The 133,746-nt window shown below is 47.1% G+C and overlaps 6 protein-coding genes across 8 annotated transcripts in view; all 6 read left to right on the top strand.

Moving 5' to 3' along the window:
• The window catches only part of zgc:158766 (uncharacterized protein LOC100009641 homolog), a 51,743-nt gene extending 51,204 nt beyond the window's left edge, over positions 1-539 (top strand). Inside the window, exon 23 of the mRNA XM_056286289.1 lies at positions 160-539. Within this exon, the coding sequence (XP_056142264.1) occupies positions 160-165 (6 nt within the window). The 3' untranslated portion in view covers positions 166-539. The remainder of the gene's footprint in view (positions 1-159) is intronic.
• A 12,310-nt stretch (positions 540-12,849) lies between these two features.
• On the top strand, positions 12,850-16,657 carry LOC130118577 (uncharacterized). Its single transcript, XM_056287019.1, has 7 exons — positions 12,850-12,854; positions 13,307-13,472; positions 13,963-14,061; positions 15,566-15,622; positions 15,939-16,040; positions 16,364-16,480; positions 16,580-16,657. Exons 1-7 carry the CDS (start codon positions 12,850-12,852, stop codon positions 16,655-16,657), a joined length of 624 nt encoding a protein of 207 aa, XP_056142994.1.
• A 1,097-nt stretch (positions 16,658-17,754) lies between these two features.
• ptdss1a (phosphatidylserine synthase 1a) lies at positions 17,755-33,595 on the top strand. The gene is made up of 13 exons (XM_056286164.1): positions 17,755-18,067; positions 18,665-18,756; positions 18,903-18,947; positions 19,043-19,167; positions 19,664-19,822; positions 20,585-20,736; positions 23,111-23,252; positions 24,759-24,871; positions 25,331-25,396; positions 29,058-29,157; positions 30,240-30,308; positions 31,539-31,602; positions 31,853-33,595. The coding sequence occupies exons 1-13, from the start codon at positions 17,886-17,888 to the stop codon at positions 31,945-31,947; spliced, it is 1,404 nt and encodes a 467-aa protein (XP_056142139.1). The 5' UTR covers positions 17,755-17,885; the 3' UTR covers positions 31,948-33,595.
• Positions 33,596-36,645: 3,050 nt separating this feature from the next.
• Positions 36,646-38,088, top strand: LOC130118375 (E3 ubiquitin-protein ligase NHLRC1-like). The gene has a single exon (XM_056286803.1). The coding sequence runs from the start codon at positions 36,825-36,827 to the stop codon at positions 38,055-38,057; it is 1,233 nt and encodes a 410-aa protein (XP_056142778.1). The 5' UTR covers positions 36,646-36,824; the 3' UTR covers positions 38,058-38,088.
• A 1,363-nt stretch (positions 38,089-39,451) lies between these two features.
• Positions 39,452-110,811, top strand: kif13a (kinesin family member 13A). 3 transcript variants are annotated; one of them, XM_056285579.1, is made up of 39 exons: positions 39,452-39,554; positions 39,899-39,989; positions 57,707-57,719; positions 59,929-59,989; positions 61,171-61,263; positions 62,516-62,696; positions 68,094-68,181; positions 69,641-69,775; positions 69,939-70,051; positions 70,141-70,252; positions 70,649-70,861; positions 72,530-72,640; positions 72,728-72,862; positions 79,647-79,777; positions 80,148-80,234; positions 80,318-80,493; positions 83,227-83,446; positions 84,651-84,813; positions 85,259-85,402; positions 85,680-85,829; positions 86,667-86,831; positions 87,764-87,937; positions 88,358-88,509; positions 88,609-88,741; positions 89,482-89,628; positions 90,292-90,324; positions 91,296-91,395; positions 92,302-92,428; positions 92,542-92,597; positions 92,685-92,809; positions 92,932-93,108; positions 94,151-94,243; positions 94,497-94,649; positions 95,038-95,115; positions 95,221-95,265; positions 96,115-96,205; positions 98,326-98,477; positions 102,384-103,641; positions 108,663-110,811. In XM_056285579.1, exons 1-39 carry the CDS (start codon positions 39,500-39,502, stop codon positions 108,797-108,799), a joined length of 5,868 nt encoding a protein of 1,955 aa, XP_056141554.1. In that variant the 5' UTR covers positions 39,452-39,499; the 3' UTR covers positions 108,800-110,811. The 3 variants fall into 3 exon arrangements, with proteins under 3 accessions (XP_056141554.1, XP_056141553.1, XP_056141552.1); XM_056285578.1 differs by lacking the exons at positions 39,452-39,554; positions 39,899-39,989; positions 57,707-57,719; ... (4 more) ...; positions 69,641-69,775; positions 69,939-70,051 and having other exon boundaries at positions 70,192-70,325; positions 102,381-103,641; XM_056285577.1 differs by lacking the exons at positions 39,452-39,554; positions 39,899-39,989; positions 57,707-57,719; ... (5 more) ...; positions 69,939-70,051; positions 90,292-90,324 and having other exon boundaries at positions 70,192-70,861; positions 102,381-103,641.
• A 7,651-nt stretch (positions 110,812-118,462) lies between these two features.
• On the top strand, positions 118,463-123,542 carry rbm24b (RNA binding motif protein 24b). Its single transcript, XM_056285580.1, has 4 exons — positions 118,463-118,780; positions 119,243-119,366; positions 120,052-120,106; positions 123,157-123,542. Exons 1-4 carry the CDS (start codon positions 118,610-118,612, stop codon positions 123,509-123,511), a joined length of 705 nt encoding a protein of 234 aa, XP_056141555.1. The 5' UTR covers positions 118,463-118,609; the 3' UTR covers positions 123,512-123,542.
• The last annotated feature ends 10,204 nt before the right edge of the window (positions 123,543-133,746 follow it).

The raw sequence follows: 133,746 nt of genomic DNA, 5'->3' as shown, positions 1-133,746 counted from the left end.
TGTTTTTAGAAACGTTGCCGACCATCATCTGAAATTAGCCGTCGTCTAACCCGAGTCGAGCTTTTTCCAGCCGCACCGCAGTCCCGAGCCCCGCAAAATACCCCAGTGCATTACTTCAGCTGCTCTCTCCGTAATACGCTTCTTTGTCTTTGCCCGCAGCTCTAAGGTCCCCGAAGCGACCACGTGTGGACGAGCGGCCGGGCGCTGCAGCGAGGGTTCAAGGCCTGCAGACGCGGCCGCACACCGGAGCACCAAAGACTCTGGCCGCCCTTTAAAGCGCCTGTGGTGTGGCGATAGCTAGGTGGCGCTAACGGTACGTGTCGGTCTGTGCACCTGATGTGATCCACTAGGTCAGCATCCGTGTTCATACTGCAGATGAGCGGGACGTTTTGTACTTTGCAAGAGGACAGTTGTGGAAGACGACCCGCCAGACGTCACGCTGACACAGCACTGTTGTACCGTCTCTCGGCTGTCGTCGCTCCGAGTCCTGTTTGTATTGCCAAGTTTGTACATTAAAACTGACTGTTGAAACTGTTGAAGACGTTTTGATTGTGTTCATTTTTTCCGCGGCTGCGGTTGACACGAGGTCCGGTGTTCTCAAACCCGGCCTCTCGTTATAACAGACGGGGTGCACGGACCACAGACTGAGGAAGACTATAGAGACTGTGAGGAAGACTATAGAGACTGTGAGGAAGACTATAGAGACTGTGAGGAAGACTATAGAGCGGGTGAAGCATTGTGCGTGTGTGACTGTGTGAAGCCACGTGTGCTTTTCAAAGGACAGGTGAAAGAACACAAGCTGCTCATCACTCCCACTGGTAGTAGAGTGCAACACCTAACATGCACACACACACACACACGCATGCATGCACATACACACACACAGAGACGTACACACACTCGGACTCATGCACACACACACATTGACATGCACACATGCACACAGAGACATACACACACACAGACATACGCACGCACACACAAACAGACATGCACACAGAGACATGCACACACACACAGACATGCACACAGAGACATGCACACACACACAGACATGCACACAGAGACATGCACACACACACAGACATGCACACAGAGACATGCACACACACACAGACATGCACACAGAGACATGCACACACACACAGACATGCACACATGCAGACTCATGCACACACACACATTCACATGCACACATGCACACAGAGACATACACACACAGACATGCACATGCACACACAGACATGCACACAGAGACGCACACACACATAGACATGCACACAGTTATGCACACACACACACACACAGACATGCAAATACACACACACACATGCACACACACACACACACACACACACACATGCAAATACACACATGCACACATGCACACACACACACACACAAAGATGCTAGTGGAGCACACGGGGGAATAGTGGCTGAGAGACCGGGTTGTGATGAACAGTTTGTGATGAGCGGTTTGTTCTCACACACCAGAGGAACTGAATTCACTTCACCACACTGCTGTTGTCTTCTCGTGAAATTTACTTGCGTGTCGACCACAACGTGGCTATTCACCAGGGCTGCATCACTGACACACACAGCAAGATGGGGTGAAGATAACAAAATAAGCCCACATAGCTGCTGTTGAAAATAAGAGCAGCTTTCTTTTCAATGTCTCTTTTTTTTAAGATGCGGTCATCCTCTGGGTAATAATTGTTGGTTTCTGATCTGCTGGAAATAAGTTGTGTAGATGCAAAAAGGATGAGTGTTGTCTGTGTGGACCTGGGCAGGGGTGGGTCATGATGAACGCTTATGTTGGTCTATTTACATCCCGATGCACAGGACAAGAGAAATCAACACCTCCAGGCCCAGCACCAGCAAACTCAGCACCTCGTACTGTCAAAACATACACACACACACACACACACACCTGAATTATCACATTTTGCAATGAATTTGAACATATCTTCAATCCACTTCTTGATGAGTACACGATCATGTAAATATTTTTATATAGATATATGAACTGCATTACAATGTTTTTCCTACATCTATCTATCTATATATATATATATATATGTAGCAATTTTTTTTAATGCATTTCAGTACGGTACGAGTTTATAAAAACAATATATATATATATATATATATATATATATATATATATGTAAAATCCAGAATAAATATAGAAATCTATGTAGAAATATATAAATCAATATAGAATGAATATATAATTCAGAATAAATATAAACCAGAATAAAAAATAATGCACATGTTCTGCATTGCATACAGTGATGTTCACCTTCAAATGAGATTCATTTTGCTGATCCCAGAAAGCCAAGTCGACACTTATCAAACTTGCTGCGACTACTGCCACCATAACACAGGCCCAGTTCAGCAGGAAGCAAACCTACGACGAGAACAAGACGAAATGGATTTTCATTGACTTAAAATCTGCCAACCGTGACGTAGTTATTTGTATTGTATTTTACTTACACGCCGTAGTTGTGGGTGTTTGACCAAAAAGTTGACTAAAAATCCAGTAGAAGTGAACTGAGGAGGAGAAATGAGAACCCAGGTGAAAAAAAGTATACTTAACTGTATTAAAAGTGTGCTATAAGTACACAGAGTAACTGTAATGTTCATGCACTTACTTAAAATGCTTTTACACTACATTAATTTCTACTTCATTATACTTTAGAAATATACTTAAGTTCTTACATATTTAAAATGTACTTACGTGAACTTTAAAGAAATAATAAAAACAATATAATACAGATATAATAGTGTATTTTTAAATATAATTATCTCACACTCAATTCTAATAGCACTGTATTATACTTTTTACAAGTATATCTTTTGATGATACCAAAGCCAGCATATTACAAATTTATTAATGCAAAGAATGCTTAATTTAATTTGTCTGAAAGAATCTTACAGTATACCTTTACAACTTAAGTTCTTATAAGATGAAGATATGCTTGAATGCACTTAGAAGTACACTAAAATATACTAAAGTTCTAATGAAGTGTAATCTTGAAAAATATTATCTCTTACTCAGTTGTAATAGTACTGTCATAGTTTTTACAAGTACATTTTTAATTAAACCAAGCTCAGTGGATTAAAATTTAATGTATACAAAATATGCTCGTTAGATTTGGCTGAAAAATTTTACAATGTATTTTTAGTAAATATATTTCTTACTAAATGTATCAAAAATGTTTTTTTAACAAGTGGAATCCACTGTTAGTTACAATGTTACAATTTCATTTAGCATGCGCTTTTATCCAGAGCGATGTACATCTGAGTTAATACAACACAAGCAAGGATCTAGTAGTCAGGAGACAACAACGCGAGCAAGTGTCAAAAACTAGGTTCAAGGCCGATAGGAATAAGACTTTTGCACAGTGCCCAAGTCGACTGAACGGGAAATGCGGAGAGAAAGTTGTCAGTGTGCAGTGCTAACGCTAAAGATTCTACCTGATAAAACGTTTTGCCTGTCAGTCTGAGGATGTGCAGCCCCCTAGGAGGGCCCTCGCACGAAAGCGACCAAGTTTGACATGAGATGACAGAGATCAGGCCATCATAATTTCAAAGCCCTTATTAAAAGACTTCAAATGTGCTTAACCGTCGTGGTTTTCACCATGTAAAACGAACGAAGGTGAACGGCTGCTCTGCTGATTGACTTTCAGCCATAAAACAACGGTAAGAAAACAGCTCAGCCACGGGAAGTGTTTAATTGTGGCTACTGATAAAATTTCCAGCTGTGACTGTGATTAATCCTACGCTTGAAATTGCATTTTTATAGTGGAGTTTTAACACTGGAGACTATGTCACTTCCCTGGGGGGCAAGATGAATAAGGTGGATTATTTTTGGTTCAGCCAACGTTCCTCCAGTTCTCTGTGCTAAGATCAGCAGTGAATTATTTGCTGGCTTGCAAAATACAATCAGCCTCTCATTTACCTTCAAGACTCATACCCGAGTCATACATAATATTTTGGTTTTGACACAAGAATTTTAGGCTGATAGGTCCAGTTGTTTGTGAGATTAGCCATAGACATGGACGCACACACACAAACAAATGCATTATCCCCTCCGGGCTACCTGGCGGAGATGATTAGGTAATACGCCTATATTTGGTGCAAAATTAGCCCCTTTCTGTGCAAATGAGCCTCACTGGAAAAATTTCAACAAAAAAAAAAAAGTCCAATCCACAAACAGCAGCGCTAACAGCCACATGCAGTTAGAGTGAAAATTAGCCACTTCAGAGGGTCGGGGGTACCTGAGGCCCAGACTTTCCAGGGATCATGGCAGCAGTGGTTGCAGCCAGGCAAAGACGCTGCCATGCCAGGCTCGTGAGCGGATATTTCAGCACTGCTGCCACAGCTTAAAGTGGACTAGTTACTAACAGAAAGTACACCTGGCATTGTGCTTTGCTTTCATTTTAATTACTCTTAAAGCACCCTGAAAGCCTTTAAAGATCAGGTTTTTATAAAATTAGAAATTATTTGGTTAGCAATTTTAGACATATTTACCAGTAGCTCAAATAACAACAACATGCTATTTAAGGCTCACTGTAGATGTGCTAAAATATACTTATAATAACAATATATGATACTATAAAATGTATCTTTAATATACTTTGATTTTATATTAAATGCACTGGTATGAAACTATAAATGAACTATTAACATACTATAAGCAACCACAATTGCTTTTTTTTTTTAAATATACTTTAGTTGTATAGCTAATATTCTAAACAAGATATTAACATACTGAATATTTCCCCAAACTATATTTATGTGTAACTTAAACAAGTGTTCAAAATGGATTTCAAATACAGCATACAAACATATTTTAAATCCATCCGTTACCCAACCGCTTATCCAGCTCTCAGGGTCGCGGGGATGCTGGAGCCTATCCCAGCAGTCACTGGGCGGCAGGCGGGGAGACACCCTGGACAGGCCGCCAGGCCATCTCACACACACACACACACACACACACACACACACACACACACACACACACACACACACACACACACACACACACACACATCCACACCTAGGGACAATTTAGTACGGCGGATTCACCTGACCTACATGTCTTTGGACTGTTAAGAGGAAACCAGAGCCCCCGGAGGAAACCCACGCAGACACGGGGAGAACATGCAAACTCTACACAGAGGACGACCCAGGACGACCCCCAAGGTTGGACTACCCTGGGGCTCGAACCCAGGACGTGCTGTGAGGCGACCGCGCTAACCACTGAGCCACCATGCCGCTATATTTTAATTTCATTCTATTTTTTATTATGAATTATTTTAATTTAATTTATTTTAATTGTATATTTAATTTTATTATTTAATTTTATAATTTGATTCATCATATTGTAAATACAATACTTAAATAGTATATTTTACTCACACTAAGCATACTTAAAGTTGTACCATTTTAACAACTAAGTACATTAAAGTATATTTGCATTAGATTGAAATCTATCTTAAATGCCATTTTAGTGACATCACAGAAGGTTGAATCAGTTCATCTGGATACAACGTTTCCTGACAGATACGTCTCATCACTCAACGAAGCGACCTCTTCAGTGTAAACCGACTGCAGGTACCCCCACCCTTATGAGCCATACAGTACAGTACAGCTGCGTAACGACCCAAACCAATGACCAGTTTCATATGCAAATATGGGTGTGACATTAACTGCAGTTTCAGTGGCCTTGTGTACTATTCACTGAGGATGGGGCATACATCAAGACATTTTAGCAACAGTTAACGTGTTTAGATTGAAAATAACACATTTAGTATATACTTACTGGGTATAACTAATTGGGCTATAGAAATAAAATTGACTTGACAAAGTATACTAGGCACAAAGAATATAAGTGCAGCTTTAGTATACTTGTTTTTCATATGGCTGCTCAGATCTGGTTGTGCACAATGAGATTGGAGAACTATGACTTCTCTATATTGATACTATGCATTTTTGCATTCTAATGATATATTTGCATTTACATATGTTTACATTCTTCTCTGTGGAAGATGTGTCGTTGGTTCCGCATACTGTGTTAAAGCACCTTGAAGGAAAAAAACCTATGTCAGAATGTTGTTTATCGACTATCGCCCTACATTTAATACCATTGTACCGTCTAAACTGGTGTTAAAGCTCGGGGACCTTGGTCTTTGTAGTTCCACCTGTATGTGGTTATATGACTTTCTGACAGGCAGACCTCAGAGAGTGAGAGCAGGTACCAGCTAATCATCCACCATAGTGCTCAACACAGGAGCACCACAGGGAGGTTGTCTTGGTCCCTTCCTCTACAGTCTGTGCACACATGACTGTGTTGCCAAATGCCATGACAGCAGAGTGACATTCGCAGATGACACCACTCTGGTAAGTGACAACAATGAAGACGCTTATAGGAAGGAGGTGAGGGACCTATCCATATGGTGGCAAGATAACCTCTCCCTAAATGTTGAGAAAACAAGAGATAACTGTTGATTTTAGGAAGTCCAAAACGGTTCAGACACCAGTTACATCATCATAGCCCCTGCTGAAATTGTGAAGAACTTCAGATTTGTAGGCATTCAGACCTCAGACTCCCTCTCCTGGTCTCTAAACACCAGTTGTGTCATTAAGAAAGCACAACATAGACTATATACTTTCTGAGACGTCTTGAAAAATTCAGAACGTCCACATAAACCCTGGTCAGTTTCTATCAGACTACCACAGAGAGCATCCTTACTGGAAGCATACTGGTGTGGTTTGGCAACCTGACTGAACAGGACCATAAACAGCTGAGAAGGATAATAAAAACGGCTTCAGACATCGTAGGAACAGCCCTGCCACAGCGTCAGGACATTTACACCACCCGCTGCAGAAGGAAGGCCCTAATTATGATGGAGGACTCCATCCACCCTGCACATGGTCTGTTCTCCTCCTTCCCTCAGGACAACACGTACAGATCATCAGAGCTCTGACCAGCCGCCTCACAGTTTTTACCCCCCGTTAGTCAGAATTGTCAACAGTAGGCTCATTATATAACTTCAGTGATTTATCATTTGTGAGATTTCTGATTTATTCTTTTTGTTATGATTATTTCCTTATCCGTCGTTCTAAGGGCTGAGAGAGCCAGGACACATGCATCTCATTGCATCTGAAGGTACATGGTACTTTTTCTATGTTTAAACAGTGAACTTGACCTTCTAATACATTTTAATGACGCCGCTCCCAGCATTCACTGACTTTAAATATATAACTTAATTCATCCATCCATCCATTATCCAAACCGCTTATCCTGCTCTCAGGGTCGCGGGGATGCTGGAGCCTATCCCAGCACTCATTGGGCGAGGGGACACCCCGGACAGGCCCGCCAGGCCATCACAGGGCCGACACACTTTATTATGTTTATTATGAAATTACTGCAGACACTACTCGTTGTAATAAGATAGTAAAGATAACATTCAGTAAGCAACCTGTATTGCCTGAAAAGATCCATCTAATTTGTGGCGATCAGGCATTTGCCCCGTGTGGTATCCGTGCAGCTCAGGAAGAGATTGAGTCACCCTCCACCGTGCTAGAACGTCACATGAACATCTCTACAGCTGCCATCATAATTCATTCAGATGATTAATTCATGTTCAGCCAAAACTTACCAGTGTCCCGGTCAGGAGGGACAATCGGAACAAGGTGAAAAGGGATTTGCTCATATCTTGGGTCGCCGCAAACAGCAGTCCGATTCCAACACTGAGGAGACCGTTCACAATCTGCAAAGACTGACCCAGCAGAAGAACCAAACCCAAATCAGTTATCTATATCAGTAATACCAATAATTAGTATTATTTATCACAAGATCAGCAAAATGCTGCTACAAGCATTGCCCGGCTTGTTTTAAACTGTAAATACAAATGCATGCACAAAAATGGATGGATTGCAAAAATGGATTGCTTATAGCATGAAACAGGCTTGTACTGTCTCACAGAAAAATTACTTGACTAACTGGATTATATATATATATATATATATATATATATACATTCATATATATACACACATATATATATATATATATTTGTATGTTTATTATTGTATATTATATATTATTTATATTATATATTATAATTATAACTATAATATAATTATATCATAATTTTAATTACTAATAACTTATTTTAATTCATAATTACAATATAATATAATTATAATATAATGTATATCGCATATTAATTATATAATAAATTTATATATATATATATAAAAATTTACACGGTGTACAGAAATGATCTTGAATAATAATTATTTTCATTATTATATCAAGTTGATTTTGCTCCAGTTAATTTCTGTGTCTCCTCTGGAGAAACTGTTCAGTTTTGGGCACACACAGTAAAAATATTTGACAGATTAAAAACACTGTGATGAATTCAGACAGAGTGGCTCCATTACAACCCCAGCTCTGATAAAAAAAAAAAAACACAGTTATTACCAATTATAAGCAGGCGTGCCAAGAAATCAAAAGTAAAATACAAGAACAATCTAAACTTAATGTCATCTTATTTAGACTAATGTGAGAAGAAAGAAAAAACCCCAGTACATTTCAGCCACAAATTGGTAAAAAAAAAAAAAACATGAAATGAAATAAAGAACTCAAAGGAGGATGAAAACCAGAGAGGTTTCTGCAGAGTCTCACCCCCAGTATGGAGGACAAGTTGGGGGGCAGGTTTTCTTGTTTGGAAATGGGGCTAACTTCAGAAGGCTGGTAACATCTGGACAGAGATTCCTGCTGATCCTCATCCAGGATCTTCTCCTCGGCTGCCTGGAGGTCCATGGGAATGTCGGCACAGGCCATGCTGATGCTCCTGTTTGTTTTTTCTTGGGTTCAGACCTTTTTTAAGAGATTTTACCAAAATTTTCTTACAATCAATTGAAACATCATCATATATATACTATAAATTCTTTCTGCATCAATGTTAAACCAATATGTGTATTTAAAGTAATAAGCCATAAAAATATCCAGCCGATGTGTGTCATCTTAACCGGCCCAATCTTAAATTAGCACACCGGGTAATAAAAAGAATAAATCATACAACTGTATATTTTGTATATCATGTAGAAGATATTCAAGAATATTTGAATTGAACATTCTAATTCTTTACTCATTCTATTGTTGCCCAGGGTTAAAAAAAAGTCTTTGATCAACAAATATAATAAAGACAAGAGATAGGGGAGAAATTTACATTTGGCACATCTGACAAGACAAACATGTTCTTCTAATCTGGAGTATGCTTCAGTATGTCCCTCCATACTATATGTCAGCATCGTGGGAACAATTAGACACTGTTTGTATTCTGTACTAGAATAGTATATTTAAACATGCGAGCAAAGCATCCCTCGGTGTTAGACATACATGTAGACGCTCACATGAACACAGAGCAGGCATGCAGGGCAAAAGCAGTATTAACATTTCCTTTCTCCTTTATGTAGTAAAAGTCACTCGCCGCGCTGCAAACTGCAAACGCTTTTCCAATGCAATTCTATAAATTCATGCAATTCTTACCTCGTTTGGCTTAAGCAGACTTATTCCACACCCAGTGTGTCTGTCTCAAACATCAGCACCTCTCTTTGAGAATGCTGTCTTTCATTTCATTGGTTGGAAAAGGTTGAGTTGAGTTCCAGGGGCGGACTGGGAATGAAAAACGGCCCTGGACTTTTTGACTCAGACTGGCCCACCAACCCCCCCCCCCCCCCCAGCAATACACCACCACCACCCACACAACCCATGCCACACTTTATTTAAACAAGATTACTGAACAATATGTATAACAATAACTTTAATAAAATAGATGTAAAATAGAGCAAGGGGAACGTGTTGTTCTTAGGAGGAGGCTGGCTAGAAGGAGAACATTTTGGCACAGTGGCACTGGCAGCAAGGTGGCAAGGATCTCTGGACCCATCGGACCAGTAAAAGAAATAATACAGGAAGAAACGTGTTGGTGAAAAGACTGGTGAGTAGGCAAGTCACAGAATAAAAATGAACACATTACCTACCTCCTTAAATTAGCATGTTCTGCAGCAGCTCACTTCTCTCGGCAACGCCATCTATACCCCGGTCACTGTCCAGGGCCATTAAAAGGTCTTGCTCAGTAGCCATGAGCTTAAAAGCCTCCAGGAGCTGTTGAGATAGACTGCTCCTGAGCCTACTCTTGATGAATTTCAGAGGAGAGAAGCTTTGCTCGCAAGACAGAGTAAGTAGGAACTTGTAAGAGTAACAGAGATAAGAATTACATGTTATACTCTTGTTGAAGTTCGGCAAAATAGATTAAGTTATTGTTCTTTATTTCATGAGTTTCTCTTGTACTCCCCATAGTCAAACCTGGCATCTTGCACTTAGCACCTCCTAGTGGTGATGGTTGTGGACAGCGACAGAGTTTGGTATGTTTGTCCTATAGAGCTCACTCCAAATATGGCTAAAAAGTGTTACAAAATTGATGAAAGTGCCCTCCAGTAACGGCAATCGTTATATGAATGTATGCACAACATTTTCCATGCTATGTATATATATTTTTTTCTTTTGTTTAAATTTCACTAAACGTTCACTCAAGTTAACGAAGCGTGTAATGGCCTTCATTGTTCTCCGCTAGCTAACATGTGGCTACATTTCTTTACGAACAGGGCTGGAGTTGAGCTGACAGTATATAACCGCAACGTCTATATGTTCATTTTGATTTTGCCAGAATTGATTTGTGCCAAAAATAAATGGGCCTGCAGCAGCTACCCTGGATTCAGAGGACTGGCGTGGTTTCTATACGGTAGAGCCAGAAAAGAGGGGTTACATACGCAAGGCCCAGGATGTGGCATGCGTCGGTCAGTGGGTTGTACTGACGAAGACTATGGTAGCAACACACTGGACAGTCCTTGCAAGATGAGCAGCTCTTGTTCACCATCTCCACCTCGTCTTCGTTTCCTTCATGTCTCCATAGTCCTGGTTGTGTATTCTTTCAATCCCGATTGTCTAAGCCCTGTCCACTGTTCTGCCAGACTCATGAGCTCACTCTGTAAATTTGATCAAACATTTGCTTAGTTCTTGAAGGGCTGCCTGTGGAAGGCCACTGGCGCTGGATGCTAGCTGAAGTTTTTAGGGTCCGGAAGAGCCGTGTGCCATTACTCAGAAATCGCCGATGGATGCTATCTATAACTATCCAGAATTTGATAATGGAAACCATGTCTGCATGCACTCTGACCCCAGTAGAAGGCTCACCCTGTGCTATCTCTCCATGCATGGTTTTCTTCTTCGCCACGCCACTTCCGTTGCCTAAATGCGCGCGCAGGGTTCAACATTTCGGAAGTTCGCTGCAGCGCGGCAACCTTTTCTATATGTCCCGCCCCATCCAGGCTGTGATTGGTCAGTTCACGTAACGTAACATTGACGAGCGCTTGCTTCAACAAAAGGCGCCCAGTATAGCTCAATAGCCAGCTAGCCAAACCCAAACATTGCTCATCTCATCCATATTGTCCTCTGTCTTGCGCTTTGGCTGCAAAACCTTGACTAACAGTTGAACCGGTACCGTTGGGCTCAATGGGCTGCTGCTCTCTCTGCTCTCTGCTGCCAGCGCCTTCCGGGCTCGCTAGGCCGAGATGATTGACGGGAAACGGCGCCAAATGAACAATTTGTTATTTGAAAACACTTGGTTGAATCAGCCTCAAGGGACTTAAACCTTGTCTCTCTCCGCTTTCCAGCAACACCTTTACGCCCCCCCCCCCTCATTTTGTTTGTCCATCTTGCTCCACTCCACGACTGATCCAGACGTCACCGCTTAAAAGAGGCGGGAGAGGGGAGAGGCCCAGGAAACGTTAGAATGGACCGGACCAGAAGTTATTGGCTGGGAGAGAGAAGCTGACAGATCTGCTGGGCCGGTCAGACACGCGACACTTAAGTGGGGGCTGCGGTTGTTTATATTGTAGCGAATTCGGGGGGACAACGCAACCACAGGAACTGCCGCGGCCGGGGCGCGAACCCGTATCGCCCGCACCGCAGGAGGCATCGCTAACCGCTCGACTAAAGGGCCAGACCCGCCGGCCAGCGTGTCTTCTTCTCCATGCACGTTACAGTATTTTGCGTTGCATCGACCCCTACTGTAAAGCGGCCCACTCCACGTGGTCAGTCCGCCATTGGTGAGTTCTCGTCTCTCACCAGCTTCCTCACTGTAGTTTTAATGGGTTTCTGCGACTGCGAGCGTCTAGTGTAGTACGTCAACGATGAGGAGTTTTTGTTGAGTTTGGCTCGAGAGTAAAACTGGACACGTGTTGAAATTCTCCCGTTCAGAACGTAACTTCCTTTGCACTCCGTTGCTTCATCGTTATCTATGAACACGCATGCATGCGTGTGTATGAGAGAGAGAGAGAGAGAGAGAGAGAGAGAGAGAGAGAGAGAGAGAGAGAGAGAGAGAGAGAGAGAGAGAGAGAGAGAGAGAGAGAGAGAGAGAGAGAGAGAGAGATGGCTAGAGACAGGGGGGGTAGAGAGAGAGAGAGAGAGAGAGAGAGAGAGAGAGAGAGATGGCTAGAGACAGGGGGGTAGAGAGAGGAGAGAGAGAGAGAGAGAGAGACACGGGGGGGGGGGCTAGAGAGAGGGGAGAAAGAGATAGAGAGGGCGAGAGAGAGAGAGAGAGAGAGAGAGAGATGGCTAGAGACGGGGGGGGGCTAGAGAGAGGGGAGAAAGAGATAGAGAGAGGGAGAGAGAGAGATGGGGGGGGGACCATGAGAACTCGCTTCCTAAAAAACTCTGATTTCAGATAACGGAGGCTTCGAGCTCTCATCACCTCCTCCAGCTGAAAATAGAAAATGAGGTGGGTTTCAATTAAAACTACATAGATGAATTACCACAGTAAATTAACCTTTACCTATTATTATTATCATATATTATTATATTATTATTAAATTAATCTACCACATAGATGAATTTAATATCGTTTTATATTAATTTGATTTTTTTATTAATTTTCATGGCAATAAGCCATTTTAGATTCATTTTATTATCCATCCATCCATCCATCACCCAAACCGCTTATCCTGCTCTCAGGGTTGCGGGGATGCTGGAGCCTCCTATCCCAGCAGTCATATCTTATTTTATCTTAGATTTTATTTTTGGTTTGAACTGCGTTACATGATGTTTTGTTCCATTATTTTACGTTGTATTGTGTTGTTATGTTACAGTATATTATCTTATCCTATAATTGCATTATTTCAAATATATTTACAGCATCCTTACATTGCATTATTCCTCATGTGTTTTTCACAGCCAGTTGAATCACACATTCAAATGTGATGACTGTATGGTCATCACCATCCCGCTGGGGAGCCAGAAGGAAGCCCAAGACGGTCAGCTGATGCCCGAGAGCTTCCAGTGTGTGTTCAAAGATGCCTACAAAGTCTTCCTTTACCGAGGGAAACCCAGATCACTTGGGGTACGTTAGAATATTTCTGCACACAGAGAGGCATAGCTGATTATTATCAAGAGAAGTCTTTTTTTTCAGTGTTTTCACTGCAAAATAAAGACGAGTGTATCGCGGTTACGTTATCTCCTTTCAAGTCTCATAATTCTTATTTCGAGATATTGCTGGTAAATATTTCTTAACCCACTGACGTGATATTGCTTGTTTCAACAAAAAAAAATGTGTTGTCACAATAATGAGACTTGCTTATAAGGAATTTTCACTAGACAGCAAAATAAATCTGAAAAGAAGAAACCTGATTTAAGAGGAAGCGTAAGACATTTTGACAGCCGCCGTGCCAAAAAAGTGGCTGCACTGAAAGGTTGTTTCTGCCTCAAAATAACCTGATCTAAAATTTAAACCGGCCAAATCTTGAAATAAGGAGACTCGATGTCTTGACACGCTTCTGTTAATGCTCCTAAAGTCTTTCTGTTTGATTTTTTTCCTCTCTTCTCTTTTCAAGGCGGCCCAAGCCGCTGCTGGTGTGTTCATCTGCGGTCTCAGCGTGCTTCAAGAATTCCCAAACTATGGCTTACTTTTCTACGCACTTTCCAGCATTTTGGTAAAGGAAAATTTTTAAAATAAAAACAACTGAGAACTGCTGACAACTTACTCTTTTGAATACAAATTCAGAAAGTGATGATGGTTGATGAAGAGTTAAATGTTAATCCCTGCACTTGATATTGTGTTTTCGGTGCTGTTTAGAGTTGTGTGGATGATGAACCATAGTTGTTCAAGGATTCAAGAAGAGCTTTATTGGTCACATGCACAGAGATGCAAAGTAAAACGTGCAGTGAGATGAAATGCAAGGGACGCTCGGTTACCGTGCAAGAATATAAAATCAGTAAATAAGTAAAGTAAGATAAATAGAATAAAGCAAAGTTAAAAAAACAAGCAAGTACAGAATGAAACTGTAATTATATACATATATATATATGCTAATCTTGAAGTTAGATAATTATTAATTATTACATTAAAATGAATCAAAATCATTAAGTTAGGTGGCACGGTGGCGCAGTGGTTAGCGCGGTCGCCTCACGGCAAGAAGGTCCTGGGTTCGAGCCCCGGGGTAGTCCAACCTTGGGGGGTCGTCCCGGGTCGTCCTCTGTGTGGAGTTTGCATGTTCTCCCCGTGTCTGTGTGGGTTTCCTCCGGGTGCTCCAGTTTCCTCCCACAGTCCAAAGACATGTAGGTCAGGTGAATCGGCCGTACTAAATTGTCCCTAGGTATGAATGTGGGTGTGTGTATGTTGGCCCTATGTGATGGTCTGGCGGCCTGTCCAGGGTGTCTCCCCGCCTGCCGCCCCAATGACTGCTGGGATAGGCTCCAGCATCCCCGCGACCCTGAGAGCAGGATAAGCGGTTCGGATAATGGCTGGATGGATTATTAAGTTAAGTTTCCTTTATTAATCCCCTTGGGGAAATTCAGTTACTGCAGATGAACCCCTCCTAGCTGTGATGTGTGTAGCTAGGAGCAGTGGGCTGCCGCCTTCATGCGGCGCCCGGGGACCAACTCCAGTTCTTTTCCCCCACTGCCTTGCTCAGGGACACAGACAGGAGTATTAACCCTAACATGCGTGTTTCTTTTGATGGCGGGGGAAACCGGAGCACCCGGAGAAACCCCACCGCAGACACGGGGAGAACATGCAAACTCCACACAGAGGATGACCTGGGGTGACCCTCCCAAGGTCGGACAACTCTGGGGTTCAAACCCAGGACCTTCTTGCTGTGAGGTGACAGACGGCGCTAACCACTGGGCCACAAAAACGATATATCGACACAAATCTTCCCAGTTTCCAGAAGCCACTAGCACTGTAGTTAAAGTGACCTGGTGTGCAAGTGATTTTCAAAGCCCAGCGGTGACGCTGCCTGTCAGGACCCCCTCTACAGCCGAGGAGAAGGAGGGTCTTCGGGCTGGGAGACGAGACCTGAGCTGTCGGAGGAAGTAGGGCCTCTGTCCGGATGTTTTGAGTGTGTGCTGGGTGTGAAGAGACCAGGGCAAGTCTTCAGTGATGCGTGTGTTCTGGGTGTTCTTGTGAATTAATGAGTTATTTTTCAAATCCTGCAGTTTCTCATCTCTGGTGCGCTGTCCTACGCTTCGGCCTGCTCTCCAAACATATGCATGGTAAATCCACATTCGAATCATAAATGAGTCATTTGTCACCGAGTTAAACATCGACTATTTTGATTAAGTTGATTCTTATCTTACAAACGTGCAATAACGACTCACACTAAATGAAAATGAATGCGTTTCAAAGAAAATGAACAAAACTGAGTCAAAATGATGGCACGCATTAGGACGACCATGTCCCCCATATATGAGAGATCAAGGTGGCATTTTCTTCTAAATGGATGGTTTGCATTTGGCAATAAGCTACTCCCAGATAAAGAAGCACTCTTTTGCTATGTTCTCATTGGGTGAAGTTTGATTCATTCTGCAGGCGAAGCTGTCGTTCTTTCTGAACACCTTCTCTGTCTTCTGGTCGGTGGCGGCTATCCCTCTCAGCCTTCACTATTTCACTTTTTCAAAAGTTGACGTCAAGGTGAGGATATAGTACCCCAGTGCAACAGACTTTAGTTGGAGATATTTGTACAGGCCCGTCATATTTTGTCTTTTATTACCTTTTGTATGATTCTCATATTCATTCACATTCTTGTTTACCATTAGAGATTTTTGCCTTCACTTTATCATGTCGGGCGTGTTCAGTGTTTGCATTGTTTTTTTTGTTGTCTTGGATTTGTTTTTTAAATTGATAAAGGTCACCTCATCCAATCCAATACATCATAGAGATCTGCATGAGGAATGCAACGGCAACATGGCAAATATGTGTTCAATGTAAACAGTGTGTTAACTTTTTTCCCTAAGGTGGCCAACGGAATCAGGTCACTGATTGTAGCTCTCCTGGTTGGTGAAATGGCAATATCCTCAGTCTTGATCTACTGGCAGAGCAAAGCAGTATGCAGACAACAATACAACACTCTGGTAGGCCGATGTCACACTGCTTCTTATGCACCGTTAAAGAGAACAGCACTGTTATATAATTAATGGAGATGGTGCTTCTCTTTTTCTTTCTTTCTGCAGCCCGTTGTGATCCTGAGACAAGAAAACAAGATGGAGCCTGACAAACCACCAGTTCCCCAGCGGCTAAAGCGTGTTTAAACACACACACACACGCGCACACACACACGCGCACACACACGCACACACACACACACACACACACACAGCTGCAGCATCTTACAGTCTGAACCAAATGTCTAAGCTGCATATTATTGTATTTCAGTAGTAGCTAGATGTGTAATTAACAGCAATACCACACATGAAGGCGAATACCTGCATGGAATTAAGCTGTATTACTAATTTAGGAAATAAGATTAAAAAAAAACGTTTTGCTTCTTACCATTTGTTACATTCTATGATAAAATGCTGTTGTGTTGCACACGTTTTGTGTCCAGTAACCAGTAAAACACGTTTGATTTGGTCCCCTTTTCATTGGTTTTTGGTTCATTTTGTTGTCGCATGCACACAAACCTCCATGTGCCGTGAGATTTATTTGTTAAATTTAAATTTTTTATTTTTGCAGTTTCCAGACCTGCAACCCAGGCTGAAACAGACGCCTATAGACTCATGAATAGAAACTGGGGGGGGGGATATATATATTAAGCTGTGAAATAATGCATGATAAAATACATATTTCATTAAAAAATAAATTAATAAAAAAAAGCCCATGAATTGCGGAGGCGACGAGGTTTTGGCCTTGCTGGTGCGGTGCCGCGCGAGGCCCTGGACCGGCCGCACGAGGGAGACGCACGGGAGCTCCTGCGTGTGACTCTTCCTCAGCAAGACTGAGACTCATTCGTTCACCCAAACACGCTCCACAGTAACGTTTTCAGCGCCACCTTCAAAACTTCATCCCAACAGGGCTTCCGGTGGACGCTGCATTTATTTAATTATTTATTTATTTGTTGCAAGGTTCTGAGCTTTGCGGTAAAGCTTCGTAATTCGGGACAAAGGGGCGCTCGGTTAAAACGCTGTGAGCCCTGTGAGTTCAGAAGTCCTTGGTTTTAAGGTCAGGGGTGGCGTGGAAGGGCAGACGCGTGACGGACCCTTCCTCATTGGGACACGCCCCTGCGCCAGCTACACCAATCACAGCGGAACCGTAACAGCATGCTCCAAGCCTTCCCGCAACGCTCGCGCCCCGCCGCGAGCCGGAAGGACCGGTGCTCTGCCGCTCTTCTGACGCCCCCCCCCCCGTATTCGGGCTCTTAAACCGTCCGCTTCTGGCTCGGTCGGCTTTGCCGCCGGCTGTTGATTCGCCGCGAATGGCTTCCTAAATGCCGAGTCGAGAGGAGGAGGAGGAGGAGGAGGCGCGCCCCTGCGTCCAACTATGGCGTCCGTGTACGGCGGGTCCCACACTCTGAGCAAGGATGACGTGAACTACAGGATGCATTTCCGCATGATAAACGAGCAGCAGGTCGAGGACATCACGATAGACTTCTTCTACAAGCCGCACACCATCACGCTGCTGACGTGCACCGTGCTCAGTCTGATGTATTTCGCCTTCACAAGGTGAGTCGGCCGGCGCTAGCTTAGTTAGCTTTAGCCGCCGTCCAGGCTAACGGGGGCGCGCGGGGGGGGGGGATGATGCTGACACCACGGTGCCAGGTGTTTTTTGGGGGCTAACTCGTCTTCTTAACGATCCCTCTAAACGATACGATTGTTTTAAACCCCCAAACAGCTGTTCCAGAACGGGTGACGGATGAAAATCATTTGTTTGTTATGTTAACCACCATCACCACCCCCACGCGCGCACGCACGCACGCACTGGTCTATGAAGCGTTATTGCGTTATGTAACGTCAGTCAAATGATGGAGAGTCTTTCCTCCCTGATGTTGGCTAACCTGTATTGTAGCGGGGGGGGGGGCGGTAGGTTAACCCGCTACACAGCCGTCCCTCCCTCCATCAAGCTGCTCTGCATGTTTTCACTGTGGGTCATGTTTATCGTCTTCGATGGGTGACGTCATGCCTGTCATATGTTCTTATTGGTCCTGGAGACACGTGAAGCAAATCTGCGCTATTGTGCAGCGGAAACGGAGGAATGTGAAATTGAGCTCCGCTGCAAATCCAGTGGAAGGCATCTAATATGGGGTTTGGTTGACTGTACAGGGACGATGGAAATCATGACAGCAACATCTGGGTGGGACTTATCTTGGTCATCTCATTCTTCCTGGTCATCAGCGTTCTGGCGTTTCCTAATGGTGAGTTTTAAGTGATTATGTTTTGACAGTTGCCCATGGAAGGGAGATGTGTCCACAGTTATACGAGGAGATGCGTTTTTATCTGTTGACTGGCACTCCTTGTGAACTACATTTCTGACCATGTTCATTACGTACTTCTGCTCTAGGTCCGTTCACCCGACCGCACCCAGCAATATGGCGCATAGTTTTTGGTGAGTGTTGCTAAAAGTCAAACGAAAGGAAAACCGTTTTGTTTGAACCCTCGCTTTGTTTGCTGACTGTCATTTCTTTTCTGGCCGACCTCTAGGTCTGAGTGTCCTCTACTTCCTGTTCTTGGTCTTCATTATCTTCCAGAACTGGGAACAGGTAAAACAGCTCATGTACTGGTTGGACCCAAACCTGCGTTATGCTTTGCGAGAAGCGGACATTATGGTGAGTGACCCTGAGAAGCTTTGTAGAGAAGGATTCTGATGTTGGTGTACACGTGTCAAGTCCAAGTTTATTTAGTATCAAGTAAAGGTTCACATACCTGGAAATTGTCTTGTTGGGATGCTTAGTATAAAGACACAAGACATGAATGTATTTAATGAAACAAAAAAAACAAACAAGAAAATTGGGGAAACGAGGATCTAAGGATAGAGGTTGTTGTCCGGTATTATTTAGTGCACTTACCTGTTCCATTGTGTGAATGTACAGCCCTCTGACACTGTAACTGTGATTTACAGCTGTACAAAATAACTTGATTTTATCTGACATTAAGCAAAAAAGTGTCGAAATATCTGATTTTCTAAGTTAGGGATAATCTGGCAGCAGGTAACTTTCTGTATGTAGTGCAAAAGAGAAACTTAATAAGTTATTACTGTATATTAAAGTTCTTCAACGTTTAACAATCATCTTGAACTTGCACTTTCCGTATTTTTCTCTGTAGGAATATGCAGTAAACTGCCACGTGATCACCTGGGAGAGGATCCTGAGCCACTTTGACATCTTTGCCTTCAGTCACTTCTGGGGCTGGGGCATGAAGGCCCTGCTCATCCGCAGCTATGGTCTCTGCTGGACCATTAGTATTACCTGGGAACTCACTGAAGTATGTTACAGAGAAAAACTGTTTCCATGAACTTCCTATAGCGTCGTCATCATGAATTTGCAAACAAGGAAAGTTCGGGGATTCATGTTTGACTTTTTTTAAAGTTTTCTTAAAATTTGCTCAGGTGGAAATATGACTACTTGTAGCATCTTATGGTTCTTCTCTTGCTTTCTCTCTGACTCTCTCATGTACAAAGATGCATGTACAAATGCAATCTCTATACATACTCTCTGCATTTGCATGCAAAGAGTATGTATAGCGACTGGGCGTCTGCAGCACAAACTGGAAATTCCAGCTGACATGTGTCAAATATGAAAACGGCTGATTTTAGTGCTGTTCTAACACCTTTTCCTTAAAGAAATTACGAATGTATAGGCGTGTCAACACTGAAGAGTAAAACGGTGTTCTGAGCAGTCACAACACATCAAGTAGAAGTGTCAGCAGGTGGCTAGATGCTGTCAGTGTGGGGATTTTAGATGGAAATGAATAGGAGCTCCCTCCTTGACACATGTCAGCTGTACCAGTGTGCTCTGGCCTTTATCAAGATACTAGCTGGAGTGAAATTACAAGGTCAGAATCGGTACAAACAGTTCTCTGTCTGGCAGAGGCTTATGATTTTGCCACCCTCGTGGATTCTGTATGTTAAATGCTTTAAAGTGTCGCCTTAAACAGCAGCTTTGCTATATGATAAAAATTTAGCGATTGACCATGCAGGCTAAGAAGTCTCATAATGTCTCCTCCTTCTGTGCCCCTTCACCATAGCTGTTTTTCATGCATCTGCTGCCTAATTTTGCTGAGTGCTGGTGGGACCAAGTGATCCTGGACATCCTGCTCTGTAACGGAGGTGGCATCTGGCTTGGCATGACTGTCTGCCGTTTCCTGGAAATGAGGACCTACCACTGGGCCAGTATCAAGTATGTCGTTTTTCGTTTCGGGGTTCGTTGTTTCGCTTGTGGCGATTGTCCCCTGCTTGGTTTTGAAGGAAAAAAAAGAAGAAAAGAAAAGTATGTTGTGTAGTCTGGAATCACTTATGTTTTTAACTGTGTTATTTGTCTGCATTGCTTACCCGTCTTTGTCCTTACTGTGTGTGAAGAGTCCTTCATATTCTTGCTTTTGTCCATCAGATACTCGGTCTGTTAAAGTGCTTTGCAGGAGGTGGGTACTTGACATTGCAAGCCTGTTGTAGAGATGTCACAAGTTGCCCCTGAGCTAACAATAACTTATCTATTCTGTCGGCTGTAATAAGCCTTTGGCCTATTGGAATAGGATTTGATTAACTCCTGCAGAAGGATGTGAATTATAAATTCATCATCGTCATCAGTTCTGTAACCTATGGAGGGCATAGGAGCATGGCTGATGCCTCAACAGGTTGAGTCATCATTGTGTTTCAGTAGGGGGGGGTACCTGGTGGTCCCTATCCCCTCTCCAGGTATGGATGGTCATTGGTTCACAGAGGAACTCATCCGCCCTTTGATAGGTTTCGTTTTTAGTCCTGCTGGGTGTCCACACACCCTCCTCACAACAACCCAAGGGTTGAAGTGGGGGTGCCGGTTTAGTCGCCAACGACTCGACGGTTGCAGGTTAATGTCGTACCCAGGGCCCATTAAAAATTACCTATAAGAATTCCAAAATGGAGCGGATTACACCTTTGCTTTACAGTTTTTATGGAGTTATAGATTTATTTTTAACAGCACTGTGTAGAAGTCAAATCTTTTCGTTTGGGTAATTACCAGTAATTTAATTTTTCATGCGTTGGCCCTGTACAGGTCTGCTCGTTTCGTTTTCTCTGAAGTATTTCTCAACAAGTTTTTTCCTGTCCTCTGAGTCCCACATAGAAAGTGTGCTGCCTGTTTTGAACTTGTTTGTATGTTGCATGTAGGCAAAAAGTCTTGTTTTTTTATGATGATCAAGGATGAGGTTTTTGAAAAAACATGATATTTTTTAATTAGTACAAGCTAAACAAGTTAATTCTGTTACCTTGTCAAATTAGCTGGATTTTGAATTTACTTAGTTGAGGACATAATGTAGGGCAGCATGGTGTCGCAGTGGGCGGTCGCCTCACAGCAAGAAGGTCCTGGGTTCGAGCCCCGGGGTGGTCCAACCTTGGGGGAGGGGGTCGTCCCGGGTCTTCCTCTGTGTGGGGTTTGCATGTTCTCCCCTTGTCTGTGTGGGTTTCCTCCAGGTGCTCCGGTTTCCTCCCACAGTCCAAAGACATGTAGGTCAGGTGAATCGGCCATACTAAATTGTCCCTAGATGTAAATGTGTGTGTTGGCAGGCGGGGAGACACCCTGGACAGGTCCGGCGGCCTGTCCAGGGTGTCTCCCCGACTGCCGCCCAGTTACTGCTGGGATAGGCTCCAGCATCCCTGCGACCCTGAGAGCAGGATAAGCGGTTTGGATATTGGATGGATGGATGGATGGATGGAAGGAAGGACATAACGTAATTCTAAACAAAACCCACTTTGAGTGTATGGACATTTTCATGTTGATCACAAAGCTTGTTCAGGCAGAACTAGCTTGGGGGGGGGGGGTGTTTCCAGACCTTCTTAAAGTATCATTAACAGGATTGACACTAGAAGCCTTTGTTCTTCTAGATCCCTGCGAGGTCAGGATCCCATTCATTTAAAGCCATGTAATTGATTGCTATGTTATTCCAAGCCAACAGTAACACACCAGTAACACGCTGTTCCCTCTTAAAATGTTGGCTCCCATCAAGTAAGGTTTCTCTTCATCCTTTATTTAGTCTGATACTCTGCATTTTGTGATGCATACTGAACATTCTTGTTGCTGTTTTGAAACGCAGCGCTGTAGGTGCTGATGAGGGAAGTGGTTAAGGAGCTCTCGGAAGATGAATGTCGTGGTGTCGTTTGCATCATATTTGTCTTTACTGTTGGCCGAGCAAGTTTGCACATAAGCTGAGTCTGACTTTGTGTGTTGCTCACATGAAAAAAGGACATTGTGCAACCGTCTAAAAGAAAGAAGTCAAGTCAATTTTTACTTGCATAGCCCAGTATCACAAATTACAAATTTACCTCGGGGGGCTTTGCAGCAACACAACATCCTGTCCTGTCATCCTGTCGGATAAGGAACAACTCCCTAAAAAAACAATACACCATTGACAGAGGATAACAGAATTATAATGGCATTATAAAATAGATGAAGAATATGATGAGGAAGACGAAGAGTGTTTCAGAAAGCGCATCAAAAAGCCCAGGAGAACTAAGTTGACACACACTGTAAAGCTTGTCCACATGGCCTTGTAATCTTTCCTGTGTCCCCCCCCATCCAGGGACATCCACACCACAACGGGGAAAATCAAACGGGCCGTGCTGCAGTTCACCCCAGCCAGCTGGACATATGTTCGCTGGTTCGACCCCAAGTCTTCCCTGCAGCGGGTGATGGGCGTCTATCTTTTCATGATCATCTGGCAGGTGGGTTAAGGAGAGGAGTCCTCTCTCGACACCTCGTAATGAATGCTGACTCGTCAGGGATGATCCTGCACCCTAAGCCCCAGCTTATCTGATTGAGTCCTCTCGCCGAAATGTAAAACCTGTCTCAGGTGGTTGTATGTGTCATAATGCTCAAATGTCCTTACGACTCATCACTGACGGCTAATCCTGTGAAAGTGAAAGACTAGCCAGGTGACGCAGGAGCAGTTTGTGGAGGAGTGGGGGTGGGGGGAGACTACGGATGGAAGCCTTGAATGAGTTCCAGGGCTCTCCGCTTGGGGAAAACCATGGAAGCGGCCAAACTCCGGTCGCCCACATGTCCTCCGTGCTGGCTGCCATGGTGATGAAAAGCGCAGCTTCTCCCCTCTCTTTTGTGTGCTCGATGAAATGGCATTGTCCTCCCTCCCCCTCCCCTCCCTTCCTCGCTGTTCCAGGCCGTTCCACAACACTTGGGGGGGGGGGGGGCTTTAAATAGTAATTATCAGTCTCCCTGAGTTGGTTGGAGAGTTGGAGAGATGAGTTGGGGGAGGGACCCTCTGCTGGGTCCAGCCACAAAGGCTCAGGGCTGAATGAGGGACTCGTGAGGCTGCAGTCCTTGCTGTCTCATTATGCTCCATTTTAGATGAGAGGGACTTGTGCACAATGTAGACCCACAGTCTGAAACCCCTTAACCCTGAAAAAGCGCAGTATAATTGTTACCAGTGTGCTTTAACATAAGCATAACTGGAACCCAAAGTTGTTTAAAGTAATATTTTGTATGTGGGTGTCCCATCATCCAGATTGTAATAAGAGCAGGGGGTGCCGCCAGGGATTTTGCGCCCCTATAAAGAATATGACTGGGCGGCCTTTATTTATTTATTTATTTAATCAAATAATTATTTTATTATTTTCCTGACTTCTCTAAACATTAAACCCCTTCCTCTACCTTCATCCCATGCTACCAGCTTGCCCAACAATACCCTCATCAACAGCTTCTCCAATAAGGGACCCATCTTCTTAGTTTGACAAATTTACATATAAAATGCTCTTAACAGAAAGGAATGTGATGCCGCCATAGCCCAGATTGAACCTGTGGGCTCTTTCCTGTGGGGATCTCTCCTTCCTGTGGATCGCGAATCAGAGAGGTCTTTGACAAGATCTGGCCATATGCCATTGGGTAATCGGGTGGGATAAGGGGAAAAACTAGAAATAAATTTATTAAAAAACATTTTTGAGCACTGTGGTGGCGCCCCCTCTAGTCTGGCGCCCTTAGAATCTTCATAGCATTATACCCACTTACGGTGCCACTGAATAAGATTAAAGGTTTGGGGCAAATAACTGAAACCAAAGGTGGTCATTCATTGCGGACCCTTAAAACAACGTTTTTATCTTCAAGAAAAGTTTGGTCAGATCCTCATTTGAGGCAGTAATTGCAGAGCATTAACACGGATTATGTATATTATACAAATGTTTAATTTTCATCCTTTCTGTCTCCATCGATGCTTTTAGCTGACTGAGCTGAACACGTTCTTCCTGAAGCACATCTTCGTGTTTCCCGCGTGCCACGCTCTTAGCTGGTGTCGAATCCTGTTCATCGGCATTATCACAGCTCCGACAGTAAGGTAGGAGCGTGAGCGGAGTACCACAGCCACTCAAACTCGGTCATCCACCTTTTGATAAGGTCAACTTTGAGTTTCCATTAACAGCCGAGTAAGTTTGCACACAGAGTTTATCTTGGTGTCTTGACGTAAAGATGCAAACACAATGAAATGTGTGCTCAGGCAAGAATGTACAAAATTAAGAAATGGCTGGTATAAACTGTAAAGAGTAAAGGAAGCAAAAAACTAAGATTTACAACTGGCTATTGTCTGCACAAAGTGGGATTTTACAGTATTAACATTTTGCCCTGAGGAGAAATGGAGTTTGTGATCTGATCTCACATTTTACTTTCACATATTGAAAAAAAATACACATACTGGCCTCAAAAACTCTTTTTCTCTAAAGAAACTACTTTTAGAATTACTTGTTGGAGACCATAGATAGCGTTTTTCAATGGTTTTTTTTTTTATTTCTACCTGCAGGCAATATTATGCGTACCTTACAGACACACAGTGCAAGCGAGTCGGGACTCAGTGCTGGGTGTTTGGGTAAGTGAAACCTAAATCCCATTTCCTGATGAAAGATTGAACAGTTGAAGCGAATCCCTTGAAGGCTTCTGTGGTTTTAAGATAATGCATATTTGTGTACAAACTCCAGTATAGGGGTTTTTGTGTGTGTGTGTGTGTGTGTCTGTATGTGTGTGTGTGAGACTGAGGTGCAGGAAGGGCAGATGAGGGCAGATAAAGGCCGTGCTGTGTTTTGGAGGTTAACTGATCTGCTGAGTGGGCTGAGATACTGTAGGCAGTGAGGCTTTTAACTCCCCACCATTACACCCACACTGGTTGACAACATGTCTCTATGCAAACACCAGCGTCTCTCACAGTGGTGGAAAAAGCCTGATAAAATCACAACTGTGCTTGAGGTGATGTACCCACTGATGCTTTTGGGCAAAACACACAATTGTTCTCGCCTTGACTGAAAATTTGCGTGGTCGTTTGTGTCTCTGAAGCGACGTTTTTGAACCGTTGGGGGTTTTAATCCTTGTTAAAGTCCCATGTACCCAAAGCCACACATGTGCCCCATCTGGGATCTGACTCCCCCCCCCCCCCCCCCACTGAGGTTTTTCTCCCCATATCACCCCAATTCTCAGCATTTGATGGATTTCAAAATCTAATAATAATACATTTTATTTGCATAGTGCTTTCCCAAGGTTCACAGAGACGCTTTACACGAGATACAAAACATAAAAGCAATACACCAAAAACATGTAACCCACAACATTAATCATACATTAAAAGTAATTCTGAAAAGGTGAGTTTTGATTAATGATTTGAACGTGGACAGATCGGTGCAGTCTGATGTGTTTGGGGAGGGAGTTCCAGAGGGAGGGGGCAGCTATGGAGAAGGCTCTGTAAGGTCCGATTCTTGGTCCTGTCTGGTAGAGACAGGAGGTTGGCATCGGAGGAGTGAAGGCTGTGGGAAGGAGTATGGTAGTGGAGCAGGTCAGGGAGGTAGGAGGGGGCCTGGCTATGGAGGGTGCTCTGAGTGAGGAGAAGGACTTTGAATTGGAGCTGTTGTGGGACAGGTTGAGGTTCTGGGGGACAAGAGTGATGTGGTCAAGAGAGTGGGAGTGGGTGAGCAGGTGAGCAGCAGAGCTGTGGATGTACTGGAGTTTGGATGATGAGCCATAGCGAATGCTGTTGCAATAGTCAATTCTGGATGTGATGACAGTATGGATCAATGTTTTGACAGCAGAAAAGGAGAGTGATGGGTGGAGATGAGCTATGTTTTGTAGGTGGAAAGAGGCAGTTCTGGTGATTTGATTGACGTGGTGTTCAAAGGAGAGGTTGCTGTCGAAAATGATTCTGAGGTTGCGGCTGTGTAGGGAGGGAGACAGCTGAGGCAGAAGTTAGGAGTGATTTTGGTAAGGGATTTGGGACCGATGATGATCATGTCAGATTTATCTATGCACTCTATGCACTGCCTTTGTGCACTGCCTGTTGACTTGAACCTAGTTTTTTGGCACTTACTTGCGCTGTTGTCTCCTGGGTTGGGTTGTATTAATTCTCAGATGTACGTTGCTTTGGATAAAAGTGTCTGCTAAATGAAATTGTAACATTTTAACTTCACAATTTAGTTTGAGGAAGTTGGCTTGCATCCATGATGTAATTTCTGTGAGGCAGTTGGTCAGACTGGAGTAAGTTGTAGTGCTGATGGATTTAGTGAAGATGTAGAGCTGCATGTCATCAGCATAGCAGTAGAAGTGGAGACCATGACGACGTATGATGTTACCAAGGGGGAGCATGTAAAAGACGGAACAGGAGAGGACCAAGCACTGAACCCTGGGGGACACCTTGGGACAGAGGAGTGGTGAAGGAGGTGCAGTTGTTGATGATGATGAAATGTTGTCTGTTTGTGAGATATGACCAGGAGAGGTTAGTACCGGTGATGTTCAGGGAGGATTCAAGGCGGGAGAGAAGAATAGTGTGGTTGATGATGTCGAAAGCTGCAGTGATGTCGAGGAGGATGTGAATGCTGAGGTAGCCAGAATCTGAGGAGAGGAGGAGGTCGCTTGTGACTAAAACGACCAAGACCGTCATTTTGACGCTTTTGGATTTTCAAAGTTTAATAACTTTATGGGGAAAAAAAGATACAGACCTGCCGCTCCGTGAATGCCCCTGAAATTGCATATATTTGCATTAAAATTAGTTTTAGATCAATTGCAAAAAAAAGTCACGATAAGCTCTACCTAAAACAACCATGAGCTTTCAAAAAGACCGCTTGTAATTTGCACGTGATTGTGTCACTATTGTTGACGTGTGTTGGTCGCATCATTTCCTTCGAGAAGTTTGTTGCTCTGTCCTTAGAAGCACACTAGCATTCTCCAGTGCAGAGTAATAGTCTAAACTTGATTTTTGATTATCGCCAACATGTCTGGTTACAGTTGCCATTTCTGTTGCACCATGACTACCTTACGAGTGTTGGACAGCAGCCATTTTAAATTGCTTGAAAAATAGTATTTAAGTTGTTAAAATGTTAATTTTAGTGCCAGTCATTTCCTAACAGAAATACTAACATATGCAATGCATTAATATCTCTATTTGGTATTTATCTTGACAGAATATAGAGTTTAAAAACTGGCCGTCATTTTAACCGCCCATGGTCGTTTTAGGTAGGAGTGAAATCCCGGTCGTTAAGGAGGGCTGTTTCTGTGCTGCACTGAGCGGAAACCAGATTGAAATGGTTCGAACAGGTCGTTGGAGAAGAGGTGAGCTTAGAGTTGGGAGGTGACAACACTTTTCAGTATTTTTGAAAGAAAGGGGAGATTGGAGATGGGCCTGAAATTGCTCATGATATCAGGGTTGAGTCCAGGTTTTTTGAGAGTGGGGGTGACAGCAGCCAGTTTAAGTGTATGGGGGACTGAACCAGAGCTGAAGGGGGAGTTAATGATGTCTGTGATGAATAAGGAAATAGCTGGGAAACGGTCCTTAACAAGATTGGATGGGATGGGAAGTAGAGCTTCTTATTCCTACTGTAAATTTGGACAGCTCCATTGGGGACACAGGAGAGAACTTTGACAGGGGCTGAGTTGTAAGGGGGTGGGGTGGGGGGTGGAGGGCAGGGGATGTGATCAGGTTGCTGTAAATAGTGTCAGTTTTAGTTTGGAAAAATGTAAGGAAAAAGTTGCACTTGTCAGCCGTGAAGGAATTGGAGGTATTGTCACCAGATTTGAGACGTTTACTGTGGAAGAGAGAGCCTTGGGGTTGATGGAGCCAGAGTGTATGTGGTGTGAGTAGTAGCTGGACTGGGCTGTGATAAGAGCGTCTTGAAGGTAGTCTGAATGGGCTTGGAGATGCACTGTTGGAACCAGTTTTCTTGGAGAGTCTTTCGAGCTGGCGCTTAGGGGATTTCATTTGATGGAGTTCAGGAGTGTACCAGGGAGACGAGTGTGTGAATGACATTATTTTGGTTTTAATGGGGGTGAGTTGATCACGACCGGAGGGTCATGTGTCATTATAATAATGCCTTGGTGTCGTTGTCATTGTTTTTCTAAGTCAATGTCAAGTTCCATAAGTTTGTACATGCCACGTATCGAGTAGTTGATTACATTTGAAGTAATAAGGATGTCATTAGGAATGTCTGTAGGAAATAACACATGTACTTAAGAATATCTGAACCTACTGACTAAAACAACTGACTTTATTTCAGGGCAATAGCGTTTCTGGAGGCCTTGGCGTGTGTCAAGTTTGGACAGGACCTGTTCTCCAAGACTCAGATCCTTTATGTGATCCTCTGGCTCTTATGTGTGGTAAGACTGATTCCAGTTTAGCTTTTCTGTTTCTGTGTGAATCTTGGTGGTCTTTAGCAGTCAGTGACTACATTTGTTGGTTGTACATGAAGACTGACCTTTTAAAATTATCCCCATAAACACAACCTTTCATACCATTCATCTTTTTTTTCGGACCCCCCCCCCCCCCCCAATGTATACGGCCAATTACCCCACTCTTCCGAGCCGTCCTGGTCGCTGCTCCACCCCCCTCTGCCGATCCAGGGAGGGCTGCAGACTACCACATGCCTCCACCGATACATGTGGAGTCACCACCCGCTTCTTTTCACCTGACAATGAGGGGGACGTAGCGCATGGGAGAATCACGCTATCCCCCCCCCCCCGAACAGGCGCCCCGACTGACCAGAGGAGGCGCTAGTGCAGCGACCAGGACACATACCCACATCCGACTTACCACCTGCAGACACGGCCAATTGTGTCTGTAGGGATGCCCAACCAAGCCAGAGGTAACACGGGGATTCGAAACGGCGATCCCCATGTTGGTAGGCAACGGAATAGACCGCCACGCCACCCGGACGCCCTTACACTATTCATCTTTGACTTTTGTGATCATACTTTAGAATCAGAACTGCAATTTTTTTTTTTGCCAACTAAGTTCACACGGACGAGTACTTTGGCTTGGTGGATTGCTGACATGAAATCTATAGTGTATCTTGTAACACAACAAAAAGTAGGGTATCTTAATAAGTAGAATATAAGGTAAATTATCTCAGTTAAATAGGCAGGGAGGTAAAGGTCTTCCTTTCCTCTCCACCTGTATTTCCAACATATCTACTATATCTCTACTGTATCTCTACTATCTTGTCTGATAAAAATAGGCTAAAAAATACTGCCAAAACAACCATCTGAAAAGAAGAAGTGGAACCAGGTGCTAGATAAAGGAAGTAGAGTTTTGATGTCCATTATTCGCCATAGTGGCACAGAGGGGTACGAGTTAAGTTATGTGTTCTGTTTTCTGCTCTTCCGTAAACTCGTTAATGTCGCTGCTATTAGATTCTTAACGAACCCTTAACAGTTTCCTGTTGTATTTGATCTGTTTGCAGGCCTTCATTACATCCCTCTGCTTGTATGGAATGGTGTGGTATGCAGAAAACTACGGTCCAAGAGAGAAGGTGTGTGCAGCAGTGAAGCGTTACCCGACTGTGTGTTCCTGAAAACGGAGGTTGTCAAGAACACGCCTCTCTGTACGGTGTTAACAAACCAACATTGTTATCGGATTTGCAGCCATGAGCTATTTACACTCGAAAACTTTGTCGGCAGTATATTTAATTGAAACATTCAGGAGGTTCACTTTTCGGATACTGATGTCAGGTAAATTATGAGTTTACCCAACGTTTGAAAGAAATGTGGGTGTACACACTTGGACAAGTGTTTAGAATTAAAACAGCTGGTAGACAGCTGATAGACAATAAACTGGACTGGGCTAAGAACACTGATTTCTGATACTCAACACTGATTTGGTAACACCGATACCCAATTTCCCCTCAGGGGTGAATAAAGTATTTCTGGTTTCTGATGCCCTCTACAAGAAGGGACAGAGCCTTCTCTACTTTTTGAGGAGGCTGAGGTCCTTCAACATCTGCCAGACGATGTTTAGGATGTGGTATGAGTCTGGTGGCCAGTGCTCTCCTGTTGTGTGTTGGGGCAGCAGGTTGAGGGTAGCAGATGCAAACAGGCTCAATAAACTGATCCGCAAGGCCGGTGACGTTGTGGGAGTGGAGCCTGACTCTCTGGCGGCGGTTTCTGAGAGGAGGACGCTGTTGAAGTTAAGTGCTATCATGGACAATGTCTCCCACCCACTCCATGATGTGCTGGTTTGGTACAGGAGTACTTTTAGTGATAGACTCATTCTGCCGAAATGCACTACACAGCGCCACAGGAGGTCTTTCCTGCCTGTGGCCATCAAACTTTACAACTCCTCCCTCAGAGTGTGAGTCAATAGTAATCAGACTGGCCCTTCCACTTATTTTACCCTGTTAGTTGGGTGTTTGTTTTTGCTGTTTGTTTTGTGCTACAGCAATACAGTATAAATAGGGTGTTATATGCTGGAGCATGGTGCACATATGTTTACATATTTTATTCTTATTTCTATTTCTTATTTCATCTTTAATAGGACCCGATTTCCCCTCAGGGGTGAATAAAGTATTCTATTCTGATTCTGACTGACTTTAACCCGGGGGGGGGGGTCTCCCGGCTGCTCAGTGGACATGAACTTGCAGGACCCCTTTTGCGTTCACAGAATTCTGTCGTTTAAGTTACTCCATAGGCCTCAGTTGGGTCAGCTGGCCGCTGTATGTTAATGGAATGAGTGTCATATGTCTGTACCTCCTCTCCTCTCGCAGAGCCTCTCCGAATGCGAGGACAGTAACTACGCAGAATCTAGTGACGTGTCAGAAGGCTTTAAAGGTACAGTTGTCCTTTTTCCCCCTTTCTTTTCTGTAAATAATCAACAGTAAAACACGAGCTTGTAAAGGTTTATCCTCATCTTGCTGTAAACGTTTTCATGTGTTGCATTCCAAGGCGATTACTCCGGCTATCGGATGAAAGGCTGACCCCTAGTGGTTGCTTTAGCATTTCCAATACAATTACGCAACAAAGGCAGCGTTTTCAATTCGTGCTGAAAATGATTTTTCCATGTTTGGCTCTGGTCTTTCAGAAGAGATGGAGGCCGACGGCGACAGCCACACCGCCAGACGTAGAGGCAGAGGCTCTGGGAAGAGACAGTCCATCAATGGTCTTGACAGCCAGTAGGAATCGGAGCCAGAGGGCTGCCGGAGCTCCCCTCAACTCCCACAAAGGAGCAAGGAGAACGGGATGAGGTTAAAAAAGGGGGATAAAGCAATCATGTCCTGGCGCATTTCAAACACAGAGAAACGCTTACTCATAATAGTGAGGGTGTCGACACGGAGAAGTCAGGAGGGGTGAACAGGTCCGTTCGGTGGTATCGAGAGGGGTTTCAGTAGCAAAGACACACACACCTGTTAGTTAGCGTAGTGCAGTCGGAGAGATGGCTCCCTCCTCACTGATCACAAGCTGCTTGACTACGCGAGTTTATGTGCATTGCGATGATGGAAGTGTGTGTGTGTGTGGGTGTGGGCATGCACAAGAGAGAAAGATAGATAGCAATACAGAATTGCTCATCCTAGATCTGAATGCATGGTTGTTATAGCTGGTAAACTGTAATTTACAATTACATTTATCCTATGAAACAATATATCATTCATATTATAATTAAATCTGGCTGGTCTTTACCAGCCAGATGTCCTGTAATCAAACTACTGTAGGTTCAACACATTTCTATTATAAAGAGACATTACATAGAATATCACAGAATGTAGTGCCTGTGTGTTTTATAGCAAGGAAAGGCTAATATTCTGCAAGACACGGCAAAACTCCTACAGTCGGTCTCCTTGTTTTAATCACCTTCCGCCAATTTACACGTTCACACGTTGGTGTTCATGGTTTTTTTGTTTCTGGCTCAGAACAAAAGTGGAACGTGAACACGAGTTGGACACAAAAGGACTTCAGCGTGTTATGATGAGCTTTGTGTTTGACCCGGATTTGAGCGGAGCACAGAGTTGAAGCACTTTTTTTTTTTATTATTGTTTTTCGTTTCCCGAACGCTTCCAATGCGAAGTCGACTTCTGTTTACTGTACATTTGTGACGTTTTGAGTATTTTGTGATTCGTGACCTTGAGTGATTTTATTCTCCCTGTACATTTTCGGCTGCTATCTTCTTCTTTTTTTTCTTCTCCTCAATCATATTCACTGTACTGATAACAGAGAGCGATCGTTCATATTCCCGCATGACTTCGAGCTCCACCTTGCCCTCCGAGCGGGTGGTGGTGTTTTAGTAGTAGGTGAACTCTTGTTACTACACCGTATATGCATGGCTATGTGTCAAACCAGCCCACAGTGTTTTAGTAGCAGGATATTACAGCGGTAGTCTAAAGCATCTTTCTTTCACAAACAACACCGGAAGCCAATATTTCCGGTATTTTTTTTTATCTTTCCACTGTCCTGGTAATATTTTAATTCACCCCTGTGCCTGTATGCATGTTTTTAATGCCTAATATTTTTGCTGGTTGTGTTGCGACTACATTTTGTGTTGGGTGTGTTTGATTCTCGTGATCTCAGAGTACGTAAACGGACATTTTAAGCTCCTCGCCCTCCGTCAGGATCATCTCAGCGCCAGGCGAGTTCCTCGCGATCTCAAGACAATCCAGACGTTCGCTGTCCTTCCGCCGAAATGGACCAAGCTTAGCCACGACACTATGTAGTGAATGGTACGTTGTCTCTGGATTTAGTTGCCATTTGCCAAAACAATTCTGTTTAAAAAAACAAAACAAAACAAAAAAGTGTTGTTTTTTTTTCTCCACTGTGAATTATTGAAGTATATTAAAAGGTTTTACAAATTTCTCTTAATTTCTTCCGTCACATCATTCATCGAAAGAGAAAGTTTTTTTTTTTTATAATAAAATTAAGTGCCAGGATAAGTCCCACTAGGCTCGTTTATCCTTTTTTTACTCTTCTAATTAGGAAACTTTAACTTGAGAAAACCGATTTACGACATATTGAACCAGCCATGGTAAAACTAAAGCTTTAGTGATTTGATTAAAGGGGGAAGAGAGTCGAGCTAATTTGAAAATAGATTTTCACTATATATCAAGTCCCAGTTAAGAAACCTGGAAGCGTTAGTTGAGTGGGAACTTGATCACATTTCAGAAATATCAAAATTATATTTTACCTCAAACAAAATTTCTGTCTACCATCTACAAAGTCGGTTGGGCTACCTTAATGCATTGCTCTCAGGCCTTCCCAAACAAGCAAAAGGATGACTACAACTTTGACAGAAAGTTCTGTAAGAGTTTTGACCAGGTAGAGGAGAAAGCGCCTACTGCTGCTACATAAAACCTTTGGAAAGGTGATTATAATCAGTTTTAGTACTGATTTGTATTCTTTCCATGCATTTGCTCTCAGATATAACTGACGAGCAGATTTGTTTGTTCCTGTAGACTCTCCTCTTCGTAGCTATTCCCTTACTAAGAACGGTTAGTGAGGCAGCTTCTGGTTTGCATGGGTCCAGACTTTCACAAGGCATCTCCCTTTAGACTTGTGGGCATCTGAATGTATGTGTATGCAGTCACTAAGAATTCCCCTTCTCAGCCTTGTTTTACTTTGGCAGTAAATTATTATTGTATTTATCTTTCCGCCTCCTCCTCTGTCCTCCACTCTGCTCACTCTAGGCGTGTTCACCTCATACTTTACTGATAAGGTTTCTGCCATCAGTAACCAGTTGTCTGAGCCTGACCAACGCTGTCTGCTGCTGCCAGCTAACAGTGCCTCACTCCCCCCTGAGCGAGGAGGAAGTCTCCAAGCTTCTGCTGGACTCTTGTCCCACTACCTGTCTGCTGAACCCGATACCATCCAAAATCCTACCTCTCAGGGAGATCTTTTAGAATATCTTGGAGGGGAGAAGTGTTCAAACTGCATGGCTTATCCATAGGGGTACCTCAAGGGTCAGTGCTCAGTCCCCTTCTCTTTTCAGCGTACCTGTACACCATGTCACTTAGTGCAATCATCCGCTCCCATGGTTTCTCATACCATTGGTATGCTGACGATACCCAGCTCTTCCTATCATTCCCGCCAGATGACCTCACAGCCTCAGCACGAATATCATCATGCCTTGCTGATATATCTCTGCATGGATGAAAGAACGTCACTTTCAGCTTAACCTATCTAAGACTGAGCTCCCTGTCATCCCAGCCAGTCCATCCATACAACAAGAGATCAATATCCAGCTTGGCTCAACCCAACTCATACCCACAAAGTCTGCCCAAAACCTGGGTGTCATGATTGATGACCAACAAACCTTTAAGGTTCACGTGGCCTTGATTGCTCAGTCGTGCCAATTTGCCCTGTACAACATCAAGAGAATTAGACCCTACCTGTCTGAGCATGCAGCACAACTCCTGCTACAGGCTCTTGTAATATCACACTTTGACTACTGCAACTCCTTACTGGCAGGTCTCCCTGCATGCACTTTCAAACCTCTGCAAATGATCCAGAACACGGCAGCGTGTCCGGTCTTAAACCAACCCAAAACAGCAGAAGTCACTCTGCTGTTCATATCCCTCCACTGGCCCCCAGTTGCTGCCCGCATCAAATTCAAAACCTTAACGCTCACTCACAAAACAGCAACTAAAAAGGCTCCTGCCTACCTGAACTCCCTCATTCAGGTCTACACTCAGTCCTGCTCAATACACTCTGCTAATGAAAGGCGCCTGGCACTTGTGCCACAACAGGGCCCTAAGTCACTAGCCAGGCTCTTCTGTAGTTCCCCGGTGGTGGAACGAGTTACCAAACTCCATTCAATCCGCTGAGTCCCTCTCCATCTTTAAGAAGAAGCTAAAGACCCAGCTCTTTCACGAACACCTCCACACCTGATGGTATTAAAAATAAATAAATAAAACCGCTTCTATACACCCTATGCATTGCCTTTGTGCACTGCCTGTTGACACCTATGTCCTATCGGACTTGAAGCTAGTTTTTTGGCACTTACTTGCATTGTTGTCTCTTGACTAGATCCTTGCTTGTGTTGTATTAACTCTCAGATGTACGTCGCTTTGGATAAGTGCGTCAGCTAAGTGAAATTATAAGATTGTAACATTTTCCTCTCATTATCACATTTTACTTACCGTTATGTATAGTACATTGTAGTACATTTTATCGTGCTATAATAAAAGAAGCTGGACTCATTGTTTCATTGATCGTGAGCAGGACACATAGTAAATACCAAGTCAGTTACCTGAACCTCAACGTTTGTACTCATCTTAATGAACTGAGGGAACTGATTTTTATTTAATGTCATTCATCTGTTGAGTAAAGCAATATTCCCAACAAATAAGCTGTATAAATCATAATAGGAACTCACGTATCATCTGGTTTGACCTTTGGAGAATGCACCGCTGCAGCAAGGCAGAGCCAAGTCGGCTGACTCAGGCACTGCCCTTCTGTTTCCAAAAGATCAGATTTCACTTTGTCTGCACACCGGGCAACTAACGGACTAAAATAGCTGCCTCCAGCTGAGGTACAACAAGATACATTTCAAGAAATTGTGAATTGATTTGTCCCTTGAAAAAATGACGAGATATAAATGTGGCGATGTAATGTAACGAGGATTTTTCAGGCACATATTGTCCAGACAGTGTCGACTATTGCTAGACAAATCATGAATGAATGCAAATTATGTAGTTGTGGTTTCATTGACCGCAGCATCACAAAAAGGCTTTATTTCTATGAAAAAAGACGGCAGGGCCCTAAGCTCACGGGCTCTGCGTCTACAACGTGTGCATATCTGGATTTCCAAAGGAGGGCAGCAAAGGCCCTTTGGAGTTTGTTTTGCATGCTGTCCAAGTCACATGACTTTCTGGGCCTGCAAGGCGAGCGCGTGCTGCCCTAAAATGTTGCAGCGCTCTGTTTTCAAATCTCCCTTTTCTCCCTCTCTCTCCCTGTCTCTCTTCGTTCCGTTGCCTTTATCTTCCTGCTTTCTCACGTTTCTTGCTGGCTGCAGCTGTTTGACGGTGTCGTTTCGATAGACAGGCCGAGGACGTCAGGATATTTCAGTCATGGCCAAGGCTCCCTGTTCCCTAAGAACCGGAGGGATTCTGAGGGAGATCCAGGTCAACTTGCTGGAGTGTAAGGTCTGCTTCGAGAGGTTCAGCTGGCAGCAGAGCGAGCGCAGGCCGCAGAACCTCACCTGCGGCCATGTTCTCTGTCAGGAATGTGTCCAGGCTTTGTCCCACCCCGTCCTCAGGAAGCTGGAGTGCCCATTTTGCCGACAGCTGTGCCATGTGGACGGCACCTCCCACTGCCGGGCTTTGACCGACCTCCAGGAGCTGCTGCTCACCAGGAGCCCCGGGCCCGCTGCTCCTCGTGGGGTGAAGGGAAGTGTCAGTCGGTGCGGAGGTCTGACTTTTGGGGCCTTGCGACTCTGCTCAGCTTTCGGGGGCTGGGGGACGCTGATCAACCCCACGGGGGTAGCGGTGTTTGAGTCATCGGGGACAATCATGGTGGTCCACGATGGAGACAAGAGGGTGGCTGTCTTCAGCCCTCAGGGCAGGAGATTGCACAGCTTTGGGCCGAGAGGGCGGGCGGACAGGGAGATTTGTTACCCGCTGGACGTGGCCGTTTCCCCCAGTGGATATGTGGTGGTGACCGATGCGGGCAACAACGCAGTCAAGGTTTTCACCTCCAGGGGGAGCCACGTTATGACGGTCAAGGGGTCATTTCAGCTGCCGTGGGGCGTGGACATAGACAGCTGTGGGCACATCCTGGTGTCAGACAACCATGCCGGCACCCTCTCCCAGGTGATCGTGGACTACGCTCGGGGTGTGACCCTCAACCTGGATGCGGTCATCACCCACCTTCAACATCCCAAAGAGGTGGCCTGCTGCCGGGCAACGGGGAACATAGCGGTGGTGGAGAGTCTGGGTCACGACACAAATCCCACAGGGAACCACAGACCCACAAGACTGAGCGTGTATGAAAAGGGCTTCCACCTCCTTTATCAGATGGACAGCTTCAGCATGAGCCTGGGTTCTGGGGTTCGGCTGTCTGCGTCTGGTGTGGCCTTTGACAAAGAAGGAGCTTTGGTAATGATTGACTCCACGCAGGGGATGATTTGGAGCTTGGGGAGGTGCTGGGACAGCCCAGTCCTGACTCCTCTTGTTGGAGGACACTTGGTCCACCCGGTGGGGATGGCGGTCAACGCAGCCAACGACTCCCTCATCATTTTAGACAGCGGAGACCACGCCGTGAAGATTTACTCCGCTCAATCCGGCGCCATAGCCACTATATAACACGTTATGCAATAAAAGTTTGTCAAATCTGTCTCACCACTTGTTTGTGTTTTGCTTAGCACAAAATGACAGCAGTTAAATGTGTTTTCAGATGTCGTGTTTTTCCACACGGACAGGGCAGATAATTGAACGTGTAAGTACACGTTGTAATGTGAAACGTTGCGTTACCTTGTGATTTCGATTCAATCTTGACTTCACGTTTTATCAGCCAAGAAAATAAAGACTTCGAAAACCAAACCATCATTTCAAAGCAAGCCCTTATTGTGTTCAACACTGCATCACCTGTTATGTGGGGGGGGGTCTGACTGACCCCCCCCCACACACAGGAAAAAAGTGAAGGATCTCCAGACTCGTTTCCTGCGACTTTTAAGATATTTTATGGAAAAAAACAATGACTAACGCAAAGGCTGGGAAACAATGAAACAACAACGAAACATGTTTTGGGGTGTTTCGAGTTTCAGTGAACACGTTATATAAATATTGATGTCATTAAGCTTATCATTTATGTAATTCTGTTTCTAAATACACGTCATCACCACCAGCTCTTATCCAGTGGTAGACGGTTGGTGGAAGTTATGATTGTTTATAGGGGTGGATGATATGATATGATATGATACATGATATGATACATGATATGATATGATATGATATAATACATGATATGATGGCTGTCTCGGACTGGTCCATTGTTGATTTTTGCAGGTGTACAGAAAAAGAAGGCAACCATAATCCACAGTATTGATGAGGGGGGGCGATTTAATCATATCTGAATACGGGGGGGGGGGTTATGTTTATTATGGTTAATGCTTTCTCTGCAGTCGTGCGCGCGCGCGCGCCCGTAAAGGGAAATCAGACAGTAGGGTTATAGGTGAGGGATGCCGCACGCGTGACACGCGTTGAAAAGTTTAATAAAACGCGCCAATATGACGCGCGTTCACCTGCGGTCAGCGCTGCTGACGTACGTGTCGTCGCAGCATGTGAGATAACTTATCTCGTTACCCCCGGCTCGGATTTGACGTCGGCGCGTGGTTTTTTTTTTTTTTTTGGAAAGAAATTCTTTTTTTCTCCTCCTCCTCCTCCTCCTCCTCCTCTCGCTCCGCCGCTCCGTCAGCGAGGCGGCAGCAGCGGTCGAGCTCCCGGCGGAAGATGGCGGTCGGGATGCTGTCTGGGGCTGGGACGCGGCGTTGGCTCCGCGCGAGAAGCGAACTTGGCCGGATGTAGAGAGAAGATGCGCGCGTTTTTACAGCCCGTCCCGGAGGTCTGGACGTGTTCGGGGGTTGTTTGATCCGAGTCTTTACTTGCCTGCTTTTTCTTTTTATATCCGGCAGAAGTCCGGACTTCGTCTGGGGGGGGGGGGGCGGGTGGTGCCGGTGGCGGCGGCGGGGTTTCACGCTCTCACACGGGGCTGCTCGGAGCAGGGTGGGAGCAATAGTGGACGAAAAATGTCGGATTCCAAGGTAAAAGTTGCGGTGAGAGTTCGGCCCATGAACCGCAGAGGTAAGCGCGGGGCGAGGTCGTCTTCCTGCCCCCCCCACACCCCACACCCCCCCATCGTCTTACGTTTTGTGTGATTTGTCCGACACTTTTGACCGGATGAGAAAGTTTTCTGCTTGTTTCGGCGTCGGTTGTCGCCGCTTTCAGTTTCAGCTCCGTCCCGTCCCCCTCCCGAGGTCCGGGTCCAACTTGAGACTAAGCTCTGATCCGGTCAACGTAGCGTGACGAAGCCCCCTTTACTTATACACCGATGTAACGCAGCGTTTCATCAGCAAACCTCTCTCCCTCTCTCCCTCTCTCCCTCTCTCCCCTCTCCCTCTCCCTCTCTCCCCTCTCCCTCTCTGCAGAAATGGAACTGAATACGAAATGTGTCGTGGACATGGAGGACAACCAAACTGTTCTTCACCCACCACCCTCTAATGCAAAAGGAGAGAGCAGGTAAAAGGAGGCTAAAGCCCTTTTCTTCTTCTCCAGTTTGCTGCGCCTGCATGTCTCGTGTATCTGTCGTATCAGCGTGAGATGGGGGTGGTGGGGGGGGGGCAGATTTTGCTGCATCGTGTCCCAACTTTGTGATTCGTGGTGCAGGGAGACGGGGATCCCATAGACTTCGCTGGCCCCGTCTGGGGAAGAGGTTGGAGTTTGCGCTGCATTCTATGAAGAACACTCCCTCACCGGGGCACATATGTTTTTTGAGGCTGGGAGTTGGGGGGGGGGTGCAGGAAACGTCTGTAAGCTCGTTTGTCTCAAGTTTAGGATCAGGACAATTAAGAAAAACACGCTGTCTTGTCTCTCTGAAATAGGTTTGTGTCTCTACCCCCCCCCCCCCCCCCCCAGGCTTAGAATACAGTAACATGCATGACACAACTGCAAGGTTTGGCTCTTTTATCATCTGCCCAATGATTTGATGCTCCACAGGTCTGGCTCCGATTGTGTACAGCGTAAAGTTCTTTATGCAGCCAGAACAGGCAGGAAAAGCTCAGTGTCGGTGCAGAATGAAAACACGGTACCACCGAGGTCTGTTTATTAGTCTTAACTCGTTAGAGTCGCCCCAGTGATAGCCGAAAACATCCCAGTGTCTCTTTGTCTAACTGCAGCTATCACAACACTGACCTTGGGTCAGTGAGAACATGATGTCACCAGCCCATCACATGACCTTTTAGTCTTGAAATGCATAATCATGTAAATTCCTCCACGATGGGCGCTTTAACGTCATAACTCTACCAAACGTTGGGCCTAGATACAAGTGATTTGCATTGGGGTGCTTCATGTAATAACCTGTACAGTGATTTCTATGATGTTCAAGTTGTCAGAACTCGGTTAGATGCCAAACGTCTTCGCTTCGAAGTTCTCCGATTGTCAGGCTGTGTGAGAGCGTAGGCTGTTTTTAAAATCTTTACAGTCGTATAAGATAGCTAAACATCGGGGTGAGTGGCTAAACAGCAGTTAGCCGGCGATTAAAAAGCTAAGCATCTTTTCGATGCTTCGCACAAGGCGGGCCGGCATGCCACCTGAAAATGCTCGATTCTGTGATGACGTGTTCTCCACAGCCGTGCAGGGGTCAGGAGAAGCAGTGGATGGTTGTGATAAAGCAAAAGGACCACGTATCTACCTGCTGGTGATGCAATGCATTTTTTAGAATATAATGAAGGGAAGAATGGTATTTTGTCCACCTTGAGTCAAATTAGCGTAAACGGGGCGTCGTCAGGATGTTCTTGTTTCTACGGGAGTGCTTTTAATGTGGTCTTATAATGGTAGTAGGCTGGGGAAGTCGTCTTGCTGTAGTGCCTCTTGGCTGCATCACATCACATTTCACTGAGTCCACACTGACATTTTCTGCATATTGCACTTGGGTCCTCTGTTCCCCTGTAGTCTTTTGTCACTCATGATTGGACATCTGACCTGATTACTCATGGATGCTAACGAAACCCAGGGTCGTCTTTGACCTAGTTCTTTCACTCATATCAATGGTATTACAGTTTCTGAGGCTTCGTCAGCTACTTTAAAAAAAAAAAGAAGTCCACACACTGTGACCAGAACGGACTACTGAAGAAAAAAAAAACACCAAAAAGTCATGGAAACCAGCGCGCACACCACAGCCGAGGCTTTTCTCGTGGCGCTAAGCCCGTCTCGTTAATCTGTAACACCGCATCTGTAGTTAAGTGGTAATGAGCTTGCTGCTGAAGCGGCCAGGGCTCGCATATTAACCTATCTTGAAGGCAATTGTTGGAAAGAAATTGCCACACAAACAGCTCTATTCCAGGCAATTAAACAAATCACACTCACAGTTAACATCCACGGAACATAATACGCCACAATAGAACAAGAAGGCCATTGTGGGTGAGAGGTCAAACAGATGCCAATTATTCTGCCGGCAAGATGTCCGTTTGGAGTTGGCCCGTCCGCTATATGTTCTTAGGCAGGAGGTCGGTTTGGGGATCTAAAGTTTTGAATATTTCCATGTCTACCTTTTGACAGCAGCCTCTGGTGAGTCATACGCAGCATCACAAAATTCCTCAAGTCACATTTTGATTCAGTAGAAGTTTCCATATCTGAATGAAATGTTCTTAACAATTTAGCATGCTTGGTTTGTGTGTGTGTGTGTGTGTGTTTGCACAGAGGTTCCTTTTATTGAATTTTGATACCTTCTTCATCCTTGACAAAATGGTTACTGCGGCGGTCACCTCTACGGCGTAGGGTTGAGTAACCGCTCGCTCAGCCAGCTGTTTATCCAAGGTCACCAGTCATTATACTTCTGCCATAGCTGCACAATGCCAGCTTTACCAGCAACTCTCCTTATTTATAGTTCTCAGGATCATGAATACGTCTCGGTTTTAAAGTGACCTTGACATTGCAATTTGAACTTGCTGTGATGAGTCTGACATTATCCAGCTTCCTCGGGGTTTGAATACAGACAGAAGTTTGATGTATTTCTCGCTCTTTCCTTCTTAAGAGTCGCAGGCCAGTGAAGAACCTGCTCGTGATTTATGAAAACAAGTTGAAGTCAGCTTGGAAAGACTAAAAAGTCTTTTTGTTTTGAGTGTCATAGCTATTTGGAGCCATGTAATTTTCCTCGGAGCACTTTGTGGTGCCGCAGAAGTGGTGCACGCTGATCCGTTAAGGCCTTCGCTCGTCTTGGAAGACACCTGTTCATATGTGTTTGAAATGTGTCTGGTTTAGACGGTGTTCGCATGCCGAAATGTGCCTGCAGGGCATGGGAATCATGGGATTTTTATTTCTCATGGAAATGCTCAGGTGCAACCACAGGAAACAGAAAGCACCCGAAAGATGTACTTGTTGAAACTCTTGGAATGTAAAGTTGCAGTCCGGAAGATTTACATGCAGACAGATCTCCATTTTTACGCTTTATGACATTAGTTAATCCTTGAATATCCAAGTTATTAAGGCGGTAGTGGGTTTGAAGAAGTGAAGTTGTTGGGGTTTACAAGCAGGTTATGGCAGATTAGGATTGAAGGGGCGTCCGGGCAGCGTAGCGGTCTAGTATTCCGTTGCCTACCAACACTGGGCTCGCCGGTTCGAATCCCCGTGTTACCTCCGGCTTGGTCAGGTGTCTCTAGAGACACCATTGGCCGTGTCCGCGGGTGGGAAGCCAGATGTAGGTATGTGTCCTGGTCGCTGCATTAGCACCTCCTCCGGTCGGTTGGGGCGCCTGTTCGGGAGGGTGGGGGAATAGCATGATCCTCCCACGCTACGCTACGTCCCCCTGGTGAAACTCCTCACTGTCAGGTGAAAAGAAGCAGCTGGCGACTCCACATGTATCGGAGGAGGCATGTGGTAGTCTGCAGCCTTCCCCGGATCGGCAGAGGGGGTGGAACAGCGACCAGGATGGCTCAGAGGAGTGGGATAGTTGGCCGGATACAATTGGGGAGAAGAAAGGGGACCCCCCCCAAAAAAAAGATTAGCAGTGAGGACCTTTAGCGACAGTTACTAGTTACCGGATACTAGTTAGTATGCATCAGTAAGTAAAACTCGGGTTCAACATGTTCTGCAGTTTGGCGGTGGGGAAGGTGACGATACAACAGCACTGGTTACTCATTCATTTTGAATGGATCTCTTGGATTTGGTTTGGTCAAACACCACCACCATCTTTGGGATTGTATTTTCATGTAGAACGCCTTACACACATTTCGACTCCACATACGGTTCTTTAAGAGCTCTATTTATCATTTTAGTGTCACATACTGTTCTTTAAGAGCTCTATTTATCATTTTAGTGTCACATACTGTTCTTTAAGAGCTCTATTTATCATTTTAGTGTCACATACTGTTCTTTAAGAGCTCTATTTATCATTTTAGTGTCACATACTGTTCTTTAAGAGCTCTATTTATCATTCTAGTGTCACATACTGTTCTTTAAGAGCTCTATCTATCATTTTTGTGTCACGTACTGTTCTTTGAGAGCTCTTATTTATCATTTTAGGAGTGACAAAAAAATTCAGACTCATCCAACACATCAGAAATATAACCGAGCTTCTTCATGAGGGCGTTCTGGGTGCGAGAGGGTAGTTTGTACTACTCTATAGTACTTCATTAACTGGACAGAGAAGAGAATTGTGGTGTTAGATTTGAGTCCTTACTTTGCTGGGAAGTCTTGCAGGGACCGCACGGCAGCATGTCAACATGTGAGTTATGTAAAGAATGTCCAGGAACCGTATCGGCTTATCTTTGATGGCTTAGGAATATTAGCCTCATTTCTTCGCGCCATGTCTCATTGAGTCTACACTCGTGACCCGCTCGCCCCCCAACCCCCCCTTTTTGTCCAGAAATTGACTGTATTCTCAGCGATGGGCAAATAAAACCGTGACCGCGGGGCAACAGGTTGAGTTTCCCTGTCTGGGTTTCACTGATGTACGAAGTGGCATTTTTCCGGTCTCGCCTTACTGCCGTCCCCGTTCGGCACAAATGGCACATCTGAAATGTGAATCTGGGAAAAGCAATTTTGTTTTTCACCAACGCCAGTCTGCTTGCCTCAGAGGTTTAAACACAATAAGGGCGGGGGCGGAGGGGCCAGAGAAACACCCGAGGCTGCCGTCTGTACAGGGGATCAGCCGTGGAGCATCGAGACAGGGGAAATACCCTTCGGATCGCACAATGGGACCAGGTTACATCTATCATGTCCCAATGTGCCTTTAAACGTTCGACTGTTAGACCCAAGACCATTGAGTCAGCAAAAAAAAACTCATGTTCTAAGTTTTTTTTTTTTTACCCAGCATGCCTAATTCATATGCATTTAGAATGTTAATTGCAAATACAACAACCACAACTACTGTAATCTGAGCAAGATGGCTGCTTTTTGGGAAGCAGGCTGGGGAACGGTTAATGCTAAAGGCAGATGCAGTTTTTTATGTTCTATCACAATGGCAGTCTGTGCAAAGAGAACGGAGAGTAAGGGCAGTTGAGGTGTGTGTGTGTGTGTTGAGGAATCATCTCTTGTTTTCATATCCATCGTCCCTAGTTCCATGGTCCGTCATGGCAAGATGCTCAGAAGAAGTAAGTGTCTGTCTGTTGGTGCCCATGGCTACAGTAACTGAGCATGTAAATTCTCTTCAGCTGCTGTTATCTCCACTTGACTTGAGTCATCTGGCTTTTTTTTTTTTGAGTACTGTAATCTGATGGATGACCAATCAAAAAATGACAGTTTAGCCAGTGAAGAAATTTCTCACTTTCATTTCCGCCTCTGATACCAGAACCTGATACCAGAACCTGGAAGTGTTTGGATCGATGCAGGTAGAACTTCCTCAATATTTGTGGTAATTGAACCTATTGGATTCCAAGCCTGTGTTTATTTTCTTTATTATATCTTGTAAATGTGAAAGATGTGGCGTCCGGGGTAGCGTGGCGGGTCTATTCCGTTGCATACCAACACAGGGATCGCCGGTTCGAATCCCCGTGTTACCTCCGGCTTGGTCATGCGTCCCTACAGACACAATTGGCTGTGTCCGCAGGTGGGAAGCCGGATGTGGGCATGTGTCCTGGTCGCTGCACTAGCGCCTCCTCTGGTCGGTTGGGGGGCCTGTTCGGAGGGGAGGGGGAACTGGGGGGGGGGGGATAGCGGGATCATCCCACACGCTACGTCCACCTGGCGAAGTGCCTCACTGTCAGGTGAAAAGAAACGGCTGGCGATTCCACATGTATCGGAGGAGGCATGTGGTAGTCTGCAGCCCTTCCCGGATCAGCAGAAGGGGTGGAGCAGCAACTGGGGCGGCTTGGAAGAGTGGGGTAATTGGCCACGTACAACTGGGGAGAAAAGGGGGGGGTGAAAGATGTGGTATCCATAGGGAGGTAAAGTGACGTCGACTGTCGGATGACTGCGGCCTATTAAAATATTTAAGGTGGTGTTCAGTGCAAGCAAAGTATTATCCTTGTGGCCCTGATTCTGAGACATGTTTTACTGCAAGACCATTAATTGCCGCTTGACTTGATTTAAAAAGGATTCAATCACAGAGCTTTTCATTAAAAGGCTAAATGGTTTGGACACGATACAGCACTTCAATTCCCAGCAGCCCTGCCTGCGGTAACTTAGCAACATGAGGCACATTGGCACTGCAATTTCTGTTTCTTTTGTCATGTCAGTACCTTTTAAAACAGGTCCATGTTTCCTCTCCTTAGCATCATTTGGAAATGCACGCTTCTTTTTCTGTGAAAATGGTTGCAATCTTAACTACTATGACAGTGTTGTACCTTCATATTTTCCCCCGGTGTAACAAAGTGTAACAAGCATAACAGTGTAACAAAGTGTAACAAATGTGTACCTGTTACGTTAGCTTGTATAACGGAGGATGCTACCAGATACGTGTCCCACTTATGTCTATGGGAAAATACGGCATGGGTGGCGCAGTGGTTAGAGCTGCCGCCTCACTGCAAGAAGGTCCTGGGTTCGAACCCTGGGGTTGTCCACCCTGGGGGGGGGGGGGGGGGTTCATCCCAAGTTGTCCTCTGTGTGGAGTTTGCGTGTTCTCCCTGTGTCTGGGGTGGGTTCTCACCGGGTGTTCCGGTTTCCCCCGCCATAAAAAAAGACATGCATGTTAGGGTTAATACCCCGGTCTGTGTCCTGGCCGAGGCATGGCAAGACAAAACTGGAGTTGGTCCCCCGGGTGCTGCACGGCGGCTGCCCACTGCTCCTAGCTGCACAGCTGGGATGGGTTAAATGTAGAGAAGAATTTCCGTACAGGGATCAATAGAGTATCTCAAAATTAAAAAAAACCCTTAGTGGCTAGTCAGCTGGTGCTATCATTTCCGCTTTACCCCCCTATGAAACAGTCAGCAGCACTGTTCACGAGGTTGGTTTCTGCCTTCTGAACAGACTTTCAATAGAAACAGGTGTCTGTCCGTTGCACCCCTTCAGCCGCCAGTGGCCAAACCACCATGGTCGCCATGTTGTTTAAAGACCTTTACAGAGAGCCCCTATTGCCCCTTGTTAACTGGTGGTTGTGGTAAATAGATGTTGGAGATGGTAAACCTTCCCTCCCTAGATTAAGGTGTGGGGCAGATAAGACAGCTCCAGAGATTTTGCCGGTCCAGTTTTGAGGGCACGGTCTCATTTGTGCAGAGTCAAACACATGAGCAAGTGTCCCCGTGCTCTCCAAACAATCCTTCTCCAAATGACAATGCGGTCCTGTCCAACGACCGGCCTCAGGAATGTTCCTTTTGTCTTCCCATTTCGCTCCCTGTGCAGTGTGCAAATATTCAAACCTTCAAATAGGTTGTTGTTTCCAGAGTTGGCCCGGCCCGCCGGCTCTGCCTCTGCCCTGAAGACTCCATTCACAAGTCCCGGCAACGGAAAAGTATTGTGTGTTACTGACTGAACACAATCATTTCCTCGAGGTTCTCCCCTCTTGTTTGTTAATGGGAAGGAGGAGGGTGGGGTGGGATGGGGTGGGGGTGGGGGGTTGATGTTTACATCCAGACTTGAAAACGATGAAAACATCCCAGAAATGTTGATCCCGAGTCTCGCTCACCTCAGATGTGGCTCGCATTAAAACCCCCTTTACGGCGATTTTGCCGCCGAGTCTTCTGCCTTAAAGAGTTAGGGGGTTTTCCTTCTCGTGTGACTCTTTTTAAATTAAACGAGGCTTTCGAAAGTTGTCCTTTTGTGTGTTTACTGGAGCTTTTTACGTTGCGTTCAGCTCCATTGAAGGGTGAAGCGGGGCCCAAGAGACGCTAGCAAAAGCTTCAGAAATGAGTTATAACTTGTCCGTCATCTCTTTGCGAAGACATAATTCACTCATTAGGTTTCATCGTGCTCGAGCTTGTGATTTATGAACTATTCGGCAGGTCCCTCCCTGTTATTTAGGAATATGATCATGTATTGTGCGTGCAGTCATAATCAGGATGTTTTGCATTGCTAATTTTCTGGCTTGCGTTGTCCCTGATGTTTATCAGGGGACATATGGCTCGACTTTTCATGTTTGTTCATTTGAATGACTTTGAACAAGTGGAGGAGGCCAGAGGAGGCCAGGGGAGGCCTGGTCTGCAGGAGATGTGTCACTTGGTTTCCATGGGCAGGAATCTTCGCCTTATGGAACAAGCTGATGAACCCCTACTTCTCTCTCGCTTGTTCCTTACTTTTGCTACAAACCCAAGACCAACACGGGGATCGGCGGTTCGAATCCCGGGTGTTACCTCCGGCTTGGTGAGGCGTCTCTACAGACACAACCGGCCATGTCTGCGGGTGGGAAGCCGTATGTGGGTATGTGTCCTGGTCGCCACAGTAGCGCCTCCTCTGGTCGGTGTGGGCGCCTGTTCAGGGGGGAAAGGGGGGGGAAACTGGGGGAATAGCATGATCCTCCCAAGCGCTACATCCCCCCTGGTGGAAACGTCTCACTGTCAGGTGAAAAGACGCGGCTGGCGACTCCACATGTGTCCGAGGGAGGCATGTGGTAGTCTGCAGAACCTCCCCGGATCGGCAGAGGGGGTGGAGCAGCAACCGGGACGGCTCGGGAAGAGTGGGGTAATTGGCCAAGTACAATTGGGGAGAAGAAGGGGGGAAAATCCCCCCCCCCAAAAAAAAAAGACTAGTGCAGTTATGGTCTCCATCACTGTGTGCAGCACATCCAACTTGACCGAAATCACCCAAACTGTAGATGCAACGGCAACGCTAGCGATGTCAGAGAGGACTGAAGCGTATCGGGGCTGTGTCACGAGGTGTTTAAGATGCTGTTGTGGAAACAAGGCTACCCAAACCCCATGTCAGTGTGATGCCAGTTGCTCATTGCAATGCTATTTGTGAAGTCTGTGTTTGGGATCCCAAGCTTGGCCTCATTTGATATAGGAACTTTGACTCATGAGGTTGGTAGGTTGTCTTGGCTCCGTGTTTACAACAGTTGCCTGGCGGCGGCTCGTGCCAAGTTACAGAAGAGTTCTCGAACGATGACAAGCTGCTTCGGGATATTCCCCAGCAATCCTTTCTTTCTTTCGTTCTTTCTTTCTTTCTGAGGAAGCTCGTTTTAACGTGCAGATCAACAGCCTTGGAGCACATGTGCTGCAGACGGTACTCCAGGTCCAAGTGAACTAGTTATAATACTGCATATCCAGAAGTCTGCAGTACTACAGGGTACTTACTGGGTGAATCAGCATAATGTACCAGAACGTGTGGCGAGTTGTTGAGCGGTGGACTCCGCAGTGGCACGGCTGGATGTGAGGGCCTGTTTCTGTCATCAGCGTCAACCATCTTTTCCTTCCTTCACCGTTGCCTTGGAAACAGCGCCAACTGTTGACAGGCGGCCATTATAAACCTACTGTTTTCACTCATTTTTTCCTGTATAATCTTTGGCTAATAAAATCAGCAGCATGGTTAACACTCTGCTAGGCCCCATGACGACTCTGGCCAATGATGGGGGTTACTAAAACCTAGACGCCCCCCCCCCCCACACACACACACACACAGTTCCCCTGTTATGTTGTCCGTGTTGCGCCGGTAAACAGGGTGACCTCTGCTATGAGCGGGTGGGGATCGGCGTGTTCGGTTCTAAACATACTTAGAGACCTTCTGCAAGCCTATGAGAGTACAGTGCCGCGTAACCCGACACTCGCACAGGGTGTCGTGTGCTGTGGTTGGCCCCGGCGCTCATCGAATCCCCACCGCTTTCAACCGTGTCAGTGGTAATAAAAAAAATACCCAGGGGAAAGAGGCAGATAGGCCGTCGCTCTGTGAGGATAATAGCTGACGGGGGGGGGGGGGGGGCATATTTTGACCGACAGATCAAGGAGGGGAGGAACTATATGGGGTGGGGGAATGTGTCAGATGTCATATATGGGGGGATCTGACAGAGCCAGAGGTGGGCATACGAAGGCCTGCCCTTGGCACTTTCAGTCATAAATGTGCGCGGTGCCATCATAAAGCTGTGTGTGTGTGTGTGTGTGTGTGTGTTTGTCTGTTGGCATGTTTGCATGCATGCACAGGCCGGATGAATGTAGTGTACTTGTGTGTATGTCAGCTCCATGGGGGGGGGGGGGGTCTTCATCCATGTGATTCACTCAATAGATGTGAGTGTGGAGGAAGTGCAGGATTATGTCATTGCAAGCAGTGCAGTAAATACTACAGGGGGGTGGGGGCAGTCCGAGCCTTGCCGAGCCTCGCCATGTCACGGGGATGACTCCAATATTGTCACAGACTGCCTGTCTGTCGCTCGCATGCGTGGGCGAACGGGGAGCGCAACATTTTTCTAGCAGATCTGGATTTATGTACTTGTCATTATGATTAACAATTCATATGTTCTGGGCTGTGAAAGCCCCGTTGTATCATTGTTGGCAGCTGATTTGTGTACGTTTTTTTTTTTCCCCCAATCTGTCAGTTGGAGGTTTGTTTTGTGAGTTTTGGGGGCTGTTGTGGTGAGTGCGCATGCTTGCGTGAGTGCGGGTGCATGTCCTGTCGTTTTTTTAAGTGTAGATGTTTGCGTGTAAGATAATGTGGTTTTAATCTGCATAGCTATCTGCAGGGCCAGCAGAATACTGCCTCCCTTTGGCATGGTGACCCAATGGCCTTAATCTTGATTTGCAGCCTTGGGGGAGACTCCAGGGCAGTTCCTCCTCTCCTCGTACCTTCCTCTCCGGTCTGTCTTCTGAAACTGTCCCCCGAAATGATTGTCGACGATGAAAATGAAACTGGTCGCAGTGTAGTTAGTAAAATGTTTTGCTCCATTAAGGTATATGAAAATGTGCACGCCGTCCGAGGAAGTAGAGTCGTAGTAAGAGAGCGAGTTTCACCCCCGGTTCAAGTTGAAATCCTACCCGGATTTCTTGGCACCAGGAAGCCCGACAGCATGTGAACCTGACTGCGGACATGATGACATGCACGTTGCGGCACCCACAACCGGCGACCATGGTGATGAAGAGACATCGGCCATGCCGTGCCGGGGCTGCAGTGTCAGAATCAGAAGTCAGAAACACTATTTTCGTGGACTTGCGCACATGAAATTAAACGAAATGTTTCCCCGAGCCCACAGCAGTGCAACACAAAAACACATCCAAAAACTACAAGAACTACAAGAACACATATATCAAAACTGAAAAAAAATCACTGTCCAGGAGAACGAACGCCAGTCAGGATGACTGTCGGAGCTGCCGGTCTGCATGGGCTAGCTGTTAGCTTAGCCTGCCCCGGTTCTGCGTCCTGTCAGACCGCCTTCGGTGTTTCCTCTTCGGGTACAGCTCCAGGCAGGGCCATGGTCCCGGGGCCCACAGGACGCAGCAGACCAAGCTCCCTCAGCCGATCCAACGCCAACTCCCCCAGCCAGACACCTTCGACACACCTCCCCACACTCCACACGACGACACTAAAAACACAGTCAAGGCTAGGCGAGACCGCCACCAGATTGTCGTCGGTGTTATCGGAATTGCCGGTCTGCATGGGCTAGCAGTTAGCTTAGCCTGTCCCGCTTCCACGTCCTGTCAGACCGCCTTCGGTGTTTCCTCTTCGGGCGCAGCTCCAGTCAGGGCCGTGGTCCCTGGGCCCACAGGACGCAGCAGACCAAGCTCTCCTAGCTGATCCCAGCTGTCCTCTCCCAGCCATCAAACGAAGACAAACTTAGACACCGACGTGGACAAAGACACTGCATGGACGGTACTGAGTGAGGCCGCCGCAAACGTGAATTCGCGCCGCCATCTTCCCCTGGCTGCACAGGCCACTGGTGTGAGGAAGATCTGATGCTGTCTGGCATTTCTGTGTCACATATGTACGTGCACGGGTGCACATATGGGTGCATGAGTGCACTCATGCAACCACAGCATATAGGGATCCCTCAAGCATCAACTTGACATGCACATATATGCATAATAATCAAGTCATACAGCCTGTGGACTTAATGTTTGAAAAAGAAATGTGAATGTGAATCACAGTTTTTATGTCGCCAGCCTCACTGGTGCCATTTTTAAAATCTGAATATGCAGATTAACGTACCATAATTTGGGCTGCGAGTTAACATTCCACGGTAAATAATTGTAGAATATAACCATCAGCATATATTAACATTTTCGCTTTATGTGCGACATCCACTGTATTTGGTCATATAAGATGCAGAAAGTGCGGCAAAAATAATTCCATCCCTCAAATTAAAACAAATTGTGACTGATAAATACAATCACAATTTTTATTACAGCAATCAAAATTGTTATTCTATGCATAATCATGCAGCCCCAGTAATAACGTTAAACTGTTTTTTTGCTATTTCATAGCTTTTTTCAGTGGAAAGATTTATTTAAGTGCCCGAAGAGCCAAATATGGCTAGTCAGATAAAGTTCAGAGTCCAGCGTGCCAAATATAGCTCCAGTGTTGTAAGCACAGGACAGGAGACTGAGCGAGAGCCACCGTGCTGCTGCAGCGACTCGGTTGTATTTATTTATAATGTTCCTCCCTTCAGGCGGCACGGTGGCGCAGTGGTTAGCGTGGTGGCATCACAGCAAGAAGGTCCTGGGTTTGAGCCCCAGGGTAGACCAACCTTGGTGGGTCGTCCCGGGTCGTCCTCTGTGTGGGGTTTGCATGTTCTCCCCGTGTCTGCGTGGGTTTCCTCCGGGGGCTCCGGTTTCCTCCCACAGTCCAAAGACATGTAGGTCAGGTGAATTGGCCATACTGAATTGTCCCTAGGGTGTGTGTGTGTTTGTGTGTTGGCCCTGTGACGGCCTGGTGGCCTGTCCAGGGTGTCTCCCCACCTGCTGCCCCACTACTGCTGCTATAGGCTCCAGCATGGATGGATGGATATTCCTCCCTTCAGTAACATAATGTGGAGATCGAGTCACTCCACATGACCAAAAATTCCCTTTGAGTTGCCAAGCGAGAAGTCTGTCTTTCTCTTCACTGTTGTCTCTTTGTGCTTCGTCTTCATGACTGTTTATGGTCTCCATAGGAACCCCCCCCCCAGTCCATATCTGCTACCCTCTCAGGTTGTAACCTGTATTTATTCTGTTGGTTGTAGACTGTCTCTCAGATATGTCAGACAATGTTCTGCAGTTGTTTTGGTGATAATTTGAGAGATGGGTCTGATCCAAGTTCAGATTTACTTAGATTATGGCTGAGCGCTGAAGTCATATATCTTTCTGCCCTGGGGAACAGTCATCCTGCTCCTGCCATTCCTCCTCTGCTCTCCTGTGTGGAGGACAAGGCTGGAGGACAGGGGCCCGCAGCCTTTTGTCAGTTCTGATTAAGACCTGGTCACAGTGGTTTCCCAGTGGCCCAGAATGTGTGAACCACCCCAACTAGGCCCTTCTTGCGCTCTCTCTCTCACTCCCTCCCTCTCTCTCTTGCTCTCTCTCTCTCTCTCTCTCTCTCTCTCTCTCTCTCTCTCTCTCTCTCTCTCTCTCTCTCTCTCTCTCTCTCTCTCTCTCTCTCTCTCTCTCTCTCTCTCTCTCCCTCCCTCTCTCTCTTGCTCTCTCTCTCTCTCTCTCTCTCTCTCTCTCTCTCTCTCTCTCTCATTATAATGAGCTTGAACACTGTTAATGGCCTTTCTTTAGTGTGCTGATCAGAATATGTTGATGGCTCTTTACCGGACAACAGTTCAGTTTCAATTACTTGGTCCTTTGTTGAATTTTTTGAATTTTCCTCGTTTTCTTTTACACATTTTTTTACCCCCCCCCCCTTTTTTTCCCTCCCCAATTGTACTTAGCCAATTACCCTACTCTTCACATCCGGCTTCCCACCCGCAGACACGACCAATTGTGTCTGTGGAGACGCCCGGCCAAGCCGGAGGTAACACGGGGATTCGAACCGCCGACCCCCGTGTTGGTAGGCAACGGGATAGACCGCTGCGATATGTCGATACCAGTTTATTGACATCCACTGTGTACACGTTGTAGTACTCGAAATACATTTCACAAGCTCAAACATACAGGAAATGTCAAATATATCAGTGTTATTTTTCTTAAATTGTACTTTATCTCATAGTGTCTCGGTGAGCAATGGATCAAATCAAGTTGCATGTGTTTGAAAACGTACTTCGCCAACTAAAATGTTCTGTATAGTAACACGTTTCTGGGTCAGACGCCCTCAGCAGAGGAAATGAAACACAATGTGAAAATGTAAAAAAGTAATTTAATCTCGTGTTAGGGAGTTAAATCCCATTCTTCTTGAAATAAGAGAACAATTCGTCTATGGAGTGAGATTCCACTTTGCCTTCCCCGTGAGATATGTCAACAGCGAACACGTCACCGACAGAAAAACTACAGGTGTAGGCTGTGCTACACGCAGGCACCGTACTCCACCTCAGGCTACACGGAAAATATGTCGTCGGCTGAAGTACGTTATTGTTATTTCAGTTTTAAGGCGGCTGTAGACTTTTCAACTTCCACCCGGCGGCCATACCAACATGGGCCCTGGCTCTGCCAAGTGATGGAAGCTAAGCAGGTGTGGGCTTGGCTAGTGCTTGGGTATAACCCATCCATCCATCCGTTACCCGAACCGCTTATCCTGCTCTTAGGGTCGCGGGGATGCTGCAGCCTATCCCAGCAGTCCCTGGACAGGCCGCCAGGCCATCACAGGGCCGACACACCCATTCAGACCTAGGGACAATTTAGGATGGCCGATTCACCTGACCTACATGTCTTTGGACTGTGGGAGGAAACCGGAGCCCCCGGAGGAAACCCATGCAGACACGGGGAGAACATGCAAACTCTACACAGAGGACGACCCGGGACGACCCCCAAAGTTGGACTACCCCGGGGCTCGAACCCAGGACCTTCTTGCCGTGAGGTGACAGTGCTAACCACTGCGCCACCGTGCCACCCATTGGATATAACCACTAATTTTTTTTTTGAAAAAAAATTGGTGGTTATATCATGCTCGATACCATGTAGCCTAATTTAATTTAAATTTAATGAAATTTAATGAAAAATCATCTGGCACAGGATACAAATCCTCTACACCAGACTCGACAAATTAAAACAAACAACCATACAAAAAAAGAACCACAATATTGTTATTAAAATCACAATAATCTCACAAATAATCACAAATCACATAAATACAGTAGTCTCTAAAATAATCATAGTCACATAATACTCACAATGATCACAACTCAGCTTTATAATTGTACAAGCAGTCCTTTGTTGACCAAAATTTATCTAATCTATTTTTAAAAGAATGAACTGAAGGAGCCTGCACCACAGTATTTGAAAATATAAATGAGAGTATCAGTTTTAAAACCAATGATCAGTTGATCTTTACAAATCAAGACTCGATAGTCTAACAATGGCATAGCCGTCAGTGCTGAAAGAAAAAAAAATGTTTAAATCGAATCGAATCGTGACCTTAAACTCGAAAGTCAAATCGAATCGTGGATTTAGAGAATTGTGACACCCCTGTGTGATACTGTCCTGATGATGGTGGAGGGATTGTTGCTTGAATCTGAAAGGAAGAAGATGGGCGGCACGGTGGTGCAGTGGTTAGCGCTTTCACCTCACAGCAAGAAGATCCTGGGTTCAACCCCGGGGTTGTCCGACCTCGGGGGTGATCCCAGGTCGCCCTCTGTATGGAGTTTGCATGTTCTCCCTGTGTCTGCGGTGGGTTTTCTCCGGGTGCGCCGGTTTCCCCCACCACCAAAAAGACATGCATGTTAGCCGTCTGTGCCCCTGACCGAGGCATGGCAAGACGAACTGGAGTTAGTCCCCGGGTGCTGCACGGCGGCTGTCCACTGCTCCTAGCTACACAGCTAGGATGGGTTAAATGCAGAGCACAATTTCCCTACGGGGATTAATAGAGTATATAAAAATAAATAAATAAATAATTTTGTTAACCATTCAAATCACATTGGAGGCAAATGAGTTGATCTCTTCAAACTGGGATAACCTTAAGTTGATTTAAGGAAGATAAGATTTTGGGACAGTTTTTCTACTGTGCAGCGGCCATTGGTAAACATCCCTGGGTTCGTTTGAACAGTTACGTCATGGTACGAATGTGGATTTCTCAGCTTCTTTTGTCTGAGATCATTTGACACCATTCTAGTCTCACCAAAGCCGTCTGCCCCTGTCTGAGTTACCCCGTAAAGGTGATGCCCACCTCTGAGTCCACCTCTGAGTCTTTGCCAGGAGACGCCTGCAGGAGGGATCTGCTTATTGTGGAAGGACACGACTATGTAGCCAGATGTAGTTTCACTAGAGGGGGATGGGAGTATTTGTGTATGCATGCGAGTGTGTTTGTGGTCGAGTGTGAGTGCACGTGTGTGTGTGTGTGTGTGTGTGTGTGTGTGTGTGTGTGTGTGTGTGTGTGTGTGTGTGTGTGTGTGTGTGTGCGCACAGGTGGCTTCACGTGACCCCGGAATGCAGTCACAGATTAAAACAACAACACGTCAGGCAAATGCAAAGAGGCGTGAGATGGGCTCGCTTCCTTCCGTTGAGCAGCAGATGAGATGGCTATCTTTAACATTAGATAATGATATTGTTTGACCTGCAGCTGCCCTTATTAGCCACTTAGACAATGGCGGGTACTTATTTTCCTGCTAACATAGTTTTATTTTCATAAAACTATTGTAAAATGAAAAAGTCTGATCATGCAAATAGATTGAAACCGGAGAAAGCCAGCTGAGAGAGGAACTATGGGCAAAGTGCCAACTTATTAAGGGGATTTTTCATATTTCCTCATATTCTTTAGCAATGGTGGAGTACTATGTTAGAATGGAACATAAATAGATTAGAATTTCACCAGAATTTATTCAAAATGATTATAAGAATCCTACAGTCCAAAGACATGTTGGTCAGGTGAATCGGCCATACTAAATTGTCCCTAGGAATGAATGTGTGTGTGTGTGTCGGCCCTGTGATGGCCTGGCAGCCTGTCCAGGGTGTCTCCCCGCCTGCCGCCTAGTGACTGCTGGGGTAGGCCCCTGCACCCCCGCGACCCTGAGAGCAGGATAAGCAGTCTGGATAATGAATGAAAATGAAAAACTATTTCGTTTCAAATCGACGTTACTGATTCTCTGCCCCAAGGAAGTCGTCCTCCATTCTGAAGAAGAATCCTGAATAATGCCGGTCCATACACTCAGCCCCCCCCCCCTTTAGTTCTGGCAGTGGGCCGTGCCTTTTGTGGAGGGAGGGCTGAGGTAATGCTGTGTCCGGCCTCCCCGACCTGGCCTCTGTTAAGTCTACAGGCGTGAGGGCTGTTTGCCCAACAGAGTCAGTGGGACATTGAATCCTAAATCTCTTCCCTTCCTCACGCTCCACTGGCCCATTTATGAACCCGATCGCAGCCCACACCAACGCCGCAAGGACATACCACTGTGCGGAAGTGAATGAATAAGTGGGAAAAAAATTGGGAGGACTTAAAAAGAAAGACACAAAAGAGATTACAACAGAGGGAATTCATGAAGCGTAGCCCAGCTAAGAAGAGGCGTGACAAGAGAATTTGTCAGTTAATTTGTAAAACCTATCAACACTTTATTAATTATGCTGGTGCCGTTTCTATTTTGGTTGCGAGCATTTCCATGTCAGCTGAAAGCCTTTGTGTCAACAGAGTAAATTCCTGCTGTGAGGACTGCAGCTGCTTTGTACCGGGAGTGAGCATGCTCTGACTGCTAAATTGTATTAATGCTAACCATGTTACTTCTCCGTCTCTCTCTTTTTCCCCTCTCTGTCTCCCACTCTCTTCCTGTGTTGCCCTTGGCCCCGGTGTTCCTTCTTCATGCTCCTCCCGAATTGTTGCTCATCCCCGTCGCACAGGAAACAACCCAAGGTATGTGTGTTTCACCCTCCCCCCTCCACCTCCCCCTACAGACCTGTCAAACATTGACACGCATTGACATTTTGCACCGTCAGCACCGAAAGAGGCGAGAGGTATTTTCACTGCGAGCAGTCCGCCATCGTGTCCGGTACCCCTCCTCACTTCATCACAGACACTGCAGTAAATCAGTTGCAGGGCACGGGGCGAGCAACTCTAGCCCCTATCCCCCTTTTCGAAGCACAGCGGGGCCAGCCCGCTGTTGTTTCATACAGTTTCTGGGGACGTGGCCGAGAGTGGTTCTGTTGTGTTGTTGGCCAGCGGGAGCCGGATAGACGTCCGTGTGAATGTGTCAGCGCTCTAAGATCTTGTGAACGCCGCACAAAGGCTCTACAATGAGAGAGGGATGAGCACGGATACTGCGGAGAGTGTGTGTGTGTGTGTGTGTGTGTGTGTGTGTGTGTATTCAAAGCTGCATTGTTGCATTGCAACACCCCTCCCAGCACTCGCGCGTGCACGCACAAACACACACACACACACACACAGACACACACACACAATGTGCCCTCCAACAGACACAAACACCCCCATCCCCTTGCCGATTCACTGGTGAGTAACCGATAGACGTCCGGGCCTCATAGACAGCTTTGTGTTCAGTGGCTTGGGGCCACTCCACCACAGACTGACTAGGGAACACTAGCATAGGGCCACAAGCTTTTGTTGGCCCTCAGGGGTTTGTGAACCACAGGTATTCCTATAGGCCAAACGTAAGCTACACACTATAGCAGAAAACCCACATGGCTCTCTGCTGAGCTAAGTGATAATATAGTCAAGTTTATTGTTCTTTCAGTTGTGCAGGTGTACTAATGAAGCAGATTGTATCTTCTCATATGTAGCAGTTAATATCTAGAATACACAGAACAGTAGACCTTGACATTGCAGGAGTGCAACAAAGGGAATACTGTAGTACGGCACTTCAGGTTGGGTCCTTACAGCCTTGCAGAGGTGACAGCGGAGCCATGTCCGGGCTGTTCCCATCCTCGAATATATAGACGAAGGCTGTGCCCCTAAGCCCATCTTCATCATTCTACTGATTGATAGTAATTGTCCCATCAAGAATAATTTGTTGCTCTGTCACACCCAGAGGCTGAACAGGGACTGACCAAGGGAGGTGTCGGTCCTTGTCACCCAGCCAGGCCTAACTGAGAATGATGGAAGCTTTGTTCCTTTGAATGGCATCTGCGCACTTGTCTAAAGTCACAAGAGGAGGTCTTCTTTTCAAAGTGTTCAGTCACTCAGTCCTTCTCATGCTGACTATGCAAACCACGTTCCTCTGGCCAGTGCCCTTTACTATGATTAGGAGAGGGTTCAATCATTTTAAGGGTCAGACAGTCTTGGAGGGAAAAGTCCTTTGGCAGGAAGGCAGTACACTGAATTCCATTAGGAGCAACATGTGCAGCATTGCAGGACTTGCATTGCAAAAAGACTGTAATGCAACAGGCACAAAGAGGGCCATTCTGTGGAGTGAAATTTATTTATATACAATTACACAGCAAAACAACAGACTAAAGGATTTTATTATGTCCATTGCACAGCAGAGATTATAATCTTTCACTCCCTGTGAAGAATGGAGCCTTTTTGTCAAGTGGAGACGGGCTAGTGCACTTTCCCAGGAATCATCCATTTCATGCTATCCACCCGTGGACCCGAGCACATGCAGGTGCCTGTCTGACACAGGGGGTCTGTGCTAGCAAAGTCTGTTCTGTGAGATGCAGGACTGAGGGCTGAGGGCCAGTCTGCACTAACAGGAACAACTCCAGCACCGTTGCCCTGGAGACCAGGGTCACCGGGAGCTGGAATTTCTACTGGGGAGCGCTGACCCTGATTTATGAATTCATTTAACTCCAATGGCCATGATGAAATAGGCTCAGCTAACAGTGGATTTTTGCAGACAGCCATGGCGTGGTTCCTAACAACCATCACCTCGAACCATTCTCAGTTAGGCTTCCTCTTAATCACGCAGACAAGCTGCATCTTGCTGATTTACTGTAAGGTGGCGTGATACAGTAAAATAAGCCTGGCTTTGTGCCTCTCGGTGTCTTCCCACAGAGGCAGCTAGGCCATTGGCAAGCAGGCCCAGATTGTCCGGGACGGTACGTGTTCAGACTGGTGTGTAAAGCGCATGTTTATACTCCCCGTGTCTGTCTTGGCTCTTCTTGTGCAGGTGTTTGCCTTCGACCACTGTTTCTGGTCCATGGACGAGTCCAACGTTCCAAAGTACGCAGGTGAGTCACAAGTGTTGATATTGCTGAAAACTAATCCTTCCTTCATCGCCAAAGAACTCAAAACATGTCTCACGCCACCGATAAGGAGCCTGCCAGGTCAGGCTATGAACACCCTCCTCCATGGAACGTCAGTGGGGTTTTAGGTCTGTGAGTTAATTTGCATTTTGAGTGAGTAAAATAGATAAATGAATTAAAAAAAAAATCACAAGTGGGACATCCGGGTAGCATAGTGGTCTATTCCGTTGCCTACCAACACGGGGATCGCCGTTTCAAATCCCTGTGTTGCCTCCGGCTTGGTTGGATGTCCCTACAGACACAATTGGCCGTGCGGGAAGCCGGATGTGGGTATGTGTCCTGGTCGCCACACTAGCGCCTCCTCTGGTCGGTCAGGGAGCCTGTTGGGGGGGGGGCTGGGGGGAATAGCGTGATCCTCCCACGCGCTACGTCCCCCTGGTGAAACTCTTCACTGTCAGGTGAAAAGAAGCGGCTGGCGACGCCACATTTATCAGAGGAGGCATGTGGTAGTCTGCAGCCCTCCCCGGATCGACAGAGGGGGTGGAGCAGCGAACAAGACAGCTCGGAAAAATAGGTTAACTGGCCAAGTGCAATTGGAGGGAAGGGGGGGGAGGAATTAAAAAAATCACTAGTGCATTTTTTTCCCCTGTGGCTCATAAATGGAAAAAAACCACTCAAAGTGTTTCATCGTAGTCATCGTAGCGCATATAACCTCAAGTATGTGGCGGACAGATTTGTGACACAGCACATTTCACTCGTGCCCACTCAAATGGCAAATGCAATTTCTTCAGCCACAATACATCTCCATAAACGAGCTACGCATTTAAAGGCCAGGCCAGCATTTTGCAACACCTATCGAATAGGGGGGGTCATTACTGCCGGGGCTGCATTTACATAGTCGTTGTAGTCCCTGCCTGAAGGGCCCGAGCCGTGGCTTTATTTAGCTCATTAAACAGCTGCCCCATTTACCAGTAGCATAACAACATGTTGCACAGCCCACAGGGTCGTCCACACAAATAGACAGGAATCTCACATGTGCTGCCGTCGTCGCCATTCACAATGTTTGCCTTTACCCTATTTAATAAAGTATGTATATTAGACAATCAAGTGTGCTAATATGTTCAGTTTGTCATATTCTCCGTGGTGACACATTCTTTGTTTCAAAGATCAAGAGGTGGTGTTCAAGTGCCTTGGCGAGGGAATACTTGAAAACGCATTCCAAGGATATAACGCCTGCATTTTTGCCTACGGACAAACGGGTAACTAAGATTTTTGAGGAAATCTATATTAAAAAAAAAATGTATTTGTTTTTTTTTTTTTTTTGCTAAATCCATCAGATGATGCGTGCTTTTTACAAAGAGCCCCTCATGATACTAGCCTGCATTGCATTTTAAGTCTCTAAGTGGATCTGCAGACGGCCCTTGCATGGGAACACAAGCCCTACAGAAACTACAAGAACAGGAAGCGTTTGTGATCACTGGTGAATCACTCAAGTCGTATCCTTCCTCGCGACGGATTAAATTAGCTCTTTTATTCCTACTTCCTGTCCTAGAGGACAACCCATGGTCAACATGACACACCTATTGAACATTGGGGAGAGAAGAATATTTACCTTTTTCACCCAAGGTCCCAACGTATTTTAATGGCTGGCTGGTGTCCAGATGTGACGTCGTGTTTTTATAAATATAACATGATGTGACGGGGGACCAAAGGATCACTGGCAGAACAGTCAGTCGCGGTTTTTAGGAATCTCTCAAAATTTATTGTGTAAACACATCTGCTTTGACTGTAGACGTTTAGAACTTAGTGTATCAGAGGACCATATGATGGACCATGTCATCAAGATGGCCACGCCTCTGCAAATGGGTTATAAAACAATTTATTAGTTTTCCACACTGTCTCATGATACATATCGTATTTAGCAGTCAAAGCAGGAATTAAAATTAAGTCATTTTTTATTAAAAGTTCTTCACAGGGGTGTCCGGGTAGTGTAGCGGTCTATTCCGTTGCCTACTAACACGGGGATCGCCGGTTCGAATCCCCGTGTTACCTCCAGCTTGGTCGGGCATCCCTACAAAACACAACTGGCCATGGCTGCGGGTGGGTAGCCGGATGTGGGTATGTGTCTTGGTCACTGCACTAGCGCCTTCTCTGGTCGGTCGGGGCACCTGTTCGTGGGGGAGGGGGGACAGGGGGGAGTAGTGTGATCCTTCCATGCGCTACGTCCCCCTGGTGAAACTCCTCACTGTCAGGTGAAAAGAAGCGGCTGGCGACTCCACATGTATCGGAGGAGGCATGCGGTAGTCTGCAGCCCTCCCCGGATCGGCAGAGGGGGTGGAGGAGCGACCGGGACGGCTCAAAAGAGTGGGGTAATTGGCTGGATACAATTGGGTAGAAAAAGGCGGGGGGGGGTGCCTTCTTCACAGGCGACATGGCCATCCTAGTAAAGGATGGCGTTTTTTAATATGTATTCATATACACGTACATAACCTCTCTGCTTCTCTGCTGCAGGATCGGGCAAATCCTTCTCTATGATGGGGAACGGGGAGCAGCCAGGCCTGATTCCGCGGCTTTGCTGCTCCCTCTTTGAGAGGGTCCACAGAGAAGAGAACGAGGCCCATTCTTTTAAATTGGAGGTGTCCTACATGGAGATCTACAACGAGAAGGTCCGTGACCTGCTGGATCCCAAAGGGTGAGTCCGCTGTGGATCGTTGTGTTGAAGTAAATCGATGGCTTCTTGTTCGTTTCTCTTGTTTGAGTGCATGTTATAATCAAACAAATTATCTGGGGGCATCCGGGTAGCGTAGCGGGCTATTCAGTTGCCTACCAACACAGGGATCGCCGGTTGGAATCCCTGTGTTAGCTCCAGCTTAGTCAGGTGTCCCTACAGACACAACTGGCCGTGTCTGCGGGTGGGAATCCGGATGTGGGTATGTGTCCTGGTCGCCGCACTAGCGCCTCCTCTGGTCGGTCGGGGACACCTGTTCAGGGGGGAGGGGGAACTGGTGGGAATAACATGATCCTCCCACGTGCTACATCCCCCCGTTGAAACTCCTCACTTGTCAGGTAAAAAGAAGTGGCTGGCGACTCCACATGTATCAGAGGAAGCATGTGGTAGTCTGCAGCCCCCCCCCAGATCGGCAGGGGGGGGAGCAGAGACCGGGATGACTCAGGGAGTGGGGTAATTGGCCGGATGCAGTTGTGGAGAAAAAAAAGGGGGATGCCCAAAACATGGATTTTAAAAATTATTTATGATTATCTTTGCCTCTTGAAGGAGAATACAGTTAGACAGATTCTCGACTGTCAGGGGCACCAAACAGTGACAGATCCTTGCCGGGTCGAGGCTTGATGACCACGATCTCGCCACCAAGTCCCGGGTCGAGGCTTGATGACCACGATCTCGCCACCAAGTCAGGCGGACACACACGGACGTGGTTACCAAGGCGTTTCTCTTTAAGACAGGGGAGGTCAGGCCTGAAAAACAACTTGATGTTGGCAGTACATAAATGTTAAAAGTAATCCCAAGATACCAGCATTTTTTTCCCATGAAGAAGAAATAAAGATCCAACTTCTCTTTTTTTTGGGGGGGGGGGGGGAGACACTGCTGACCTGTCTATCCATTATGTGTTAGCAGACCGTTGCCGGAGGGACAGAGACAGACAAAGACAAAATTGTTCTGGGCTATATGAAATACTCTTTTGTTTCTCCGTCATCAATTATTACCTCGAACAATGAATCATTCATTTATCATCGAAGTTCGTAGCCCAATTAATCACTGTTGTTGATTTGAAATGTCCTGGGAAACCTTGCCAGTACTGAAATCTAATCTTTGAATTTGAACGATTGGCCAGTGCAGCTGTGCCGTGGCGTGTGGGATTCATACACGCGTCTGACCTGAACACGTTATCGGCTCGCTGTTTTTCACAGAGCTAATCCTTTGGTCTTGTGGCACGCAGACGACCCCGGGTTCACAACCCTCACGGTTACACAAACTGCATTCTAGACTCGAGCTGTGGCGTAATGCTCCCCTGAGTCCTGATCCACCCGTGGCCCAACCCCACACAAGCGACGACCTCCCCGTCAGCGCCAGCTTCGTGTTGCTTTCCATCTCTGTTTGTAGCTCTTATTATGTCTTGCCGCCTGGATAGGGGGGAGGCACCAGAACGACGCAGGACAGGTAGCTCGACCAAGGGACTTCCTGGTGAACAGTGGCCAGTGTTGTCCTCCTGACACTGCAGCATTCTTTGCTGCCGTGGTCTGCTGTGTGCCGGCAGACAGGCAGCAGGGGAGGGCAGGCCTTGAAAGAGCACGTTTCAGGGACATCTGGTAGGGAAGCAGAGAGCAGCGGAGCAGTTTGAGCAGTCCGTGAGCAGATGCCTCGAGATGCGGCCAGATCCGGCATTGATGCCGACTTCCTTCTCACTTATATAACCAGGCCTGCGCTGTCTTGATCTTCCTCTCGTCTCTTCTCTGGGTCTTTGCAACCACAGATCGGCTGTAATATGTTTGCCTCCAAATGTCGAGCGAATTTTAAGTGAACTTTAAAAAGTCAGTAGACATCAAATCAAATTTTGGCAGCACGGTAGCCCGGTGGTTAGCGCTGTTGCCTCACAGCAAGAAGGTCCTGGGTTCAAACCCCGGGGTCATCCAACCTTGGGGGGGGGTCATCCCAGGTCATCCTCTGTGTGGAGTTTGCATGTTCTCCCCGTGTCTTGTGGTGGGTTTCCTCCGGGTCCTCCAGTTTCCCCCACCATCAAAAAGACATGCATGTTAGGGTTAATACTCCTGTCTGTGCCCCTGACCGAGGCAAGGCGAGACGAACTGGAGTTGGTCCCCGGGGTGCTGGACTAGCGGCTGCCCACTGCTCCTAGCTACACAGCTAGGATGGGTTAAACGCAGAACATAATTTCCCTACGGGGATCAATAAAGTCTCTCAAAATAAAAATTTAAAAAAATCAGTGTCGTTGCAGTCAGCTGATCAAACAGCCTCCCTGTGCGCGGGACTACGTCATCCAGAACGTTCTTCAACAGAAAAACAGAGAAGTGACACAGAGGTTACTTGCCACTGGGAGAACGCTTTATCACACAATATTTGTATTATTATGTCAGCTTTTCCACTGCAAGCAGTCAGAAAAACATGTAACATTTGGGAGTTTTGGTGTTTTTATTCAGCTTTTCTTTTGCACAACTTGAAAAATTCACAATGTCATGCCCCATGTCTCTGTGTCCGTTCACTGCCGAGTTGCATTCTGGGATGGTGACTGCATGTGAACCTCTCTGGCTGTGCTGCTGTTAAATCTGTAGCGATGGCGAGGGCTAACTGTCAGCTGATCGATAGGACTTCTCCCCCCGATATCTGGGAAACAGCCAGCTAAAGATCCGATTCAGGGGCGTCCGGGTGGCGTGGCGGTCTATTCTGTTGCCTACCAACACGGGGATCGCCGGTTCGAATCCCTGTGTTACCTCCGGCTTGGTCAGGCGTCCCTCCAGACACAATTGGCCGTGTCTGCGGGTGGGAAGCCGGATGTGGGTATGCGTCCTGGTCGCTGCACTAGCGCCTCCCCTGGTCGGTTGGGGTGCCTGTTCGGGGGGGGGGACTCGGGGGAATAGCGTGATCCTCCCATGTGCTACGTCCCCCGGTCAAAACTCCTCACTGTGAAAAGAAGCAGCTTGCGACTCCACATGTACCAGAGGAAGCACGTGGTAGTCTGCAGCCTTCCCCGAATCGGCAGAGAGGGTGGAGCAGCGACCAGGACGGCTCGGAAGAGTGGGGTAATTGCCCCCCCCCTCCTTTTTTTGAGTTTCTGATGAAATGCTGCTGAAAAGTCTGATTGCAGAAGTAGAAATCCCCTTCATAGGCAGTAGTCATAGTGAATTTTAGTATCAGCTATGATGTCATAAGGGTACAGGACAGACTTACCATGAGCAACAGGATTGTGAGACGACCGCCGTTGAAGACATGCGAGTCTGATTTCAACTTTTGAAGACTCGGTGTTTTATTACCCAAATTCCCGGTAAAGTATCACGCTACCCACAATGCTTTGCTGCGTTCCATCAGTCAGCGTTGTTGCCAGGAGACATAAACCGCTGCGAAGATGAGCGGGTGCGGGTCAGACCGCCCCACCACGTCGTCTCCGTTCGAGAGGACGTCCTGTTCTTTAGGGATGAAGAGAAGACGTCATAAAGCACAACAATAGACGCAACGAAGCATTAAAGACGCTTTTTCAACGGTTGTTGACTTGGAGTCAGTTGTCATAAGGCTTACGGGTCATCTCACAGCGGGTTGGATCGGGTTCGAGCCTTAAAACTCTTTTCTGAAAATGTCTACGGCAAACATTTCATGGGGAAAATGTCTGCCCTATTCCATAAGGCATTCCCATTAGGAAAAAACATTTGGCATCCATTGTTGTTCAGTCAGGGAAAGAATATTATTGACATATTTTTCTCATTTACAATTTTTATTTATTTTTATTAAGGAATTTTTTAGCTTTTTAGAAGTCAGCTTTTCCCCCTTTTTTCCTTTTATACATTTATTTCTAGTTTTTCCCCTTATCCCACCCGATTAACCCAATGGCATATGGCCGGAACTCTTGTCGAATAACTCCCCTGGCTCACGTTTCCACAGGGAGGAGATAGTCGTAACACCAGCTTTCTCCAAACTCGTGTCGGCAGCTCTTGCTAGTTTACACGCTGAAGCCTCGCATGGATTGCATCACCTTCAGGCCGCGAAGGAGACGTAGGGAGAACCCTTTCGGTTGCAGGCGCCCGGGTGGGCCAGAGGGGTCGCTGGAGAACGACGAGTCCCCGAACACTACACCCGCTATCCCTCGGGTAAGGGTGGCCTAATGAATGCCTTACCCCGTGGACGCTCTGGCCGTGACCGATACGACGAGTCTGGGATACGAACCCCCCCCCCCCCTGCCACATGACGAGCGGGTTGCAAGAACAGCGGTTTAGTCCGCTCGGCCATCCGCTCGTTTAGATATTCAAAAATGTTTCTCCCAAATTTGCCGCCGCATCCTCGTAAGTGTTCGTCAGCAGGATGTCAGAGGATGAAGAGAGTCAGTGAACCTTTATTTAAAGTTATTCACTTTTCATCCACAGGTAGTGGACGAGAGCAAGTAACAGGACTTAATTACCCATCCATCCATTATCTGAACCGCTTATCCTGCCCTCAGGGTCGCGGGGATGCTGGAGCCTATCCCAGCAGTCATTGGGCGGCAGGCAGGGAGACACCCTGGACAGGCCGCCAGGCCATCACAGGGCCAACACACACCCATTCATACCTAGGGAGAATTTAGTACGCCCGATTCACCTGGCCTACATGTCTTTGGACTGTGGGGCGGAAGCAGAGCCCCCGGAGGAAACCCACGCAGACACGGGGAGAACATGCAAACTCCACACAGAGGACGACCCCCAAGGTTGGACTACCCTGGGACTCGAACCCAGGACCTTCTTGCTGTGAGGCGACCACGCTAACCACCGCACCACCGTGCCGCCCAGAACTTAATCATTCACTTCTTAATTCATCCAAATTTGCGATGAATACCTTAACGCCACTGAGACCGATGCAAACCAGTTCCCCAGAGAAACTTGTGCAGAAACGCCCGTAATGTCCGTAGCGAGGGGCCGATGACTCATGAGAAGTAATACCCTGTTGACTTGCTGACCCGTTCCTTCATGTCATTATTCATTCTGACAGGACAAATGAGTAGAGGAAGTTTAAGCCCCTCTCGGTATATGTGGAAAATGAGACCTCCAGAAAGAGGCTAGCAGAGAAGCGAGCGCGGATGGCAGTATGGGAGCGGCTCAGCGGCAGCCAATATTTTTCTTGGCCTTGGAACATGGCAGCATGGAAAGGGAGGAGCTGATGTGTTAAAAGAATGGATGGGAATTAGAGGAGGAAATTATGTCAGGTCAAACGAGGATATTATTGAAGCATATTGTATGATTTTTTTTTCGTTTGCTTTTGTTCTGTCCTGCAAAAAAATCCTACCAACTGATCCCAAATTGATCCAATTTTGGATTTTTTCTCTCTGTTATTTTTACCTAATTTTTTTTTTTTTTTGTTGAATTTCTCATTTCTCAGGAGCCGCCAGTCTCTGAAGGTTCGAGAACATAAAGTCCTGGGTCCATACGTAGACGGACTGTCCCAGCTGGCCGTGACCAGCTTCGAGGTACGTCTTATCTCCTCTGTCACCACGCTGAAACCACCCGGTACCAATTCATCAGATCGACTGCACTTACTCGCACGCACAAAGTCGCACAAAGACACACACACACACAAAGCAGCAGCAGTGATTTATATCGTCATTCACAGCTCACAAAAGATCCCCAATTCTCAAGCTATCCATTTACATCCCAGATATCGTCCAAGTTCAAAACGCTGACGGGGGAAGAAAACTCTAATGACATAGTCTTGAGGTGGAATGTAGTCGCAGTCCTTTGTGTAGTCGTGCCAGCTCTTGGCAGGGCCTTTCTTAATTAAGTTTGAACATCTCCACCCTGTTCTCCGTTGCTCTGCTGCGGCCAGCCTGATATTAGTCCAGCGGATTTCCCAGAGCATCAGCCCCGTTGCCCGCTGTGACCCAGCTAAATGACATGGCAGGCAGCCATCTGTGAATACTGCCTGCCTTTGTTGTCATCATAATGACCCATTTGCTAGTGTAGTCTACACCCAGTGAGGTGCGCACGCTCACATTATTCCTCCTAACCCGGGCGTTCATTATTCCGCTGCTCATTACTCATACTCTTTCTACTGCATACTATAGTGTTAAGCATTATGGAATCTCAGTGGTTAGCACTTAGCTAAGAGCATCGCTGGTTTGGTAGCGGTCCATCTGAATGGAGTGTGCTTCCTCTCACCGTAATCTTTTAGATTTCCTTTTGCAGACCAACATGTTGGGGGACTTGGAGATCTGGGTGACTTGGAGATCTATAGACTTTTATGTCTGAGACGTCTCCCCGCCTTACGCCCAGTGCTTGCTGTGATTAGGCACCCCCCCCCCACGATTGACCCTGATAAGATTGCCTGGACAGGGTGTTCAGGTGGCGTGGCGGTCTATTCCTTTGCCTGCCAACACGGGGATCGCCGGTTCGAATCCCCGTGTTACCTCCGGCTTGGTCGGGCGTCCCTACAGATACAATTGGCCATGTCTGCAGGTGGGAAGCCGGATGTGCGTATGTGTCCCGGTCGCTGCACTAGTGCCTCCTCTGGTCGGTCGGAGGCGCCTGTTCAGGGAGGGAGGGGGAACTGAGGGGAATAGCGTGATCCTCCCACGTGCTACATCCCCCCGGCGAAACTCCTCACTGTCAGGTGAAAAGAAGCGGCTGGCGACTCCACATATATCGGAGAAGGCATGTGGTGGTCTGCAGCCCCCCCGGATCGGCAGAGGGGGTGGAGCAGCGGCCGGAACGACTCGGAAGAGTGGGGTAATTGGCCAAGTGCAATTGAGGAGAAAAGGAAGGAAAAATCCCCCCCCCCCAAAAAAAAGAAGATTGCGTGGATAGAGGCAATTGATGAATAGAACAGTGCCAAACATTACTCTCCCTTCCTCTTCATTTCAACCATTATCTTTCGACCTGTCTGTCTGTCTGTCTGTATACCTTTCTTACAGCCTGTCTCTCTCTCTGTAGGACATTGAAGTATTAATGTCAGAGGGGAACAAATCTCGCACAGTCGCCGCCACCAACATGAATGAGGAGAGCAGCCGGTCTCACGCTGTCTTCAGCATCATCGTCACACAAACGCTGTATGATCTACGGTCCGGGGTCAGTCTCTCACGCTGTACGACAACAGTCCTCGCGGACGCTAAAATCACTGACTCGATATGTGCACCGGTCCTACTGATGGATATGTGTTTGCATGTTTTCGCCTCTGCTGTTGCGTTGGTCTTTGCATGTGTGTGTGTGTGTGTGTGTTAATCGTCGTCAGAACTCCGGTGAGAAGGTGAGCAAAATGAGCCTGGTGGACTTGGCGGGGAGCGAGCGCGTGTCCAAGACTGGAGCCGCCGGAGAAAGACTGAAAGAGGGCAGCAACATCAACAAGTGCGTACCATCACACCGACAATGACTAGCTAGTGATGGTACTCGAAACTTTTTTTTGTTGATATTATTGTCATTATTTCTGGTTGTAGGTCTCTGACCACCCTGGGTTGTGTGATTTCTGCTCTAGCAGACCAGTCTGCGGGGAAAGGGAAGGCTAAGTTTGTGCCTTACAGAGACTCAGTCCTCACCTGGCTGCTCAAGGTTTGACCCCCCATTCTGCACATCCCTGTGATGCTGTTGCTTGTTTCGGTTACCATAACAACGTGTAGCAGTGGTGTGTATTCGCTGAAAAGAAGTGAGAGACAGACAGCAGAAAGTTATCAGCTCCAAAATGCTAAAAAGTGTGTTTTTCCAGGCATCTGGGTTAAATGTGTTATATATGTGGTGGCTCAGCTCGATAGCAAATGTAGCATATGGTCTCAACTAGAAGTGTTATCCTGGGTTCGAACCTGGCCTTGAAACTCTTTCATCCTGTCGCCTTCCCTAAACCGCTTTCTTATCCTCTATCCTGTCCAAGTACAAAGCGAGAAAAGCAGCAGAAGAAGATAAAATGAGCGATGCCATTCATTCTGTTACATGGAACGCTTCCTTCTGCAGGACAACCTGGGCGGCAACAGCAAGACGGCCATGATCGCCACGGTGAGTCCGGCGGCCGATAACTACGAGGAGACGCTGTCCACACTGCGTTACGCCGACCGGGCGAAGAGGATCGTCAATCACGCGGTGGTGAACGAAGACCCCAATGCTCGCATCATCAGGGAGCTGAGGGAGGAGGTGGAGAAGCTCAAAGTGCAGCTTTCTCAGGCTGAGGTGAGAGGAAAGACTGGAGGGACGAGTGGAAGCGAAGCGGCGGGTTGAATGAGGGTATCGCGTTGTCGTTTCAGTCAGGACAAGTCACCTGTTTGGAGAAATGTATATACAATTGCAAAAGGAGGGGCGTCCGGATAGCGTGGCGGTCTATTCCGTTGCCTACCAACACGGGGATCGCCTGTTCGAATCCCTTTGTTATCTCCGGCTTGGTCTCTACAGACCCAATTGGCCGTGTCTGCGGGTGGGAAGCCGGGTGTGGGTATGTGTCCTGGTCGCTGCACTAGCGCCTCCTCTGGTCGGTCGGGGCGCCTGTTCGGGGGGGGAGGGGGAACTGGTGGGAATAGCGTGAGCCTCCCACATGCTATGTCCCCCTGGTGAAACTCCTCACTGTCAGGTGAAAAGAAGCGGCTGGTGACCTGCAGCCCTCCCCGGATCGGCAGAGGGGGTGGAGCAGCGACCGGGACGGCTCGGGGAAGAGTGGGGTAATTGGCCGGATACAATTGGGGAGAAAAGTGGGAAGGGGGGGGGGGATAGCAAAAGGACTTTCTTGCTTTGATGATGAACAGATTGACTTGTATAGACCGACTATCACCTTTCTGTCAAAATAAGGACACACAATGGCCGCTCTGATAAATAAATTAAAAAAATAAAATAAACCGCCGTTCTTGCGATCCGCTCGTCATGTGGCTGGGAGGTTCGTATCCCAGATTCGCCGTAACCGGTCACAGCCAGAGTGTCCACGGGGTAAGGCGTTCCTTAGGCCACCCTTACCCGAGGGATAGTGGGTGTAGATCGGTGTAGTGTTCGGGGACTCGTCGTTCTCCAGCGACCCCTCTGGCCCATCAGGGCGCCTGCAGCCAAGCAACCGAAAGCGTTCTCCCTACGTCTCCTTCGCGGCCTGAAGGTGATGCAATCCATGCGAGGAGGCTTCAGCGTGTAAAATAGCGAGAGCAGCCGACACGAGTTTGAAGGAAGCTGGTGTTACGACTATCTCCTTCCTGTGGAAACGTGAGCCAGGGGAGTTGTTCGACAAGAGTTCCGGCCATATACCATTGGGTTAATCGGGTGGGATAAGGGGACAAACTAGAAATAGATTTAAAGAAAATAAGGACACACAATGAGACGCACAATACTTTCATTGAGTCCAAGCAAATAAGGACTTCTCCCAGCAGCCCCCTCTCAGTCTACTGAGTCTCGCTGTGGGAAGGTGAAGTGCACAAGTAGAAATACAACGTGCCTCCACGTAACGTCGTCACTGAATGTATTGTTGTCAACACAAACCTTCTCCCAAAGATCAGTTCAGTCGACAAAAAAATTCACCAGTTTAGTTGCCGGTTGCTTTTGAGGAAGTAGGTTACCGGAGGGTTGGGCAAGTCGCTGAATCTTGGCAACAGGAGTTGGAAGCAGTTCACAGTAGGAGGAAAATTACATTATCCGTCCAAGGAGGAAGACTGACTCAATTTTGACATTCTTACATTTTGTTTTCGAGTCTCTCAGGCATGGCCGCACACATTTTCGTTTCGGAGCCCAGCTGTCGACTTTTTGCCGTCGTCCCAATTTGAACGTGTTCCGAGGTGGTTAAATTCATGGAAGGTTGGGGTGCCGGGTCGGTTATCAGTGGAGATTCTAGCAGTGCTGATTTGGTTTTCTCTCTCTTGGTGCCACTAGTCTCTGAAGGCCCCCGAGCTGAAGGAGAAGTTGCAGGAGTCTGAAAAACTCATCCAGGAGATGACGGTCACCTGGGAGGAGAAGCTAAGGAAGACGGAGGAGATCGCAACGGTAAGTTAGTCGGTCACAACAAAGACTCTGCAAAAGGTTCGAGTTTCAGTTTCGATGAAGAAACATAATTTTTTTTTGTCCACACAGGAGCGCCAGAAGCAGCTGGAAAGCATGGGCATCTCGCTGGAGACTTCCGGGATAAAAGTGGGCGAAGACAAGTGCTTCCTGGTCAATCTGAATGCCGACCCCGCCCTCAATGAGCTCCTGGTCTATTATCTCAAGGTAATGCGGTTTGATTGGTGCCAATAGTGGAATTCCCTTTCTGCTTCCTGTCGACACAGGAAGGTCAGAGTTCAAGGGGTCAGCTGTAAGTGCCATGCCGAATGGCCTCGTGGTCAAACACAGTTGCTTATGATTTGCTACACATTGTCCCATCCCTTTTGTTCTCACTGCTGCCCCAACAGGAAATATTACATAAGCAAATTAAGATAAGCTTTGTCCAGAGGCTCAAGCTACCCCCCCAACACACACATACACACACACACACACAGACACACACACACACACACACACACACACCTCTCTTTCTGCATGAGGATTAGGCAGCACAGCTGCTCAGAGCTCTCTCTCTCTCTGTCTGGCTCTCTCTGTCTCACACACTCTCTCTCTCTGTCGCTCTCTCCGCTCTCACTCTCTTTCTCTCACTCTCTTTTTCACACTCTCACTCTCTCACTTTTGCTCTCACTCTCTCCCTCTCTTACACTCTCTCACACTCTATCTCTCACTCTCCCAATCTCTCTCACACTCACTCACTCTCACTCTCTCTCTCTCGCCTCTCTCACTCCCTCTCTCACACTCTCTCACCCTCTCTCTCACTTTTGCTTTCTCTCACACTCTCGCTCTGTCTCAGTCTCTCTCGCTCTCTCACACTCACACTCTCTATCACACTCCCACTCTCTCTCACACTCTTGCTCTCTCTCACGCTCTCTCACACTCTTATCTCTCACTCTCCTAGTCTCTCCCACTCCCACTCTCTCTCTTGCTCTCTGTCTCTGTCTGTCTGTCTGTCTGTCTGTCTGTCTGTCTCACACTCTCTCTCTCTGTCTGGCTCTTCTTCTCGCTCTATCACACTCTCTCTCTTTCTCTCTCACTCTCTTTCTCACACTCTCTCTGTCTCTCTCTCTGTCTCGCTTTCTCTCTCACTCTATCGCTCTCTCTCACACTCTCTCTGTTTCTCTCTCTCTCTCTCTCTCTCTCTCTCTCTCTCTCTCTCTCTCTCTCTCTCTCTCTCTCTCTCTCTCTCTCTGTCTCTGTCTCTGTCTCTCTCTCAGAGCTCAGTAGAGTCTTACTTTATAATTACATATTGCACCAGAGAGCAGCCAGGAATCACATGAGTATAAAACCCCACTCCTGTTTGATTCATCCTCCTGCCCAGCTGAAGCGAGGGCTGCAGGGAGTTTCTCCGTGGCTATACCCGGGAGTTAACATGGCTGACGTCAGAAAACAAACAGACATTAAACAGAGCAAATAAATAGACGTTATTGTTTGTCAAAGCCAGGAAGACGCCCGAACAGTGCACCAGTTAAGCGAAGAGAGGAGAGGGACAACAGCTGTCCAAGTGTAAACCAGTGGGGGTGCATATTTGCCAAACACCGTGTCTCAGTTGCTTTCAAACCCCAAAACACGCTGCACCAGAGGTTGGTCCGCCCCAAGGATTGGGTCCCCTGGCACAAACAGAGCACTATACTGTACGCTGTTAAGTGCCAGGAGGATTGCCGTGACTTGTACATTGGGGTAACTAAACAGATGCTGGTCAAGAGCATGGCACAAGAGACACAACACAGAAACACAATACAACACTAACAGGCCAAGACTCTGCAGTCTACACCCATCTACAGGCCAGTGGCCACTCTTTCAAGGGTGAGGATGTGCACATCCTGGATTGGAGGAATGCTGGTTTGAATGGGGAATCAAAGAAGCCATCTATGGCCCTGTTTACACCTGGTGTTAACATGTGTCTTGGGTGATCCAGTCACAAGTGGACAGCTCTTAGTACAGGTGTGAATGCTCCCAATGCATCCTCAATGCGTCTTGAGACCTTATGGCTCAGGCCACATTCAGAGGTGGCCTGAGACGCATTTGTCCACATTGCATTTGAAGTGTAAACACAAGTGTGTTCAAGGCCACATTGACGGACTGCCTAGTCAGCTGACATAAGCAACAGAAATAATATCCATCCATTATCTGAACCACTTATCCTGCTGTCAGGGTCACAGGGATGCTGGAGCCTATCCCAGCAGTCATTGGGCGGCAGGTGGGGAGACACTCTGGACAGGCCGCCAGGCCATCACAGGGCCAGAACAAACACACACACACCCATTCATACCTAGGGACAATTTAGTACGGCTGATTCACCTGACCTATATGTCTTTGGACTGTGGGAGGAAACCGGAGCCCCCTGGAGGAAACCCACGCAGACACTGGGAGAACATGCAAACTCCATACAGACGAGGACCCGGGACAACCCCCAAGGATGGACTATCCCGGGCTCGAACCCAGGACCTTCTTGATGTGAGGCGACCTTGCTAACCACTGCGCCACCGTGCCACCAATTTGGTAGAATAACCGACAGTAATAACTTACAGATGTGAAATACTTCTTAATTATTGATGGTACATTAAAATGAGGGGTTAGCAAGGTTGTCTCATTTTGTTAAATGCCTGTTTCTTTGACTCCTCTCTCCTCGTTCTATGTGTTTATTTACACGGTTTTAGACGGTTAACACAGGCTTTATTTAATAATGTATTTCATTTGTTCACTCGCATGGGCTGGTGCGCTCTGGTGCCGGAGCCGTTTTCCTCGCTCTCTCCTTTCAGAGCGTGTCGCTCCCCGTTTCTCCCGTCTCCTTTCAGCCTCGTGCGGGGCAGGTTGTTAGTTTGACACACCTGAGGCTGATCGCTAATCTGCTCTCTGGCGAGCCACGCCCCCTTTCTCTGATGGCAGCTGAGGCTAAGCCACACCCACCTACCACAGTGATGTAAGGGTTTATTTGCATATAGAGCGGGAAAGTGGGATCCGATCAGAAGTGGTCACTGGAGACACATGCAGAGACACATTCTAATGCCAGGTGTGGACTGATGTACTTAGAGCTGTCCACTTGTGACTGGATCACCCAAGGGACATGTTAATGCCAGGTGTAAACAGCCGCTCTGCTGACTGATGAAACATTTCCCCCACTAAACCTTCTTTCCAGATGAGCCGAGTCAACTTTCTGGGATTTCCTTACCTGGATTATTGAGCATGCATCAAGACTTATTGTTTTCTCACTCACTCAGTCACTCAGTTACTCACTCACTCACTCACTCACTCACTCACTCACTCAGTTCAATTAAGTGATGCTTTATTGGCATGAGTGCATTAATTACAACGTAATTACAATCTTGCCAAAGCAGGTGACAGCAAAACAGGTCAAGAGAGTACCAAACAATAAATAAATGAATGAATAAAAATTAAAACAAATGAAAAAGGAATAGATAGAACTGGCAGAAACATAGAACAGCACTTGAACAGCAACCAACAGCAACTGACAGTGTTTTGGTCACTCACTGACCCTTAGGCTATGGCATTCTGACACATATAGTGCCGCAAGGTATGCACTTTGGCCCTCTCCTAAAATAAGTGGCCACTGTTCTTTCTCATCCAGGAGTAGAACATTTGGAATCTGATTTTCAAATTTCTCCTGGTATTTTCCTCTTATGTTCTGGAATTGCTCACAATTTAGCAGGAAGTGCGTCTCTGTCTCGACCTCACCTGCCGTACAGTGACCACATGTTCTTTGCTCTTGTGGTAGCCGAGGTTTTTTGTGTCTGCCCTTTTAAATGGCTAGACTGTGGTCAGTGAGCCTGTACTTGGTAAGGATGTGTCTCTGCTTACTGTCTCTGACAGTGGACAGACAGTCAGACAATTTGTGTTCTCTTTTTAGGGCCCGATAACATTCTCATTTGTGTTGTAATTTGGTTTCTATGTCCAAGTGTTCCAAATATGAGTTTTGGCATTGTTTGAAGATTTGGTTTACTCTACTGTGCTCGGTTAGCAGTGCTCACTCACTCGGCTATTATTAGCAATGCCATGCTAGAATTATGTAGAATAATTACGCTGGAAATAAACACATCTCGCACTCTCCGTCTCTGTCCCACACATACCTCAGTGGTAATATTTACCATCGCCCGAGGGGCCCGGACATAACACGTAGCCTACATCATTCCAGACTGCATTTAGAATGACACTGTAAGGGGTCAGAAGGGTCCCAGACATAGCAGAGTGCCGGAATGGATCAGCCAGCCGGTCAGCTGGACCCGTAAGCGGAGTGGAGAGGCAGGGGCGAGGTCCGCGAGGCAGCAGCCTCTGCAGAGCGCAGAACAACAGGGCTTTGTCTGGGCTCTGCTGGACAGCCTGGCGTGTCAGTGTGGAATGGCCATGGTAACATGAAGCGGGTGTTTTAGGCCGCTGGGGCGCACATCTTCTGTTTAATGACGCCCACTCTTTAATGAGAAAGACACTGGCTTCCGCACTCAGTCATACTTTGCTTTGCTTTATTTCATTTTTTCCCCCAAACATTGCTAATGTCACTCCCTAATGCCTTATTTACTAACCAGTACTTATTACTAACCTATACTTTTGAATAATATTAAAAGATTTTTATTCATATAGTGTAGGCATACTCCACTGTAATCTAAAATTCGCACTCGTTGAAATTGTGGCACCACTTTGTAGAGGAAAGTAAATAAGCTAAACCTAATCAAACAGTCACAGATCTGAAAGGTTTAAACTCTCAATTTAGGGATCTCTGTTTCTGTTCCAAAGAAACTCACAAAACAAATAAAGATGGTAATTACATCACCCCTCAGTTGAAGAAAATACGCACAACAACTTGCTCTAGATGGAACTATTTATTGACGAACGTATGGGATAAATAAGCATATATACATATATACAGTTAGGACAAGTATTGAAAGAAATTAAACATGAATGAGTGAATGAATGAGTGAGTGAATAAATGAATGAATGGGGAAAATGATGGAATGGATGAGGGAATGGGCATTAAACTAAGAAGTTGTTGCCGACAGAATGAATGAGTTAATTTGGAGGCCAACAAAATCAGAAATGAATCTGAATGCAATACTACTACTACTACTTTCGGCTGCTCCCGTTAGGGGTCGCCACAGCGGATCATCGGTTTCCATCTCTTCCTGTCCTCTGCATCTTCCTCTGTCACACCAGCCACCAGCATGTCCTCCCTCACCACGTCCATAAACCTCCTCTTTGGCCTTCCTCTTTTCCTCTTCCCTGGCAGCTCCATATTCAGCATCCTTCTCCCAGTATACCCAGCCACTGAGGATGCACAAGCCAGTGCATTCTTAGTGCTGGTCCCAAGCCCAGATAAATAGGGAGGGTTGCGTCAGGAAGGGCATCCAGCGTAAAATCTTTGCCAAATCAAATATGCGGGTCATAAATAAGATTTCCAATGCGGGGCAACTAACGCCAGTTAAAAAGGAAACAATTTACCTACTCATTTCTGCTGTAAATGTTGACGCATCATGTAAATCTATGGGCAAACATTTAGAACTTGCATAATATTAACCTCAACAGTGAATACAGAATAAAGACAATAAAGCCTTAATTCTCTAAGCTGTGGCTAAGAACTAAGTGGAAGTAGAGTACATTTTAATTCTACAAGACACTAGTTTTCAAATCATTACTAGACAGTGCACTAAGTGATTAATTTAAAGAAAATCGATACAATAATTGTCATTAGGCTTTTTCGATAATTCAGACACTTGTCCTGCCGAAAATGATCACTAGATGGCCGTGTGGCCACATGGCAAATTGCATTAAATCTGAATTTTAATAACTCGGTCATTTTATATCGCACAGACATGGGAGTTTAACTATTTTTCATGAAAAAAAATATGTGTTGAGTAATATTAACTGGATTTCTAGATGGTTAAACAGTTAATTCAGACATGTAAAGTAGTAGGGAAATTTATACTCAAGTCACCCAAGAATTCTTAAGAATTTATGACCTTAGATAAGGTTACCAGCATTTGGCAAAGGCTCCAAGGAGGGGGTTTGGAGGTGTACGTGTGTGTGTGTGTGTGTGTGTGTGTGTGTGAGAGAGAGAGAGATATGGAGGATCAAGAAAGCCTCCAATAAAACTTGTACTTCTTTGCCGTAAAGTTCAAAAGTAATTTATGATTATAACATGAGAGAGAGAGAGATTTGAATTGATCAATTCAAGTCATTGTGCTGGTAAAAGAAAACGTGTTAAACTCAAACACACACTTCCAGTCTTCATCATTTGGCGAGGGGAGAAAGTTTTTTTACTCTGGAGATTAGATCAAATCTTCTTCCTGTGACCAATGGTGACGATGACCTGGAAAGGTCGTTAAGTGCTCCCATGTCCTTCTGTGAATCTGATAACCATGTCAGAAGCCTGGTTTCAGTCAGTTTCCTGTCTGGCTGATGTCAGTTTGGCACCTTTATGTGATGTGGGGGAAGACCCAGGCAGAATGTCAGATTAAACCATATAATGTTTCTGGAAGAATCCAAACTTGTATGGCTGGGTTCACTATAATAGCGCCTTAGCAGAATTTAAGGACATCACATGATAGTTAAAATATAGTAAAAGATTTACTGAGATAATGCTGTTATTTCTGGTCGTATTGATGTATTGTTGATGTTGTTATACTTGTATTCTTTAAAATTTTGTCCTTGTTTGCTCATGTTTTTGTGTTGAGCATGTGCACAAACTTGCTTGGCAGCCGTTGAACGTGAACTTGATTGCAAAGTTATTTAGTGGCTTGGATTCTCTTCGTCCCTCGCTGTTACTCTTGCACAAGTTTGTGAATTTGGTTCTTTAAATTGCACTTGGCAGCTCACGCTGCTTATCGCTAATGAGTCATAATGAGGACTTGCACAAACATGTTGGTTTCCACCTCGCTGGTCTAATTGTTTTCAGGTCTGTGGTTGTAACTCTTCCACAATGTGTCTTCCACCTGTGTTGTAGGAGTACACCCGTGTGGGCGCCGACACATCCCAGGACATCCAGCTCTTCGGGATAGGCATCCAATCAGAGCACTGTGTGCTGGAGCTCCGCCCAGATGGTGACGTCACCCTCACGCCCATACATAATGCCAGGTGAGCTACAGCACAATAGTAAGCTCTATCTCAGACACTCACCCACTCAGCCAGATGTATAACAATCCATACACACACACACACACACACACACACATCTTCACGGATCATGGATGACTGCACCTTAGAGTTCTAAGTGACCTCATAAGCCAGGCATCTATGATCTGAGCCAGCTTGCTTTGATATCGAAGCCCCATCTCAACTCCCCGGGCGAAGAGATTATCGCCACTGCTCTGATGTATTTGTACTTTTGTTACACTACCTCACTTTAAGTACCCTTTGTAAGCAACATAAAAACAAAGATTATTATGTCCTACCATGTTATTTGTATGTCGAGCGATGAAATTTAACCCGATTTGTTTTAACGCAGAACCTGTGTAAATGGAACGATGATTGACTCCTTGGTCCACCTGTGGCACGGAGACCGCATTTTATGGGGCAACAACCACTTTTTTAGGTAAGAGTCCTTTAATGTTGCGGTCTATATTTACCGAAACCTCCGAAGCAACAGTCTGACTGCAAGCCCTGTTTGTGCGGTAGGATCAACCTACCTAAGCGCAAGCGGCGGGACCGCTTGAAGGAGCTGGAGAGGGCCTCGCCCAGAGAGAGCTTTGTCGAGGCAGACGTGGAGACCGCCAGCGAGGCCTCCTCTGAACAGGACTACAGCTATGAGTTTGCCCAGATGGAGGTCATCATGAAGACCCTGGGGAATAACGGTAGGATGAGGACAATCTGCTGCCTACACTGGACAAGCTGCTGACCTACTTTGTAGAACCCCTGTCCAAACTGACTCGTTTGTTTCCATCTAAATGGGAAGTAAGATTTTGACGAGTTGGGAAAAAAATAAAAGGCAAATTTTGTCAGCTGGTTTTAGGCGCATATACAATCTCTCTGAGAGTGAGAGGATGCCTGAGGAGTGGAGAAGAAGTGTACTGCTACTGATTTTCAAGAATAAGGGTGTTGTGCAGAACTGTAGTAGCTACAGAGGTATAAAGTTGATCAGCCACAGCATGAAGATATGGGAAAGAGTAACAGAAGCTAGGTTAAGAGGAGAGGTGATGATCAGCGAGCAGCAGTATGGTTTCATGCCATGAAAGAGCACCACAGATGTGATGTTTGCTTTGAGAATGTTGATGGAGAAGTATAGAGAAGGTCAGAAGGAGTTACATTGTGTCTTTGTGGATTTAGAGAAAGCATATGGCAGGATGCTGAAAAAGGAGGTGTGGTATTGTATGAAGGAAGTCAGGAGTTGTGGAGAAGTATGTAGGAGTGGTGCAGGATATGTATGAGGGCAGTGTGACAGTGGTGAGGTGTGCAGTTGGAATTACAGATGGATTCAAGGTGGAGGTGGGATTACATCAAGGATCGGCTCTGAAACCCTTTCTTGTTTACAGTGGGTGATGGACAGGTTGACAGATGAGATCAGGCAGGAGTCCCCGTGGACTATGATGTTCTTGGATGACATTGTGATCTGTAGCGAGAGTAGGGTGCAGGTTGAAGAGAGCTGGATGTATGCACTGGAGAGAAGAGGAATGAAAGTCAGTAGGCACAAGATGGAATACATATACGTGAATGAGAGGGAGGACAGCAGAATGGTGAGGATGCAAGGAGTAGGGGTGAAAAAGGTGGATGAATTTAAATATTTGGGGTCAAAGTAACGGGGAGTGTGGAAGGGAAGTGAAGAAGAGAGTGCATGCAGGGTGGAGTGGATGGAGAAGAATGTCAGGAGTGATTTGTGACAGAAGGGTACCAGCAAGAGTTAAAGGGAAGGTTTACAAGATGGTAGTTAGACCAGCTATGTTGTATAGTTTGGAGACAGTGGCACTGACGAAAAGACAGGAGGTGGAGCTGGAGGTGGCAGAGTTGAAGATGCTAAGATTTTCATTAGGAGTGATGAAGAAGGACAGGATTAGGAAGGATTATATTAGAGGGACAGCTCAGGTTGGACGGTTTGGAGACAAAGCAAGAGAGGCAAGATTGAGATGGCTTGGACATGTGTGGAGGAGAGATGCTGGGTATACTGGGAGAAGGATACTGAATATGGAGCTGCCAGGGAACAGGAGAAGAGGAAGGCCAAAGAGGAGGTTTATGGATGTGGTGAGGGAGGACATGCAAGTGGCTGGTGTGACAGAGGAAGATGCAGAGGACAGGAAGAGATGGAAACAGATGATCTGCTGTGGTGACCCCTAACGGGAGCAGCCGAAAGTAGTAGTAGTAGTAGTAGTAGTAGTAGTAGTAGTGGTAGTGGTAGTGGTATACAATCTGTCTGATCAGGATTAAGTTAACAAAAATGGTCAACAGATAAATGGAGAGGCCTTGACAAGAATCGTTTGCAACTGGAGAAATTCAAAAATTCAGTTTCTTTTGCTAATTGTTGCATTATCTTGCCATCGACACCTCGTCATTTCCACCTCAAATGAGCAATTTAAGAATGGATGGTTTCCTAAAGTCTCTATTCCCGCCACTCTAGCTTAAACATGACATGACATAAATACTGTTGGACACAGTAAAACAGTATTAACGTTATGCAGTCTGTCATTACTGTCTGGAACCACATACCTAGTCTCCGTCTGTCCTCACCTCCAGCATCACTGTCAGTAGCAAGGCCTATGTCACGTGATCCCAGGCTGCTTGATGGTGAGTGTGGCTGCCTGTGTGCGTGTGTGTGTGTGTGTGTGTGTGTGTGTGTGTGTGTGTGTGTGTGTGCGTGCTCACATCTCACCAGTGTCCGTGTATTTCTATTTATCTATCTATCTATCTATCTATCTATCTATCTATCTATCTATCTATCTATCTATCTATCTATCTATCTATCTATCTATCTATCTATCTATCTATCTATCTATTTTATTTATTTATTTATTTATTGGACCCCCTGTTTTTCTCCCCAATTGTGTCCGGCCAATTACCCCACATCCCGGACGTGTGACAATACTCCACTAGTCCATCTCAGGATAACTACAGTTTACACAACTCTGACATGTCACCTGTCACGTTATACCCGCTCCTCTACTTCCTTTAATGTGTCCAAAGCCGTGGCTCTGACCATTTGCCTCTAATTACCCTTCCATCAAGTTATTTTATGCAAATTATTTCGTTGCGAATAAGAAAAGTTGAATTGAAATGTCAAAAATTTAAGAAAATCTTACATCTTTCAAAGAATATTCTATGCTGACTTGAGTCTGGAAAAATGAATGTGTTGATAATGGGACGAAGTGTGATGGAAGAGGAATTTTTCAGATTTCTCCAGTGAATCAACCCTTCTCTCGTGAACGGTTGTGTTCTGCACAACGGGGAATGGAGACAATGGAAACAGACCTGGGTTGTGTCATCATTTTCTCAATATTTGCCTCACACTTTAATGGAAACTTTGAATTTTTGAAGGGATTTTACCCAGGAAATCAAGGGTTTCATTTACTGATGCGAGTGGGTGTATGTCGTGTTCACAGACCCCATGCAGAATGTGGTTCAGGTGCTGGAGAAGCAGTACCTGGAGGAGAAGAGGACAGCGCTGGAGGAGCAGAGGCTCATGTACGAGCGGGAGCTGGAGTCGCTTCGGCAGCAGCTGTCGCCGGAGAAAACAACCCAGCACCACCGCAGCAACAGCGACCGCCTCACCTTCCCGATGCACGCGACCCACAGCAAGCTACGTCTGTGGACGGAGGAGAGGTGAGGCGCTGCCACACACACCCACCCACACATACACATGCACATACATCATACATACACACACATATATATATATATACATACCACAAGGTGGGAACCTTTAAAGAGTAACTAAACCCTTTAGACCATTTTAGTGAGTTTACTAACATCTACAGGTTAAAAAAACCTTGTCAAAGATGGGGCGTCCGGGTAGCGTAGCGGTCTATTCCATTGCCTACCAACACGGGGCTCGCCAGTTCGAATCCCCGTGTTGCCTCTGGTTTGGTCAGGCGCCCCTCCAGACACAATTGGCCATTTCTGTGGGTTGGAAGCCAGATGTGGTTGTTTGTCCTGGTCACTGCACTAGCGCCTCCTCTGGTCGGTCAGGGCACCTGTTCAGGGGGGAGGGGGAGGGGGAACTGGCAGAGGGGGGTGCAGCAGCAATCGGGACGGCCTGGAAGAGTGGGGTAATTGGCTGGATACAGTTTGGTAGAAAAAAAAGGGGGGGGATCCAAAATAAAATGTTGAAAACATGGCAGGCTGGTTTTAGTAATCTGTGGTGTAAGCATAGCAGGATAAACATAGCTGCAGATAATAACATTAATAATGGATCTGTTGGATGTAGGTGTGCCAAAGAACCAGCATTAAAAGTACTACTGACTGTTAGTACCGCTTCAAACAGCCATTATTAATGTTAAAGCATTAATATTGGTTTATCATTTTTATTTGTGAGAGTTAACATCATTAATACACTGACTGAATGTACCAAGATGTACTAGGATGCATATCACAAATGGTAAAATAGCAACATGAGGATCTGTCAGTTTTCATATACCAGGAATTTAATGTGTATAACATAAAGGTTTAAACAGATCTAGATGTATACGCAAAATTTGGAATTTGCTGTATAGTCAAAATTCAGGATGTCTGTGGTTGTGAATAAAAGATGTATTGAAATACATGTGACAAAAAAGGGAAGTACGAACCAGCTGCACTGTACAGTATGAAACACCATATTCAAAACAAGCTGGAACAACACACAAAGGCAACTGTCCAGAGTAACATCTTAAAGCACAGATCATACTGAATGAATGAGCGCTTTATATTCTACAATTCTGTGTGTGTGTGTGTGTGTGTGTGTGTGTGTGTGTGTGTGTGTGTGTGTGTGTGTGTGTGTGTGTGTGTGTGTGTGTGTGTGTGTGTGTGCATGTGGCATGCACATCAGGGATGAGCTGTTCCGTCAGAGTCTCTCTCGGCTCAGGGAACAAGTGGTGAGAGCCAACACTTTGGTGCGAGAAGCCAACTTTTTGGCGGAGGAGATGAAGAAACTCACCAACTATCAGGTCACGCTGCAGATCCCCGGTGCCAACCTCAGCGCTAACCGCAAGGTCAGACCTCTGGAACCCCGCAAACCCCAAAATTAGGGGCTCTACATTTATTTTGGAAGTCGTGGGGACATATATTTTACTGTCCATTCACATTACACGATCATAACTCCATGCACTTGTTCACACTGGCTCATACACATACACACACACACACACACGTCTTTTTTCATCAACATATATTTCCACATTTTGAATGTTTAAATTTTCTAAGTATTCTGTGTAACTAGTATGTGTGTTAATGATAGCTAGGCCCTCATACGGGTAAAGTGGATGTTAAATTGCAATGTTCCTTAACCTTTAGCATCATCATGTACACCTTTAGGATGGACACCTTATGATACCAACAGCCACTGAGAGATTTGTTTTCAAGCTGCACATTTTAGCACGTAAGCAAGGAAGTATTAACGGCTCAAGAATTGATGTCTTTTGGTTTTCTTTCTCGCAGCGTGGCGCCATTGTTAGTGAGCCCGCCATTCAGGTGCGGAGGAAAGGGAAGGGGACCCAGGTGTGGACCATCGAGAAGCTAGAAAACAAACTGGTGGACATGAGAGACCACTACAGAGACTGGAAGGAGGGCACAGAGCAGATGGTAAGAGCTGAGGTGGATGACAGGAAGGAGCGGGGAGGGGACGGGATGGGAAAAGGAGTGAAAGTAACGAGGGAAACAATAGGTGTAGAACAATGAGAGGGTTATGGAGATGTTTGGGAGGGGGTGGATAGCACTGCCTAGTAATTGAATGAGTCATCATTTTATGCAATAAAAAGATCAGGAGGAGGAGCGATATACACTAGTATTACCTGCTAGAAGTTGTACACATACATGTAGTATATCGGCTGATCAGCTCGCATGCTCTCTGTTCTGTTAGTGGAACAAACTGAACAACAAATACAGCGACCCGTTCTACGAGGCGCAGGAGAACCACAACCTGATAGGAGTGGCCAACATATTTCTGGAGTGCCTCTTCCATGACGTCAAGCTGCAGTATGCTGTTCCCATCATCAGCCAGCAGGGGGAGGTAGGAGCACAATGACTTTCACTGGCGTTTTGCACGTTTTAGCCCATTTGCTACAAATTGAGTGTACTTTACATTCCTCGCGACCATTTTCCAAAGAAGAGCGGAGTGTTGGAGTTTTTTTTTTCTTCATGCAGTTTTCCTACATTCCTGGCAGCCGCTGGTCTCTGTTCATTTCAGTGTCGGTTTAAAAATCAACTTGCACAGATTTGAAACTTGCTGGAGATAGTAATCGACATCACAGTTGAAAATCAAGATGCCTTTGTCATGTTATGCTAGTGACTTAATGCTGTTGTAATTGCACACCGCCCCAGAAAACGTCCCGCACCGATCCAACGGTTTCTAGCTCAGGAGTAATGTAAAGTTTATGTCATTTGTAATAAGTGGGCTAAAACGCACAAAAACACCGGTATGGCCCTTTAAACAGATGAAATATTTCAACATCTGATCTGTCATTCAGCCGCTTGTGTCCTTCACTCGGATGTACTCTCTTCTGCTTTGCTGTTTTTACTGCTTGTCAACATTTTCTCTTCCTCTAACCTCCTGTTTCCAGAGCACTTGGGTTCAAAATGTGTTTCTGAGAGGTTTTAAGTAAACTGTGCTGGACCTGACTACAATGTCTGATCATAGATGGTTCATAACAGCCATGAGACTCACTTCAAATCATTCTGAATGGTCCAGAATAAACGTGTGCTTGATTAAAACAGGTTTTAAGATACAAGATTCATCCAAAAATACATTTTAAAAAACCTCTTCTGTTTGTACGAAGTGATGGTAGAAGCATCGTTGAACTGAGACCGAAGCTGATGCCGGGCTGTCTCCCTCGTCTTTGTGCGGCAGGTGACGGGCAGGCTGCACGTTGAGCTGATGAGAGTGAGCGGGGCGGTGCCGGAGCGCCTGGCGGGCGGAGACGACTCATCAGAGAACTCCAGTGAGAACAGCTGCTACGAGGTGATGGACACCAACGGGGAGATGGTCCTCATGACTAAGAGGCTCACCTGCAGGGTACGCACCACTTCACACTGGACTCTGAACGAGACTGGACGAATAGATGGGGATTTTAGAATTGTGTTTAGGTGATGAAGCTCGAGGCCGTCGTGAGTTTGTTTTTGACTTGCTGCTTTTCTTCTCTTCGACTTGTGTGTTGTTGCTGTTCTTGAATCTGAATTTCTTAAATGGTCAAGTACGGTGAATATTTTGCGTGGGTGGGTGGTGGCCGGCACTGCTGCCTCCTGGGTTCGTCCCAGCTCTTCTCTGTGGGGTTCCTGTCGGTTTCCTCTTCCTCCCACAGGGAAATGTAGATTTTTAATTGTGCTTTGGTCTGAATGGTGTGTGAGGGCTTGTGTGTACGCGGGCCCTGTGATGGACTGTCAAACTGTCCAGGGTGTCCCCATAATCTCTGCCCAATACCTGCTAGGATAGGCTTCGTCCCCACCTCCCACGTATTGGACTATGCTGCTAGACAAGGAATGGATGAGTAAATATAAAAGAATTTGTTTTGATGACATCGATGCAAAAGCATGTTGGCAGATTTGACTGTTTGATTTACATACAGACAACGGGGTCTTGCATTCGGTGCAAGACATCCTATGGGGAATCGAATAAACAAATCGCTAAATGTGAACGGGGCGGTCCAACCTTGGGGGTCGTCCCGGGTCGTCCGTCCTCTGTGTGGAGTTTGCATGTTCCCCCCGTGGGTTTCCTCCGGGTGCTCCGGTTTCCTCCCACAGTCCAAAGACATGTAGGTCAGATGAATCGGCCGTACTAAATTGTCCCTGGGTGTGAATGTCGGCCCTGTGTTGGCCTGGCGGCCACCCAGTGACTGCTGGGATAGGCTCCAGCAGCCCTGTGACCCCGAGCAGGATAAGCGGTTTGGATAATGGATGGATGGATGGATGAATAAATGTAAATGCAGTGTCCTCGTGTCTTTGCTACAGGTGCGGATTAGGGAGGCCACAGGACTGCCACTCAACCTGTCCAACTTCGTCTTCTGCCAGTACACCTTCTGGGAGTGTGCAGAGCCCACGGTGGCTCCTCCCATGGTCAGCCCGGACACGCCCTCAACACGCTCTCCCGACGCCCAGTTCACCGTCAGCTTTGATCACTGCAAGGTAATGTGAAAAAAACGCCCTCTGCTGGTCGGAGAAGTTTGCTGCTGTCTCTGCTGAAGTGCAATACGTTTGTCACTAGTGCCATATTAATACAGATATTGTGTAGTGGAGACTTGCTTAATTCAGATTTTGTCTCTATTGTTGCATTTTGCTGTCGGTACAGAGATACATAATGTGTGCAGAAGCTTTCTACTACATTTTTCATGATAGTATTTTTTGCTTTAGAATGTTGCGTGCAATCATACGTGGCTGTCTGCCCATAAAATTTTAACTTGGACTCAGTATTGAAACTTGAACCTGAGGAGGTACCTGTGCCGTTAATTTGCATGTGTTATAGGTCTTCAGATTTCAGGAAGTTTTGTTAGTGGTTGTCCAATTCAAGTATACTGAAGTGAAATACATCTTCCCATCTTTTCGCAGGAGTATACGGTACATGTAACGGAGGAGTTTCTGGAGTTTATCTCAGACGGGGCGCTGTCCATAGAGGTGTGGGGTCATCGCTGTGCCCGGAACGGGCGCTCACTGTGGGAGCTAGATGCCCAGCAGGCAAAGACACGGACGCTCCAAGACAGGTACACACCTCAAACGCATCACACCCATCGTATGTCGATACACACATACAAGTACAGATGCCCTGACGTCCTTCCTCTGGGCTGTGGTGTGTATCCAAGGTGGAGTGAGGTGTGCCGCAGGATCGAACTGTGGGTCTCCATCCAGGAGCTCAACGAGCAGGGAGAATATTCTGCCGTGGAGCTGCACCCCGGGAAGGACATCAGCACAGGGGGAGTCTTCCAGCTCCGACAGGTCTGAACGGCGTTAGAGACACCGTGGATGCCCATTTAACAGATTGTTCTATAGAGTGGCAGTCTCGAAGATTTCCACTATCTTTGATTCCTTTCTCTGGTTGGTCCACCAGAGAGGAAGTTCCACCTTATCGTTTTTGGTGGGCCAATCGCTGCTTCCTAGCTAAATGTCCATTACCGCCTTGTGTTGATATACTGTCTTTCTTGGACCATGCAGGGCTTCCATCCGGTTGGTCCACGAGAGAGGAAATCCCATCCTGTCCTCTCTGGTGGACCAATCACTGCTGACTGAAGTAAAATATGCCACTTCCTGTCATGGTTCATATGTGGAACTTCAGATTTTTTTTCATGGGAAGTGTTGTACCGACACTCGCTCCTGTATATCCGAGGCTCAGTGTTTTCGGTTTTTACCGATTTTCGCCAAAAAATACCCAGATTTTTAAACCGATTTTCACCCGGATTTTGTGTTTCCACAGCTCCAAAAGTTGTTACTGTTTGTGTGAGGTTATGTAACAGTGTCCTCTTGTGGCGGAATTCGGCATGCTGGATGGCTTTGAAAAATAAAAACCGAAAACGCTGAGCCTTGTGTATATCCAGCTACCTTTCTGTTTGAATTTGTTTCGTCTTGCACGTGTTTTGTGTGGTTTAGTTCAAATTGCTGAATGGTAAGTCAGGATTTAAGTAAATTGACACGTGCCACCTATGGTGTTTTTCTGAGTCTATCACGGGTCTCTCTGTTAGGGTCACTCTCGGAGGCTGCAGGTGGGCGTGAAGCCGGTCCAACACTCGGGCACCCTGCCTCTGCTGGTGGAGGCCGCGCTGTCTGTGTCCATCGGCTGTGTGTCCGCCCGCTCCACCAAGCTACAGAGACCCCTAGATAGCTACCAGGTAGGTGCAGACCATATACACATATTCATGCATATATACCACATCACATACACATGCACGTACATATCAGAGCTTGTGTAAATGCACGTAGGGTTTGTTCTTATGCACTTGACTGTGTGGAGAAGAAGTAGTGAGGGAAATTGTGGACAGACTTTCTTTATCATGCCCAGTGTGTACTGCAGTGTACGGTGTGTATTGCATCGCATGCAGAAGAGCAAGTGAAATATGTTGTTCTCGGGTTTCATGCCGTGAAGAGGGATGAAACCCAGGGATGAGAAGGGGTCAGGTGGCCGGCCCGAACATATTCAAGCGGAGGATGAAGAATGTGCAGACTTATATATATTAGTGTTGTGTATTCATGCACTGACAGGGTTTTATCTGCTCAGGTACTCAGAGCAATTACTTTTTTAGTGATGAATTTTAGACAGCCAGCCCTGAGGACCACTTCTGCTTTGTGTAATAATTAAAATCTCTGTGGGTAATTAATTGTAATTATTCAAAAGCATGACCCTGATAAGAAGCCTAGAATGATTTAGACGTCTATTAGTCTTTCACTTTTCAGCCAAATTCAGCCCAGTTTGAGACAGTGCATGCCAGCATAGAATTGCTCAGTGGTTATTTCCTGGTTCTGTCCATTTGACTGAGTGTGTTCTCTCCTGCCAGAGAGAGGTGGAGGACGATATGGATAGTTATCAGGTACCATCTCGGTTTACTCCGGCTGCTGCTGCCCCAATAGCTCACTTCCAGGCATGATCGAAACCCCCTTGCTGGTTGTGTGTTTGCAAACCAGGGGGCACTCCCCCCCCCCACCCCCAACGCATGGGTTTGCAAGCAGGAGGCAAAGCCAAAGAAACCTCTTGCAACTAAAGGAGTGCTTTACTAAACAATAGCATAAAATAAGCCCGAGTACAGTGTTTGGAAGCCCCCCTCTACAGAGTACGGCACCACCCGGGTCTGAGCGCCAAGGCAGCAGTGTGAACAACTCTCCCTCCCCTCCCATCAGGTTGCACCCGCTAACACTAATGTCTGCTTGTTGCCACTCCGGTGCCACAGAACCAAGCTTAACGCCGTCACATGGGTACTGCATGACTGCATGACTGAACAGAACTTTGCATGGTTAAAGACTGTCGGCGCCTGATGTGTAAGGTTTGATTTGGCTTTGAGGTTTGGTGGGTGGGGGGGTGGGGGGGTCTTATATGGCTCTCTCTGAAGTTGATCTGCATGCATTCAGGTGGGATTCTGGACTGCCTCGACCGCATGTAAGAACTTGTGTGTACTTGTGAACTCATGTGTGCACAAGTTTGTGCTAATGTGTGTGTGTCTGTGTCTGTGTTTGTGCACTAGGGGTGTGTGGGGTTTGGGAACGGGTTTTTTTTTCTCCTTTTAATTTTATTGTCTTGCCATAATCTCTTCCCCAGCCAACAATAAGACCCGGAGGCTTTGATTTTTACACACTTGGAGTCCGGGAGCTTTTGTGCGGATTAGCTCGAATTGGCCCGTCCGGAGACCGAGCTCTAGCATTAACCTCGGCAGCCCCTTCATTATAGACAGCAGTGGATGTGTGGCACACCGTCAGACGGGGCCGCTCTGCGGACATTAACTCTACATCACCCCCCCTGCCTCGGTGAACCTCCTGGTCCTGACCCTCTCCTTCCTTCTGCTCCCAGGAGGAAGACCTCAACTGTGTCCGGGAGCGCTGGTCCGAGGCGCTCATCAAACGAAGGGAATACCTCGACGAACAGATCAAGAAGATCATCAACAAACCAGGTCAGTGGGTCTGGCCCACTCGTAAATACGGTAGTCAGGTTTTACAGGGGATTTCACCTACTGGGATGCATTTATAAAAACACACAAAGCTGAAATTCACAAGTGTCTAGTCGTATTTGGAGAGGTGCGTTCAGCAATCTTGTAGTATCTACATATTTGGAGTATTATAGGGAGTGGAGTTGAGGGACACAGAAACTGGTGAGTATGGTGTCGAGTGCAAAAAGGAAAACCAACAGAAAATCTACCTACGAGGTTTTTAGTTTGCAGTATTCACACATTGTGTATGAAACTATGATGTAACACATCGTAATGTAAACAGAATATTTGAACTTAAATAAACAGCGGCACGGTGGCGCAGTGGTTAGCGCTGTCGCCTCGCAGCAAGAAGGTCCTGGGTTCCAACCCCGGGGTTGTCCAACCTTGGGGGGGTCATCCCGGGTCGTCCTCTGTTGTGGAGTTTGTATGTTCTCCCCGTGTCTGCGGTGGGTTTTCTCCAGGTGTTTTCCGGTTTCCCCCACCATCGAAAGAAACGTGCGTGTTAGGGATTATACTCCTGTCTGTGCCCCTGAGCAAGGCAGTGGGAAAAGAACTGGAGTTGGTCCCCGGGCGCAGCATAGAAGGCGGCAGCCCACTGCTCCTAGCTACACACATCACAGCGAGGATGTTTTAAACTGCGGGAAGTGAACTTCCCCAAGGGGACTAATAAAGGAAATGTAATTCAATTTAAACAGCAGCGCCATTCACTCGCCGTTAAATGGGGTGGGGCCTGTTGGGTTGCTCCTACCTGTCCCACCGGCTCCTCATATTATCTTCATATCATATCATCCCCATATCATTACTCTCCCTTTTCCTTTTTTTCCCCCAATTCCTTCCTCCGTCCGCTGTCTCGGACATCTGTCTCTCCAGAGAAGTCCGAGGAGGACGTGGAACGTGAGGCTCGGCTGGTGGAGCAGTGGGTCGGCCTGACTGAAGAGAGAAACGCTGTGCTGGTCCCTGCGCCTGGTAGCGGCATACCCGGCGCCCCCGCACACTGGTAAAACACACACACACACACTCTCACATACACATGAACACACACACACACATCCTTCGATATCTGTGTCCTTGCCCTCATCCACTTCTAACCCAACGTTCTACTGATTGTAGGACCCCACCTGCGGGAATGGAGGCTCACATCCCTGTACTCTTTTTGGATTTGAATGGTGAGGTTTGTGCGTCCGTGATTATCAGTGGCGTTTTTGTTGTTTGATAAACACTAACTCTTAACCCTCTCTCTGCCTTGGTATCAGCGGATAATCTGACAGTAAACGAGCAGCTGACAGGGCCCCACGCTGCGGGAGTCAACTCTATCTTACCCAAGGAGCATGGGAGCCAGTTCTTCTATTTGCCCATCATCAGACACAGCGATGACGAGGTAAACAACTATCTCTGCTGCCCCCCCCTGTGGCCACAAAGGGAATTATTAGTGACTGAGCTCCGCCTAGTGACTGAGGTATCGACTGAGCTGCGCCCACTTCTTTCAAAATCCTCCTCCAGGTGTCGGTGGTTTGCTCCTGGGACTCGTCCATCCATGACTCTGTGCACCTGAATCGAGTGACGTCGCCCAATGAGCGCATCTACTTGATCATTAAGGTCACCGTTCAGCTCAGCCACCCCGCCTCCATGGAGCTGGTGGTCCGCAAGAGGATCGCTGTCAACATCTACAACAAACAGGTCAGCACCAGGAGGCTCACTTTGGTTATTAGACTCCATTTACACCCGATGTTTTCATTTTATCTGTATCTGTAGTATGTTTCATGTGGAAAACAAAAACTACCGTCCCACACTTTCCTTTTCCTTCCTTTACATTTGCTCACCTTGTCTGCATTGTGTCCGCATTGTCTTTGGATTTGATTTTTCACTAAATTGCAAAGCAAATGGCAAGTTTGTCTCTTGTCATCAAACACCATCTTCAAATCAAACCAAAGGTTTTGTTGTTGGAAGGGAAATTTTTAACAACTCAGAGGCAAAAGTAACAGCAAGTCATTTGTGTTTGCAGTTATGCTGATTGTTATAAGAGCAACTCGTTTGCTGTATGTCAGAGATGACATTTCCACAACCAGAGCAGCTCTTTGTGGCCGATGTCAACACGCTGTATGAATTGCAGTCGATCTGTTTCTGCCAGTAATCTAATTACATACAATGGATTGCTGCATGCAGGCGGCACAGTGGTGCAGTGGTTAGCACAGTCGCCTCACAGCAAGAAGGTCCTGGGCTTGAGCCCCCGGGGTAGTCCAACCTTGGGGGGGGTCGTCCCGGGTCGTCCTCTGTGTGGAGTTTTCATGTTCTCCCCGTGTCTGCGTGGGTTTCCTCCGGGGGCTCCGGTTTCCTCCCGCAGTCCAAAGACATGTAGGTCAGGTGAATCGGCCATACTGAATTGCCCCTTGGTGTGTGTGTGTGTGTGTGTGTGTGTGTGTGTGTGTGTGTGTGTGTGTCGGCCCTGTGATGGACTGGCGGCCTGTCCAGGGTGTCTCCCCACCTGCCGTCCAATGACTGCTAGGATAGACTCCAGCATCCCGCGACCCCAATTGGGATAAGCGGCTTGAATAATGGAAGGATTGCTGCATGCTTTTACGCCTTACATTAAATATGTGTTTTTTATTATTCATATAACATGTCTGAATAAAGATCCTGGTGAAAATGGCGGGTCAGTCTTCAGGCACAGGATTGAAATGAATGGTTCGTATATTTTGCTCTTCTTACTTTTTTTATACAGAGCTTCACTCAGAGTCTGAAGAGAAGAATGTCCTTAAAGAACACACTTTACTCCTGTGGAGTGACTTATGACATCGTGTCCAACATACCAAAGGTACAATAACCTGGACCCGCTTGAAGTCCAAATCATATCTCTCCATCTAACAAAACGCTGTATTGCATTGCATGTGTCAGTATGGATGGTGTATTTTCGGCAGCTCACTCTGTCTGTCTGTCTGTCTGTCTGTCTGTCTGTCTATCTGTCTGTCTGTCTGTCTGTCTGTCTGTCTGTCTGTCTGTCTGTCTGTCTGTCTGTCTGTCTGTCTGTCTGTCTGTCTGTCTGTCTGCTGGTCCTCCTGTCCTGGCAGGCCTCAGAAGAGCCCGAGGCGAGGGAGACCTTAGCCCTCATGGCCGCCCGCGGGGAGGCCGAGGAGACTCCAGATGGAGAGACTTACATTGAGAAATACACGAGAGGTGTTTTGGAGGTGGAGAACATCCTCAGTCTGGAGCGGTTACGACAGGTACTCTGTACATCTGGACACTCACATGCTAACTCACGCAGACGCACACACACCCACAGGATTTTTTTTTTAATTCAAAAAACGAATCGCCCCAAGGAAGCTGATGAAATGGTGGCCAACTGCTTGGCATTGCAACCCCAACAGCAAGATGACGTTGAGGTTTGACCCAAGTCCTTCTGGGTGGAGTTTGTGTTACCCTGTAGTGGAAATTGTAATGTGTCTCTGAGGTGCTCTGAACTCCTCCCACAATCCAAAGACAAGCAGAGTCAGAATTCACATCTTTGTCACGTCTTGTTTGTTGTAATTAAGTATAGAAAAATACAGTCAGCGGGTATAAAGAGAAGTATATATTTTGTGTATGTTGAGCAGCTTTTTTGTCTCTGTGCAGGCGGTGACGGTAAAGGAGGCGCTCGCTGCCAAGGGGAGACACCTGAGGAGGAGTATCAGCACACCCAATGTACAGCACGTAAGAACCAAAGTCACGCTCTGTGCTCCTGATAACTACTGGTGATCATCGTAAATAAGAATAACAATGGTGGGACACTGACACTCATCTCTTTTCCTTCTTTAGTGCTCGTGTAGTAAAACGGACCCGACTGAAGACGACGACTGTAAGGTAGGTCACACCGTTACTGTGTTAGTAATAATATGATATGTTTTTAAACTGTGGTTCAGGGCGTCTGGGTGGCGTGGTGGTCTATTCCATTGCCTACCAACATGGGGATCGCCAGTTCGAATCCCCATGTTACCTCCGGCTTGGTCGGGCGTCCCTACAGACACAATTTGCCATGTCTGCGGGTGGGAAGCCGGATGTGGGTATGTGTCCTGGTCGCTGCACTAACACCTCCTCTGGTCGGTCGGGGGGGCTGTTCAGGGGGGAAGGGGAACTGGGGGGAATAGCGTGATCCTCCCACATGCTACGTCCCCCTGGTGAAACTCCTCACTGTCAGGTGAAAAGAAGTGGCCGGCGATTCCACATTTATGGGAGGAGGCATGTGGTAGTCTGCAGCCCTCTGCGGATCGGCAGAGGGGGTGGAGCAGCGACCGGGACGGCTCGGAAGAGTGGGGTAATTGGCCAAGTACAATTGGAGAGAAAAGGGGGGAGGGGAGGGAATGACATTTCTTTTCTGAGCTGGGTAATGACAGTGGTAGATAGCTACAAAGCTTTGCCTCTTTTCCATGCAAAGCCATAATAAAGAATTAACCAAATATATATTACATAAATGTTAAATATATAGAATTTTATCTCCAGCTATCTGGCTATTTTAGATCAGGAATTAGTATGGCAAGCCCCTTTTGACTCTACTTGGGAGTCTTGACCTTATAAATTTATAAAGAATTATGCTAAAAAAATGATTTCTTTTTTCTTTCGTGCAGTCTACAGTTTAAGAGAGACTAGCTACCTGTTTACCTTTAACCTCGTGGTGGTTCGCCCAGCTAACATAACCTGTGTTTGTCTGTCCAGGATCATTATGAGTCTCATGTGGATGGCTCCAGTTTTAGTTTCCAGGATGGCTCCCCTTGTAGCACGCCCATCAAGAACAAGGAGGACCACAGTAAGCTACATGAAGATCACACACGTACACAACGTGGCGCTTACAGACCGCGTATCATCTGCCTCCTGGCTAAATCAAATAGAATCCAGCTAAATAAAATAGAGCTCCTCAGTACCGGTCTGCACAGCGTCTTTACAAATATCAGAACAAGAACAGTCAATAAAACATCTGAAAGGCTGGAAGATGATGAAAACCTTGCAAAGTGGCACATTTTAAAAGAGTTGTTTTGGGAGATGTGAAGGTAGAGAGTGGAGAAGCTGACCGGGGCTCCTCCAGCCGGCTCGTTCAGAGTCCGTCAGCAACACACCTGCAGACTGGTCGCCCGAACTTCAAAACAGCAGGAAGGGAAAGGTGTGATGATCTCACGGTTCACAAGGACTGAAAAGGTCAGGGTCCGTATGCATGAAGTATTTAATCTTAGCACTAAGAGGACTCCTAAATGGCACTAAAATTCCCTTCTTAAAGGGGCGTCCAGGTAGCGTAGCGGTCTATTCCGTTTCCTACCAACATGAGGATCGCCGGTTCGAATCCCTGTGTTACCTCCGGCTTGGTCGAGCGTCCCTGCAGACACAATTGGCTGTGTCTGTGGCTGGGAAGCTGGATGTGGGTGTGTGTCCTGGTCACTGCACTAGCGCCTCCTCTGGTCAGTCGGGGCGCCTGTTCGGAGAGGAGGGGGAACTGGGGGGGAATAGCGTGATCCTCTCACACGCTACGTCCTCCTGGCGAAACTCCTCACTGTCAGGTGAAAAGAAGCGGCTGGCGACTCCACGTGTATCGAAGGAAGAATGCTGCAGAATGGGTGGAGCAACAACCGGGACAGCTCAGAAGAGTGGGGGTAATTGGCCGGGTACAACTGGGGAGAAAAAGGGGGGGAAGAAAACAAACCCTTCCCTTCTTAAAACCAATTCAAGAAGCTGCTGAGACCAACTTTTACTAAGGAACTGGGTGACGACTTGAACTAAGAGGAGAGGGTGAGGTTGACTCTGTTGCCATGGAGACGTCATGTTTCACAGGTTCACTCGCTTCCTGTGCCCACGGTGATTGGCTGACAAGAGGACCGGTCTGTGTGTTGATGAATTCTTCCACAAAAAAACCCTCAAATTTTGGATCGGCTGGATTCCCAAAACACTTGGGGAGGGATTCTAACATGGTCTACACAGTAGACCAGCAAAGCAATGGCAGGAAGTACACATCATGTTACCCTAGTCAAATAAAACACTTACGTTTAGAGAAAATGTATGTGCTGCTGACTACGTACATGAAATTAAAAACAGAACACTGACTTAATCAAGTAGGATTAATTTTGGGTAATTACTGCAGCCTGTTAAATATCTGGCACCTCCTATAACATAATGATCAGATAGGCTACGTAGGCTTTAAAATGCAGCCTTTTTCATCGATAATGTAGAATGATCATGGCGGATGGGAAGAAGCCCGACATATCGCCACGCTAACGAACGAAAACCAAATTAGATCAGTTTTTACTTCTTGCACAACTTGTCCATGAAAGGAAAGAAATAATTACATTTGGAGCTGTGATCAGCTCCCGGTCTAACAGGACTGTCATGATTTGGTCTTAGTGAGTCGGCCCGAACCTTTTGTTGATTTAGCAGCTGGTTTTAGTGTTAAAATGCCTCAGTCTTAAAATTAGGCCTGACACAGCCATGTTATTTTTAGGATTTTCTCCTTTATGGGCCAGTTAGGAGCTACTTCTAGCCTTAGGATGTTTCATGAATGCAGCCCCTGTTATCCGCGCAGGTGCGAGACCACGGCATGGCTTAAAAGTTCATCCATCCATCCATTATCCAAGCCGCTTATCCCAGTTGGGGTCGCGGGATCATCGTGATCCTTTGCATAATCGCTGTGTGCTCCAAGGAAGCAAATTTATTTCTTCCAACGAATTCTCCACCCGTGTGATGGCCTGGCGGCCTGTCCAGGGTGTCTCCCCACCCACTGACTGCTGGGATAGGCGCCAGCATCCCTGCAACCCCAGTTGGCTTGGAAGTGAATAGCAAAATCCTAAAATCAACTTTCAAAGGAACAGAGTATGGAAGTATGTAGGAACGTTCCAGTTGGCTGCTAAATTCTGACCTGGCAACCGCTGCTTGTTTCCCCCTCAGGTGCGGTGCCGGAGAGCCCTACCTTTTTCAACTCGAGCCCGTTCAAGGTCCTCTCCCCCCAGCCACCCAAGTTCCTCAAGTCCCTGCTGCCTGTCAAAGAGGAGGGCAAGGCCAAGAGGGCCCTGGAGGCCCGGCCTCTGCTGGGACAAGAGGTAAGGAGGGGAGGCGGGTGCTTCATCGGTTTGGAGGGTCGGATTTATGTGTGTCTGTTTTCTCCATTCTACTCCCCTGATGTTTTTTGCTTCTTCCCCGTTTCTCTTTCTCTTCATTCCCTCATTTTCTGGATCTCGTCGTCCTCTGCGTTCTCCCTCCCATACCCAAACCCCCATCTTTGTTTATCATTTTCTTGCATCGTTACTTCATCTTTTGACAAATTCCATTACTTGTTCTGCACTATGTGGTCTCATAACTTACTTGTAATCTCTTTCAATTGACATCAGCAAAAATTACTCATCATCTAAAGCTCCTTACTGATTACTGATGTTAACACTGTGCTGCGTGCTGTATGAGTATAAACAAAGCTCCGTAATTCATAATGAGGTCTCATCCGCCGTATTGTATGACACTGGACTGAACAGGACTGGCATGACTTACAGAAGCATGACTTCAGCTGGGGACAGCCACAATATTCAGTTGGAAATACGTCATTCTGAGATCATTCCTGATAATATGGCTAGAGCAGTACCAAGACCAGTGGTTAACGCTGTCGCCTCACAGGAAGAAGGTCCTGGGTTTGAACCCTGGGGTTGTCCAACCTTGGGGGGGTCATCCCAGGTTGTCCTCTGTGCCTGCGGGTATTTGTTCCACCCATGCACTACACCACCTGATTTAACTAATTAGCTCACCCCTTGGACCAAGGAGGGGAAGGAATTAGTTAAATCAGGTGGTGTAGTGCATGGCTGCAACAAATACCTGCAGACGCTGCGGCCCTCGAGGCCTGGAGTTGGGCACCCCTGCCCTACGGGGATCAATTCTGAAACAATTGTGGTGATTGAACTCTTCAACACAACTATTTTTCTTCCAGACAGTTGATAGTCTGTGGCTGTTCCGGTCATTTAAAACTAACTGGCATATTGGTTTTCATGGAAAATGGCACCGCATGCTACTGAACTAACTTTGAAACAGGCCCGCCTGGCTCCATGCATGCTTTGTGTGTGTGAAGTGTGTGCTGTTGTTCTGACCCATCTGCAGAGCATGCGCTCATGTGTGGACAGCCCTGCACTGCTCCCCCCTCCCTGCCCCTGGCGCCGGCCCAGGGCAGGCAGCGAGGGCCACTGCAAGCCTTCCACCTCCACATCCACCCCCACCTCCACCCCCACCAGCAGACAGCTCAGCCACACACTGCCACACACTGCCGCTGTAAGTGTCACCCATACTGCTGTACTGTAAGTGTTGCACACAGTGTCACACAAAACTACAGGGGTTAAACACACTGCTGTAAAGGTTAATTCTGTTAGTGTCACACAATGCTGCCAGGGTAACACGCTAGGATCGCACACAGTGTCACACAATGTTGTGTCTCACACACACTGCTGCAGGTGTTACACAAATTGCAGCACACTGACACATCTGATACACACACGCTGCAGCATAGTGCTGCATGCCTGATACACACAGCCACACACGGCTGTGGCGCACACTCTGCCGCACACTGCTCTTAAGTTTCAGCTTAACCCGCACACAGCTGTACGTGTGACACACAGCCATGCGGTATTGAGATTAAACTTGCCGTAAGGGCTGCACACGGCTGTGTCCTGCACACAGCAACACACCGCCGTAGGCATTCTGCTGCACTAGCTGATGGCTCAACAACCTACAAACATGCTCATCCATGGCAGGGAAACAAACGAATCGCATACAGGTGAGCTGGGGCCGTATTCATCAAGCATTTTATCTTCGCACTAAGACTAAACAACAGAAGGAGGTACATTGTGTCTTTGTGGATTTAGAGAACGCATATGACAGGGTGCCGAGAGAGGAGGTGATGTATTGTGTCAGGAAGTCAGCAGTTGCAGAGAAGTATGTAGGAGTGGTGCAGGATATGTATGAGGGCTGTGTGACAGTGGTGAGGTGTACGGTTGGAATGACAGATGGGTTCAAGGTGGAGGTGGGATTATATCAAGGATCGGCTCTGAGCCCTTCCTTGTTTGCAGTGGTGATGGACAGGCTGACAGACGAGATCAGGCAGGAGTCTCCGTGGACTATGATGTTTGTGGATGACATTGTGATCTGTAGTCAGAGTAGGGTGCAGGTTGAGGAGAGGTGGAGGTATGCACTGGAGAGAAGAGGAATGAAAGTCAGTAGGAGCAAGACGGAATACGTATGCATGAATGAGAGGGAGGATAGTGGAATGGTCAGGATGCAAGGAGGAGAGGTGATGAAGGCATATGAGTTTAAATATGGGGAGTGCAGAAGAGAGGTGAAGAAGAGAGTGCAGGCGGGGTGGAGTGGTTTGAGAAGAGTGTCAGGAGTGATGTGTGACAGAAGGGTACCAGCAAGAGTTAAAGGGAAGGTTTACAAGATGGTTGTGAGGCCAGCTATGTTGTATAGTTTGGAGACGGTAGCACTGACGAAAAGACAGGAGGTGGAGCTGGAGGTGGCAGAGTTGAAGATGATAAGATGTTCATTGGGAGTGACGAAGAAGGACAGGATTAGGAACGAGTATATTAGAGGGACTGCTCAGGTTGGACGGTTTGGAGACAAAGCAAGAGAGGAGAGATTGAGATGGTTTGGACATGTGTGGAGGAGAGATGCTGGGTATATTGGGAGAAGAATGCTGAATGTGGAGCTGCCAGGGAAGAGGAGAAGACGAAGGCCAAACAGGAGGTTTATGGATGTGGTGAGGGAGGACATGCGGGTGGCTGGTGTGACAGAGGAAGACGCAAAGGACAGGAAGAGATGGAAACGGGCGATCCGCTGTGGCGCCCCCTAACAAGAGCAGCCGAAAGTAGTAGTAGTAGCTAAGAGTAGACAACACTAAGTTTTTTAACTATAGCGCCGCCATCTGGCCAATTGTAATCATGTTTCTTGTGAAGCATTTGTGCGTCATTTCCATTTATTGGGTCAAGTTTCACGTTCCTTGCTCATTCCAGCTCACTGCAGTTTGAGCCGCGGCAGCAGACTACAAATTATAAACCGAGCGGAAAACAATAGGGTTCGACCCCTCCAGGGTTTGAACCCCAACAAGAAAATTAGAGTCCGCACACTTGCTTAAATGCTCCTAATTAAATGTAGCCTCTTGACGTTTCGACCATAAAGCCTCAAACACCTACACCACTTCTCAGAATAATTATTGGATCGCTATGTAGGTTTTTAAATGCTGCCTTTCCGATGATCGCAGCAAGGGAACAAGCCGGACACGTCACCATGGAAACATCAGCCAAAACCAAACTGGTTGCGAGACCAACTTTTACTTCTTTTACAACTTTGTCCATGAAAGGAAAGAAATAATCAAAGGTAAATTTGAACCTCCAGTAAAACAAAAACAGCCGCTTTCTGGGTCTGTTCTGATTCTTAGGAGTCCTCGAGACGGTCCTGACGCTTCATGACTCACTCGGCTAGAGAAAAATTTAGGAGTGACACACTTACTATTTTTAGGATTTACTCCTAATCGGGCAGTTAGGCGCTACTTTTAGCCTTAAGATGTTTCATGAATACGGCCCCAGGTGTGGAGACGCAACAGAAAAAGGTCCTCAGTAACCAGCATGAATTCCAACATGGCGTCGGGGTTCTCCATCATTCACATTTCCCTCCATTTCATGTCATCTTCAGTAAGTGTTGACAGAAATAGTGTAGTTCTATGGGTGACATTTTTATGTCTATGGGTGAAATTTTTATGACGTACTTTTTTACATACATCTATATCTGTACGTAGTAGTTAAATGTGTTTACCTTGTAGTCTTTGTGTTAGCTGTATGGCTGTTGTGTGTGAGTACATGGAGAGCAATGGAGGAACCGGAGTCAAAGGCCTTGTATGTGTAGGCGTACACATACTTGGCCAGATAAAACTGATTCTGATTCTGATGTCGTGTCTCTGCTGGATGTGTCTTGGTCAGCAGGACTCTGAAGAGGAGGAGACGGACGTAGACATGGCTTTGAGCCTGGACCGGGGCCCTCAGGACTACAACAGCCTCCAGCCCTACATCCCAGAGGACTTTGCTAACTTTGAGGTCTACAACGCCACCCTGGAGAGCCGGGAGGGGGTGCTCTCCGCTCGCCCGGAGCTGAAGGGAGGTCGGTGTGCGGGGGTAGGTGGCGGAGGGGGGGAGAGGGAGGTGTCTCGCAGCCCCACGACCAGCAGTTGTACCAGCGGCTACTTCTCTCACAGTGCCTCCAACGCCACGCTGTCTGACATGCCTTTCAGTGCCAGTGAGAGTTCTGACCACCTCAGCATTGCCCCCAGAGACCTGGACAGGTGCTGCACCCAAACTAAAATTGTTCCCCAGATGGGTGACAATGAGCAGTCGGCCCTCTCAGCATGCGGTGAAGGTCTGGAGAGCAAGCTCATCGCCCCACCTTCCTCTCCAGTCAGTATCCCCAATTGCACAGACCAGCAGCGAAGCTCTTCTCCTCCACACAGCTGTGTCCTCAGCGCCAGCCAGGAATTCACTGACTTTAAAGGGGCTGATGACGGCATCGGGGAGGGCGATTTAGCACACTTTGCCGAGGGATGGCCACGGGACGGTTTAGAGTTGCCTGCTGGAACACAGCAAAAAGGGGAAGATATAGAAACACGCAACACTGGCAGTCAACAGGCTTGTGACGTTGTCTCTGTTGTTATCAACACACCCAGCCCTGGAAATACCCCAGCCCCCATATGTAACTGTCACAACGGCAAAGGCCCTGTCGCTATACCTCCTTCCTGCCCAACCGCAGTTCCAGTTTGCACCACAACTATAGCCCCCACCGCTGCACCTGCCCCTACCCAAATCCCAGCTCCAGTTCAGGCCTTAACGATGCCCGCTGCTCCAGCCTCGACGCCTGACTCACCCCCAGACACATGCACAGCCTCTCCTCCAGCTCCAGCCTCTGCTCCTTCACCGGCTCAGCGGGGGGGAGGAGGAGAACCCCCTATCCAGGAGCCGGCTCAGGGAGATTTGCCCCACGGGAGTCCTTGCCCCAGCCCGAACCCCAGCAGCGCTGAGCCCTCGGGGGATTCCAGCGGGGACGAGAGCTCACCAGTTGCCCAGCTGCCTGACTGGATGGCCCCCGGAGAACAGGTGTGGGTGGGGAAGAGGAGAGGAACGGTTCACTATGTTGGAGGAGTGGAGTTCGCCAAGGGCATCTGGGTCGGTGTGCAGCTGGACCTGGCTGTGGGTACGTCACTTAAGGTTTTATTACCTATAAAGTTATCCAGATAACATAGCTATTAGCATGTGTATGTGTGATGTACACAATAGTCTAATATGTGGGAGTTTTACTGCAGATACTGTCTCCACATCTACAAAGTGCTACACTCCTGCTGTATTTTTATTACATGTGTATATTTTTATGTGTTGCATTTAGTGTATGGTTCTTTCCAGAGTTGCTTTAGCAATGTTATACACCCAGCTTATATGGTGTACTGTAATTTCAGCCTTCAGTAAGATACTCAGCTTTAAATTTATGTTGCTACCACTTTATGCAACCCTTCAAGCTCTTTCTTTTTTGATAGGTGAGTTTTGGTCTACACGTGTTTCTGTTTGGCTTCCATTGTTGCTTTCTGAGGTGTCCACAGTCCTGCTCTTACAAAATATCTACTTCTCCAGGAGGGCGCCATTTAAGAGCATTGTAACTAATCAAGTATACAATTGGACCAATCACACCAAATTATGTTTTTAGGACAAGAAATTAGGGTGACTTAGTGGCTTAGTGGTTAGTGCTGTTGCCCCAGAGAACTTAGTATGCATGTTCTCCTTATGTTAGCATGTTCGCTTTATGTCACCATGTTCTCCTTGCGTTAGCATGGGTTTCCTTCAAGTACACCAGGATCCACCCATAGTCCAAAGACATGCATGATAGGTGAATTGGAGTCTTTAAATTGTCCATAGATAAGACGCGTGTGTGTGTGTGTGTGTGTGTGTGCACGCGCAGCCTGTCACTGAATCAAACAAGTATAGAATATGAATGGATGAAAAAGTGAACTACTTTTGGCTGCTCTGGTTAAGGGTCGCTTCAGCAGATCATCCGTTTCCATCTCTTCCTGTCCTCTGCACTCTTGCTTTGTCTCCAAACTGTCCAACCTGAGCTGTCCCTCTAATATAATCATCCCTAATCCTGTCCTTCTTCGTCACTCCCAGTGAAAATCTTAGCATCTTCAACTCTGCCACCTCCAGCTCCACCTCCTGTCTTTTCATCAGTGCCACTGTCTCCAAACCATATAACATAGCTGGCCTCACAACCATCTTGTAAACCTTTCCTTTAATTCTTGCTGGTACCCTTCTGTCACAAATCACTCCTACACTCTTCTCCACTCACTCCACCCTGCCTGCACTATCTTCTTCACCTCTTTTCTGCTCTCCCCATTACTTTGAGCAGTTGATCCCAAGTATTTAAACTCGTACACCTTCGTCACCTCTACTCCTTGCATCCTCGCCATTCCACTGTCCTCCCTCTCATTCATGCATATTCTGTCTTGCTCCTACTGACTTTCATTCCTCTTCTCTCCAGTGCATACCTTCACCTCTCCAGGCTCTCCTCAGCATGCTCCTTACTCTCGCTACAGATCACAATGTCATCCGCAAACATCATAGACCACTGTTACACTGCCCTCATACATATCCTGCACCACTCCTACATACTTCTCTGTAGTTACTATAGCTCTGCACATCACCCTTATTCTTGAAAATTGGTACCAGTATACTTCTTCTCCACTCCTCAGGCATCCTCTCACTTTCCAAGATGTGTTAAACAACCTAGTTAAAAACTCCACTGCCATCTCCCCTAAACATCTCCATGCCTCCAGAGGTACAGTGCATCCGGGAGGTATTCGCACCCCTTCACTTTCCCCACATTTTGTTATGTTACAGCCTTATTCCAAAATGGATTAAATTCCTTTTTTTTCTCATCAATCTACATACAATACCTCATAATGACAAAGCGAAAAAGGTTTTGTAGAATTTTTTGCAAATTTATTAAAAATAAAAAACTGAAATATTGCATGTACATAAGTATTCACACCCTTTACTCAGTACTTGGTTGAGGCACCCTTGGCAGCGATTACTGCCTCAAGTCTTCTTGGGTATGAAGCTACAAGCTTGGCACACCTAAATTTGGGGTATTTCTCCCATTCTTCTCTGCAGATCCTCTCGAGCTCTGTAAGGTTAGATGGGGAGCGTCGCTGCACAGCTATTTTCAGGTCTTTCCAGAGATGTTCAATGGGGTTCAAGTCTGGGCTCTGGCTGGGCCACTGAAGGACATTCACAGACTTGTCCTGAAGCCACTCCTTTGTTGTTTTGGCTGTGTGCTTAGGGTCATTGTCGTGTTGAAAGGTAAACCTTCGCCCCAGTCTGAGGTCCTGAGCGCTCTGGAGCAGGTTTTCATCAAGGATCTCTCTGTACTTTGCTCCATTCATCTTCCCCTCGATCCTGACCAGTCTCCCAGTTCCTGCCGCTGAAAAACATCCCCACAGCATGATGCTGCCACCACCATGCTTCACTGTAGGGATGGTATTAGCAAGGTGATGAGAGGTGCCTGGTTTCCTCCAGACGTGATGTTTGGCATTCAGGCCAAAGAGTTCAATCTTGGTTTCATCAGACCAGAGAATCTTGTTTGTCATGGTCTGAGAGTCCTTTAGGTGCTTTCTGGCAAACTCCAAGCGGGCTGTCATGTGCCTTTTACTGAGCAGAGGCTTCCGTCTGGCCACTCTACCATAAAGGCCTGATTGGTGGAGTGCTGCAGAGATGGTTGTCCTTCTGGAAGGTTCTCCCATCTCCACAGAGGAAAGCTGGAGCTCTGTCAGAGTGACCATCGGGTTCTTGGTCACCTCCCTGACCAAGGCCCTTCTCCCCCGATTGTTCAGTTTGGCTGGGCGGCCAGCTCTAGGAAGAGTCCTGGTGGAGCCAAACTTTTTCCATTTACGAATGATGGAGACCACTGTGCTCTTCGGGACCTTCAAAGCTGTAGAACATTTTTTGTACCCTTCTCCAGATCTGTGCCTCAATACAATCCTGTCTCGGAGGTCCACAGACAATTACTTTGACTTCATGGCTTGGTTTCTGCTCTGACATGCACTGTCAACAGTGGGACCTTATATAGACAGGTGTGTGCCTTTCCAAATCATGTCCAATCCATTGAATTTACTAGAGGTGGACTCCAATCAAGATGTAGAAACATCTCAAGGATGATCAGTGGAAACAGGATGAACCTGAGCTCAATTTTGAGTGTCATAGCAAAGGGTGTGAATACTTATGTACATGCAATATTTCAGTTTTTTATTTTTAATAAATTTGCAAAAAATTCTACAAAACCTTTTTCCCTTTGTCATTATGGGGTATTGTGTGTAGATTGATGAGAAAAAAAGGAATTTAATCCATTTTGGAATAAGGCTGTAACATAACAAATTGTGGGGAAAGTGAAGGGGTGTGAATACTTTCCAGATGCACTGTATATCATCTGGACCAACTGCCTTTTCACTCTTCATCCTCTTCATAGCTGCCCTCACTTCATCCTTGCTAATCCACTGCACTTCCTGATTCACTATCCCCACATCATCCAACCTTCTCTCGCTCCCATTTTCTTCATTCATCAGCCCCTCAAAGTACTCCTTCCACCATCTCAACACACTATCCTTGCTTGTCAACACATTTCCATCTCTATCCTTCATCATCATCATCCTTCCCAGCTTGGTTCCTCTGTCTAGCAAATTGGTACAAGTCCTTTTCTCCTTCCTTAGTGTCTAACCTGTCATACAACTCACCTTACACCTTTTCCTTTGCCTTCACCTTATGCTGCATCTCCTTGTACCCCTGTCAACTTTCTTCATCTTTCTGACTATCCTACTTCTTCTTCACCAACCTCTTCCTCTGTATACTTTCCTGTACTTTCTCATTCCACCACCAAGTCTCCTTGTCTTCCTTCCTCTGTCCAGATGACATACCAAGTATCTTCCTAGCTGTCTCTCTCACTATTTTTGCAGTGGTTGACCAGCCATCTGGCAACTCTTCACTACCACCCAGTGCCTGTCTTAACTCCTTCCTGAACTCCACATAACAGTCCTCCTTCCACCACCATTTGTTCCTTGGCTCTGCCTTCACTCTCTTCTTCTTCTTGATCTCCAAAGTCATCCTACAGACCACCATGTGATGCTGCCTAGCTACGTTCTCCCCTGTCATGACCTTGCATTCTCCAATCTCTTTCAGATTGCACCTCCTGCATAAGATATAGTCCACCTGTGTGCACTTTTCTCCACTCTTATACGTCACCCTGTGTGCCTCCGTCATCTTGAAATATGTATTCACCACAGCCATTTCCATCCTTTTCACAAAATCCACCACCATCTGTCCTTCCACATTCCTCTCCTTGACACTATACCTGCCCATCACCTCCTCATCACCTCCGTTCCCTTCACCAACATGCCCATTGAAGTCCGCTCCAATCACCACTCTCTCCTCCTTAGGTATCCTCTCCACCACTTCATCCAACTCAATCCAGAATTCTTCTTTCTCTTTCATCTCACACTCAACTCGCGGGGCATATGCACTGAAAACATTCATCATCACATCTTCGATTTTCGGCTTCAACATACTCTTCCTTAAGGATTACCCCTACCCTATTTCTCCTCTCATCCACACCATGTTAGAAGAGTTTGAACCCTCCTCCAATGCTCCTGGCCTTACTCCTCTTCCACCTGGTCTCTTTCACACACAGTATATCTACCTTCCTTATCTCCCATCATATCAGCCAGCTCTCTCCCTTTACCAGTCATAGTGCCAAAGCTCAAAGTTCAGACTCTCACCTCCACACTCCTACCCTTCCTCCTCTCCCACTGCCTCTGGACATGCCTTCCCCCTCTCCTTCTCTTTCACCCAACAGTAGCATAGTTTCCACCGGCACCCTGCTGCCCAACAGTACTGGTGGCGGCCGTTGGTAACCCGGGCCTCGACCGATCCAGTATGGAAATCTGATTTATGAACTGCATATTTGAGTTGGCAAAGGTTTTATGCCAGATGCCCTTCCTGACGCAGCCCTCCCCATTTATCCGGGCTTGACACCGGCAATAAAAATGCGCTGGCTTGTGCATTCCCAGTGGCTGAGTTGGATGGAAAAAAAATGAATGAATGAAAAAAAAAAATGAATGGATGAAAAAGTGATCTAATAACTCATTATTCTTCAGTGACTCATGATTTCTTTTCCAACAGGCAAGCACAATGGGACTGTCCAGGGAAGGGTGTATTTCCGCTGTCCTCCCGGCCACGGGGTGTTTGTGAAGCCATCTCGTCTCACCCGAGGGCTGCCCTGCACAGACAAGGACCCCAAGAAGACTCTTATCCGATAGGCTCCAGACAGTAGACTTGTCACAGTGGTCAGTTTTCCTGTTCCCGTACAGTATTTGATCAAGTGAACATGCACACTACAACCTGCCTAACATGCTTGATCGTTAACATTGTAAAAGAGTTTGTGTCGCTGTTCAGCTCTGTGACGTTTCTTGCTGGTATCAGGCTGAAACATCTTCGGGTGAATGACAGACTCAAGCAAGCAGAGGCGTTTCAAAACCCAGAAAGTCTCAAAGCAACATGGTGTTCTCAAATTTGCAATTCACTACAAGGAAGGCAAACGACGCCCTCTACTGACAAAAGGCGGTAGTACTGGCTATTGCCCATGTTGAAAGGTTGGCCAACACCAGTGAAAAACATTTGTACCACCATGACAAGTCTACCAGGAAGGATCAGCTTTCTGAGGACTACCAGAAATCTAAGGGTTTCCAGTCCAGTGCCTACAGTGAACCTGCGAGCTGAGTTCAAGGCGTTTCCCTGTCCATCCGTCATTCAAATCTCCAGACTGGTTTGTCCTCACAGTATGCTTTCCTAAAGCCTATCTCACCTGCGCGTTTTATGAAGGGTGTATCTTCATTGTTGTTCACTGAAAACTTACTATGCACATATCCAACTTTTCTATTGTGTTATTTTTGATAGAGAAGTCAACTTTGAACGGCGAGTCCATACGGAGACGTTATCCACAAACCTTTTTTTTTTTTACATTGGTTTCCAAGCAACAATATTTTTGTAAGACAATGCGTCACTCCCCGAGGCTTAAAGTGGAGTAATATGGGATCTTGAGAATGTACTACTGTTATAACATTGATGTTGAAGTCAATATGATGTGTCAGGGTAACCAAAGAACAAGGGTTCCATATCTGCTGTTGGATCTGACATCTTGCTTTTTTCAAAAGTATATGGAAACATACAAAATATCTGTGTCCACGTAAAGCATTGTGCCATATTTCAATGACTAATGCCTTGTGCCCTGAGCAACCGGCAAATCTGCGACGCCCGATTTGCTCTCAGCATTAGACTGCAGTTATGTTGCCCACTAAATGTTAATTTATCTTTATTTGAGTACTGTAACACTGTAGAGGAGATAATCCCCATTGACTTTGGAATAGTTGCCATAGCTGTCCGAACGCGTGCACTGGAGAAGATTCTTGGAGAGAGCTCGACCAATGGTCTTCCAAGCGGGGCTGATGAATCACTTCCTGTGTACTCCCGATTGGACCGAGAAAAGTCCAGATTGGCGACATCGCTCATATCAGCCGAATGAAGCAGCTAGGCTTTGACTGACCAAGGCCTGGCCCATACTGATGCCTTATTGCCCTGTGTCTCAAACGGCGGGTATATAAACCACAGACTACTCTATTAACACTGTCCCTTACCAAGGACGGGAACTTTTGACTAATTAAAAAAGAAAAAAAGGTTTTTATATATGTTTGGACCTGAAGCCTGTGTATGACGAGGTGCCCAGAGGCATTCAAAATGCCATCCAACTCCCTTGACTGAGTTGCTAGCTTACTGACTGACTGTCCCACGACGTGTTCTGTGCTAATACGGAGACAATGTGTAATGATCTAAACATTGTTCAGAGGTACTCACAAAATACCAACGAGCTTGCTTTTTTTTTCTTTTTTCAAAATGTTTTAATTTTTTTCAACATGGAGGATTGGATAAATGGGTTGAGGACGACATCAGGTTACCGAAGACGGTATAAAAGTAGTTTAGTAAGGTGAAAAACTGTCCTATGAACATGTATTTTTATGGAAGTGGTGGACTGTGGAGCCGACTGGAGATATAGTTCTATGTATGCTATGACTTCAAGTAAATGAAAGAAACCCAAGACCTTACTTTAAAAAGAAGACATCAAAGCTGCTCTCCCTTATAAGGAGTTGTAAATAGAAATGTATTTGAACATAGTATTTACAGTATTATAATGTACAGAATTGTATTTATAATGTATCACGGCCAACTTTAGATTGGTACAAAATGCTCTAGAATAGAACGTTTTCAATGGAAAAAACCCCCCTGTGTCGCCTCTTCATTCGGCCGGCTTCAATGTAGGTTTACCCGTTCGTGGGGCACGGCCAGTCGTCTGTTATACAATACTATGTGACACAGACGTTGCCCTTTACCAGAGCTTAAGTGTTGTTCTGTCTGTGTTAGACATCACGGGGTGAATGGGATGTCGCCGTCAGTGATGTTTTCTCCACTTTACGGATTCTCTCCGTTTCCTGTCGCTGTGGCCGATGTGAGGGGAAACCCACCAGGTTGATCTCTCAATATGCCCCAGTGTGCATAATAACACGTCTGTCTCATAGATTGCAGTTGTTCTCCTCAATCCTGTCTCCTTTCAGCTTGTCCCGTTTCTCAGGGGTTGCCACAGCGGATTTTTGCCCTCCATAGCTTTCTTTTTTTTAGGGGGGGGGATTTCCCCCCCTTTTTCTCCCCAGTTGTATCCGTCCAATTACCCCACTCTTCCGAGCCGTCCCGGTCGCTGCTCCACCCCCTCTGCTGATCCGTGGAGGGCTGCAGACTACCACGTGCCGCCTCCGATACATGTGGAGTCCCCAGCCGCTTCTTTTCACCTGACAGTGAGGAGTTTCACCAGGGGGACGTAGCGCGTGGGAGGATCTCACTATTCCCCCCAGTTCCCCCTCCCCCCCAAACAGACGCCCCGACCGACCAGAGGAGGCGCTAGTGCAGCGACCAGGACACCTGCCCACATGCAGCTTCCCACCCGCAGACACAGCCAATTGTGTCTGTAGGGACGCCCGACAAAGCCGGAGGTAACACGGGGATTCAAACCGGAGATCTCCATGTTGGTAGGCAACGGAATAGACCGCCACGCTACCCGGACGCCCCTCCATAGCTTTCTGTCTGACGCATCCCTCTCCTGCAGTCCAACCCTCCTCATGTCCTCCTCCATCTGGTCTCTCCATCTTTTCCTTGGTCTTCTTCTTTTTCTTTTGCCAGGTATTTCCGGGTCCAATACCTTCTTTCCTCTATAGTCTACACTTCCTCTCTATACATGTCCAAACCATCTCAATCTCGTCTGTCTGAACTTCTCATTTATTCCTCTGATCCTGAAAATAGCTCTTACTTCATTTCTCTTCCGGTCTTTTCTAGCCACTCCCAAGGACCAACGCAGCATGTCCATCTCTGCTACCTGTAATGTAGACTTGAGCCTCTCTGTAGAGGAACTCTGTGGAACATGAACCCTGTTCCACAGTGTAATGGTCAAATAGATGGTGGAGGCTGTGGCTCAGTAAAAAATGGGGCTTCAGAGAACTGAATAAGATCGCTTCAGCAGGCGGTCTGGCTTTGTTGACAAGTGCCATCATGTTAATACACTTGACAACAAACATGCCTCTGGCTCCTGTCACTCCCAGATGCTCTGAGATGTAAGAATGTCACCTTGGCTGGAAAGTTGTGTGCAATTCATTCTTCTACAGAAACAGTTCAAAAAATGTGAAGAACGCCATCAGAAGAACTGCGAAACATTTGCAAATCTACAGTCACAGGCCAGTGTTTGAATCTGCACAGACAAAAGGAAAAAGAAATGTGATTTTTTTTCCCCATAAAGACATCAGAAAATTATATTAAGTCTTAACAAGTTTTATATAAATGTCCTTCTGCATGATTATTCAATCTAGGTAGGTCAAACTGACCGTGTACCACCCCCTGGAACTGCAAAACATCTATATACAACTAACATCCCCCCTGGTGAACCTGAACACGCTACACTACCCCCCCCCCCCCCATTAAAGTCCGCGACCCCGAGGACAAAGTCTCTAAACCTCAGGAGTTCTTCGCCGCCTCCTCGGTCGCCCCACAGGCATTCTGTCCCCTGGTCGGTCATCCCCTGGCTCTGGTTGGAGTTGCCCTGTCCCCTAAGGAGGTGAGCTGGGCATTGGGGCAGCAGATTGGGTCCCACTTATTGCATCATTAGGGCTGGCTGCTACAACCCCTCCTTCCCCAGAGGTCACAGCAGGCAACACGGGTGTTCCCCCATCCCCTTAAGTCATCTGAGGTGCTGCAGAGCTCCTGTATGGTGTCAGCCGGTCACGGTGTAGCGCCACTTTGCAGCCCAGTAGAGGCAATTGTGCCCAATAAGCCAAACTCTCCCAGCCACTGCAAGACCAAGAAGGGCCCACCTAGTGGCTGTCCCGTTTAGGGCACCTGCCCTTCTTCCGGGTCGGGGTGTAGACGCAAACTAGCTCCCCGGCTGCAAAGTGTTGCCCCCTGGCACAGAGGTCATAATTATTTTTCTGCCGCAATCCCCCACATTGCAATTGCCTCCAGGCGTATGCATGTGCGGTGTCCAAACAGTCCTGAAGCTGCCTGGCATAGCTCGGACCTGCAAGGGCAGATGGTATATCTAGGGCCCGTCGAAAGGCCAGCACCGCAGGGGTCCTCATTTCACTGCCCAACATGAAGTGGGCCAGTGTGCATGAAGTGGGGTCCTGGATCGTAGAGCGGAATGCCATGAGGATCAGGGGTAAGTGCATATCCCGGTCGAGCTGATGGGTGGTTAAACCGCTCCCCTAACCTGTCACTCTGGAGGTGGTGGGGTGTTGTGTGAGTCTTAGTGATTCCCAGCCGCTAACACATGGTGGAGAAAATCCTCGTTTAAAATTTTCTCCCCTGGTCACTATGGATGGACTCCGGGACCCCCAGCCTGCTAAACATTCCTTCAACCAGGGCATTAACGATGGTATTGGCCTCCTCGTCTGGCAGTGCATTGGCCTCTAGCCATTTAGTGAAGTAGTCCACAGCAGTGAGTATGAAGCGGTTTCCCCTTGCTGTTGCGTGGGAATGGCCCCACAATGTCAACACCCACCCGCTGCATGGGCTCTCCTACTGCAAACTGCTGTAGCTCAGCCTTTGACTGGCCCTGTTGCCCTTTGCGAGCTATGCAGAGGTTGCAGCGCCTGCAAAAGTTCTCAACGTCCCTCCTCGGATGTCCCCAGTAGAAGGCTTGACGCAGCCAGTGGAGCATCTTCGTCACCCCAAAGTGACCCAAGCCTGCAAAGCCATGCATGGCTTTGAGAACAGCCTCCTGCATCCCTCTGGGCACCACCATTTGCCACCTCTTCTCCCTGGTTACTGATTCCACCCAGGCTCTTTGGAGGACTCAATCTAGCAGCTGCAGTCTTGAACTTGGCCCACAGCCCTTTTGTCCACGGGGAGAGAGCTGCCACCTCTTCCCATGGCAGTCGCTGCTGCACACCCACCCACAATCACATGCTGCAGGTCCCGGTCCTGTCTCTGCTCTGTGGACCAGTCCGTAACATCCACCACCTGCACCTCTCTACTCACCAGTATGGCGACCCCACGTTCTTCTCTAACCTGCCTGTATGCCCCCAGGATCAGCTCATGTTCCCTGGCTTCTCTGCGATCACAATACCGGCAGCCCTTAGAGCTGCATGGCCAATGAGACATTGCGTCTGCGTTGCCATGCTGTTCTCCTGAACGATTGGGTTATGGTGAACTCATAGCACTGAAACTCATCCAACCAATGAGCCAACTGCCCCTCTGGCTCCTTGAATGTCATCAGTCACCGCAAAGAGGCATAATCAGTGCGTACAGTGAAAGACCGGCCACACAGGTAATACTTAAAGTGCCGGATGGCAAAGACTACTGCCAGCAGCTCCCTGCGAGTGACACACCACTGTTCAGCTTTGCTCAGAGCTTTGCTCTAATAGGCCACAACTTACTTTCCGTCTGCCCACACCTGTGACAGGACTGTCCCTACCCCCTCCCCGCTCGCATCCGTGTCCAGGACAAAAGACAAATGGGGGTCAGGGGGCGCCAGGATTAGCGCGCTTGCCAGGGCCTGTTGCAGTGTTTGAAAAACTGTTTCGCAGCCCTCTGACCAGAAGAATTGCTGGTCCTTCTGTACCAGCTTGTGCAAGGGGGCTGCGATGCACGAAAACCCCCACACAAACTTTCTGTAGTAGGAAGCCAAAATTAAAAAACCTTATAACTCCCTCTGTTCTGTAGGGGTGGGCCACTCACGTACGACACCCACCTTCTCCTCTGGTACCAATCCCCTCGCTGCCTATGCGGTGCCCCGGGAAGGTCAGCTCCCTGCTCAGTAGCCTGCACTTGTCAAGGTGCAGCTTCAGCCCCGCTCCCCTGATCCTCTCCGGCACTCTGCGTGGTGCTGCTACAGCTGAATTAAACGAGTTGCCGTAAGCCAGGATGTCATCCAAAAAAAAACCCCAGCCATTCAGTATGCAGAACCCCCGCTAACACCCTCTCCATTCAGCGCTCGAATGTGGCAGGTGCATTGCACAAACCAAAACAAAGGACTTTAAACTGCCATAGTCACTTCTCTGTGCAGAATGCAGTCTTGGGCCGTGCGTCAGGAGATAGCGGGACCTGCCAGTAGCCCCTCCTTAAGTCCAAGGAAGAGAACCAGAAGGAGCCAGCCACCAGATCCAGGCATTCATCCACATGCAGAAGGGGATAGGAGTCCTTCTTGGTGACCTCATTAAGTCTCCTGTAGTCCACACAGAAGCGCCACTCTCCCTCCCTCTTTGGCACCATGACCACTGATGAAGCACAGGGGCTCTCAGAGAGCTCTATTATGCCTGCACGCTAAAGTTTTTGGAGAGCCTGCTTTGCTGCTTCCTGCCGACCCAAAGGGAGGCACCGTGGGCACTGCCATATGGGCACAGAATCCCCCATCTCATTGGAGTGCTGCACAAGAGCAGTCTGTCCCAGCTCCTTACCATCACATGAAAAGCAGTCCTGAAATTCAATCAGCAGCTGCCACAGTTGCTCCTGTTGTTGTGCCTCAAGGCCACTGACACTCCTTTCCCAGATCTCCCACATAACTGCCATCCTCCTCCTCTCACCTGGTGAGCCTCCACAGCTCTTCTGCACGGCTACCCCCAGGCTTGTGGTGCATAATGGAGTAACAGGAGCAGCAGTGCCCCCCCCCACACCCTCATGTCTTTTCTGGAATATCCCCAACCACTCCAGCTCCCTAGGATGAGGGGGTCTACTCTGCATGGAAATTAGCTGGGACTCAGACTGGGCTGTACTGGGCATCCGCATATAGCCCGCGTACTCACATCCCCCCACACAGCATCTGTGGGGTCCGGCTGTCAGCTCTCCCATACACTGAGGGTCCTGTGGCCTCATATTCACAACATGACCCCCGCCAAAACTCAACTTGGCCTTCCCCAGGTCCAGCTGACAGTTGTGATCCCTCAAAAAGTCCAGGCCCAGAATACACGTATTCTCCACCTCTGTTACCCAAACTAGATGTCTCGTGCTCCTCCCCCCAACCGTCAACATCAACTGTCCCCTCCCCTTCATTGGTGCTAGCTAGCTCACCGGTTAGTGTATGGACCTGAACAGCTGTGTCCTCTAGCCACATCCCCACTGGGACCAGCACCACCTTCGGCCGGACCACTGTGACAGTCAACCCCGTGTCCACTAAGGCAGTACATGAAACATCCTCAATGCAGATAGGAATGTGGCAAAAGTCTGAAATAGAAGTCCATCCCACCACGACAACTTCCTGCCCCTCTTCCCTGCTGTTCTGTGAGGCCCGGCTGACATGCATGGGCGGTGTACGGGACATTGGTGTGGGGGTGCGCAGCGTCCCGCCTACTGCAACCCTGCGTCCTTTCCCGTCATCTTAGCCCGGGCAGGGCAATTCCTCACCAGGTATCTGCCTTAGCCACAGCCCCAACAGAGGCGCATCTGTGTCTGAGGCCGTGTCTGTTGGTGCCCGGCTGGAGGCAGGGCCAGCCCCCAGATCATTTTGGTCATCACCTCCAATCACGCCGGCTTTTGGGCAGCAGTCTCGCACTCCCCCCGCCGCTCTGACCATGGGGGGGGGGTCTCCGCAAACGTTTCGTGTTGCACCACATCCATCACCATCTCTCTTTCTAGCGCATACTCCAGTGCTTCACGCAGGAACCGTGGACGAGCCAGCTGGGTATGGGCGCGCAGGTCAGCCAGGGAGCGTGCCCTAATAAATTGGTCGCGGGCCAGCTCAGTCTGCACTGTAGATTGTATGCACGTCTTACTCGGCCATGCAGCTCAGATCGCAGGAGCTCCGGTCGAGAACACTGCCCAAAACGCCGCCCCTGTGCACCGGTTACAGAGAACGGTCAACTGAGCATGCGCAAGTACTCGTTGCCTCCGTTGTTTGGGTAGGTTAAGGTTAGGGTTAGGGCGGGGTTAGGGTTAAAGTTAGCTAATCAGACGCAGAGTAGGGGTGGGTCTTCCTAGACCCGACCCACTAACCCTTGACCCGGCAACAGTGTACCAACCCCCCGGAAGAGAAAAATATCCCCAACTATGTACGACTAGCACTTATTACCCCCCCCCCCGGTGAACCTGAACACGCATCGATATGAATGTTGCGTCACCATTCTGTTACGGTCGTGTCAACCAATCCGGGTGTGTAACGGCGTGGACCTGCAGCCACACCGGGCCCTTCTGGATCATGTTGCCCATCCCTGGTCGTGATGATTGTTTTATGTTTATGCCATTTTAAAGTTTATCTCTGTAAACCTACTAATAAGACACGTTAGTCCCTAACTAACGGGTCTGACCCTTCAGCCGAGCGGTTAGTGATGTCGCCTTGTGGTACAGTACATTCCGTGTCGAATCCCGCACCGGGCAAAAAAATAACCGGTTACATTGGTGGCAGCGGTGGGATCCGGAAGTGTGCAGATCCTCAGAAGTCTCTTCGGAGCGCGGGAATAACATAGCGCGACGGCCGCGCTTCCGGGGAGGGTGACGACTGTAGACTACTAATAAGACACGTTAGTCCCTAGCTAACGGGTCTGACCCTTTAGCCGAGCGGTTAGTGATGTCGCCTTGTGGCGCAGTACTCCTCGTATGGAATCCAGCACCGGGCAAGAAAATAACCGGTTACAATCTCATATTTAGCGTAGCCTGAGAACTAATCAGTCGACAACTTCGTGAGCTATATTTTGAAGTAGCCTACATCATGGTTTAGGCTACATAAGGTCCTGGCAACGACTGCACGTTATGTCATTTATTGTTTTATTATAATCTGAAGCCATTCCCTTCAAAAATGTGAAATTATAATCTCTGACGGGTGTACACTGTAATTTAGGCTGGTTTCCCGGTGGTAGGTTTCGGGGTGGGCCCCGGCCTGTCCCCGCCTCTGGCAGCAAGAACTACGGGGTGCAGCAGCCACTGGGAGGAGTAATGTTGAGTGTAGAATTGGCAGATCACCTGTCCAGCCCAAGCATGAACGCGTCGTCATCACCTTCCAACCCTTCTTCCTGCCTGAGTAGGAACTCGTTTGCTGCTGCGCCAGTCTTCGTCCTACCCGGTCAAGAAGCTCATCAGCACCATATGGAGACTGGAGAGTGTCTCCAGCCATGGTAACGACTCCAGTTAGTGCCGTGTGACCCGAGTCCATGGTCAGAAATTGATAAAATACGTATTTATTTCGGGAGACTAATCTCGGATATCAGCTTTAAAAACAAAACAAAAACCAGGGTGATCGTGTTTTTCGGGACACACACATTCTACAGGGGGTACACAATTTGACGCTACCGTGAGCGAGTTGGGGGGCGGAGTCAACCGGGCTCCTCCTGCCGTCCGTGGAGTTCGCCGAGCGACGCTCAAACTGACAAGTGCGAAGCTTCTTCTTGGCCGGACAGGTGTGTTGTGTGTTGTGTGTGTGTTGTGTGTGTGTTTCTCCACCCTTTAAACTTCTTTTTTATTTTATTTTTTCTTTTCTTTTCTTTTTTTTTTTTACACTTATTCTTTCGTCATATCGGGGAAACGCCGCGGTTCCCCCCTAATAAACACTGATGATGCATGCGGCGCAGAAGGACACGACGTACACCAAGATCTTCGTGGGGGGTCTGCCGTACCACACCACGGACTCCAGCCTCAGGAAGTACTTCGAGGTGTTCGGGGACATCGAGGAGGCGGTTGTCATCACAGACCGACAGACGGGGAAATCCAGAGGTTACGGATTCGTAAGTGGCACCGTGACGCACGGCTTGTTTGTTTGTTTGTTTGTCTCTCCTTATAAGTGCCTTGCACACCTGCGTGGCCCCCCGTCCGTCCGTCCGCCTGGTCGCGCTCCGGGAGCCCGACCAGGTCTCTGCTCGGAGCCTCGCAGACCTTTTGCCAGCTGCGTGCGCACGTGAACGGCCCTAAACTTGTGGGGTGACCGCTCGCGTGTTCCTCGGGCTAATGAGTCGGAGGTGTGAAAGTACCAGAAAAAGGGGGATGACGTGCGATTTCAGTCACCGGTTCGAGAGTGTCTCGTGTGTTGATCACTATCAGGACATCCTAAAAAAAATAATGATAATAAAAAAAAAGAGAAAGATCTTGAAGCCACATGGGTCCGGTTGGTTTTAGTCATCCGTGCATCTGTTTTAGTGAAATGTTCAAAAAAAAACACACCAAAACGTCACGAAACTCTCTGCTTTCAGGTGACCATGGCAGACCGGGCATCCGCTGACCGAGCTTGTAAGGACCCCAACCCCATCATCGATGGCCGCAAAGCCAACGTCAACCTGGCCTACCTGGGGGCCAAGCCCAGGGTCATGCAGCCAGGTGAGGGTGACACGTCTGCAGACCCCCCCTCCCCCGAGCCAGGGGGAGAGGGGGGACGCTGCAACCACAGCACGTCATGTGTGGGAGTGTAGGTGGAAATCCAGGGGTACCCCTGGACGTCATGTGTGGGAGTCTAGGTGGAAATCCAGGGGTACCCCTGGACGTCATGTATGGGAGTCTAGGTGGAAATCCAGGAGTACCCCTGGACGTCATGTATGGGAGTCTAGGTGGAAATCCAGGGGTACCCCTGGACGTCATGTATGGGAGTCTAGGTGGAAATCCAGGAGTACCCCTGGACGTCATGTATGGGAGTCTAGGTGGAAATCCAGGGGTACCCCTGGACGTCATGTGTGGGAGTCTAGGTGGAAATCCAGGGGTACCCCTGGATTTCCACCTAGACTCCCACACATGGCGAAATCCAGGGGTACCCCTGGAGAAAAGCACACAGCACTGATATCCATACTCTTGGTAAAGTCTTCAAACCCCTCTGATAACGCAAGGTCACACGAGTCCGCCACATCTTCGTGGGCCTCAGCATACCCCTGGGTTACGTCACCGTACTTGTTGTAAGGGTTATTATGTCAAATGGGACGTTACCTCATCCGTAAAAACCTTTTTCTCTTCTCCCTGCTTGCATTCTTTCGTATCTTGCTCTTGGCTGAGAGCGACTCGTTTCTCGTTGCAGGCTTTTCGTTTGGCGTCCCCCAGATCCATCCGGCCTTCATCCAAAGACCATTCGGGTACGTCAGGCTGCTCAAGCCCAGCCTTTCAGTCACGTTTCTCTGCATAAAAGCCCTTCCATAATGTCTCGTAGTCGTGCCAGCTAGAGAGCCAGAAGTACCATGTCGTAAAATGCACAATATACATACTGGTAGCCTAGCCATGCCTCTGCTTCTGTTCTGATTCTGCTCTTGTCAACAGTTGCTGCATACATGTTATTTAGACCTTTGCTCCACTCATTTATTCCCAAAACCCAGGCCATGTGACTGTCGATGTGTGCATCTCTGCTTGGCATTGATTTGTAAAAAAAAAAGCAAAAAAGAAAGTGAACGTTTGTTCCAGCTCTCGCAGGATTGACTCAATGTTGTCTATCTCTCTCTGATCCGACAGGGTCGATATCGGTTAAAATAGCTGATGAAGGGACATGATGATTTGAGGAATAGCTGAGTCTGCATTGGGCAGAACACTTATAAAGTGTTACCTGTATACTCTGACATACACAAACGAGACCAAAATGGTGACTAGATGCATGGAAGTCTCCTTTTTCTTTGTTTTTCTCTTTCCTCCAAGTTTTCAATAGTACTTAGACTGGTGTGTGCCTTGTTTCCAGTATGAAGTGGTTTTCCAGCTTAACTTGTGTGCTTATCTTCACTTGCAGTGGGGGAGGTGGTGGTGGTGGTGGTGATGTGGGGTGGGTGGGGGGTTGCATAGTTGTTTTTTTTTGTTGTTGTGCAGACTTTGTGAATTTTGGTAGGAAGATGTAACCATGGACCGTATTCTTAATCACTGATTGTGCTTTTAGCCTGTGGTTTTTCCCATTTATTTATTTATTTATTTATTTGTTTGTTTTTTACTATTTCCTGTTAACATAAAGTGGATTGTGTTTTGTTGTCCAAAAAAGGGGGGTTGGTGGTGGTGGTGGTGGTGGCGGTTATGACTCGGTGGGCTCACTCCAAAATCGATCCCCTGCAACAAAACGACCGTTAGCTCGCATGCCGGAGTTCCTTTTCCTTGTGTTCGCCGTGGTTTTCCTTTTCTTTCCCATTAACCCGCCGCTTCCACGTGTAGCTGGCGTCCACAGGTTCTGTGTCGCCGGCAGCCGTTTCTGCTCTTCTTAGTCCGACGGCCTTTCGGCTTCTTTGTTTTTTTTTTTGTAATATTACTAGATGCTCAGGAGTGGGGGTGGGGGGGTGGGGGGGGGCTCTGTGGCAAAAAAGTCAGAAGGCCCAAAGAGGAGAATTTGTTTTTTCGGCTATGGGCGCGGGATCGTAAGGGCGAACCGCGGTTTCCTTCTTCCCAACTCCTGTGGAAATGTGGCCGGGCTGTTAAACATGGACGGTGCTCTCGAACGCTCGGTGCCTTGACTCGGCCGGCAGCCTCCTGCTCTCTGAAGGCAGCAGCTGTCGGGTAGCCTGATCCCCGCGGCCTCTCGAGTTCGGATGGAAAACAGGGAGTCGCTCGGCAGCGCCGTTAATAATGTATGGCCCCAGACAGAGCCGCGCGGCTGTGGACAACAGGTGCGGCGGGGGGGTGGGGTGGGGGGGTGGGGGTGGGTGGGGGGTCATGTGCCCGCCAGTCCTCTTAGTTATGCGCTGGGGGACTTACCCATGTGTTCTCGTGATTTACAAAGCACCTTTATTTAGCTGCAGGGCCGCAGAAAGGCTCGACCCATCTCGTCTCACGCAGAGAGAGAGAGATGGGTTCGGTCAGCCGTGCCTTTTGGCGCCGCGGCTCCTCGCCATATAAACGTGTCCTCCATCCAAACGGAGAGGGCAGACTCTCTCTGCCAGGCAGGGTCGGGGCTCGTAATGTGGACCCGATGAACGGGGTCACGCCGGAGAGTCACAAATGGAAACTGAGAAGTATGAAAATTGGGGCGGGGCGGCCGGGCGGAGCGTCTGACCCGGTTTGATCGGCCTATTGGTGCACGAGATGGTAGGTGAGTCGGTGATTGGGAAACGAGGTGGGGGAGGTCAGCGGGGCGGTGGAGCGAAACGTAGCTGGCCGGCGTTGCGCCATGTGTCGCCGAGGGACAGGTCAGCCTGTCCTTTCGGGATGACAAGGGGAACAGAAATAGCGCCCTACCAGCCTCCCTCGTCAGTCAAGTCGTGTGTGGGGGTGGAGGTGGGGGGGGGGGGGTGGGGTCATATGTCTGTTGGTAGGAGGAAGAAAGACGGGTACATGTCTGCGGACAGTTTTAACACTCTAACACCTGCTGCTCGCAACATATTTACAGGCGGCCAGCGTAACACACCGGTGTAAATGGGGCCCAACCTTACCCGGATACACCGGCTTATATTGGTCCATTTACACCCCCCCCCCACGTTGCTCCCCCCCCCCCCGTAGGAATTTCTCATCACGGTAGCTCAATCCTGACACGCAGTCACTTTTTCCAGCATGCGGATAAACAAAATGGAGGCCACTCCAGAAAGAAACACAAGCTGGCGCTCATACGAACGACGCAACACGCTGCCGTCCAAAACCACAACCGCCGCCTCGGGTGCAGCTCGAACACACTTGCCGTTTTCTGCAAAGATCTATTTATTTATTTATTTATTTCCTTTTGAGGTTTTGGTTTGTTTTTTTTTTTTGCGTTGACGGACCTATTAACCCCGTGTGGGCATGCCTGCGGTGATGGTGTGACAGTATGTGGACTGGAATAAAGCGCCGTGTACATCACTCTCTTGATGTGTTGTGTGGTGCGATACGCTCGCATCGTGAGGAGTCCGGCGTTCGGGCTCGCCGGGTGCAGGGCTGGGCTGCCTTTTCTTAATGCCACCACTCAAACTTTAAAAGCTGCACTTGTTTTTTGTTTTGTTTTTTCATTGCGGTTTCCCTGCTTTTAATGATTTTATTTTTCTCTAGTTGTGTCCTAGGTAAGGTTTTCTAGTTAATGAATGGTCTTGCTGTGTTCTTGAACTTGAGGACTGGGTTGACGTATTTGTGGCGCCTGCAGTCGTTTTCCTCAATGTGTCCTCAGCTTTTTGGGCGTACGGCCGGCCGAGTACCCCCTCCCCCCCCCTCCCCCCCCCCTCTGACCCGGCTTCTGTTTGTTATCCATATCCCACAGGATCCCAGCCCACTACGTTTACCCCCAGGCCTTCGTCCAGCCCAGCGTGGTGATCCCTCACGTGCAGCCGTCTGCTGCCACCGCCACAGCCGCCGCCACCTCCCCGTACCTCGACTACACCGGGGCGGCCTATGCCCAGTACTCCGCCGCCGCCGCCACCGCCGCCGCGGCCGCTGCCTATGAGCAGTACCCGTACGCTGCGTCACCCGCCCCGGCGGGCTACATGGCGACGACGGGGTATGGCTATGCTGTCCAGCAGCCACTAGCGGCGGCTGCCACCCCAGGGGTGGCGGCCGCCGCCGCCGCCTTCAGCCAGTACCAGCCCCAGCAGCTCCAGACGGACCGCATGCAGTAAGGAACGGAGCGAAGACCTTTAATGGAGGGGAAGCGGGGATGGGAGGGGGGGGGGTCGCTCTCCTTCACCCTCAGGACAGCGCAATGAGAGGAAGAAGGTGGACAGCAGCAAGAGATGAGGGATGTCCCCAGATTTTGTAATTAGCGCTGTTTCTATTAAAGAGCCTCATAAAGAGATTCAGCCGGCAAACGGGGAGTCACTGTATAACTGTCATTGGAGTAAGATCAGTATTTCGTCGTCACTGTACGAGTATTTAATATTTATTGAGCAGGAAAATATTTAAGAACGCTTATTTAAGTAGACTCACTGGACCTCACGATGTCAAAACCACTGCTGAATTTTTCTGTACGAACGCTGCAGCGGAATTGGCGAAGGATTTCCTGCAGCTTTCACGCGTGTGCATTAGTCGTACGATCAGGTTTATCCCCCCACCCACCCCACCACCCCCCCCACCCCCCCCCACCCATAACAAACCAAAGAGATCCTCGTGCACACGCGGAAAGAGCATGTTTTATTAGCACCGTGCAGTTCTCGGTATATTTCGGTGGTTTTGGACAAGTATGGCAAAGCTATGCAATTTGTAATGACGCGATCGGCTTTTACCGGTTGGGTTTCCCCTGACGGGGGTGACGGCCGGAGCTGCCAGACGCGCCTCCGGCTACCGTCAGAAGGAGAAACTAGGCAGAGAAACTGGCCCGAATGTACATCATTCGATCTGGGAGGGAAAACGATCGTAATGTGCCTTTAAATTGTGATATTTATGTATTTATTGTAAAGTATTACTCCTTAATATGTGTTCAGGTCTCTGTATGGGGAAAGGCCTCGTGTGCGGCTCCACCCGCCCGGCAGGCAGGCAGGCAGGCAGGCAGGCGGTGCAGCTCTGGACGGGGCCCGCCGGGCCTCGTCCGTGTTCTGTGTAATAAATCAAAGTAAGGAGCAAAAAAAAAAAAAAAAAAGTAGCAGTAAGTTCAAAATTATATATATCTTTTTCCTGTTTTCCACAGCTCTACTTTTCCTATCGCCAATAGATTCTTTAAATTCTCTCGATGCTTTTTTTTATACCTGAATAAAATCATGTTGCCTTTTAAAAAAACAAACAAACAAGCTGCGTTAGGTGTCATCAGACGGCGAGAGGGCATCGCTCGACATTTTTTATCTTGCATTTTATAATGCATGTCTCCAAACCATACACTTCTTTAACTTGAATAAAAGTCATTTTACCTTCGGCGTTTGTGTTTTGTTTTGACAGTGGGTTCTGCAAAACCCTTCTGAGGGGTCGACTAGTGTTCTTGTTGATCAGTCCCCCCCTGATACCCCCCCCAGATACCCCACTCTCCCGATCCGGGGAGGGCCGCGGACTACCACGTGCCTCCTCCGATACATGGGGTCACCAGCCGCTTCTTTTCACCTTACTGAGGAGTTTCGCCAGGGGGGAGTAGCATGCTACTTTTCTCTCTCTCTCTCTCTCTCTCTCTCTCTCTCTCTCTCTCTCTCTCTCTCTCTCTCTCTCTCTCTCTCTCTCTCTCTCTCTCTGTCGGACCTCCTGTTCATGCCCCCACATGTATGAGAGGAGGCGCCACTGCAGCGATCAGGACACACACCCACATCCGGCCGGAGGTAACGCAGGGATTCGAACCGGCGAGCCCCGTGTTGGTAGGCAACGGAACAGACCGCTACGCTACCCGGGGGGCCCCCGTTGATCGGTTTCTTTTGAATTTTTCTCATATCTTGATGTCGTCACAGCCGCTGGCTTCAGTTTGGTGGTTTTATGTAGAGCCAAGTAGTTTCCAGGCTGCTACCAAAAACACAGGGAGGTCAGAGGTCACTGAGGGTCTCGGGGGTTGGATGGATCGGAGGGAGGGGGGGGCAGGTGGTAAAACGAAGCGTGTTCCCTTTTAACCCAAACGACGAGCCGGCGGGTTCCTACCGAACCACGTCTGGGTAAATGTGGCCCCGGAGGCCTCCGTCATCGGCGGACTGACACCGTCCTCATCATTACGCCCCACTAAAGACATGATGTGTGTCTTCAGCTGGCCGTGTGTAGCTGTCCACGCCACCCGCCGCTAGCTACACGCCGCCACTCTGAATTCATGCAGTGAAGGAAAGAAAGAAAACCGGGGAAATCGACACGCGGCGGTGAACACTGGACCGCGCAGCTTCACCGTCACGGGACGACCGACTGTCCAAGCAAGCTTCCCCCCCACCGGCCCGGACCGCCGCCGGATCGCTCCGGGGTCTATTTTTTCCCCGTAAGTGTAACGTGATTCTGTTTTGCTGAGGCTTTAAAATAGAAAGTAGGTGAAGTCCCCGCTCCCACATTTCACAAACAGCGGCGCGGAGGTCAAGTCGGCCGGCGAACGCAACTCGAAAGCACTCGCCTACGCTCATCCAGTCCCTGTTTCTGCAGCATCCGTCCACCCACAGACTTCCCGTTCTCCCGGACACCTCCCAGTTCCCGTCATCTTGGGCCCCGCCGCGCTCCTCGGGACAGGCCGGCCGACAGCTGTGGCGCTCGCGCGTTGGACCGAGCCGGCTCAGGGAGGAAAAAAAAAAAGAAAAAGAAAAGGCCTTTCAGATCCCTGATGCCCACCTGTTAAAAATCCTTCACTTTCACCCGTTCACGTTTGCCGAAAGCCAGTACAGCTGTTGGCCCGCTTGTGCTGCGGGCCGGGCTGCGCCGGAGCAGCCGGGCAGCTGCGCTTTGTTGGACTCAGACGTGGATTCAGACATGGAGCCATCCAGGCCACCAAGTAAAGCTTACTTATTCTGTATAGTAAGGTGAGTTGGAGGCTAGACACACACATATGTGTGTGTGTGTGTGTGTGTGTGTGTGGGGGGTAGGCCCCATAATGGACGCAACCTTTCTCAGCCTGTCTGTCATTCAAGGCCGGCCGGGATAGGCACCAGCCCCCCACTCGTGACCCTGAATTGGACTTGGTGGGTAATTTAATGAAAATGGCTTAATAAACAACGGTTAAAAAAAATGAACGCCTCCAAATTGTACCGGATTCACCTCGTCGCCTCTGACCCGCTTAACATTTGTACACACAATTCTGCCCGAACAAGATGTGCTGCGAATCCCAGTCTGGTAAAGACTGAAGACAGACCGTCTTCTCCATCAGAGCATCACATCAGTGGGACTCAGTACCACAATCACTTAGAGGGTCCCCATCCCAATATTCATGTACGTGTCATGTCAAGACATGGTTTATTAAGAACCAACGATGTCAACACCGACGCCATTCGCACACACCTTCCAACATGTTAACTGTTCTGTACGTTAGCTGTGTTGTATGTCTGCTTTTTATTTTTTACATTAATTGTTATTATTATTATTCTATACATATTTTCTTGTTTTTGTATATGTTGTACGTTTATTTTACTTTTTTTGTGTACTTTTTATTATCCTAGGATGCCTAACAACATCAGGCAAAGGGACTGCCGGTGGAAACTAGCCTCTTCGCTCACTCGGGTACATTTACATTTGCTTTAAATGTTGATTAACGTACATTGTCCCTTCCCAAATAAACGCTTAAATTAAACTAAACAAAAATGTTCATCAGCCACACACACACACGCACACATATATACATGACCAAAGAGGTTTCAGAGTCTCAGGATGCGCCTGTATATAAGGCCTAATGCAGGGCTGTTAGACTTTGTTGGCAAGTAAATTAAGACCCATAGTAGGCTAGGACCCATAGTAGGCTAAGACCCACAGTAGGCTAAGACCCACAGTAGGGTAAGACCCATAGTAGGCTAGGACCCATAGTAGTCTAAGACCCACAGTAGGCTAAGACCCACAGTAGGCTAAGACCCATAGTAGGCTAAGACCCACAGTAGGCTAAGACCCACAGTAGGCTAAGACCCACAGTAGGCTAGGACCCACAGTAGGCTAAGACCCATAGTAGGCTAAGACCCACAGTAGGCTAGGACCCATAGTAGGCTAAGACCCACAGTAGGCTAAGACCCACAGTAGGCTAAGACCCATAGTAGGCTAAGACCCACAGTAGGCTAAGACCCACAGTAGGCTAAGACCCATAGTAGGCTAAGACCCACAGTAGGCTAAGACCCATAGTAGGCTAAGACCCACAGTAGTAGGGTAGGTGGGCCGGTCAGTGTACCCTTCCTCTTAACACAAGGCCATATACCTGTATGTGCATTTACCAAGACATGTTTGTTTGTTTTTTCTTTTTAATGACCTTTACACAGAATTACTTTCAAATAATATCTGTGTGATTTGTCACTCAAAAGTGAGTGACATGTAAAAGTACTCAGAGGCTATACTCGAGTAAAACTGTAGATACCTAATTAAAAAAATGACTCCAGTAAAAGTAGAAAGTCCCCCATTCAAACACCACTTGAGTACAAGTACGAAAGTATCAGATTTAAAATGTACTTAAGTACCAAAAGTAAAAAGTAAATATTCAAATTAACTGTAAATAGCCATAATTAAGCAGACCAATTGTTGTGGCAGTGATATGCAATGCTTTAATTGAATATGAATGACAACAAACAGAAAGCGCTACAGTCCAGGCCCCCCCCCCCGACTTAATTAAAATCCTACAGTAGTGCAATCCTGCAGATCAGAACACTGTGAATAAGTGATCAGATTAGAACACGGCAAATAAGGATTTGTTAGATCTGCAATCATAAGGGACAATGGAGCACCTTAACGCCGTATAGGGGTTATCCAAAGGAGTTGAATCAAGTGCAACTGGACTTGGTATATATCCGTGAAGACGTTTCGCCTCTCATCCAAGAGGCTTCCTCAGTTCGTGCCTTTCTGACTAGACCAAGCTAGTCTGACTGGCTGCTGATGAGACTCAGATATTTATCCTCTTTGGAGTCATTGTCAGAGCTATAGATGTCCATGGCTCTTTGTGTTCCGATGTTTACCAACGCCCGTTGCTAACAGAGCCATATGAGTGGCTCTTTTGTGTACCGATGAGCCACTCACATCTATAGCTCTGACAATGACTCCTAGAGGATAAATTCTGAGTCTCATCACCAGCAGGTCAGACTAGCTTGGTCTAGTCAGAAAGGCACGAACTGAGGAAGCCTCTTGGATGAGAGGCGAAACGTCTTCACGGATAAATACCAAGTCCAGTTGCACTTGATTCAACTCCTTTGGATAACCATGACCTGGATGAATGAGAACATTCACAGACAAGTATAGGGGTTGAACTCGCAGTCGCCATGTTCCATAACGTTAGCTGCAAGGAAGATGCAAGGCCAGACTATTTAAGAATTGTTCAATGAGGGTGAACCAGCCCTTTAACTTGAAATATCTTCCAAAGATACTATTAGGCTACACAGAATCTGACTGGCCAGCTCATTTGTTTATTTATATTTAAAGCTATAAAAGCTTCTGTTCAGCTTCAGCAGAAGCTTATTGTCAAAATTGCTGGAGTCCATCCTGGCTCTCCTGGGGCTCAATATTAGTGCTGCGATACTAAACAGCCTCTCACACGCCGCTGAGGCAGGAAGGGGTGTGTTTACCTTGATGTACACCTTGCAGGCGGAGGGGAAGGTCTTCAGCAGACTAGTGTGGTCAGCCGGGCATGCCAAATATCCCTCAAGTTCTTTGGAGCTTTCTTGTGCGTTCAACTTGATGGATGAGAAAAAGTCGTCATCATCAGAAGAGGTGGTATGCAAGTTACTGAGGGGATGCAAGGGCTCCATGTCTGATGTTATCCAGTCCTGAAAAACAATGCATGTCCCATACACATGCAGAAACTGAACAGAATGGCATTCAAAACATTAGTCAATGATGGCTAAAGTACATATTTTTCATATCTTTAATCTTAACTGTAGTTATCATCTGGCAAATAGCCATGATATCAATCTACACAGATAATTTGAGACATAAACCTTCCACCTCAGGGATGCATGCAATGCAAGCTGTAATGCATGCAGCCTATTATAGTATATTATTAATTTCTTATTTGCATTATTGTGTGTGTTAAAGTACTGCATAGGTTGTGTTATTTTAATCGTTCTCCTACCCTCCCTTACCTTCAGTAAGAGGAATGGAGTGGGGCTACGAGCCCAGCCAATTCTGGCCATTGCAAGGCCATTGGTGTTGAATTGGTCAAGCAATGAACTGATCATATGGTACAAATAAATCATCATATCCCGTTTAATGTGAGGTTTAACGCATGAGCTGCTATCACTGCACAGTAGACATCAATACACGGGTCTTTGAAAATAAATACAAAATACCTGTTCAAAAGAAACAGGCTCTGCCTGGCCCTTTTAGAGGATGGTTCCATCTTTGGTCCACAACGTCTTGAATTTTGGCTGCAAGATGGCGGCTGCAAGATGGCGGCTGCAATCAGTTCCGGATCTTCCAAGATTTCGCTGACTTGGTTCTTCAGACCCGCTTGAATGGCATCAGTAAGTGGTTTGGAAAAGCTTAAGGACGGCTTGAGCCTATCCCAGCAGTCTCCAGCGTCCCGCGACCCCGACTGCATGGGGGTGTCCATTATCAGGAATTAGTGGACGACGAGGAGGCCTTTAATTCCTGATTATGGACACCTCGTCAGGGATTATCCTTTATTTAATCTATTTATCAATAATGTTTATTGTGGATTAATCTGACCTTCATCAGTGGATGGTCAGTGATGTTTTCCTGGCCAATATCACACATTGTTATTGTTCATTGGCCAATCCTAGCGCGTGAGGGCGGGGCTCCTGGCGGGCTAATTGACAGGCTGACCTGGCCAATCCTAGCACTTGAGAGCGGGACCGTCCCAGATTCGAAAAAATATTCGCATCCGGGTCATTGCTTTGCGGCGAGCGCTGCATTTTCTTGCTACTTGTCATCTTCCACGGTAGCGATGGCGTGCTGACTGGGCAAGCGGAGTTAGTGTGCCGGCAAAGAGCTTGCGCGCCCTTTTTTCAAAAGAAAACAAAAGCTTTTCATTGGTTTGGAACGCCCGTGTAACTGACACGTGGCTGGGGCGTGGGACAATGTATCGGGAGTAAGAAGTAAACGTATTTAAAACTGTAGTGCAGTAAGAGTGAAAGTAGACACAAATAAAACACACTTAATTAGAATACAGATCCCCGAAAATTCCTCACTTACCACCACACACATATGCATATACAAATACATACATATACAAAGAGATGCCCTATTTATGTGTTATGCTTTTAAAGTGGTTTGAATATTACACCGCTAGTAATGGTTGAGGGGGGGAAAAAATCCACAGCGGATGAACGATACTGTGACCCTTATGACGTCACAGGGCCCGAGGTCTCGCCCGGTCTGTTAGCGGCTCTCCGGCGGCGCCTGCGGCGGCGTAAAAACAGATCGGCGTCCATGGATTTGGAGGAAGTGAACCATTCCTTGCTGTCAGAAAATGAAAAGCTCCGGCGGGAAAATAAAGAGTTAAAAGCGACGCTCGCCATCGTGAGAGAAAACGCCGAGCTTCGAGCGACAATGCGACGCGTCAGAGACGACACCAGTGGAGCAACTGGCACCCGCTGTTCCTGCGTTTTACCACTAGATGGCGGTAGGAGCGTTTTTCAATGTATAAGTCAGTTCTAAAAGTCTTAGAGGAAGAAAAATGTACATTTCATTCTCGTTCAAACGTTAACGTTGTGCTCTTTAAAGGCTTCCTTCTTTGGCAAGCAACAGAAAGGTCCGTCAAGACAGCTGTAGTCTCAGCTCAGCTGGCAGGGCTCCTCTCTAAGTGATTTTTGAAGCATCTGATAATTCAACACCACATTGCAAACGAGACAGTTTGTTTTGCGGTGTAAAACTAATCATTTCTAGCTCTTGTGTGGTCAGAGGCGACGAATTTACAGCTAAACTGCTCGACATGTGATGGGCCGCTGCGTACATTTCCGTTAGATTAACGGTGTAAACTACTGAAAAGACACGTTAGCCCGTAGCTAACGGGTCCGACCCTTTAGCCGAGCGGTTAGTGACGTCGCCGTGTGGTGCAGGACACCTCGTAGGGAATCCCGCACCGGGCGAGAAAATAACCGGTTACAACGGCTTTAAACCGCCACATTTGGTCATTGGTAGACAACAATGTTAATTACTCTATTTCATGGAAGGGTCTCACGAAGAACAATGCACATTCAATTAACAGCAAGAGATGTAACCTATGCTTGGCAAAGAAATATTTTATTATTTGCGAGCCTTAAACAGTAGAAATGAATTGACCACTGCTTTGTAATTACAAGTAAACAACGTTTTTATTATACCCTCCTCCATTAGATGATACATGTGACATTCATTCAATGTTGTGTTTTTATATTTTAACTGTCTGCCCTTCCAACTCTGCCCCAACACCACTCCACTTTAAGATATACGTAAATTACCCCATTTGACGTTACCTTGTTATATTTTAAACGTTTCAACGGTGCCCTGGCCCTTTAAATCCTTTTCAAAACAAGCCCCAACCCTTACTCCATTGGTTGTAATCCCGCCATTGGTTGCTGTGCGTCGTAACGACCTACCCCATTGGTTGTAATAGTTCAAATTCTCTGTCCTCTCATTGGTTGCTGTCCACCGTAATTAGGGGCGCGAGCCGCGTGACGCTGGGCGACCGGAGGTTACGCGCTTTGGCGTGATGCTGGGCTGAATATTAATTAATGACGGGGTGTTTTTCTTGTTTATCACACTGGCAGCTGATGAGTGCGTGACGCACGAAACAAGCCTGTACCGAAATGCATTAAAGTTTTTTTCTACATATCTCTCTCTCTCTCTCTCTCTCTCTCTCTCTCTCTCTCTCTCTCTCTCTCTCTCTCTCTCTCTCTCTCTCTCTCTCTCTCTCTCTCTCTCTCTCTCTCTATATATATATATATATATATGTATATATAAACGTTTTTTTCTTCCGGAAACCATCAATGGTGTTGATAAGAGTGCTCAACTAATGAGGAGCTGAATATCAATAGAGATGTAGGAATTAAAAAAATTTTTTTTTTATTACATAGCAGTACAATGCCCCCCCACATCTATCTATCTATCTATCTATCTATCTATCTATCTATCTATCTATCTATCTATCTATCTATCTATCTATCTATCTATCTATCTATCTATCTATCTATCTATCTATCTATCTATCTATCTATACATAACACAAAAAGTAAGGAAATTTGTGTTTGGTAGATTATTTCTTTGTTGTAACAATGCTTCCTGGCAATAAATCTTATACCGTTGGAAAGCCTGATTATTTCCCTTTTAAATGTCGCCACATTTGTAAGGAACATGCATTTGTGGGATGAGCAGCAGAAGTGAGTATGTGGGTTGCGCCCATGAAAAATTTGCCAAATCTTCTCTGCCAATGCCAAACAGCTTATTTTGCTGTCGCTATTGACTCTTGTTTTGACCTTCTGGTACCCCAGGTGCTGACAACCAACTGCCTGATGTAAGATTTATTGCCAAGCCACATTGTTACAACAAAGAGATAATCTACCAAACACACATTTCCTTACTTGTTGTGCTAAGTTTATATATATATTATGGTAGTACGTAAGGGCACATGTGGGTATCCGTCATTTCATGTGACTAGAGTGACAAACAAGTGTGGCAAGTAGCCCAAGGCCATATAACCAGGACATAACGTCAGTAGAAGATAAACTTGTTTATGCCCAAAAGTATGATAAGTGACATTCAATTATGTAAGTGTAACCATTATTATGCAGAAAACAGTAGCAGCAGTAGTAGCAGCATATCAAGACAACCATTAGACTTTCAAAGGGCGATGACTGAAGACATCCTCACATCGATAGAGAGGCTCCTGCTCCACCAACATGTCTTGATCAACAAGAACCCTGATTAACAGCAGGACATTGACTGACGCAAGTAGATTGTTCACTAGATTTGTAAATGGTATAAAGACAGGGAGGCTTTTGTCTGATTTTCAGTCACTCTGCACACCTGACTCAGACTTTGTTGATTCATCAATCAACGTCTTATTTTGAAGGATCCTCATCTCATTGAGTTTTTTTGCAAGTTCTCTGTATCACTGGCCACCACAATATATATATCAACACAACCTATGCAGTGCACTTACTTAGAGATTTCTCCACATTATGATGCAGTTTGTCTGCTGAATTTAACTAATTGAAAAAATGAGTCAGTAAATGAGTCATGAGCAGAAGTTTGCGTGTCCTGTCAGTTAATACCTGATAACAGCACATTTGGCAGAAATCTCACCATTCAAAGGTTTCCCATAGCCGGCTGTGGTTTTCCTGAGCCAGATAAACACAGT

Source organism: Lampris incognitus, chromosome 9 (genome assembly GCF_029633865.1).
Source record: "Lampris incognitus isolate fLamInc1 chromosome 9, fLamInc1.hap2, whole genome shotgun sequence".
In the NCBI taxonomy this organism is placed as follows: domain Eukaryota; kingdom Metazoa; phylum Chordata; class Actinopteri; order Lampriformes; family Lampridae; genus Lampris; species Lampris incognitus.
Note: the sequence above shows the minus strand (reverse complement) of the source record. Positions and strands in the feature narration are given on the sequence as shown.

Bases quoted from the DNA above. Each gene is read 5' to 3' on its own strand.
- ptdss1a (XM_056286164.1), top strand. From the start codon at position 17,886: ATGGCGTCCGTGTACGGCGGGTCCCACACTCTGAGCAAGGATGACGTG. The intron at 30,309-31,538 runs GTGTGTGCAGCA...CTCCTCTCGCAG, and splicing joins ACTACGGTCCAAGAGAGAAG to AGCCTCTCCGAATGCGAGGA. The intron at 31,603-31,852 runs GTACAGTTGTCC...CTGGTCTTTCAG, and splicing joins CGTGTCAGAAGGCTTTAAAG to AAGAGATGGAGGCCGACGGC.
- LOC130118375 (XM_056286803.1), top strand. From the start codon at position 36,825: ATGGCCAAGGCTCCCTGTTCCCTAAGAACCGGAGGGATTCTGAGGGAG.
- LOC130118577 (XM_056287019.1), top strand. The intron at 14,062-15,565 runs GTAAAGGAAAAT...CAAATCCTGCAG, and splicing joins ACGCACTTTCCAGCATTTTG to TTTCTCATCTCTGGTGCGCT. The intron at 16,041-16,363 runs GTGAGGATATAG...TTTTTCCCTAAG, and splicing joins TTTCAAAAGTTGACGTCAAG to GTGGCCAACGGAATCAGGTC.
- rbm24b (XM_056285580.1), top strand. From the start codon at position 118,610: ATGATGCATGCGGCGCAGAAGGACACGACGTACACCAAGATCTTCGTG. The intron at 118,781-119,242 runs GTAAGTGGCACC...CTCTGCTTTCAG, and splicing joins AATCCAGAGGTTACGGATTC to GTGACCATGGCAGACCGGGC. The intron at 120,107-123,156 runs GTACGTCAGGCT...CATATCCCACAG, and splicing joins TTCATCCAAAGACCATTCGG to GATCCCAGCCCACTACGTTT.
- kif13a (XM_056285579.1), top strand. From the start codon at position 39,500: ATGTCGGATTCCAAGGTAAAAGTTGCGGTGAGAGTTCGGCCCATGAAC. The intron at 91,396-92,301 runs GTCAGTGGGTCT...CTGTCTCTCCAG, and splicing joins GAAGATCATCAACAAACCAG to AGAAGTCCGAGGAGGACGTG. The intron at 95,266-96,114 runs GTAGGTCACACC...TTGTCTGTCCAG, and splicing joins CTGAAGACGACGACTGTAAG to GATCATTATGAGTCTCATGT.